This window comes from Balaenoptera borealis, assembly GCF_965194805.1.
Source record: "Balaenoptera borealis genome assembly, chromosome: 2".
NCBI lineage: Eukaryota > Metazoa > Chordata > Mammalia > Artiodactyla > Balaenopteridae > Balaenoptera > Balaenoptera borealis.
The window spans coordinates 32,100,072-32,244,250 of NC_138867.1; the positions used below are offsets into that span (position 1 = coordinate 32,100,072).

At 41.9% G+C, this 144,179-nt stretch overlaps 1 protein-coding gene across 1 annotated transcript; it reads left to right on the forward strand.

Moving 5' to 3' along the window:
• Positions 1 to 533: 533 nt before the first annotated feature.
• SLC1A3 (solute carrier family 1 member 3) lies at positions 534 to 75,274 on the forward strand. Its single transcript, XM_082382366.1, has 10 exons — positions 534 to 763; positions 2,354 to 2,625; positions 21,318 to 21,455; positions 57,593 to 57,797; positions 61,163 to 61,205; positions 63,953 to 64,245; positions 66,760 to 66,993; positions 67,541 to 67,735; positions 70,841 to 70,975; positions 72,933 to 75,274. Exons 2-10 carry the CDS (start codon positions 2,445 to 2,447, stop codon positions 73,135 to 73,137), a joined length of 1,629 nt encoding a protein of 542 aa, XP_082238492.1. The 5' UTR covers positions 534 to 763; positions 2,354 to 2,444; the 3' UTR covers positions 73,138 to 75,274.
• The last annotated feature ends 68,905 nt before the right edge of the window (positions 75,275 to 144,179 follow it).

Consider the following 144,179-nt stretch of genomic DNA (forward strand, 5'->3'; position numbering starts at 1 on the left):
GATCCTGGCATCTTTGTGCTTCTTACCTTTTTGAATCTTTGCAACTCAGACGGTGAGCTAAATTAGATTTGCTATAATAGAGTTTAAACTGCTAAAATAGAGGCATGTCTCAGCTTGTGTCTTGAGTAAGTTTAGGCAAGGTTAGAGAATTATAGTAAGTATTTTTTTTCTCTATACTTGATTGCTTTCCGGGTCTTCCCAAGAAATGTCAGTTATTTCCCCAATTATAAAAAGAGGGACTCTTTCATAACAGTTGTACAATCAGGCAAAAGAGCACACTCTCGTGTTTCCTTAAGGGGAGGAAACCTGCCATAATGTGAGATAATTAACTTTAGCCTCAGAAAAGTCTTCTTTGAAACGTTCTAATCAAGACTTCAAGCTTTCTGAGTGTTGTGTGCGCTTTATTCTTCAATTCTTCCTGGTCCCGGTTTTGCATTTCTAATGAAGGTGAACTGACAAAGCTGGAAAAGTGGTCTAAGGAGCAAAACAAAGCCAGCAAGCATGCTTCTGGTGCGCCAAGATTAATCAATATTCCAGAAACCTCGGGTTTCCCCCCTCCTTCCCTGTGGTGTTTTCATTTTTCCCCACTCCCCCTTTCCCGGGCACAGACTCCGCCCCTTTTCTTAAGTTGCCCCGATAGTAATTTGCAGTTTCAGAGCACATGCACGCCTTGCTCGCTGCGTTTTGTTGCTCCGCTGTACCTGCTGGGAATTCACCTTGTCATTGCCTGGGGTATCTTCCACCCGTTACAAAATCAGAAAAGGTAAGTCTGACGTCCTGTATTCCTGCTGGGCTACATTTCTCGTTCCATTTCTCTGCCAGTGTATTTTGTTTCCCGAGCAGAGGAGTAGCGAGAGTAAAAGCTAGCCATTTTGGTAGATAAAGTCCATGTTAGTAATTTAATGCATTGAGCGTGTGGTGTCTATTTACGCCGTGTCCTCTCTTAATCTGGAGTTGAGTCATTCGGGGTGGATTGGGGGCAGATTGTGGTTGGAGCTCTAGAAAAGAATCAAGGCTGAGCTGGTCTGTTTTAAAGTGACTGGGAAAGGGAATCAGAGATTAGTAGGAGGGGAAAAAATTTGGTCTCTCGCGTCTCCTCTTCTTTACTTCTCCCTAAACTTTTAATCTGCTGTGAAGTCTTGAACGAGCTGTACGTCTTATTATCACTGACCCCAGCCTGCAATTTTATTTAAAAGTCAAAACTGTTAAGACTAGTCTTTTTTTCCGCACTTGGATTTGCCAAAAGCTTCTTGCTTTCTAGTTACCTCCTCCACGGACGCACACACTGGCTTTTCGCGTTGCCAGATACACACGTCCACAGGCACGACTTGATTTTTTACTTGGATTTATCATGGGAAAGGTTACGGATTAGAAATCTTGTAAAACAGCAGAAGGAATCCCTTGATCTTTCAAAACAGCTGATTTCCACCAAGGAGAGATTTACTTAGATATATTTGAATAACCTAGGAGCACTTTAAAGAAACTAGAAACCACACGCTGTAACGTTTGGAATGAAAATTGAATTCATCTCACCTATTCTAGAGATCCTAAATTTTAAAATACTGAGAAGTGGGTGATAGTTTCCTCAGAAGACTCCAGCATGTTTGCCACAAAGACAAATGCTACTTTGTACTTCTACTTGGGACCAAAATGAAGATGAATTATGATTTCAGATAATTTATAAATGTGCCCAGCGCACTTAGCTTATTTTATGAAAAAAAAAAAAGTTACCACGTGAAAGAGTCAAATGTATTTCCCAGGGCCTGTGGGTACTTGTGTTCTTTTCATAAGCATATTTACTAGTTGATATTATCATGGTTTTTTTCTTAATGCAGAAAATAGTTACTTTATTATATATAACAGCAACCTCTGACTGTGAAATCTCAGTATCTTAATTCATTTCATTGACCTGGTTATGCCTTTGCCATGTATACAACATGAGCCATTAAGTATAATTACTGAGCGTTTCCTGTGCGTTTAATTCAATTGGACATTTATTGAGGGGGAACATTGTGCAAAGTACTTGGCTAGGTTCTGGGGGATCGGGTGGGGGTAAGGGTGCTCAGTCACACGCAGCTCTGATGAGCCCTTTTATAGCTTCACTGGAGAGGGAAGGACAAATGTTTAAAAATGTAACACAAGTACCTGCTCATATATTCTGGATTTATGCACATGTCTCACACGTGGTCCAGTAAAATATGCACATTCTAGCCTTGAGATCTGGCATTGCCACTCTCCAGCCCTTGATTCCTACTGAGATTATGCAGTTTGCCAACAGCTTCCCCTGGTGTCGGGCAGCCCTGATTTCTCACCCCTGGAGGCTGTAATTCTTGTCTCTTTCTCTCTCGTCTAGTTGTGTTCTTGAACACCAAAGAGGACTGGCTTTCTGGGGCTGATTCTGTGACATTGAATTTCAGAGAAGAGACGCTCTGCAGAAGTAAAACATGACTAAAAGCAATGGAGAAGAGGCCAGGATGGGAGGCAGGATGGAGAGATTCCAGCAAGGGGTCCGTAAACGCACACTCTTGGCCAAGAAGAAAGTGCAGAACATCACAAAGGAAGATGTTAAAAGTTACCTGTTTCGGAATGCTTTTGTGCTGCTCACTGTCACCGCAGTCATTGTGGGTAAGTCACTTGATAACAAGCAAAAAAAACAAAAAACAAAAAAAACAACTGGATCTTGTTTCTCGGGGGCATCTGACTGCCTGGGAATATTATCAGATGAACTGATTGTAGGTATTCAGAAGGATAGTCCAGGCTTTCCTCTGAATTTGAAGATTCTTTTTTTCCTTTAAATGACAGTCTGTTGGCACATTTGGAACAACATGTGGTAAACACGTGGGAATCTGAAAAAAATCTCATTAGGCATTATGCAAATCAATTGATTGTGTGGAGAAGGGAAATAAATCAAATGTTTCTCCATCTCATGTAAGGATAAAAGAGGATAATTTAATCTTAAGACCTGAGCAGTTAAGTAACAATAGAAACAAGCAAGTACTCTAGATTTGGCCAAAATGTGATCATTATGCAATGTCACTTTCACTTAAAACTAATGTACACTATTGGTACACCCAGAACGAGACACAGATCCCTAATAGTGATTATATTCTAACTGGTGCTGACTTACAGCTGAATATCAACACAGACATAGTGGCCGAATCTTTTCTGTTTGTACACTGTCTCGTCCAGTGACTGGGAAAGGCAAATTAGGGGAAATGTAAACACAGATCCCTCATTCATTGCCTCTAAGCGTCTGCCATAAATAGCTAAACCTTTTTTGAAACTTTTCAGTCTCTTACTAATTTAGCATTGTTGACAGCAATCTGTACAAATAAAACATTATTGTTTTGTTTGATTTATTGGTATCTGAAATTATAGTTCATTATAATTAGCAATTATATCTGCTACTTGTAGGTAGCGTTAATCTTCCTTTAAAATATAGCTGAAAAATCTACTTACTTGGAATTTTTGAACCAATATGGAAATCCTTAGGCTGGTAAACAGATAAGCCAATGTCATGCTGTAAAAAATGCTATAACTTAAATTTCTACTAATCTGCCACCCAAAAAAAGGCTTTAATCTCTACCTTGGAGTTTGCCAAGATCACCATCAAATATAAGAGATAATGACAATAAAAACTAAGAAAATTCTGTAGCATGTAAATATAATTATAACTATCTCCAAAAATAGGATTCTTAGATTGCAGACAAATAGGAATATAGCAGAAGAGTAGTTTGTCACAAGGCTTTAGATATATTCCATTTCAACATCTTTGGCTCCTTTTAGTAATTGTTGGTGATTAATGACTGTTCAATTAATTCCAGAGATGTTCAAAAAGAAAGTTTCCTGATTGACTCAGAGAAGTAATGGCTTTCTTTAGGTCTCCAGGTTTGAATACCTTCCCGGAAGAAGTATTTCAGTGCTGTATCATTGTCTTGGAAGTTGATGTAAAATACAGTATTCTCATCTCGGTTTTTTTCTTTGAATTACAGTCGTTGTCAAGCCAAGTAATGGCTGTGTAATAATAATTGTGAGCGATTATACAGCACTATTCCAGCTACTTTCTAGGTGTTTTGCTTATATTAGCTCACTTAATCCTTAAAAAAGCTTATGAAAGCAGTGGGTAGGTATGATTACTCTGATCCTCATTTCATAGCTAAGGAGACTGAGCACGGAAAGATCAAGCAACTTGCCCAAAGTCACGCAGCTAGTGAATGCTAGAGGTGAAAGTCAAACTCAGGCTGTCTAGTGCCAGAGGCCATTCTCTTAACCACTCTGCCATCCCGCCTCAGTGCTCTCCTGACTAGCTGACATCTTGTGAGAGTTGCCAGGAAGAAAAATGCTGCCATGTCTTGGTAGAGGCCAATTACCAAGCAATGCTACATGCATTCACATAGCTTTGTCATTTTGCTCTATGATTTACTCAGTTAAACTCAGCAGAAAACGTATAATTCTCCTACAAATGATTAAGCTGCATTCCTCTCATTCATTTAACAAATGCCCATTTATTTTGCAACCTGATACGTATAAAAATAGAACTCAGTGATACTGGAGTATGTTTGGAAAAGATGCAGAAACACTGATTCAAAATGGTGTTCTAAACACAAGAGTTCCATTTCTAGGACAGAAATGTTTTCAGGTGAAGAACACAGAAACGGAAAGTGATAAAACCTGAACATGGAAAGCAGATCAATGGAGAAGGAAGTTCTTAAGTGATTACAAAGAAATAACATCTCTGATAGAAGGAAGATAGTGCCAGGATTTAAGAGTCCATTTTCTCTCTGAGTTCTGGGATCATTTCCTAGCCCAATGAGGACTTTTCCTAAGATTTGTGAGAACTGTGACGAGTTGGCTGCGCTGGGGTAGATAACTTGGCAGGATGCCCTCAGGGTTGGCTTTACTAATGGAAACTGAGGAGGTAGAAGTAACAAGAAGAAGGCACTAACAAAGAAACAAATAAAGAGATCTCATTGACAGTCAGACCACTGAGTCTACACCAAAGACTTGGAATCACAACTTAGTAGCAAACAGATTTAGGAGAGAAGGAAGAAGCCTTCAGCTATCTCTTGGTGCCTCTTGCACTGAGGGCCCAGTGAAAACAAAGGCTCATTTAGCTTGCCACTGGGTACCATGTCTACATCAACCCTTAAAGAAATAATAGGAAAAGGACATGTCTGGGACATCAGCTCTCAAATTTGTTTGCTGCAGCACAAGGAAAAACTGGAAAGATGCTAGGAAGGAAGGAGAAAATAGTTATTTTCTCCAAAGATGAAATGACAAGAAAGAACTACAGCTATTACTTAGTTTTCTTTTTTTAATTTCATTTTTATTTATTTATTTTTAAAATTATTTATTTATTTATTTATCTATTTATTTAGGCTGCACTGGATCTTAGTTGTGGCATGCATGATCTTCGTTGTGGTGCACGGGCTTCTTTCTAGTTGTGGCGCGTGGACTCTAGAGCACGCAGGCTTAGTTGCCCTGCGGCATGTGGGATCTTAGTTCCCCGACCAGGGATCAAACCCATGTCCCCTGCACTGAAGGGTGAAGTCTTAACCACTGGACCGCCAAGGAAGTCCCAATTACTTAGTTTTCAAATTCTTAGGTTTTGATCACTTTTACTAAAAAAGACTGGGAAAATCTACATAGTGGGGTGAATTTTTTGTTCAGTCTGTTTTCTTTCATCTTTTTGAAATAAAATAAGTGTGCATTTAGTGTGTGGGAATAGAAACTAGAAATACAGAGGAGTAGAGACATGTGAATCCATATATTCAAAAAAAGTAGGGAATTGTAGATATTGCACTACCAATTCCTCTACAAACACAGGCATAGAACCACATGTGCAATGTGATGTCATTTCTATGCAATGACATTTCTAATGTCATTTCTAAGCCATGTCAAAGTCTGAAAGTGCCAGGCTGCAAAGCCCATGTAACGGGAGCAGACTAGCAACTTGAGAGAAGGCAGTGGCAAGTGCTAAGTCCCTTTAAGATAGTTCATCATTAAAGCATTAGATGAAGTGTCTTCCAGGGCTATTGCAGACAGCTGTCAGACAAAAAACACACTGAGTGGTCACTGACTTTCTTCCTCTGGGAAGCACTTTCTACTTCATACTGTGGTCAGTTGTGTCAGAGGGACCTCAGACATCTCCCTGAAAGAAAGAAAAATCCTTTGTCATGTTCAAGTCACAGAATGTCACTCATCTATTATCTGCTAAATAAATACTTTTTTTTTTTTTTAATTCAACGCTATTCAGCAATTTAACAAATATTGGATGTTGTGTATCTGGCTCTATGCTACACAATGTGACATCTCTGCCCTCAGGTCGTTTAGTAGGAGAGAGGGATGAAAAATGAGATGACAAAGGAATATATGGGGTTCAGAAGTAGTAATAGAGAAATTCGTAACATTTTTTGAAATGAGATCATATTGTATATACAGTTCTATATCGTATATGATGTCTTTCTGTGTTGGTACTTTAGACGTTCTACTTTGTTATTAACAACCACATGTGGAACCATAGATGTGCCATGTGGTAACATTTTTAAAGGGTGGCTTTTGATGAAGGATAGATCTGGATTCATATGCCGGCCGTACTTAATCACCGTGTGATCCTAAAGAAGGTGTTTACCTGTTCTGAAGTCTCAGTTTTCCTCATCTATCGTTACATGTATAATATATATTGTGGACACTTATGTGGTGCCAAGCAGTGTTGTAAGTGTTGTTAGTATGTTAGCTTTATTTAATCCTCACAACAAACCAGGGAGGGAGGTATTTTTATTCTCATTTTATAGATGAGGAGACCGAAGCTCAGATACTTATCCCACAGTTGATGCATTTTGACCGGGATTCAAATCCATTATTCTGGCTCCAAGTTCATGCTCTTACCCACCACAGTGTTCTGGATGCTTGGTCCCTCCTCTCAGGAAATGTTCATTCTTGTTTTATTACCCCAATTAGCTAAGGATGTGCACTGACACATCAACAGGAGGGGTGGAAAGGAGAGATTGAATTGAGAATTCAGAACAAGGGTCACTCCTGAGTCCTGGTGGCTGATTGCATGTGAGTTGACAGAGAAGGTGGATTGCAGGTCGATGGTCTGATTTCTGGCTTGGGTGACCGAGTGGCGTTGGTACCGTCAGTCATGGTGGAACACAGGAAGACGGGGGAAGTAATAATTTCAGTTTCGGACATGTTGAGTTTGAGATGTGGGCTGCCACTGCAGTGGAGATACAGTGCAAGAGGCTCACCATAAATAAAGATTTGGAAGGTAGCCTTACCATCTCCAGACTGAACGAAGACAGGTTCTGTCTTTGAAGGTAAACGAATAATGATCAATGAATCAGGTTATCCTGCTGCATAAGCTACTCGGTAAGTGAGTCTATTCGGAGAGCAGTATTAACTCTAGGGCCCGTCTTTATAACTAGAAGCAATAATCTCCCAGAAATGCTGTCGTGGTATTCTGAGCCTTGGACATGTAATACAATATCCAGCCGAGTCAGTTAGTTCAGCCAAGCAGGTTCATCAATGTAGTGAACTATCAGTTGCTGCCTGGACCAAACTAGCCAACTGCTTGAGTTAGTGGCCCCCATGCTGACACCTTTCAGCTTACTAAGAGAACGGCATCTCCACCCAGATTGAACAACAAGAATCCAAAGAATGGTGAACAGATTTCTGGGTTCAGATTTCCAGTTTCTTCAACACTTCCTGGAAAAGAGAAGAAGAGAAGGAGCTTCCAGAAGCTTGGGGGAGGATGGCCCCTGAGGCAGGCCCTCCCCTGGTGTTACCAGAGCCCAGCTAGTGACTGTCACTCACAGAGACTCCCTGGGCAGAGGGCTGGGCTGGAGGGCGAGCTAAGAAGCAGTGGATTCATAATGCCCTGCTCTGGAGAAGTGACATAGGGATAGGGTGTAAGGACTAGAGTCTTTTTTTTATTTTTTATTTTTTTTTTCCTCTGCTTCATTGTCTTCCCCAGGGAGCAGAACTACAGAAAAATTGTTGGGGACAGCCATAGCAAATAGCTGACTTGCATTAGATCCCTGCCCTCCCTCCCACCTTCTCGAAAAGCATTCCAGAGAGCTGCCTCCCGTCCTGGGGATAGAGTCCAGGACGGAATAGGGGAGTAGATCAGAGCCACGGATTCTGGAGTCAGATGCTTAGGTTTATGTCCCATTTCTGGAACTGAGCCTCTGTTTCTTCATGTGTAAAATGGAATAATTATAACACCTCCCTGCCAAGATTCTATCCCAGTTCTGCCACTTACGACCATGTAACCTTAAATAATTTCCTTAAATGCTTGGCAGGCAAAGTGTCCGAAGAAACTGTCAACCCTTCGTCTTTGGCTTCCATCTGTGCTAGGGCATCAAGTGAAGATACACGCGGGTTTCATGATGCTGCTCGGCCAGAGGACTGAGAGCCAAGGATGAGGGAGGACTGGGTGAGGGGAGGGGAGAAGATGGTCACCTGGTTTAGGTCTGGAAGTGTCTTCTGTTTCCTTGGCTAGAGGAGGGAGCCAAGAGAGTCGTAGGAAGGGACTTAATAGTTGTAAAGGGCTTTGAGAGGCAGAGATGAAAGCCTCAGTGTTAAGTGACACAGTCATTATCTGTCCCTTACCTACCTGGCCTCTTGAGCCAAGCAGAAAGTAATCCCCAGGCAGCTGTTATCACAACACAGACTGCTCAAGGGAGGGAGTGATGTCTCAGGAAAATGGGAAGTTGCTGAGAAAATGGTTTCAATAAATGTTGTAACATACTCAATAGTGCATTTTTGTTCATACCACTCAGGACCCATCAGAGTTCACCACCTCCCTGGTTTCTCCTTTTCTCCAGCATTTTGGTGTCTACTGTTCATTAACTGTCACCCCCATCAGAGTGGAGCCAAGCAAGATGAGGGGTTCTGGAAACTTGGAGAAAATGTTGCTGATTTCTAACAGCGTTGGTAAAGGTTATTTTGAAGTAGGGGGTAGAAGGCTTAATGTTGTTCTAAGAGTGTCTCTGGGTTTTATTTTGCTCTATTTTCTTCCTGTTAGTTCACATAATGAGAAAACTGAGCAGGCAATTTCAAATTTGTTTCTTTTTCAAGTAGGTAATCAAATAAGTATGTGTGTTCAGGACAATTACCTGCAATAATAATACCTTCTATTGTTGCTGTGTTACAGTTTACAGAGTGCTTTCCCATTGCCCTCTATAGCAATGTAAGTCCATGGCCAGTTCATCCCCCCTTCTGATTAGTATCTGTGAATGTCTGGAACACAGCTGAGAAAGCGCTGAGAGTCTAAAGGTCCTGCTTACAGACACAGCTCTGCCGTCAGCTCCCTTTATGATTTAAGACAAATCTCTGGACCTCATATTTCCTCATCAACAAAATACATTTAGACTAATGTCTGCCTCCAACTCCAAAATTCTATCATTTGAAGTCTAATTTGTCTTCCTCTAAAGCCAAAAACACGGAATAAGATACATGAGGGTTTTCTTTTCAGCCCATGATGCTGTACCATTGTAAGGACCTTTTTCCTGAACTCATGATCTCCCAACTCATTCTAGCCAGTCTCTCAAATCTATGAAGCAGCTGCCTTCTCTTGCTTTGAATTCTTGACTTTCAAGTTCTTGACTCTGGGAGTGGTGACCAATGTTTCCTAAGCAATGTTTGAGGACACAACTGAGGCACACCTCTGCAGAGCCACTCCTGCCCTTCCATCTTCTGCCCACCTCTTATAAATCAGGGGATGAAAATTGCAGGCCTTTGTTTTTGCTATAGAGTAAACAAGGTTGTGAAGAGCCTACGCTATTTGGAAGAGGCAACTGGAATTTAAGCACCGTCTTTTCCAAGCTATACATTCCAGGTGTTAAGAGTTCTTGATATTTATGGAATGCTGGGGTGCCATCATTCACCAAGTATTTGGTCTGACAGCTAGGTGAGCTATATCATTGCTGTGAGATGTGGAAACACACAGAGCACTTCAGGGCACACAGTTTAGTCATTGTGCTCACCCAGGATAAAAATTATGAGTTTTATGTCAAGCTTCAGTGCTATCAAAATGGCCCAGAGCTTATTCCCTAGACCAAGAATATTCCCAGCACTAGACCCAATCAAAAATGCACTCAAGGGCTTCCCTGGTGGCGCAGTGGTTAAGAATCCACCTGCCAATGCAGGGGACACGGGTTTGAGCCCTGGTCCGGGAAGATCCCACATGCCGCGGAGCAACTAAGCCCATGAGCCACGACTACTGAGCCTGTGCTCTAGAACCGGCGAGCCACAACCACTGAGTCCATGTGCCACAACTACTGAAGCCCGCGTGCCTAGAGCCCATGCTCTGCAACAAGAGAAGCCACCACAATGAGAAGCCCGTGCACTGCAACAAAGAGTAGCCCCCGCTCGCCGCAACTAGAGAAAAGCCGGCGCACAGCAACGAAGACCCAACGCAGCCAAAAAAAAAAAAAAAAAAAAAAAAAATGCACTCAAGTGGTTTTGAAACCAGAAAGAGAAGAATAAAACCCCCAAGGCTAGATAAAGGAAGATATACCCTGGCTGAATTAAGTCAATGTCGGGGAAAGGCACTCCTTTTTTTCCTCTGTGTATCTTATCAAAGAGTTGAAGGTAAATTTAGGAGCAGCGAGTTGAAAGGTACACTTAAGTTTTGAATTTCAAGACTGAGTCCCTGTCTCCTGAGAGGACAACTTCATTCTTCTTGTCCCCAGAGAGATTTCTCCAGTTCTCCAGCAATGATTCCAGGCCACAAACTGCTCTTGCTTCCCAGAGAGAAAACAGTGGGCTATTAGTGAGAGACTTTCTATTCAAAATCTTGTAAGATGAAGCTCATTTGTCCCTAATGAGAGTAGAGATGGACAATTACTGCCCTTCTCACCCTGAAAAGATGGCCTCTTCTTTTAGACACATTGCATCACTGGAAATTCCATTTTTAAAGCAAGGAAGGCAAAACCCCAGGGATCCATGTGCTTGCTGCTGTCTTCAGCGTGTTGATGAATGTGACAGTAAAGGCATCAAGAAGGAAATTATGAGTCTTTGAAGAGACTGCCTATGACCCAAGTTGTTTTCTTTTTTTTTTTTTCTTATTTATTTACTTTTGTCTTAGATTTGCTTTTTTAAGGCAAATGAAGTAGTCCTGTACATAAAGCTGCGACTCAATAAACTTGCCAGGGCTTTGTAAGTTCTGGCATCGGGATGCTTTACACAACATGACAGATGAGGAAAGAGCATACCTTTGCTGAGTGGTTTACAATGTGAGTTTTCAGCTCTGGTATACTTGTAACTCTGGTTAATTGGGTGAAGCAGCACATGAGCCTGTAACGACTGAGTTCAAAGTTTTTTTCAGATTCACTTCCTTGTCTCCAGAAAAAAAGCCTTTTGGTCAGAAAGTGATCCACTCAACTATAAATCTGAGCACACTAGTGTCCCCCCTCTCCATGACCCAAATTAAGGAAACTCATTGTTAAAGCAAATTAAAGCAGATGGGGGACCAACCAACCCAGACCCAGAGTGAGTTTTTAGAAAGATTCAGGCATTTAGCAGAAAAGAGGTAAAATAGAATTCAGTCAGATTTCTTTTAAATTGTGGGCCATTTTTGTGTGTGTATTTATTTTGTTATTTTACTTATGAAATAAATAAATCTACATTGCCCCAAATCAAAAAGAACAAAAGTAAAATGAAATGAAAGTGTCACACTCACCCAGATCCCCCAGGGGTCCAATTTGCTTTGTTATCAGTTTCTTCTGTGACTTTAGAGTTATTTTATAAGCATGAAAATAAATTCATATTTATTTAATTTTTTTTTTTTTTTTGCCTTTTGCAAATTGTACCATAGTATATATAGCTCACTTCATACTTTGCTTTTTTCACTTTACAATATTCCTTGGATGTCATTCCTTACTAGCACAAAAAGAACCTCCTTATTCTCTCAAGGCTGCATGGTATGGGTGAACCACACTTTATTTAAGCAATTCCCAATTGATGGGACACTTAGGTTGTTTCCAACCCTTTGATATCATTTTTCAAATGGTATAATGAATAATCTTGGATAAAAGTTATTTCACCCTGGTAAAGTATATCTGTGGGATACATCCCTAAAAGTGAAATTGCTGAGACTAAGGGTATACCCATTTGTGATTTTGTATAGCTAATTTATACCCCATAGAGGTTGTAGTCATTTACTCTTCCAAATTGTGAGATTTAAAAGAGTTTGCCCCAATGGGGCTGCTGCCACAGGTAGAGATGAGTGGACTTTCAAGTTTGTGTGGGCTGGCAAGCATATGGCACACAAGCCAAGGCACAGGGAGAACTTGGACATTTTTAAATATATTTCATTTCCAGTTTCTACTCACAACTATATATATTAACCAGAAAGGAAGGCAACAGATTCTGGTGATTTCAGTTACTATTTCTAAAATAGATTTTTTTAAATGACAGTGGATTGGACATTTAAAGACCTGTAGGATTATTTATAAATTATATTACCATTTCACATAGTCTATGTTAGCGCAGTTTTAAGAAGAAAAGCACCAGGCTTTTCAGAACGCCAAGGTTCTTCCGATTCAGTTGTCTCTCAGTGTTGCACGCCGTGCGGATTTGAGTCTGCATCTGTACCCTGCCTGGTCATCAGTCACCCACGGCTGGTTATCTGGGCACCACTGGTGGAACAAGGCTGGAACAGGTATTTCCCACCTCCAGCAACAGGAAATACCAAAGGACAAAAGAATGAGCCAAGCCAGGGCCCAGATCTCTGAAGGATGTGGGAACAGAGGAGTGGGGGAGGGTGGAAAGGTTGACTCAAACACAGAGTAGCTTCTCATCAGGAAATGCCTGGAAGTTTGGGCTGAAACAAAAGGCCAGGGACCAGCAGACCTCTTGGGCAGGTAAATTCTCCATTTTGCCGTTGGCTTCTTTATAAAAATGAGTTAATGGAACTTTACGTCCAGCAGCTTCATCAGGCTGGCATGAGACAGGCTTTTAACTTCTCCAGATTGGGCCACAATCTAGCCAAGTTCTGAAATAGAAACTTTTATTTGATCTCTCAAATAATTATTGAGTACCTGCCATAATAACCGTAATGGCCAAATTGATAAAGCATTTTATGACTTACTACAAGCTTTCGTATGCATTATCAAGGACTTTAGAATTCATTAGAAGAAACAAGATGAATGCATATAAAGCAGCTAAGATAATGCTCAGAATATGTAGCAGAGAATATTAAAGTTCAAGAAGATCGTAGATACTGCCTTTCTGATCTATTTCTCCCATTATTCAGATTAAGAAGGGGGCAGGGAGGGCAAAGAGATTATGTGACTTGAAGATATTAGCTGTGGAAATAGGCAGATCTAAGTTTGAAACCCCATTTTGCCAACATCAGTTACTGGCCATGTAATCCTGGACAGATGGCCTATTTTTTCTAGGGCTCAGTCTCTTCATCTATAAGATGGTGATATTAAGTCCTGTAGGTTTGCTATGAAGATTCAGTCGTTTAAGTGAAGTATCTACTAGCGTAATTTACTGGCAGCATCAGGCCCAGAACCCTCATCTCTGACTCCCAGACTATGATCTTTCTACAGCATCACACCTGCTGTCTTTCATACTCAAAAAAAACCTGCCTAGTGAGAGAATTAGGAATCGAGAGCTGTCACTCCTAGTTTGTGAATCTAGAAACCTAAGCATATGAGAAATCATAGTTCAGTCAAGAACCAGTTTCCCAAATCATGAGAGAAATCACAGTTTGGTAGAGAAGGGAGGTCCCTAAGGGTAGGCTCCTACACTCACGGAGTGCAGTAGGGAATCGGATTCACGGTGCAACTAAGCGATTCCTCTGCTCGGGAAACTGTTCAACAGCAGCTGGGGGCCAGGCCTAGAGACTGTGCAGGTCAGACAAAGCCCTTATCATCCTGTGCAGCTCACTTGTTGGTGTGGTGGAAACTGTGACCTTGCTTTTAACCAATAGAACATGGCAAAGGCAATGGATGCCACTCCTGTGATTTTATTACATCATACATTAGATTGTTGTAAACTTGAGGCAAAGTAGTGCTAGTTTTTTGTTTGTGTGTTTGGTTTTTTACTACAAAAATGAAAAGACCCTAGCTGGGAAAGAATAGTATTTTGTCACATAAAACCAATGGTGCGCTATCAACAAAAATATTTGATACTATTATATCCTTGAGCCATCTTGCATTCAAGCAGACAGCATGGCCTCCTTTCTGGCTGAAGATCTACAGGCCAAACTTTTTCCCGGTAGGAGTTTGAATGGGCTTTGACTGGTTTGCAATGTAAATGCTAGAAGAGCTAGTTAGCTCACCTTGGGTGGGCCTTTGGTAGTTTTCTTACAGCTGGCCTCAGAATGTGAGGTCTTCCTCTCAAGATCAATGCCACTATCACTTTTAGATTCTCTTTTGACATCTGAGCTCTTTGGGGGGGCATCGTCTCTTTTTCTGGAGAATTTTGCATTGTGAATAATAATTCTAGAAGGCTTTGGTCTGCCGATCTGTTCATGACAGAGTTTGGAGATAGGGAGGGAACGTTAGTAAAACTTTATTATTTCAAACGCCAACATCCACCAAAAGTTAAAGTGGGTGATTTGGTCTAAAGTTTACTTCAGGTTGTGCTTCATTCTTTTACTCTTAAATATTTTCTGGCTTCTTAATATTTTCAATAATTTTTTTCAGATTAGATATGAACCAAATTCTTAAAACAGGTCTTTAGCTTTAACTTGTGAGTGTCTGGCCTTCAAAAGTGAGCCAGGTATGTGTTCTTTCTGAGGCTCCAGAGTGCACATCGTGTCTTAGTTTAGAAAGTGAAGTGATATTTAATCTTCCAAAGAAGTGTTTGTTGTATAGACTCCCCAGGGAGAAACAGTGAACCTCTGAAGGACTCTTTTCTTGAGCTTTCCACATTAGGGGAGAAAAAGTATTTTTAAAAAATGCATCTTTGTTTGCAGCATTCAACAAGCACAGTTAATTTTGATCACCATAAACATTTTTGTTAAGATATTTCCTAGATTCTAGAAATCTTGTTAAAATACCAAAATAAGAATACTATGAGATCGTTGGCTGAGAATGAGCAATTTTGATATTTCTCGTGACATCTATGTATTACATAATGTCACCAAGATGCCAACTTTGCAAAGTTTGCTTCGGATGTAACAAATCCTGTTAGGAAGTTCTTCTGGTTTTTATGGTTATTTTTGCAGAGTAATCAATAATAAAGGATCTGTTCTCTTGCACTAAAGATCTTGTAGCCATAAAAGTTTTTATTAGTTCTGGGAATATCAATCAATGTGCTTAAATAAGTGCCCACTAATGGAACTCAGCTCTGCAGAGGCAGTGAGTTGCTTTACTGAAGGGAAGCAGGCTTCCCCCAACCCCTCTCCCTCTAACTGGTCAGAAGGGCAGAGTGGAGAGGGCTCTGAGAAGTCTATGTATCAGGCTGTGAGAACTTGTTTTCAGGGAAGACTCTTAGTTGCTGGGTTCTGTAATCAGAAACCTGAATTGCTTACCCAGAAAAGCCATCTTTGCATATGCAGGGCATCTCCTCTTGACTTGATGCTGATAGCTGGCTGACCTCAGCACGCTGGCTTCACCTCTAACGCTGCCTGTCCCAACAGAAAGCTGAATAAAAAAATGGCTTTTGTTTATTCATTTAAAAATGAACTGAAAAAAAGCTAGATGTGGACTTCATTAAGTAAAATCAACAAAATCTTTCCTCAACTTAAGCTCTATATTTAGTTAACCTAATTCAAAATAGAATGAAAATGTAGATAAAATATTTTGTACTAACTTAGGCTCTTTAAATTAGTACCATGTCTACTGAAAGACCGTGAGTACCGCATAGTGGGTGAGGGTCTGGGCCCTGGAGCTGGGTATGAAGTCCACCTCAGCCACTCAGCTGACCTTGAGAAGAGCTTGACCCCTCTCTATGCTGACTATGGCTCTGACCTATACAGGTTTGTGGTTTTGGCAGTTTACCCTCTGTCAGTGACTGGTTCTCCATCTGTGAGATACGGGTAGTACTATTCCTGGCCTCCATGGCATCTGTGCTTGTGAGAACTTGGCATCTTGCATGTGCTGAAGACTGTTAGCTGTTGTCATTAAGCATGAGAACCTGAAGCATGTTTTCATTTAATGTCTTTCCCACCTTTGCTACTGATGGTTTCCAACGATGAAAATGTGTGCACTGGAGGGAAAAGGCAGGCTACTTTAATTAATAAATTCTATATACATCTAGTTAAATCATTCCATGCAAAGGGACTTGGTGTAACCATTTTAAACAGTGACTTGATACTAATAACCATATTGTGGGATCCTCAAAAAGTAAGTGGACCTGTGGAAGGTTCCGAAGGTGCCTCTGGGACATCTCTAGCAGATCCAAGGTTAGTACTCAAGTGCTTCTACAATTTTGGGGTTAGAGATGCTGAAGACCCAGAAGCCAGGTGCATTTGAGAACTATCTTCAAGCAAGCTAGTAGAAGGAGCGCTGGCTTTTGTTTGGAAGCCCCTGGGTCAACCACTTACTAGCTCTGCAACCTTGAACAAGTTAACTAGCTTCTGAGCATCAACATGTTCATCTTTAAAATAGAAATGATAATACCTATCTCATAAAGTTGTGATGAAGATCACACCACCATTAACACATAGTAAGAGCTCAATAAAAATTGCCCTTCCCCACATAATCTTTCCTAAGAGTAGAAATGGCTCACTTGATAAACCCAGAGGCAGTAAGTAGACCAAAGCACAGTCAGGGACAAAACTGATTCAAAGTGTATTTGCAATGTGCCATCACTCTAAACAACTCCTCTCTTCAAAGCACTTGACTTAAAACTATCCCTTATAAATAAATGATGTCATCTTTCCACAGTTCCTACTATAAAGAAGAGCTTTTAGAAAGTGTGGTTTCCGTATTGGAGACGGTAAAGAAACACAGACATTCTAGGGTAGATGCCAGGACTACACTTCCAAGCAAGACCAGCTTGACTGGAAGGAGACAGATGAAAAATTTCACCACCTCTTGAGACTTTGCCTCCTTGACTGTCTTTCTGTTGCTCTGTTAGACATTTTTTGGCATATTGGAGAGTTAAGAGACTTTGTCATTCATGTATTGCCCAGAATTCATTCACTGAGCTGGCTTGCTTTCCCTCCGAACATCTAGATGAAAATTGGTTGCACGAAGTGAATGTGGGGTTTGATGGGGGAAGGGAAGGGAAGGTGCGAGGAGCACTCAGGGAGAGAAAGAGGCTGCATACAGCTGGTGTGCTTGTAGACAGGGGAGTAGAGTCAATGTTGGCAAAGGCTGGACTCTGGGAAAAGGGATCAAATGCACCTAGTGTTTAGAAAGAATAGTCCCTTCTTTCATCTACACTGGCTTGTCTCTTGCCCCTAGAACCTGTATCATTAGTAGAGCAGCTATTTTACCAATTTTTTCTGAATTATAATTTAAATGGGTATTTCTGGGCTAGGCAGGATCCTACCCACCCTTGAAAATATTGTTGTACATGAGTAAATACATTTCTAAAAATGTATTTAGAAAGGGTCTTGTAAAACTAAGCTTGTTCTTAAATTGTTATTTGAAGGATATCTAAAATTCCTACTAGCTTGGTATGGTCAAATTTCAGAAGACCAAAATGAGTTTCTTGGGCTTACTGTGCATATTTTTTGTTATAATTGAATGACAAACGTTTAAATGCATGTAAATAAAAGTCACAAAACATAACCAATACCAGTGAAAATACATTTGATTGGAAGTAAACTTTATAATATTTATTTTATTACTTGCATACTTATTATAAGATAAAGCACAGATTTTAGTAACTTGACCTTTATATGAACAAGTAGGAAAGAACCAGATATAACCAGAGCTTTTTATAATTCCTATGTGCTGTTAATACTGTTGTATTGAATAATGCACACTGAAAATTGAAATTAAATACCTTACCCCAAACCGAGTTCCGGGGAGATTAAAGATTTAAGATTTTAAAACCAAGCAAACTATCAAAAAAGGAAAAGTGTATTAAAGGTTTCTCAAACTTGGGAGGGTGAGGGAAATTAAAGTTTATAACTCTTGAAGAAATCACTTAATAAAAAAGATGTGTAGACATTATTTGTAGAACACCTGTATATTTTAAGTAATAATATATGGCAAGCAAATTAGAAAAAAACTATAGCAAATATTATTTTAAACATAGGCAAAGGGTAATTATCTCTATTATATAAAGAATCTATACCAAATATACACACACATACGTAAACTCTTAAACTATCAGGATTTAGTAAATGACTGGTGAAAATACAATTAGGAGGAATGGTCAACATCATTAGATATTAAGTAAATTCAAAAGAAAACAAATATACAGACTATTTACTCATTCAAAAATTCTGCTTCTTTTAACAAGTTTTTATGATAATATTCTGTTCCTAGAGGTATGGGAAATAAAGCCTTCTCATTCACTAATGGGTTATTAAACTGCTGGGCCAATCCATTGGGAAAGCAATTCGATAGCATGAGTTGAGGTAGTCATATGCTTTATTTTTTTTTCTTCCAGTTTTATTGAGGTGTAATTGACATACAGCACTGTATAAGTTTAAGATGTATGGCATGGGAATTCCCTGGCAGCCCAGTGGTTAGGACTCTGAGCTTTCACTGCTGAGGGCCAGGGTTCAATCCCTGATCTGGGAACAAAGATCCCGCAAGTCTTGCAGCTCGGCCAAAAAAAAAAAAAAACCACACTCATACACACACACAAAGATGTACAGCATAATGATTTGACTTGCATACATCATGAAATGATTATCACAAAAAGTTTAGTGAAAGTCCATCGACCAGGGATTGAACCGATGCCCCCTGCAGTGGAAACACGGAGTCCTAACCACTGGACCACCAGGGAATTCCCAACAACTTTCATATACAACATACAGCAGTGTTAATTTGTCATGTTGTCCATTACATTCCTAGTACTTATTTGTCTTATAACTGGAAGTTTATACCTTTTGACTGCCTTATCCAATTCCTTTCCCCACACACACCCCCTCTTGTAACCACAATTCTGATCTCTATGAGTTTGTTTGTTTTTGAGGTATAATTGACCTACACTATTTTAGTTCCTGGTGTACAACATAGTGATTCCATGTTTCTATACATTTCCAAATGATCTTCATGATAAGTATAGTTACCATTTGTCATTCTACAAAGACATTACATAATTATTGACTATATTCCCCACACTGTACATTTCATACCCATGACTCATTTATTCTGTAACTGCAAGTTTATACCTCTTAATCTCCCTCACCTATTTCTCTCCTCCCCCGAGCTGGTAACCAGATTCTTTAATGTACTGGTTCCCTTTCCCTGAACTACACTAAACAAAATATTCCTAGGTAAAAACCAGCCTTCATATATTCATAATGGTGTTTTTCATAAAAGTAAACAACCTGTGAAACAACCAAGTGTTCAACAACAAAAAGGGTAGTAAGTAAATTTTGATACAGTCACTGGATGTGCTATCATGAGGCTTAAAAGTGATGTTTATGGTGACTATATATGGAAAAGTATAGTCTGCGTGATCTCCGTGTATTTAACTCTGTAAGAGAACATTCTGGAAAGAGGCTCAGGGAAGAACTAACAGTAGTTGTCTTTGCTCTACTGAAGAGACAGGAAGTATGAAAAGTAGTCAAGAATGTGAAATCTGAGTCCAAACTGCCTGGGTTTAAATCCCAGCTCTGCCACTTGAATGGACGGCTATTTGACTTTGATATGGAAGAGCTGTTGAAATTGGGCATGTTTTAACTTCACTATGATTAGATTTCTCCATCAGTAAATTGGTGGTAAATTAGTACCTATGTCCTGGGAGTTTTGTGAGGATTAAATATATTGATACTAATACAGGTAAAGCACTAACAACAATGCCTGGCAAATAGAAAGAGCTCTCAGTCAGTATTAGCTATTTGCTATTTAAATGGTAGAACCAATAAAGGCAGGCTTTTGCTTCCTCTTTTCTACATTTTCCAGATCAACTTTTCTCTCCCGAACATATTACTGTTACATTGGGAAAAAGCAATAAATATTTTTCTGAAGGTCTTGAAAACAGGGTCAGCTGGATTTTCTAGTCATGTAGATTCAACTCGTAATTGGGATATCACGGTATGTAATCAAAGAATGGATACTTCATGTTGTTGGAATCCAAGAATTGAAATTGGAGTTGCAGTAACAATTGAAATGAACTTTGTGTCTCATTTCATAAGAAGTTAGGATGGTTCAGTTTCCTTAAAGGACTGCTTGCTTCCTTTGGAAAAACTTGTGTCTACACAGTGTTCTCTCTCCTCCCCCCAACCTCTAGCCTCTAGACTACTCAGTACTTCTCTATAACTCACATGTTTTAGTAAAATTTTTGAAAATATTTACAATAATGGAATAAGCAAATTTGAGGGGGCAAGGAAAGTTTATTAGGGAAAGGGAAGAAGGCGTAAATTATTCAGTACATTTGTTAATTTCTGAACATTTCCAAAGGTACCATGCATAATTTGATTTATGTATAGAGTTATCATTTAAATATTTTTTAAAGTTCCAGGAGCAGAATCAAATTAAGGGGAAAATTGCTTTCTCTTTCCCTTATTATCCCCTAAGTTTTCAGGGAAAACTTTTGGAAAAAGTCTCTGCTAATTTTATAGTCTTCTTTTGCCAGCAACTAGCAAGTCTGTACAATATAGTTGCCAAGGCAATATCGGGACCATGTAGACAGAAAGTGTGGTGTGCAGACAGGGAGATGATGAAAATGGATTAACAGTGTGAACAAGAGGAGTTTTTTTTAATTGTAAAAAATAAAAATAAAATAAAATAAATTAAAATAAAATAAAATTACACTACCCTTTATAAGTGGTTATGCCAGCAGTTCTAACATCTGTTGTTACAAAAGAACTTCATTATAATAAGCCTTTTTTTTTTTCCTATACTGCCTTGTGTGTGGATACATGATTTGTTTCCTAGGTATGCCCCAATCTTTATGACTGTGTCCTGGGCCATGTCAAAATTGGTTCCCCTACATGCAAGTTAGACAAAGAAATGTTTCATTTGCTAAGACCAGGAACATTTTTTCTCTAAGTTCTACTTGAAGCCCTGAATTCAGCCAGACCCTTCCAGACTATGATTGAAAAGATAGGCATATCCCTTGCTCCAAAGCAGCACAAATATTTGCTGCTTAAATAAATCGACTCTCGTTAGACAGGAGTGATAATCAGCCAAATGCTTGCTTATTTTTCTATGATTGTTACAGTTTCAAAAAAGACTCAACTTTTCTTCTTTGTTTTGTTTTGTTTTGTTTTTCTCCTGCAGGTACAATCCTTGGATTTACCCTCCGACCATACAAAATGAGCTACCGGGAAGTCAAATACTTCTCCTTTCCCGGGGAACTTCTGATGAGGATGTTACAGATGCTGGTGTTACCCCTAATCATCTCCAGTCTTGTCACAGGTACCCTATGCAGTTTTGTTTTGTTTTGTATTTTTCATGTGTGCTTATTGCAAAAGATCGCTTAGAAAAACAAACGCTTTAGGTTTCTGCTGGATGCATGCTCTGTTCTAGAAAATAAAAGTCCCTTCAAAATGATGGAAAGGAGGCTTTAGTAATGCATGAATGATTATAACTCTCGTATTTTACCAATCACAAGAGGAAACGGATTTGAACCGCCACGTAATCTGGTCTGCCTCACTACAAAAGAGGCGCACCGCTAAACACTACACAACCAGCCTTCTCTGCCCACAGCGATGTAGTTGACAACAGCGTACAACAGGTCTGTTTTCTCACCCTCTTATCCCACCCAGATAACATCTGGTTGGACAGCCTATTAGCTATTGATGCAAGAATGCTTGTTCTCAGAGCCACCACGACTTGAGCGGGAGCCTTCTTGGAAGCCTCATCAAGAGGTAATGCCCACAACACACTCAGCAACTCTGCTGCCACCAACACTGTATCTTTTCCTGGTGAACCCGCATGATTTCATTCCCTTCTCCATTGTCCCCCACCCCCGTTGCCTTTTACGCTGGTGGGAGAATGGGGAGGGGGTGGGAGATTTTCCCCATCCAGATATTTTGTCAGTTGACACTTGGATTTTCAAGGCATGGAAGCTTTGCAGGATAGGATTCTTATTTTCTATGAACGCGAAATAACGATTTACGCCTGCATGGGAAACGGTTGAAGAGTCACTGGTACCTGTGATCGGAGAATACAAACAGAACCAAGAAGTTGTAGAAAAATGTTGCTGTACATTCCTCCTTGCCCACTCTTCTCTTTCCCCACAGCACATCTCTGACTTGGAGAAGGAATGTCCATAGACACTGCCCCAGCAGGATGGTTTCTGAGTTTGTAGCTAAAACCCAGAACTCAGGTATTACTGGCCCTGTTTTCTCTTCCGTCCTTGGCTTACTGCCCACCCTTAGGCAGATCATTCTATGAGCTGGCTCTGAGCATCTTTTCCCCTCCCAGGGAGTTCTCAAGGATATTCATAATCTCCTTTCAAGATCTCTGTGTAATAAGAACAGCATAGAACAACACAAAAGTCTTAGGGCAAGATTCTGACTACTCTGTGCCTTGGAGGGCTGGCCATTACTTGGACAGAAACTATGTCAGTTTGTTTTTTTTTTCAGCGCCTTGCAGATCTCTGCTGGCTTCTACTTGTTCAGGTCTTCAAACAAGTGATTGCATGTACATAAAGCTTCCATTGGAGGATGAATTGCCCATAAAACAATCAAGTAGACAGGATGATTTGGGGCACTTGTTTTTGAAACTGGCCTGGCCCATTGCTGACCAGAGGTAATCATAGCGGCCACGATTCTTATCACAGAAGCTAAATTCGTGCTGATATGAGGGCACATTCTCATTATCCGTGTGCTGCCATTTTCCTGGGAAACAAGTTCTTGCAGAAGCACTTAGGGGACAGAACTCACATCCACTATTTTGTTTAATGGTACAGGGAGTCCCTTCCCACCATCCCTACTGGCTGGAGTCTGAATTGAGTACCTGCAGTTTTCCTGGATGCAACCTGTTGGGTTTGGGGTTCCTTTATACTGTCTCTTCAAGGGTGAGAACAGTGTTTAGAGGTTTCTGCTTTCTGGTAATTGTGCTACAGTGGGTTTTATAAGAGGAAAGCCCTCGTTTGGTACAACTAGAGAAAATATTAGCTCCCTTTAGTAGCAATCCTAGTTAACAGTTATTTGAAGTGGAATTTCCTGGTATTTTCTAATACTTAATACATCAACTTTGTTGAAGGAATAAGAGCTTTCGTTGAGTAATTTTTCTGGGAAAAAAAAAGAAACCACTATGATGCAATCCCTCTGCATGGTTAAAAAGAAACTGTGCATAAACCTTGGAGAAATTATCAACATTTATGATATTGGTGTTAAAGAGAAAGGAATTATAAGCTGCAAACAACCAGTATAAAATGAACTTTTAAAATGTAACCTAACTGCAAGTTGGGAAAGCTGCCACTAGGGACCATTAAAAGATTGTCAGCTCTTTTCCAGGACTGTTAAGAGAAAGGGCTTAATTTAGCTTGCCAAAGATCTTTTTAAGGTGTTGGTCTCAAAGGAATAATTTCCAAGCTACATGGTAATTTAGATATTCATGATCAACTGGAGTGAGTGACAGATTCAATAAGAATTTCTTTCATGGTTTTAAGTACAGGGATTCTAAACCAAAGCAGGGTGTGACTCAGTGTGAATGAGGAGATGGGGGGACTTTTGCAAAGTACACACACCCCAGAGGATCCCTGTGTGTGTTGGGAAGCATTATTGGAGAATGTGCTGGGAGAGAACAAAGTCAGGGTCCACTATTTTAGAATGGAAAAGTAAACTCAGATGCCTCCAATGGCCAAGCAGGTGACTTATATATATGAAGCTGCCCTTTCAGGCTACTTTTTGTTTTCCTACTTAATAGAGTCATGGATACAGAGAAATATTTCTCTTTGACAGGAGAGGTAACAGGGATGAGTGTGATGATAAATGGAAACTGACCCGCTGCAGAATAGCGTAGACAAAGGGAGGCAAGGAGGAGATTGTGACCTGAAAACTATCAGCTCCAGCCAATTGTTGCCATGTGTCAACAAGGGCCAAATCTTCCAATTTTTCAAAAGAATCCAGAAATCCAAAAATTGATAAGAACCTAGATTTTCAAACATTGACATAATCAACAGAACAAAAACAGAGCCAGCCAAACGAAGCACATCTGCAGGCTCAATCCAACTCTTGGGCTACCAATATTGGAACTCAGGTTTCAGTGTCAGTGCTATTAATTATAAGAAATGCACTGATAGATTTGTGCACCCATCAGGCTATCGCTGGGTTTCATATGTTGCCTCATTCCACTGTTGACAGTTGCATATCAAAGCTTAACTCAACATGGAATCAGCTACTGAACATCACGTTTATTGTCTACTAAACAAATAACTGTTGGAAAACTTCTCCTCCACCTTCTGGGTATTACTATGTTGTGTCCTAGCCATGTTGGCCTTTTCTGCACCCGATAGGAACACAAGAACTCAGCACTCTTAAGTTCAAAAGTCCCAGGGTCTGTACAGACAGAAGCTGAAATGCATGAAACCCTTATTGCATTACTTCCATTTGGCATTTTGTTTTAGAAGTTTCTGTACATTTAGTCACATTTAAACTCTGAGACATTTAAGTTAGGTTTTCATAGTCGGAACATCCCTGTTGGTGAATTGTGGCACTAGACCCCCTGTAAGCCATGTTCTCCTTTTTCTGAATTTGAAATTTCAATCCTTCCAAACATCCTTGGTGTGTATTAGCATTCCAGAAGCTGCCAGAGAGAAGCTGGAGAAAGCCTAATGGCTAGATTTGTACTCAAGTACCTATTTTTTTGAACAAGAAGAATACTTGTATGCCAACATACTGCACAATAAAATAGGGAGTTGGCACCAATTTCTATTGATCTGGTCAAGATTGGCAGCCAGACTAGATATTTCATGCCAGAATTATGAGTTGGCTCAACTGACTTAACCCTGATTAAATTCACTAGATTAATAATTATACTCCATTTCAGGTTGCTCTGTGTAAACATAACTATCACCTGCTCCTTACTTTGGAATTTTTTCAGAAAACTAGTGCTTTCTTCTTTTCTCATTCTAAGTGTGCATTCCTTCTCAATCACTTACCTCGAAAGGAATCTTCCGTGTCTCCAGTTTTCTGGAAGGCGGATGCATCCCTTTTGACAAACATCTTCCAAATCTATAGACCAATGAATTCAGTGGAATGTGGGACTTAACTGTAGTTGAAGCCAACAAGCTACACTCAGCAAAAGGCTCTCTTACCTGAGAAAATAAAAGTACAGACAACAAATGGCGTACCTCAAAGTATGACCCTTAGTGTCAGAGAAATGACAGTTACAATAAAGATAATCTAAAATTTTATCATTTCCTTTAACACAAGAGGGCAAAAAAATGAGCTAGACAATTCTTAGTATTTGGACATGTGAAAGGTTTGTGAAGGCCTTGCAAAAATGAAAGCCAAAATCACACAAGAAAAATTTAATATTTTAAACTATTCATTGTCATGGCTCAGGGATATAGCTGAGGCCTTTGTGAAATACCCCAGGCACTTATGTACAAGAAAAGGGACTGCAGATTTCTTTCCTTTCTTCCCCCACACATATATTTCATTGAAGAAGGGGGAAAAAGTATCCATCTCTGGTGGGGAGGAGTTTCTTTGAGCCTCCTTTTCATTCTCTGTAAAACAAAGGTGTTACTGGTACCTATGTCATGGGTCTGTTCTGAGTATTTATGCCTGGCACACAGTATGTGCTCAATTAATGGTAGCTATTGGCAGTCAGAGTAGCAGCAGTGAGAGCTGTCCTGGTCCACATTGTATAAGTGAAAATTCTAGAAGAAGAAGAGAGCTTCAATTCAGGGACATGTAACTGAGCCTCCACATTCCTCACGTCTCATATGTCTGTGATCTTTACAGCGATCAGTTTCCTATTAAAGGTAAATTAAAGAAACCATGAGTAATGGAGTAACAACACGGGAAAATTCCTTTCTCTCCATTGGAAGGGATTGGTTTTTGCCCTGCAGTGAGGGATGGGATGACCTTATCACAGCTGCATAATTCTAAATATTATCATTGGTTATACAACTGCCCAGTCTTTCCTGAGAAACTTAGCCCCAGTGTGTGGCATCCTGGAATCCACAGGGCAGCAAATTCCACGTGCTGCTTACATGCCAAAAGCGGAGCCTTCCCGGCTAATCAAAACTTAGACAAACTGAGTCTGTCTCAACACTGGAACACACTTCATGGCAGCCTGGAAACAAGGCACAGAGAAAGCAGCTTCAGCCCAGCTCATTTGAAGCCAACCGTTGGCCCCGCTTTATTTTCTATCTCCATCTGTTTACAAACATGGGAAGGGAGGCTAAATAACATCCATCTAGAGGGAGAGGTTGTAAGATCTAATGGAAAGACCCATCTGAGGGCTAAAGAGATCACCTGACTTTTTTGCATCCCATAGAAAGGAAATCTGGGAAATTAAATGCTTTTTATTTATTTTTAGTGGATTTGGGTTTTGGTAAAGCGTAGACAAATCTATTTAAGTCTAGGTGTCCCAGAAAATGTCTACCTTTCTGTCGCAGACAATTTCATTCACCTAGCACTTGTTGAGGTTTTTTACGTACCAGCCACTCTTCTAGGACCTGAGGATCCCAAATGAGGAAGACAAGGCCCCTGACCTCAAGGAGCTCAGAGTCTGGTTGGGAGATAGACTCATGATGGCAGTGTCACGGGAACAGTGACCCAGGGAAGAAGAGCCCAGTGGAGGGCAAAGCAGGGACTGAGTATCAGGCCATCCCTCTTCCTGAGTCTCCACTTTTCAGGCTCCCCAGTCAGCAGCTTGTTGTTGCTTTCCTCACACCTGGCTCACCATTAAACGCGGTAAGAGCCAGAGGGGGGGCCCCGTGACATTCCCAGCAAAAGTAACCCCGGGAAACATAGCCTCACAGATGGGAAGTCAGAGGGAAGAGGCACCTGACAGGGTTTCAGCCACAGAAAGTTTCCCTTTCAGAGCAGAGCCGCTCAGCTTTCAGGAGGAGGGACAGGAGACTGAGGCTGTCCAAGCTGGAAGGCAGAGCGAGGTGATGCTGTGCGTCCCGGCGCCCGGAACGGGGGTCCCCTCTCCAGCACCCCGGAAGGTGGCCGCCAGCTGCCTCCCGAAAGTTTCATGCTTACGTGGTCCGAACTTGAGCTGCACTTGTCGCCTGTGAGGCCCACCTAGTGGTGCTAATTGTGCCCCATGGAGCACACTTCTTCAGCCAGTTTCAGGAGGGCATCTGAGCACAGCCTGGAATTTCTCTCCCAATTCTTCTCATGTGCCCAGTCCTTCTAGACCCCTTACCAACTGGGCTGCCCTCCCCCGAATCCCACTGTTTTCCCAGAATTGAACCCAGAGCTCCAGGTGTCACGTGACTGGGTAGGGCGAGTCACCAGGAACCAATCCTCTGCTAATACCAGCTGGGGTTGGATCCGCTGTCCTATCAGCTGCAACAAACCACTGGCTCAGAGGGGTTCAGCCTGTGGTAACCTAACCCCTCAGAACTGAATGTTTATGGAAAAACTTTTGTGGTAAAAATGGAACAGTTCTTGAATTGAAAGATCAGAAGCCCCAGGCTCAAGGCTTTGTGTGAGGTTTGACTTTCCAGAAGGCTTGGGGTTCTATGAGCTGGGATTTTTTTTTTTTTTTTTTTTTTAATAAAGGGGTACTTTTTTTTTTTTAAAGGAACTCCTTTATTTATTTATTTATTTATTTATTTGTTTGTTTGTTTGTTTGTTTGTTTATGGCTGTGTTGGGTCTTCGTTTCTGTGCAAGGGCTTTCTCTAGTTGCGGCAAGCGGGGGCCACTCTTCATCGTGGTGCGCGGGCCTCTCACTATCGCGGCCTCTCTTGTTGCGGAGCACAGGCTCCAGACGCGCAGGCTCAGTAGTTGTGGCTCACGGGCCTAGTTGCTCCGCGGCATGTGGGATCTTCCCAGACCAGGGCTCGAACCCGTGTTCCCTGCATTGGCAGGCAGATTCTCAACCACTGCACCACCAGGGAAGCCCAAGTTGGGATTTTTTTTTGGCCACACAGCTGTGGGATCTTAGTTACCCAACCAGGGATTGAACCCAGGCCCTCAGCAGTGAAAGCATGGAGTCTTAACCACTGGATTGTCAGGGAATTCCTGGGAATTTTTATCTGTGAATTTCAGCAGCTTCAAGGTAGCCTGTGGTTTTGATCGGTTCTGGTTTGTAAGACATTTTTGAAAGTTTCTTTAATAAAATTAACAAGAAAGAAAAATTTAAAACTTCTTTTAAAATTAAATTATTCTCTAAGAAAAATAAGACTTTTTTCCCCTTATATTACCAATTTGGTGATTTCTTTCAAACTACTGTGGAACTACAGGTCTGCGGGCCGTGTTGGAAAGAGATGCTTTTCTTCTGCTCATATGATAATGGTTTTCAGTAGAGCAATGATGAATCCTGATGAATTCTGACTGGAGATGTGTGCTTAAGGACACACACAGACACCCAGTCTATTGACTTTGAGTTGAATGGACTTCTGCTAGGAGAAATGCTCACCTTGGGAATGACTAGGAGCCTGCATTCCATTACAAAAGACTTCTGTGTGTCCCATAAAGCCAAGTAAAAAGATGCTGGAGTTTCTACCAGCAGAAAGAGACAGACATAGAGATAGAGAGAAAGAGAGAAGGTTCTGTAGCCAGACAAGGCTTTCTGTGGCAATGTCATGGGTTGTATGTCTACAGGGGACAGTACGCCATCTTCCCTCTGTTCCGTGTGTAGTGGGTATTTCATGATAAGCAGAAAGAAGGCTTTGGGGTGACGGTATTCTCTGCTGAAGGATTGATCTGCTGGAATGATCCAGCCGATTTTGAGTCTGGGTAGAATCTAGGTTCTCAAACCTTATGTTTGTGCAGATTTATTTCTCTAGGCAAGATAATCTTCTTTTTAGCTTCTTCATGGAGATCTTTATAATAACCCCAGATCCCCCAGGCTGGAGGCCAGCGCACTACCCGTAACTGCACTTGTTTTGCTAACCCAGCAACATCTACATTATCAGTTAGTACTGCTTTCAAATGTCCATTTCCTGGACTCCCTCGTATGGGGAAATAGGTTTTGCTGTCTTTCTATTTAATTTTTTAAACAATTACTTGAGTTTCCAACTGAGTTTTCCTCAGAGGGAAGAAACTTCCCCTAAATTACCAAGGGGGTTTCCTCTCACAGGCCACTGGATGAAGGGAGGCCAGTGTCTGAGCTCTGTGGTGCTGGGGACAAGTAAACAAGTCAGAAGAAGCTCCTGGCTAATCATTTAGAAAGAGTTCTGTAAGAAGAGCATGATGGCAAGTTGATTGTAGGCCTCCTAGATCCAGCCTGTTGAGATGACATTTATATTACCAGGACCTGTCAGTGCTGTTGGGGGGGGGGGAAATAAACACACACACACACACACACACAATCTTGTCTCATCTATAATACCCCCGGACCCTGTCTCCCACCTATACTCCTTCCCACCACTGGATTATTTTGAAGCAAATACGACATACTTCATTATGTTTCTAAAAGCAAAGAACACGTAAGACAGGAATAATATTTTAAGATGATTTTAACTTGTTTCGTGTTTCTTTAATGTTCTACACACAACCCCCCCCCCCACACACACACACCAAGAGCTGTCAGTCACTTAGAGAAAGTGTTGCCAGCCAAGCTCTTTACTTTCTTTCTGTTTGTGGTATAAACTTCTCTACCAGTGCTTTACCTTAATTACCAATGCTTGCAGAGAGCCTGGTGCATCTCTATCTAGTAGGAGATAATGCAGTAAAATGTGGATGCTATGAAATTTGGGAACACAATTTTTCATTATAGCACAACATGAGTATGTGTATGTGCTCACATAGCTTTGCATGTTTGTTTTTTCCAAAGTTCTTCTGACTCTGAAAAGTACTACAGTCTGACTGTTGCCTCTACTCTTTTTAATTTGCAACTTTTCCAGAATTTCCTTCTGTGCTTTAAGGTTTCTCAACTAGATCATGTCTCCTTAACCTGTAATTTGAATGCACTGTTCTCAAAGGAGTTTGTGCTAAGAGCTGAAGTTTCATTATTTTAAAACTAACTTTCCTAAAGAATATTGCAAAATTTTCCTAAATTGATACATACCATAAAATCCTTAATATCAGCATACCCTACCTACACGCTAAGTATTTATTTTTTTAAAAAAGATGGAAACATTAGTAGCTTCTATACTGGAATCTTGCTGTATTTTTAAATCTTAGAATATAATTTGGCAGTCTTATCTTGGGACCTGTGCTTAATGACATATCTGAAAGCATTCCTTTGGCATGCTTAGGCTTAGAGCCAGACATTAATGTAGTAGTTCTTAAACATATTTAAAAATAATAAACTGGAAATTCATAACAATAACACTCATGGGTACATACAAAATGTTTACATTTTAAATGATGTAGGAACACATTTACTGTGAGAGAATATGACTTAGTATAAGAACAAAACTATAAGCATATTTCCATGAATAGTATAAGCTATTAAATCTAAGCATGATTGACAATTTCAAAATTTCTAATATCACTTAGGCATTATATTTCATAATTTTTAGCCCCTTTTTTGCCAGTATTCATATGATTAGAGGCAAGAAACACTTATGAAAAATTTATAGGGAAAAATCTTAAAATTGAAAGAATTCAATCTATTGACTTTATTCATTTTTTTCCCTCTGAATTGGACACATGGCATCATTATTTGATTTTAGCAGAAAACAGATATTCTATGGAAAGATGGCTAATGTCAGTATATAATTTCCCATTAAATAAACACCTGAACACTAACGTAACACCTACAAAGTGAGGTCAAGGGCGTGAAAAGTGCTGTATAAATCACATAAGCATATTTGGATATATAGCAGTGTGTATCAGACTTTCAACTGCTAGAGACATCCTTGTTGCCAGACTTTGCCCTCTACCACTAACTTCCCCTTGTTCCTTGTTCCTTGGAATGATAGAAATCTATTTTACAATAGAAAGAGAGGAGCTTTTATTTATATGAAGTCCCTAAAATTATTTCTTGGTATTGGTAGACTTAGGTTTATCTTATTTTCAAGATGGTTTTTATTTTTTTAACAGTTTTATTGAAATATAATTCACGTGCATACAGTTTACCCAGATTAAGTGTGTAATTCAATGGCTTTTAGTGTATTCACAGAGTTGTGCATCCATCATCACAATAAATTTTAGAACATTATTACTAACCCCCCAAAAACCACACACTTCCTAGCCATCACCCCCGAATTACCCCATTCCTCTAGCCCTAGGCAAACATCAGTCTTCTTCCTTTCTTTATAGACCTGTCTATCCTGGACATTTCATATAAATGGAATCATACAATACATGGTCCTTTGTTACTGGTCTCTTTCAAGGTTCATGTTTTCAAGGTTCATCCCTGTTGTGGCATGTGTTAGTATTTCATTCCCTTTTATGGCCAAATAATATTTCATTGTTTGGCCATCCCATATTTTATTTATCCATTCATGTGTTGGTGGACTTGGGGGATTTTTTACATTGCAGGCAGGGAGCTCTTATGAATAATGCTGCTGTGGACTTTCATGGGCCTATGTTTTCATTTCTCTTGGGTATATACCTTGGAGTGGAATTTCTGGGTCATATGGTAACTCTGCTTAACCTTTTGAAGAACTGCCAGACTGTTTTGTAATTGCACTTGTAATTGTAATTTTCATCCCCACCGGCAGCATATGAGGGTTCTAATTTTTCCACATTCTTGCCAACACTTATCATGTCTTTTTTTTTTTTTTTTTTTTTGCTTTGCTTTTACCTGCAAAAGATGTATGCTTTAGCTAAAACTTTTGAAGTCATAAGATATGTAGTCTGGGTACTATAACTGTGCATTTTACCTTTCAAAAAAAATAAAATTCAAATGTTACATCTTTGGTTATACTAAAATAATTGTTGAAATCCTTTGAAATGTAGGTAGACTCATCAATTATAACTTTTTGTTATGTTAGAATATAATGTGTTACCTTCTTCAGCTATAGTGAATAAAAATCAGCTTAATTAAAAAAATGACAGGTGACACAATGTGAATATACTTAACACCACTGAACTGTACCTTTAAAAATGGTTAAGTTGGTAAATTTTATGTTATATGATCTTTAACACAATTAGACATTTTCAAAAATAAGGTAGATGTAATATTTTAATGTCAGTTCTTTTGAAAGGGGCATTCTAAATGCTTGTTTGCTTATTAATCTAACCTACCACAGCTAGAGTTTTTACACATAGCTTTCAAAGGACATCATACACTGCTTAAATCAGATAGCTTTCTCCCTGTGCCGGGAATTCACTTTTGGAAATGTATAGTATAGATGCTTGAGGTATCCAGAATGTTAAGTCTTGAGGGCAGTGATCGGATAATCTCTCCAAATTGAGACATTCCTCAGAGGCCCCTGTGGTTTCCCTGAGGAGTGGTTGGGGGTCAGGGTAGGGGTATGGGAAGAGACAGACCGAAGCAAGAGGACCTCTGGATTACATACTCGAGTTTCCTCCAAGGAATGTGGATGCTAAGACTGGAGTGCTGGTACAAATCTCACTGGTATGAAGTGGCCTTTATGAGCTGCTTCAGTGGCCTGGTGCATCTTAATTTACAGAATGTTCCCCGTTGCTGAAAGTTCTGTTCAGATCTTTTACAATACTACTGAATTATATATTCATTATAATTCTCTGCATTATGAGCTATAATTCCAGGTCAGTTATTTTCAACTCAGAAGGAAAGGGTTTGCTTCCTTAGGTGTCTGCACTTGGGTAATTCCAGAAGAGCCCCTGAAGTTCCGTTCTTTTAGGACCCTCCACTTTTTAAAGCACTCGTAAGACCTCCAGTCCAAATCTTGGACTGTGTCTTTGTAGAATGGCTTCTACTGCCTTTTGACCATCAGTAAGCCAAAGTGAAGCTTGCCAACTGACCATTCTCAGTAATTTGGGGGTTGTTTCATTCAGCTTCCATCTCATTTCTTGAATTGCCAGCTGTGAGTTGTACCTCTGCTTGATGAGCTAGTTTATTGTGGTACTGATTATGGCTCATTTGTATGCCTGAAGAGGACTATAGCCCAAGCAACCTCTTGCATTGATGGTGATATCCTCTTACAAATGTATAAGTAATGTACAGGCTAATTATAAATCATTCATTTGTGTTTATTAAAGAAAATCCCAAAGACCCTTTGGTGTAAGCAAAATGTAAGCCACTGACCACTCTTTAAAGAGACAAAGCTATATCGCTAAGGGAAAACTAAAGGTGGTTGGGTCTTTTGAAGTTGATGTCACGGAGGGCAGCATTGGTGCTGCTGCCAGAGACAGGATGGATTATTGGTCTGACCAAGGGAAGTCTGGAATTTTAAAGAACACTGATAGAGTATTACAAGCACTATCCTTGATAGCAAGGGCTGGCTTTTTTTTCACTAACAGTTGGTTTCCTCTGTTTATGCTGCTGTTTCAGATTATCCTTTCTGTGTTGAAATCCACACAAGGGGCATGAGCTTAAAACCCTCAAAAAATAAACAAAATATCCCAAGCTTTTTGTAAGTCTAAATATTAGACATTGTTCAGTTATGTCTGCCCCCTCCATCGTTGGACAAACCACACTGTGGTATGTGGGTCGGCTTTATCCTCCAGCCCTGTGATCTGCTGTCAGTGGCTCTGGGCCAGTGTCCTCTCCAAGTGCAAGCTGCATGAAGGCAGACAGCGTGTCTCCGTTCTGATTAAGCTTTGCAACCAAGCTCCCCCAAAGGCGCCACACTGGCGCGGTGCTGTGCAACTGTGTGTACACGTTGACAATGACAATTTAACCTCCCGGCTGGGAAATGGGATTTGGATATTAGTAGGAAAACAATTTGTGGTCTCATATTTGTGGTCTCTTAAAGGAGAAAATTCTAAGTGGTTGCTAAGTCTTGGAAAACTTTCTATTTCAGTATTTCAAAAGTCCTCCCAAATAATGCTCAAAGGGGTATTTTTGAGAAAAAAAAAAGTTTTCTTGAAGCTTTGCAAGTACAAAAGTTCCTGCCTTGGTGGAGTACAAATAGTGTTATATGAGGGAAGCAGAGGTGTGGGCAGGAATTTAAAAGTACATTACATCCACCCGTGTTTATTGTGCTACAGTATTGGGATGTAAGGGTCAGAGGCAGAATTGGTCCCTTGGGATGTTTCTTGTTGAAATCATTTCTGTCCACGGCCCTGGTGTTACTAGCCAAAATGCATCTATTCTAATAAAATATAGGTTCCATATGACACCATATCATTATAAAATACATATTTGTGAGAGTTGCAATGGAATTAGACTCTGCCCACCTCATACACACAGGCAGTGCAGAGAAAGTTGCATGATTCTGCATAACTAAGTTTTAGGTTTTCATTAATTACCCTATTGGAAATACGTAGTTCTTCTTTTGTAGTTTCAAGTAAGAATCTAATTTGACCATTTTCCGCTTAAAATACTTTATGAGTCCTGTGTTACTCAACTAACACTCACTGTTAACCAATTTCTATTCTCAGCCACATGCCGCTCATAATGCAATTTATTACAAGGACTTGAATGAAATAATTTAATTATTTTCAATATACAAAAGGCAAAATTAGCTGCCATGAATTTCTCTGGAGCAAAGCATACTCGATCCTTCCAAATAAGTGTTCATTTGTGACATTCAATCAAGATACACTCAAATTCAAATATATCTTTTGTTAAGTAGAGTATTTCCTTTGGCTTTCAAAATGATTCCAAACTTTGCTCAGAAAAGAGAAAGAGAGAGAGAGAGAGCAGATGTATTAAGGAAATTTAATCAGTTTCACTTGGCACATTCCTGCCAATCTACTCATTGGTTTACTTACACCAAAGAGTACATATATAAGTTAAGATAGAATCCGTGATTCTTTCATGGAAAGAGATTTTTATCAACACTAGAAAAAGTCTGATTTTGGTGAAATTCTGACTGCAAGGCTATTTCCTTAAATATCCAGACTCTGATCATCCATTTTATTTTATTTTTACAACTGAAATCATTTTTTGAGAAAAGGTAGCCATTGCAACAATTATTATTCTTTAAAAAAGATCAGTTTCTTTTATTGAAATTTATCAGAGTAACTTCATGGCTTTTTTATTCCTTGTTTTTAATTTATACCAACCCTTATGTGGAGGAGGCTAAAATGGGCTCTGGGTGCTGTGAGTTTGTAGTGAGCATTCTCTGCATTTCTATGTGATCACTTAGAATTTTCTTTTAATTAAAGCATTAATCAGCATTAAACTTACCATTTGGCTCTTTTTCTTTTTTTTCTTTTTTTCTTTTTTTTGAGGACCAGCCACATAAGTGTGCAAGAAATTGTATTTTATTCTGCCAAATACCTTTCCATTATTAAATTTTTTAAAATGATTGCACTGTCTGAACGTCAAAAGGAAATTTTTAAGGTTTGTATGTTCGATTATTTTATCTACAGCCAGGACTGTGCCACTCTGAGCAACAAACTTAGGTTTCAAAATTTTAACTTGGGAACTTCTCAAGGAAATTTGAGATTTGTGTCAATAAACCTTTTCTTACTGATGACTAATGTAAGTTGGAACACAGTTCTTAAATTAAATCTACCATTTTTGCCCCCATAGTTCATTGGCTCTTTGGACAACCTCCAAATGCAGTCTGTACCACACTTCATGCTGTCTCCTCTGTGTAGTTTGAGAGTTTGGCTCTTACAACCTTCGATTGCCCTTGGAAGGTATTTATGGCTTTAATGGGCTTTGTTCACAATCACAGTGTTCTTGTAGATAAAACCCCTTGGCTTTCTTGTGACACTGAACTACTGATCCCAACTTCCCACATGTACAGTCAAAATCCACTTTCAAAAAGTGCAGCCTCACCAGGAGAGAGGCTTGGAAAGGATTTCTTAAGCATGAGCAGACCCCCTGTGTGACTGATCTTTAGAGATAGTGAATCGCTCTGTTTTTCTTTCTAACCACAGACATTGTGAAAAGACTCAGTGGAGAAAAGAGTAGGATTTGATCTCTCTTGACTCTAACTGCATTGATGACCTATGGTCCAAGAGTTGCTAAGTTTTCAATAAAAGAAAAAAATATGAAAACAAAAACTGTTTTAAGAAAACACCACAGATACACTTTTTTGTGTGCTACATATCAGTATAATGAACAGTCCTAATAGTACAGTACAGTTATTATATTCCTTATGTATGTTGAATTATGAAAGTCACAGTCTATCCTAGCTGAATAAATTTATCTGATTGGCTCAGGGGTAAAATGTTCTCTGAGGATTTCGTTTTCTCTATCATGAAGAATGGACAGTTGGTTTAAATTCCTATTTTTAGGCTTCCCAAAATAAAAACACAATCCTAACTTCTGTTGGTTGACACGATGGAAAAGTGGCATAAAGAACAATGCTCTGGCCTTTCTGCAGCTTATTTGTCTGTTAAAAAGAAAGGTATTTCTATCTCTTTCAGGAACTTCATTCCAACAGATTCGTTCTAGAACAATTCCTGACTGTGTTGAAAGATCAAGGTAGACTTCACTTTGAGAAAATACCCAAAAGGGAAGTCCAGATCAATGGTTCTCAAAATTTTTCCAGTCCCAACTTACTTGAGAGAGAAAAATCACTCCTCCTAGTGATTAATAGTAGCTAATATAATTTCTTGTTTTTGTTTTTTTTGGTATGGGGAGGAACAGAAGGAGTCTTGTAAGTATTGTTTAAAAGGGCTCTAAAGATATATGCTCTGATACTCATTTTTCCCCACTCCCCAACCCCTGAGGGAGATGTGCCTTCTCTATTGAGAATAAGTGTGTGTTTTCCAAAAATAATAAATTATAAAATGACTCACCGTGGATTATTTTAGTATATTTAAAATCTGACTCAAGCTTTTAGGAACATTGATTTCACTTCCAGTTCACTTTCAGGATTAAATTGCTAGGCAGATGTGAAAGTAGAGTTTGGGAATGTCAGTCTACCTTACCATTTTTATCTGGAGTATCCAACTCTTAGTGTAGAAGCAGGTGGGGAAAGTAGATTCACTGTTGGGGAAACTTGTCCACTGTTTCTACCCTGACCTCTAGCTCTGGGATGAAAGTGAAAATCATCTTTCCTGGATACAGGCTAGGGGCTTTCTATAGTCTGAGGGAAAGTGTGGTTTCTGTAGGAGTCATTTATGTCTAAAAAGAGAAAAATTATTTTCCCTAAACATAACCATAATGTCCATGATCATTTGTTTAAAAATTAACAATGACCTCTTAATATCATCCAATCGGTTTCAAAATTCCCCATTTCTTTTCTCCCCCTCTTTTTACAGTGTGTCAGTTTGAATCAAGCCACATTCATAAATTGAATTTGTTTTGCATATCCCTTAAATCTTGTAATCTATAGGTCCTTTCTCTGTCTCTCTGTCTCTGTCTCTATTTCTCTGTCTCTCTCTCTCTTTCCCATCCTTTTCTTTTGCAGTTTATTGAAGAGACCAGATTGTTTGTCACGTAAAATTAGTTTTCCACATTCTGGATTACAGAATGTGATTCTGTACATTACAGAATCTGATTACATCTCCCTAGTGTTGCTTAACATCTTCCTCTGTCCCTCAGACCATGGTTTTTTGGTCAAGAGAGTCACAGATAGATACAAGCAGTAGAAGTCTGTATTGGAAAGAGGCCTTGAAGAGCCTTAGGATCCACAGCTTTCAGAAGCTGGTAAAACTCAGCTGGCCAAAGGCTCCTGAGTTAGGCCAGCTTTGACAATGTGATTGCTACTTCTTTAGATTCAAAAATTCTTCTTTTGTTTCAAGATGGGAGAGAGCTATTGGATGTGTTCCCAGGTGTATGCAAACTAGAATTATCTGCAAAATAAACTTAAAGACACAGTAAAGCCTTCATCATTCTGAGCCTGCTTCCCCGCCTGAAAGGGACCCACTGGTGCCTTTCAAGTTAAGATTTTACAGAGCTGGTTCATTATTATGAAGATGGTGAGTGCACGTAGAATAAATTTAGTCCTGGTGAAAGGACGTAAACGTGGAGGAGAATTCAGCTATTTTAGATTTAGAAACAGTAGGAAACTATTGAAAATTTGTTGTTGTTTTTCAATCAAAGGAAATGCAGAAAGGAGGGGCTAAATCAGAAACTTCGACCCTTCTCCCACTCCTCCCCACCCCCAGGCTTGTTGATTCTACCTCCTTAACTCTGACTTCTGACTGTGGCCACCCCTCCACCAAGTCCAGACAGCACCGTCTCAAACCTAATCTGCAGCCGCAACACCATCGCTAGTCTCCCCGCCTTCCCCCCACTCCCCATGGGAACTTGCCGTTTTCTGACCTGCTGTTTTACATGAAGACTGTATGATCTTGCTAAAATTCCCCACTTTGCTTTTGAAATAAAGGTCAGAACTCTGAGCATGGCTCCTGCTTTTCTCTTTCCATCTCATTTCTCACTGTCTTCCCCCCATGTCTGCATTGACTCTTTACCTGAAACCCCGCCTTTCCCTTCAGTTCTTACTTTAATGTCACTTCCTCCAGGAAACCTTTCCTACCCGTGCTGTGTCACCAGGTGGTCCCATTGTCATTTTCCACCTCCTCCAGCCAACTGTAAGTTTCAGGAAAGTGAGGGACCATTTTGTTTGGCACTCCATCCCTAGCAATCATTTTTTGAGATCCCAGAGAGTCTTCAGTTATTTTAGAAAAAGTCATGAAAGTCTCCTTTTGGATGTAAAAAAGTGTTATACCCTGCATACCATTTTTCAGAGAGGTTAATACAGGAGGGAAGAAGCATCAAAGTTCCAAGGTGACCCAGCTCCTCCTGAAACTATTCCACTGTGTCCTTGAGTAGCATCAGACCAGAACAACCAACATTTGGACTCCTGACTTAGAGAAATATTGCACCCTACTGCCAATTTATGCAGTTGGCGTGTTTGTTTTTTTTTTTAAACAGGCAAAGAGAGCTTTAACATGCTTTTCCTGGAAAGATTCACTGATTCAATCTTTCAGTTAATATTTGGTGGAGTGCCTTCTAAAGCCGTGGCATGCAATTCTGCCCTAGGACATGAGAGTGTGTGCCGTTTAAAACAGTGAACATTACATGGGAGTTTCTGATTGCCAGCTACTTTGCTTCCCTGATAGGCATTTCCGGATTTGAGGAAAGATTTATTTTGGCATCCCCAGCTCCAACTGGTATGCGCACACATCTACACACAAACATACACACACACACACACACACACACACACACACACACATACACACACACACCATACTTTCTCCCTCAGTGCTTAAGATCATCTGTCTTCAACGTTTGGAAATTGAATTTACACTACAGCAGAGTAGCTGGCTCTCAGTAATTTTCAAGGGGAGAAAGGGCATCTTTCCTTCCCCAGGAACTGAGTACAACAGCTTAAAAATAGAACAATGTGTTTTGGGTGTTTTTCTTTTCATCCTTTGCATCAATAGCAGGTGTACAGTTACAGACACAAAGAGCTAGATTCACGTCTTCTGCGTGCCTCTGGAGAATTCCCAGAGTTATCCAGGGAGCAAGAACTGGCCTAAAAATGTTTAGTAAAATGAAAGTAACCCAATACAGCTGTGTGTTACTAACGCTGCCGTATCACATGACTTTATTATTCTCCTCCCATAGTGACTCTAGGAGGTAAATGCCCAGTGGAAGAAAATTTCACCAAGAACAATTTTTAGGTACCAGTAAACCATATAAAGTTAAAACCTTGAAAAGTCAGATTAGAACAACTGACTCGGCTACTGTAAAATTGCAGGCTTTGAAATGGTTAGGGAGAGGGTGCTGAAAATTGAAATGCTTCCACTGGAGAGCATAGCTACAGCTTCACAAACCAAATGTGAGATGTGAGATTAATTTGCTAGTTTGCTTTTTAATGCATTTTCTAAGATGTATTTCCTAAGTTGTTTTATGATGTCTTAGGGGCATTGACCTCACATGCGCTCTGTGACTGAACTCCTCTTCCATTTTGCAGCATGTCCGTGGTCAGTAATGGCATTACTTAATGAATAAGTTCACACATAAATTTACAGCGTGGAAGCGGCATCCCCCGCTAGCACACTTCTCGGCAGCTGCATGCAATTCTTTCACTTCCTCCCCGAGGAAATGGTTTATAATAGATTTGAACAGATGCTAGGTGTTTGGCAGCATGGGGAGGGGTACTAGTTTTCAAATTTTGGGTTATTTCATGTCTCCGAATTAGAATTTCAACAGCCTTTATGCCTTTGATGTGCTTCAGCGTTCACAGAAATACCTAACCTGACTCCGCACTTAGCCCTCATGAGCTCTCTTAACCTATTTTATTAGTTCTGACGACATCACTGCTAAATCCTTGGCTGTCAGAGTCCAATCTGGTAAACATGCACAGGCAGATCTGATTTGGCACTAAAATTGCTCCTTCTTTCTAAATGTGCTTTTCCAGTTGTCCTGACAGCAAAGGCAAGCGTTGCCAGGACCCCAGCTTACAGGTTATCACAGTGCCCCAGCTTCCCTTCCCGGGTGCTCCTCTTTTCTTCTGCCAGAACGTGGCTCCCCCAGCACTGCTCTGCCTGCCAGCCTGTGAGCATTAAGACCAGCCCTGGGTTGTAGCTCTGTCTGTAGCTCTGGGCCTGGCATACAATAAGTGCTCAATAAATTTCTTTCAAATGAGCCAAGGATGGTTCGCCAAGAAAAAAGCAAAATGTTCCTGTTTCCTTCTTAATCAGCTTCAATGTCAGAATCTTCCTCGGAAGCGGTTCCTATGCCCCTCCAGGAGCGTAAAGAAAACTTTGTGCAGACAGAAAACCCTCAGTGCATTGGATAAGCCAGTGGAAATGTTCTCATGCTTCCAAACACTCAGTGGTGGATTAAGGAGCACGTTTGTGTATCCTGCATGCTGATTCCCAGTGAATGGTTATTCTGTTCACCTTCTTTACACGTTTATCTCCCTACTTGAAATATTTTACATCTCTACTCATTTGGAAGTTATTCCACAAGCCCTCGTGAGGCATTTTCATGTGCTGCGGCCTCAGCAAGACTGTCGATACACTTCTCAGGGAGCACGGGCTGTACTACTTCCTTTATGTTCCCTGTCAAACCTCGTCTAACTCTGTGCTTTCACCGGATACTCGGTAAATAGTCCTGACAGCATCTGCCATATGTTTTCATGCTTCATTCCCTTCCGTGTCCTCACTGCTTTTGTGCTCTGAGTCATGCACCGTGGCTACTGTCTAGGTGAGGCTGTTAATTCATTCAGTATTGAGCTCCTCCAGTCAGCTGTGTTAGGTGCTGAAGAAGGAAGTCACAGAGCTGTTAAACAGGGACTCCGGGCTCTGGATGTCCTTCCTCTGTGGAGAGATGAGATGTTTAATTCTGAAAACTTGAAGAGGGACCAACTGAGCAGTGCAGGGTATAGGATCAAAGAAGAGGCGGCTCCCTCCAGCTGCATGTATCCGTGGTAATCCCTGTTTGGTTCTTAAGAACACAAACTTTGGAACTCTCAGACTAGTTTTCATACCAGACTAGGTTTTCAGCACTGGTTAGCTATGGGGGAAGTCTTTGCTTTGGCATTCAAGGCTTATCAATGGAGTGGAAATAACGGTAGTGATAGTAATAGAAATATTTGTTGTCCATGCCACGTGGGGGGACCCTGACGTGAGCCCAGCTGAGATCGTGGCTGTGAGGGTACTCTGTGTGAATTGCAGGCACTGGACTAATATTAGTGATTACAGCCACTTTCGGATTCTGCTTTGATACTGTAAACACCAAGTTCAAAGGCCCTTTGGCTTCCTTGCTGGAGAGTATTCTGTGAAAGGCCCTTCCTTGCTTGTGCATCTCGCGTCTGCTCAGAGAGGATTATTTCCTCAGCCTTGGCACGGGTCTCATCAGTGACCATGCCTGGGCTGTCACTAATTGGAAGCCAGTTTCAGAGATCGTGTTGTGTGTTACTCCACCTCCTTTCAGTTGATTTGCTACTTCCTGAGACATGCTTGTCAATGTTTCTGAGCAAGGAGACTGCTTGTAGATGACCCTGAGTAAACAATTAAAGTCACTTTACTTTCTACGTTAGAATAAAAAACCCATTTGCCAAAAAAGCTCATGACCTTCCAGGATTGGGAAAACTTTATTTGTTGTAAACTTAACCGGTTTCAAATTGGTGCGCTAACAAAGCTTTAAACTATTTTGCAAAGTTCGTGGTGAAGCTTTTGTTCTGTCCTAGCCTCACCGCTAACTAGTGGTGTCATTTTGTATATTATTGAGCCTCTTGGTTTCTTGGACTCACTTTCCTTAGCCATGACCTAGCCCCAGTTTTAAGCAATTAATTTTGGCTTTTTGATAACAGACTTGGTTTCCAAGGGTGTTTGCGGATTCTCCCGTGGGATTATGTTCTCTACAATCAAGTTTCCATAGCATTAAGATGTGTGCAAATTAGAGACAGTGCTACATGGTTTACTTAGTCTGGGACAGAGCCTGGCACATGGTAATTCCTCAAAACTTGGCTAAATAATGTGTGATTTACATCTGAAGCTGAAAATATATGAGAACACTGGTATTGCCATTCAGATCATGTTTACCCTCTTCTACCTTAAAATGGTGACGTGATGATCTTGACTGCAGATTTATTCTTTGATTGGTCAGTGACTTTTAAAATTTCACCTGCATATTAATTGCTAGCAGTTACTGAGTATAAAAGACATGCTGGGCATTGAACACACATACTTGTTATTCCTTCTGCAAGATCATTATTATTATCCCCATTTTCAGATGAGGAAACTTCCCAAGGTGTCCCTGGCAGCAAGTGGCCAAACCTGTGTTCAAACTCAGATCTATTTGTCACAAAAGCCACCCCTCTGTAGTGTCATGCGGTGTGGCCGCTAGATTTATACTGGATCGATTTATAATGCTAAAGTGCATTTGTTGCCTTAATTTTACTGCCTCTGATAAAGTCTTTTCTCCACATGAGCTAAATATTCTCCACAATTTTCCCATACTTGTGCACTTAACTTTTTATGTCACGTGTGGTTGATCATTTGATTATTTGGTGAGAATATGACTTGTCTACTCAACGAAAGAACTCCTTGAGAATAGGAACTACTGTTTGGACATTTGCATCTCAGCCCTAGTTACAGTGACGAGTTATAGTAGATATTACATAAATAACTCATTGATTTGTGGATTGAGTACAGTTGCTTAGTTATTCCTACCTGCTGAATTTGCGGGCTTTGTCACTCATCATTTGTTCAACAAAATATCTTTTGGGTCCCTACTGTGATAGCCACTGGACATATAGCAATAAATACAGACCATCAGGTATGTTTAGAACTGAAGGTCTACAACCTGGAAAACCACAAGCTGATATGTTACTGGTGGAAGGAGTAAAAGTAAAGATGAATTAAAGGCATACACTTAAATAATGGACTTTTTAATGATCAACGTAACACATTCAGAATTGTTTGCCAATGAGTTATCCAGTGAACTTTCCTGAAGCCTAAAATAATTATTATGCTATTTCTTCCTCATATGAATAACTTACATTTTTTTGTTTTGTTTTTAAATTTTATTTATTTTTGGCTGCGTTGGGTCTTCATTGCTACACTCGGGCTTCCTCTCTAGTTGCAGCGAGTGGGCGCTACTCTTTGTTGTGGTGCGCGGGTTTCTCATTGTGGTGGCTTCTTTTGTTGCGGAGCATGGGCTCTAGGTGCACGGGCTTCAGTAGTTGCAGCACTCAGGCTCAGCAGTTTCAGCACGTGGGCTCAGTTGCTCCACGGCATGTGGGATCCTCCTGGACCAGGGCTCGAACCCGTGTCCCCTGCACTGACATGCAGATTTTTAACCACTACACCACCAGGGAAGTCCTGAAAAACTTATGTTTGTATTAATCCTTGACATATTTAGGTATCTACCCAATGATATTATATTCCCATTTAATAGAGAAAAATATTTATCAGTGTATAATTTTCTAGATTGATACTACTGGTTCTTTTAGAAAAAGAGAGTTATTTCCTAAAGTTACAAAGGCAGGCTTACTGTATTCTCACAAAACATCTTGTGACAGTTACCTGTACTACAAGGAATCTTTTTATGTTTTAAAAGTACTCCCTTCCTATAATAACATTTGGCTGTGGAATTCCTGATACAATTTATTTTGGTTATTCTGAAATTTTAGAGTCTTCTATAATACCTTTGACAATAAAATAGAACCTAATGAAACGGTGGTGTGGACTTGAAACTGACTGAACATTTAGATCTAAAGAGTGTTTAAGGCTCCACGACAACCTGGAAAGATCTCTGATAAAGTACCCTAGTGCACTTATTAAAAAAACCCTGTCCTGTTCCTTTTTTTTTTTTTTTATCAACAACTTAAAGACCTAGAAGGCACCTACACTGTGTTTTGAGATGATATAAGCCCCCAAAGAATGGCTTCAACCACATATGCCTCTGAGCATGAGTCAAAGTGACTTCAGTGGGCTGCAGTGCTGCATGGAAACCAACAAAATGAAGTCGAGCAGAGGATAAATGCACATTTCTGCTTTTAGATTCAAAAGATTCAATCACAGGATGGGGAGCGACTGAGCTTGGCAGCCATTAATGTGACTAAAAGCTTAATGTGAACCAACAGTAGGATATGGTGGCTAAAAATGAATGAATATAGTCGTGTGCTTCCTTGGTAGAATTATGAATAGTTCACTGTACTCTGCAGTGGTCACAATTCCTTGGGAATATTTGTTTAGTGCCAAGCACATTCAAGAGTACCTTTGACAAAGCAGGGTATCTACTAAGAGGGTGTTGAATCCAATCCAAGACACATTTATTGGACATCTATTTGGGGCAGGTGATGTGCTAACCGGTGTGCAGAATAAAGATGTGAAGAGACATTACCTGTCTCTAGCCTCAAGGAGTTGAAAATATTAATGGAGATCCCAACAGGTACAGACATGACTGTAAAACAAAGCTGGCTCTGAAGCCAAGAAGCACAGAAAGAGTGCTCTGGGAATTCAGGAGCTGGACCGGCGGGAGGATTTCCACAGGAAATGAGGACAAGAGCAGAAGAAGCCTTAAAAGCAAAGATGCAGAGACAGGAAAACTCAAGGCGTGTCTAGGGAATACTGAGTAGTCTAGGTTGCCCAGAAGAATACGGTAGAATCGGCCCTCGTAGGAAATGAAGCTGAGAAAAGAAGGTTTGGAGCAGAGCATGAGGGCCCCGACTGGTAGGCAGTGGGAAGGATTACAGGTTGATGAACCTCTGAAAACAGTTATACATGAGGATCAGTTGGAGAAATGACGTGCATTTAGTCTGGAGAAAAGAAGACCGAGGTCTCTCTGGTAAATGTGGACCGGACTGGCTCCAGAAGCAAAAATGTATCTCAGGGGCAATATAAAGAACCAGATTTCAGTTCTTTTTAAGCACCGGTTTTTAAAAATCAAAGCTGCCCAACAATGAAGAGTTAGCCTAGGAGGTGGTGAGTGCCATCATGGATGGGGTCAGAGAAAGTTTGATAACTGCCACTCTGAAGGGTATGGGGTGGAGGGAATAATGCAGCTTCACCAAGAGACCTGGGAGTTCCAGGAATTACCCAAAGGCCTCTGCATGGGTGAGGTTTCTTTTTTCTCTTTGATTCAGGATATCTGTTAGTATGTCAACTTCTGAATAAAGCTGGCATGTTATGACTCTCCAGTTCAACAAGGTATCGGACTAATTCTAGTGCAGGCTGCCCACTGCTTTGACAGTAGCCACTCATTATCACCGTTTTCCTTTTCATCATATGCACCAAGACTTTTTTACTATGATATAAGGCATCCTTTCAAATACGAATTTAACAGATTTTTGCCAGAATTCCCCATTAGACGAATCAAATGCAGATCAACAATTGATACAAGTCTGGTGCAAAGAAGACTTTATTTTACAAAGAATCTCCAGGGCAGTTCTGGGGGTAGAAAGATTTGAGTTCAGATGCCAACAATAGCCACTTACTAGCTGTGTGATCTGAGCACGTGGTGTCACCTCCCTGTTTCCTAATCTGTAAATGGTTATTGACCATTGTTAAGTCCCAACCAGGCAGGTCATTTGAGAGGATTAAATCAGATAAAGCACTTAGCATGTGCCTAGAAATATAAGGTCTAATTTTACTTACTGAGATCTCGCATTTTACAGTAGTGTTCCAAGGAGTCTTTCAGACCTAAAATATTTTTTAAAAACAAACAAACAAAAAAATGACCGTCATCATGGCTAAGATATGTGCCAGATATTGTCCTAAGGCATCACATACGGAATTTATTTAATTCTCAGAACAATCCTATGAAGTAAATACTATTATTATCCCTCATTTACTGAGACACAGAGAGCTTGCATATCTTGACCAGTCACAAGCTAATAAGTAAGGGAGCCAGGATTCAAATCAAGCAAACCCTTCAGTTTATTACAATCATTTCCGTCCAGTATATGCCAACAAATTTCCCTATTTTCCTCCCAATTCCATCTCAAATCATTCTGCTGGATAATTTTATGCATTTCACTTGTTCAGGGCTGTTTCACGATAATATATTTTTTAGTCTTACTTCTTACTAAACACATGAGGGCCTTAATGATCATGTCTTTGGCCAGAGCATTGAGAAGGTCCTTAATGAAATGTGAGTGAACACATAAGTGAGAAATTTTTAATTATGAAAGCAATCAGTATAGCCACTTTCAAAAGAAGTAAGTTACCTTTAATATAATTTCACTTCCTTACTGCCGCTTTCCATTATTTGTGATGGGGCAGTCATAGTCATTTGAATTAGTCATTTGAAATCAATGTTTTGTACCTGCTTTTCTTTATCTTATTTATAAATCTTTTATCCCATATTCCTTGTTAAAGACAATGTCCCCAGTTCATATTCTCTCTCTCTCTCCCTCCCCCTCTCTTTGCCATTTTGTGTTACCAAATTTTACTCCAATGTGCCCATCCACTAGTTGTGTTTTTTTCCAGACACTGGTGACTGTATCATTACCCACCCTCTCCCTAAATTCCAAGTTAAAGAATATTATTACCAATCCCACGCATGCACCATCAGTCTCAAAATCAACCAAATGTCATTTCCACATCTTTTCTTTGACATCCTCCAGCTCCTTGAAGTCTACTCAGGATAAGTGAAATTCAATGTAAGGGGCTGCCTGTAATTTTCTTTGGAGAATTTTTTGGAATTCCTAAATACCCCGTGGAAAAAAACATCAAAATATGAAACTGATGCTGCAAAACTAACTCCCTTGTGTAGAAGGAAAAAAGCTGTAAAGTGTTGCACCACTTCTAGTGGAATATATCAGGAATAATTCAATTCCATTGTTGCCCTTAGCCCTGGGGGCAAAAATGCAGCTTTTCCTGTTCCAAGGAGGGAATGTTCTCTGACTTATGTGTAAGGCAGAGATGAGGGAAGCCAACCAATTCTAGAGTTTACAGTCTTTTTCACTCTGCGAAGTGATACTGCTTTATTGTTAGGGTCAGGTAGTTGGGAGCATAATCTCCCACTCCCTGGGTGCAACTATTCCTTTATAGATTAGATAAGAACAATTGATGAACTTTTAAATGCTGAGAAAACTAATCAGAACTGAAAGGAGGTGTGTTGGCCATAGCCCAAGAAACATGCTGACTGAGATAAAAGCACCTTCTGAACTGTTTCCCCATCCCATACTTCTCTGCTTTAAGTCTCCCTTTCTTTCTTCTCTTTTCTCTCTCCCCTTTCTTATCTGTCATTCCTCAACTCTCACTAGCTTCCTCTTCTCCTCAACTCCAACTCTATCCCCAAAGACTTAATTTTGTACACTCTCTTAACTGGTCAAAACATGGACTTGAATTTTTTTTTTTTTTCACACACACACTGTATTTTATTTTTACAAGAGATAAATAAACTGACACCAAGCACTGTAAATGGATGACCACAACAAAAGCAACAATCATTGCAATTACCAAACACGAAACACACTCATACTATGTGGACTTGAATTTTTAAAAATTTATTCTTTATTCTTCTTTATTGTTCTTTCTAAAGCTCATAGTATATAAAATTCTGTATTCTGGATTTAATTCAGAAAATAGCTGAGGTGAACATGTTTTACTATCAACTATTTCTTTCTTTCTTTTTTTTTTTTTTTAAGAAATATACCTTTTAAAAATATCTTAATTTCAGTTTCAGGCAACAGAACTTAACCTCAGTTCATTTCAGAGTTTTCAGGTTGGGTTATGGTTCCAGAATCTTCTGATGGCAAGGAATTGGAGGGGTGGGGTGGACCTTGGGTCACATAGTTTGTATGACACTTTTGGCCCCAGGAATCTCTGCTGCTTCCCAGCCTCCTCAAGGCCTGGAGTCACACTCCTGCTTCAACTGTTCTGGGAATCTGGGCCAGATGGATTTGGGTTTTAATGTCCATATGTCGCTTTCAGTTTCTATGAGGCTTTCAATTCCTTTTTTTCCTACGAGGGACAGGACTTCCATGGGAAGAAAGAGCACCCCTTGAGTCTGACATGTTCTGCAGTCAACTCGTGACGCCCTTTGATTAACTTGGGACAAGTCTGGCCCAGTGGTAGAACTCAGTCTCATTCAGCATCCTGCCAGCTAGAAAATGTGCTTTTTTTTTTTTTTAACATCTTTATTGGGGTATAATTGCATTACAGTGGTGTGTTAGTTTTTGCTGTATAACAAAGTACATCAGCTATATGTATACATATATCCCCATATCCCCTCCCTCTTGCGTCTCCCTCCCATCCTCCCTATCCCACCCCTCTAGGGTTTATCTCCCTGTGCTATGCGGCTGCTTCCCACTAGCTATTTTAGAAAATGTGCTCTTTTGATCACCATCTTCTTAAGAAAGTTGCACAAGGCCCAGAACATAAAGGTCTTTTCCGTGGCAAGTTAGACAACCCGGAGTAAAGAGGGCTGTTACGGAAATTGCGAGCAACTCATCCGGTGGTTGGTTGTAAATCGTGATTCTTTTGCAAAGGCAGAGGGGGCTGGAGCTCTGGCCCTCAAAGAACTTCCTCTCATTAAACCAGAGCAATTTGCTGCTCTCTGCGTGCTCTTTCTGTCAGGAGTGAAGTCACCTACTTTCCCCACTCACATCAGTGCTCCTGGCGGGGGCTGGTTGAAGGTCCACCGCCTGCGGGTGTGACTTTCCACATCATAGGGGTCTCTTTTCAAAGCCAGGCTTCACAGGTAAAACCAAGAGTCGTCTGATCGGCCCTTGCTCCGACCACCCAACCCACACTTTTTCTTTTAGCTGCTATTTTCTGTGGTCCTGGGTTTCTAAGTCTTGGCGAGAAGACAGTCATTCCTTTGTGCTCCGCTGCTACACAATGAGGTAACCAAAGAAAGGGTCTCGGTCTGAGGCTGTCAGCTGTTACTAATCACTACTCCCCAGCTCATCGTGGGTCCCACTCGCCTCTCCCTCTTGCTCTGCTTAGCACACATAAAGAAGATGAACGACTCCCTGGTTCCTCTTCAAGAAAAGCATATTGTGTGGCACATTCCAATACCGTGAGCGAAGGATGGGCTAGTGTGTGGGGTGAACGGTCACCTCTCCGTGGGGCTCGCGCCGGCAGCGATGGCCTGTGAGACGTGAAACTCAGAGCTGGCCCTTCTGAGAGTTTCCTGGGACCTTGCTGAGAGAGAGAGAGAGTCGGCGTGGTGGGTTTCCGCGTTACTGGAACCATTCATGGCAGGGCCGTGTCAGGCTGTGATGAGGCTATTGGATGGTTAAGACCAGTGTATAGAAGAGCAAAGCTTGACCACTCAGATGGCTTCACCAGCTGGTATCCCGGAGAAGCAGTCCCCCTCCCTGCCCAGCCCCCGCCAAAGGTTAAGGGGAAGGACCCAGAAGCTCTTGGACATGAGAGGTAGCAGCCATTGAAGCTGGGCCTCTGCTTCCCCTCACTGCTTCCTTCTGTGAAAGTTCATTTTCAAGGATGTCTATGGCCAAGGAAAAGGGATCGTTTGCTCAGTCCTACCAGACTGAGAATAAAAGGTGATTTATGATAGGACTTTTTCTGCCAATGGTACCAGTGTCTGCTCTGCTAGTTTTTCTATTTAACAATCTTTTGAAAGAGAAAGTTTCCCTTTTACCTTTCCACACTGTGTTCTACTAATGCACACTAGAGCTCAGAAAAAGATTCATTGACAAGTTGTAAGGGTCAAGTTAAAAAATCAACTTGCCTGACAAATGCCATCACAAGTGGTAAATTTGTAAGGAAGCTTCCTTGTCATTCTGATGCAATATAACTTCATAAAACTAAGTGGTGTTATAGGTGAATGAAATGCCAAGTTTTGTGAGACTGTGAACAGCCATAACGGGAAGGAAAAGTTGGCCAGGGTGAAAACCCATGTGAGAATACTTGTGATTTAATTGACTGTGAATTCCACAAAATCATTCTCAGCTCTTTGTGGAGATGGTTTAACTCTCTTCACTAAGAATCACTGATTAAAGTAAAAGAATCACTGATTAAAGTAAAAGAATTTTCTTGGCTCAATATTCCACAAAACAAACCTTTTCTAAAACTTTTTCCCTCGTTACAATGTCTGTAGAATTTCTGTTCAAATGAGTTGCCCAGATTCCAGAAATCAGCACCGTCATGTCCTTGGTCTCTGCTAGCAAGATGGGATGAGGTCTTGGGTATGGTGGGTGGGCAGCCCGAGGGCATCAGAAGCAAGGTGAGAGGAAGGGAAGCCCATAGCTCGTGGCTCCTTGTTAAAGCCTCTACTATTAACTGAAAGGAGGTAGATACCAGTGTTTGCAAACCTTTTTTTTCTTTTTTTTTTACCAGAACCTGCAAAGAGGATACAGATGTATTTTACACTGTGACCTGGATACACACAGACATACACACACACAGCTGAAAAAAGTTTCACAAAACAATACCTTTACCCCATGTATGCACTCTATTGTTTTCTATCCTCTTTCATTAATGGATAAAAATACTAGCCATGACCCACTTAAGCACGTGTTAGACCCCACCCCCTCTTCCATTCCCTTCTCTGCATGAAGGTGTGCCAACCTCCTGCCCCGCCTGCCCTGCTCTGATGACCTCCCAGCTCTGGAGATAAAGCTCCAGGTGATACCGAGTCACTCCCCACAAGGTCTGTCTCTCCTTCTTCAAGATAGAAGGAACCTCACTATTTTGGATTAATTGGCGGGAAGAGCAATCAAAATTGGTGAGTCCGCATTTCAGAGTGCTTTAAGCAAAAGCAACTTTAGTGCTCGTCATTTGAACAGGAGCCTAATCTAAACGCTTTTTTAAAAAGTGTGTGGCCTCCTTCGGGCATAACAGCCGCAGTGGTGGTAAGAATGACTATTCAACAAACATTTATTGGGCACCCTCCTGTGCAGACACTGTTTTGGGCAAGGAGGCTACATCAATGAATAAGACATATGGTTCTGCTCTCTTGGCACTAAAATTCTAGTAGAGGGAGTCATATAATAATCATAACTAACATTTATCAAGGGCCTATTTTGTACAGATTCTTTATATAAGTTTTCCCTACACTTGCAATATAGGTATTATTATCTTCTTGTCTAGGTGAAATGGAGGCTCAGAGAGGTCAAATAACAGAGAGTAGCTTATTATTTATCTGATTAATTAATAATAATAACAGCTAATGTTTCTTGAATGCTTACTATGTGCCAAGCACTATGCTAAGTGCTTTCTGTATAGAAGTCCCTTTAATGCCATGAAAACCCTGTGAGAGAGCTTTCCTTATTCCCATTCTATAGATGAGGAAACTGAGGCTTACAGAGGTCACATGGTACCAGAGCTCGAAGTGGAATCCAGGTATTCTAACCTCACGGCCGGAACTCTTAATCACTGTGCCGCCATTTTTTAGGAAGAATGTGCTTCTAAAAATGCCTGGGGTTGGCCTCAAGTAGTTTGAAATATTGTCTCTTCGATGAAATTCTGAGGCTATAACCAGCGTATTCATTGTGATGCAAAATTATGATACAGTTTTTTTTAAGAATTCTATTTTTTCGTGTTTTTTAAAAATTTATTTATTTAATTTATTTTATTTTTGGGTGCATTGGGTTTTCGTTGCTGTGCACGGGCTTTCTCTAGTTGCAGTTCTCTAATTGCGGTTCTCTAGTTGCGGTGAGCGTGGGCTACTCTTCGTTGTGGTGCACGGGCTTCTCATTGCAGTGGCTTCTCTTGTTGCGGAGCACAGGCTCTAGGCACACGGGCTTCAATAGTTGCAGCACACGGGGACTCGGTAGTTGTGGCTCATGAGCTCTAGAGCACAGGCTCAGTAGTTGTGGTGCACGGGCTTAGTTGCTCCGCGGCATGTGGGATCTTCCTGGACCAGCGCTCGAACTCGTGTCCCCTGCATTGGCAGGTGGATTCTTAACCACTGCGCCACCAGGGTAGCCCCCTATGATACAGTTCCTAACTTAACTTTTAAAGATTTGCCTTCTGTTCCAGAACCCCTACAATCATAGAACTTTTTTTTTTTCCAATCTAGTCTATAAAGAAGCCAGAAGACAATATTTCAGTGAAAAAAACCTTCGCATAGTTTTAGACAGAGATTTAAAGTGATTTGTTTCACACTCCCTCCCTCCCCCTCACTGCCTTTCCTCGGAGCTTTGTGGCTCTCCTATTCACTGTCCATTGCTGAGGGTTCCAGTGTGCCCTTGCTCCAGCAATGCGCAGCTGCTTTAGGACACAAGAGCTCATTTTTCAGTCTGTAAATATGAAGTATATTGTATTTCTAGAGCTTAACTTTCTTATTAAAAATCATTACCTTTTATTCAAATGAATACGGTACATACTAGAGCTCATCCTTGATTTCCTTGTTGTAAGTTTGCCCATCTTGAAATTCTAGGAGGGTTGAGAACAGGCGGCTTTCATTAGATGAGTGTTTGAGAAGCCCATGGTGGAGAAGGAGTATATGTAAAATAAAATAACAACTGAAACAGAACAATATTCTTGAGTCCACAGTTGCCATCCCCCCTTTTCCGTTCTTTCTGGGCTGATCCAGTGGCCCTGGAAGAACAATGAAACACCACGAGGACGAGTAGAAAGACAATTCATAACAGACGGCTTCTTCTTTAGATTTCACATTTCAAACCAGAAATAGGAGTTATTGGGGGAATAGACTGAGGCACATTAATGTATAAGACAGATTTTTAGCTGATGGGAGAATAAAATCCATGCAAATAATAGAGCCTTGGGAACTTGACATTATTTATGTTACCCTCTAATACTTGACTGAATACATATTTCATTTATCTGAGAAGTCATACCAAATATTATACCAGAAGAAATCTAATTTACAATAGATTTACAGAGTTCCATACACATATTTAGGAAACACTCCCTCCCCAACCCCACCCCAAAAACGTGAACTTGGCGCATATCTGTTGTGCTGAACTGATTACCTAAAGATTGTCTTCATAAATAAAGAGGTAAATGCATATTGACCCATTTGTATCAAGAAACTCTCTTCTCCTCCTTTCCTCTCTCTTCAAAGTGACTGCTGCCTAAAATACCCAGGTGTTTTGAAGCAAAGTCTAAATCTTTTACATTCTAGAAAATGTCTTCTTCAATCTTTCTTAGGTGCCAAACTCATTGGTAAACTTATAATAGGTTTGCAGGAATGAATGATTGATTAGTTTCTTGATGACCAGTTATTGACAGGTTGATTTTTAGAAAAGAAAGTAAGACCCATGTGCCCACAGTCAGCAAATATCCATGACCCTCCACCCTCCATTAGAACATGCTCTGGGCTGTTTTTCTAGGCATAGAGAGGAATTTGAACTGATTGATCAGCTCTCTGGCTGGTCCTTCTGGTGACCAGTGTTACTCACTTCCCCTCAAGGTGGGGAATGTCAGAGTTTTTCCACAGTTACCTCCCTTCGTGAAATTTTCTTCCAGTCAGGTGGCTCATTTCAATATTGATCTCAAAAGCAAGAAAGTTAGCATGGATAACAAGCAAATGAAATGTGGGTGACTCCTAGCTTGTCCATTAGAATTGAGGTATAGTGGAAAGGGTACTCCCTTGAGATTGTGGGTACGAATCCTGCCACTGCTGTTTACTAGCTGTGCAACACTGGGCAAGTTACTTAACATCTCTGGCCTCGTCTCTTTACCTTTAAAATGGTGTCAACAATATCTACAACATACAGTTGTCATGAAATTAGATGAATATGTGCCATTGATCAGAGGGCAAATTTGGTGAGTTAGTGAACCAGCACAAAAGTTAACTGAATATTTACAAAACATATAAACTTACAAACATGTAAGACAATATAGTATTTCTTTGGGTTTCAAGAGGATCTTAATTCTGATGACAGATTGTTTTCATAATAAAGATGTCAGGATGTCTTGAATGGGGCTGGTTTAGCTAAGCCCAGATCAAATGAAGCAAAAGGGACCAGTCAAGATCATTATCTTTACTACTTGCTCTGGAATGTGTTTCTCAAATACGTATTTAGATGAACACATAGTTGTCATAACATACTCCCGCAAGTACCTACATACCCAAGGGACCTCTTTCCCCCTCACCACAGTGCCCTTTTCTTCCATATATTTTAAAGTGACAAGGCTCAATGCAAACTTTTCCCTTCTCAAACATTTAGGGCACTTCCTACCAGAGTTCCCTTTTCTACAAAGTGATTTAGTACTTTACCCTTGTGCCCAGGCGCGTGTTATCTCTAGTGTAGAGCTTTGTCTGGAATTTCAGGAGGCTGGGGGAAGAAGATGGTCACAGTGTCTGGGTAAGAGACAGGAAGAATGACAGCTGGCTTATGTGGGGTTTCGCCTTCCAGAGCTCTTCCTCCATTTTCTTGGCTCCACCAGCATCAAGGCTATTCTCTTTCAGGCCCAGTGTTGTGACAGATCGTCCACATCCATCCTGCTGTTGCCCTGATGACAGTGTGTGGCTTTGCTTCTAGTGGTCCCTTTAGTTTTACAAGCCTGCCTCAGAGAAAAGGGGAGTGGTTAGAATTGGAAGGAGGAGAGGGGATGCTGGGGTACCCTGGGCAGAAGTGGGCAAGCAGCCCCGCTGTGGGACACCAGAACCCTTTTAGGGGAAGGACCTACATGGAGAATCGGTTAATGAAGATACTCCCACACATTCCTTCTTCCGCTGAAACAATCGGAGCTGCTGCTTTATTCTCTTTCAGAGGAACAAGGTCAATATGCAGAGGTTGGTGAGGCCTCTCATTTGACTGTTGATTCTCCTTCTGGGCTCATTGCTAAAAAATGCCTCAATGTTTGTCTTCATCTATTTCAGAATTAGAGCATATGGAGAAAATACTTTCTTATTGGTTTTCACTTTTTTTAAACTTTATTTCTTTAAAAAAAAAAAACACCTATAGACTTTGTTTCCTAGAGCCGATGGCCCTGTAGCTGTGGATTCTGGTATAATTTTCCCCATCCCTCCCCCATGGTGGGAGGGAGGGAGATTTAAGCCTCCTCCTTTGTCTGCCACGTTGGTTTCCAGTGCTCTGCCTTGACCACTTAGCGCTCTCTCTGAATAGCTATAGGTCGAGAATAGTGGGCAGGAGCGGCAGAGAAGAGTTGGCGAGAGAACGGAACAGCACCACAGAATAGAAGGCGAGAGGGAAAGAAAGCATCTCGGAGGAAGAAAATACTGCCGCCTGGTACCCCTAGCAGAGATATCCGGCCTTTTGTGCCCACACCACTCGCTCACCGAAGAATTGCAGGCTTCAGTGGTGACAAGCTCAGGCAATGATGGGAAAGAGAGTGGGCCCCTTCTGGGAGAAATGATTTCAAGCACAGGAAAGCCAAGATGTTTTGAGATATGATGGAGACCTGAGAATGAACCTGGGGGGATGGGACCACTTGGACTGAGAACAGATTAGCCCATTTTTAATGACGGTGAAGTGTTGAAGTGGCGCCACCCCCATAAGTGGGTATTAATCCTGGGTTTCAAGAAACCCAGGGCAAGGATAAAAGAAGCTACGTTCATGCATTAAAGTCAAAATTGGCCTCCTTGTTTGTGGGAACTGTAGTTGGTTTTCTCAGGGGGAGAAAGTACGTTAAATTCAGTTACACAAGATCTGGGTTCAAGTTCCCCCTTATTTGGTGTTAACTAAGACCTTAGAAAGTTACTTATTTGTTTTTTAATCTGCCTTATAAGTTGTTAAAAATAAGAACGTAGCAGGTACTAAGTGCTTATTATGAAAATTATGAATGATATGATTCAAATACACATTATACATGAAATTATAAGTTGAAGGTCATGGCTTCAGTTCCCATAGAGCTCATTACCATTGTATCAAGATTTTGGAGCAAACCCAGCGAGGTATCTGGCAATCATGGACACTATTTTTTTCAATACTTTACCTTACTCTAAATATCAATACATTAGTATGAACAGGGTCACTACCTACATGTTGAACCACTATTAGAATCTGATACTGATCATTGAAATACAATATAAACTTTTAATACGTTTATAGAATCATGATTTTAAACAGTAAAGAAAAAAGTTTGATTAACTATAATTGGATGATGCTATAATTGGATTTTAGTGTTTTAGCTGGTTTGGGGAGGAGAAAGAAGGAAGAGAAGTGAGGAAATGGTTAATGAAACAGAAGAGCCCATATTATTATTAAGATGACTTAATCTCTTGAGAGTTTTGGGTCATTTCCAATTTTTTTCCATCCCAAGAGGCATGGAGATGTGTTCCATTGGCTAGAGCAGTTAGGGAAACCTTCAAAGTCATACCTCCTCTCTCACAGGGGATAATGCCTTGCCTGAGGTAGATTTTGAAGATGTCCTAAAAATGAGGGAAAGAATGTTTCACATGAGATAAGATACTCCAGGCCTATGGGACAAGGTGGAGGAAGGCAGAGTGCAAAAATGAGAAGAACCCCACCAAAATTATTCTTTTTAAAAAATTGTGATGAGATGAGATAAAATGAAACAACAGAGAAGCTATTCGAGAACTTTGGCCTACTTTAAATGTAAATTGAAGATAAATCAGTAGGTGATTAGAATAATAGCTGAAATTTTACGTAAAAATATCCAAAAAAAGGACTCCCAAGTACATACATAAAATAATAATTCTTATAAAAGAACTTAATGGCAGTTAATCTGTGTGAGTCTGCACAGTGCTCAAAACCTGAGATATGCTTAGATTATTCTGCCAGAAATCTTTTAAGGTATCTCTTCACACACACACACACACACACACACACACACACACACACACCTCACTAATTAACACTCATAACTTCCCCAACTAGTAGCAACCTAGGAAAGAATTCGATTGTCCCTTCAAACCATCAGAGAGCCGCATGATATCAATTCTTGGGGCAGAAAATAGGTGATCACGAGTTTGCTGACACAGCTGATGCCTAGACGTTCCATGGCTTTTTCCCTTCACCTTTTGTTGATGGCCTGATTAAATTTGGTGCCAAGTTCTCATAACATGTATAAAATCCCATTGCTGGGTGGGAGAGGGTAGGGGAGTGGTGAAGGAAATGCTCTTCCTGTGACCTTCCACTGGAGAATTCCCTGAACTGATTTGCTGAAAATCTCCTTCTGTTTGCCTTCCCCAGGAATGGCGGCCCTAGATAGTAAGGCGTCAGGGAAGATGGGGATGCGAGCTGTGGTCTATTACATGACGACGACCATCATTGCCGTGGTGATTGGCATAATCGTTGTCATCATAATTCATCCTGGGAAGGGCACAAAGGAAAACATGCACAGAGAAGGCAAAATTGTACAAGTGACAGCTGCAGACGCCTTCCTGGACTTGATCAGGTACGTCCTTGCAAGCCCATCCTTTTGGGTATATTTTGACCACCCAACCCCTCTTCTTGGGGGAGCTGATCAAACCCTAGAAGAGGTATCTGACTGAACCAGTCCCGCTGGGCTTGAAATGAAGGTCACATCTTTACCTCTTTCTAACAGAAATGGAAGTAAGGGTCCGTTTTCTGATCTCATGTGAAAGAGGTGAGAAGAGCAAGGAGAAGATAAGGATTTAAGAGCCCTGCTTTTAGGATTCAGAATCTGAGCACTCAGTCATCCTCTCAGCTGTGCAGCTCACCTTGCAATATTAATAGTTCTTTTGTGTGTGTGATTTTTTTACTGAAGTATATTGCTGTACAATTACATATGTTACAGGTGTACAATATAGTGATTCACAACTTTTACAGGTTATCCTCCATTTATAGTTATTATAAAATATTGGCTTTATTCCCTGTGTTGTACAATACATCCTTGTCGCTTATTTTATACCTAATAGTTTGTACCTCTTACTCCCCTACCCCTCTATTGCCCCCTCCTTCCCTCTCCCCACTGGTAACCACTAGTTTGCTCTCTATATCTGTTCTCTATATCTATATACATCTGCTTCTTTTTTTGTTATAATCACTAATTAGTTGTATTTTTTAGATTCCACATATAAGTGATAATCATATAGTACTTGTCTCTGTCTGATTTATCTCACTTAGCATAATGCCTTTCAATAATTCTTGACCTACTTTTCTCAAGTCTTGCTCTTTAAGGCTACTTTTTGTTTTTTTTTCAAGTATAGCCTGTTCATTGGATTCTTTTAATTTGGAACTTGTGATCTGTATCATCATCCATTGTACACGACAACTTATTTCCAAAAGGGACTTTAGAGATCATCTGATCATACCTGTCCCAAGGTTTTCCTTTTGTACTATTTATGAAGATCAATAATAAAAGACTAAAGGATGGCTTCTTTAGCATTGTTTTATACACAGACCGTACACTGATTACAAATTAGCTTATCTAATACTTGAAACAGACTTGAGGATAGAATATGTTGGACACAGAACTGAGAAGTAAGCCCAAGTTTGAGCCTGGCACGTCCCTGCCTGCTCTCTCTCCACACTTGCCTTTGCATCAGTCAGTTGCTGGCAGGAAGCGTATTGCAAGCCCAAAAGGATCACTGAACGGGGTTTGCAAAGGTGTGGGCAGGGTAAAGGGAACCTAAAAGTGATGGTGAGACACTAGAGGACTAACAGCAATAGGAAGCTGTTTTGTTACCACCTGTGGCTCTGAGGACAGAAGGGAGCCGATACTGGAAGTCTGGACAGGCTGTGTCCTGAGGGAAAGGGCCCTCAGGATAGGGACTACAGCTCTAATTTGGAGGGAGGGAGCTGTTGCCCAACCTGCCAGAGGGAGAGCCGGAAGAATATATACATCCACTTCTCTCCTCCCACTGCCCTGTGATCTGTCAGCGCCTCCCACTGGACAAACCCAACAGGAAGCCAGAAGGTGAGGGGTCAGCCTCCCAGGCACAGAGCAGGTTGGAGAGTGGATGGAGAAAGGCAAATGGAAGATATCCCAGCACGGACCTCTCAATGCCCCACCTGCTTAGCATGCCTCCAGCAAGTAGCCCACCCAGGCTGTCCTCCCCAAACCTAGCCCTTTCCTCCCTTCTCTATAACGTACTTGCAGAGTGACTGGCTTACCAATCCTAGATGTTTACTCTAAAGGATTCCCCACCGACCATCTGAGAGAAACTCCTCCTAGGGACTTGAGTTCACGTGCCATCTCAAGGAATGGGTCTGTGGCCGGTAGATTCAAGAGTGATTTGGACAACAAAGGGTCTCTTCAGCAGCACCTCTCAATTCCGACCATGAGTGACTTTGTGTCATCTATATGTAAGCACAAGGCAGCCCCATGGTGCCTCCCTGAAAGCCCTTTTCAGGGAGTTAATCGCAATTATCCGAAGGTAACAAGCCACTCTGTATTATTTCATACCAAGTTGGCACCCAATGATAATGATTTTATTTAGTTCGTACAATTAATTAAGGCTTTTCACCATTTTCTTTTCAGGAACTTTACCCTGAGGGAGTTTGGATTAGGGGTATTTTATTATACTTTCTTTCTGTATAATTTCTACTCCTTGTTTAAAGAATTGGGATCTTGTCATTCTCTATCTGGTGTGTTTCTGCCCCTCCTTGCCCCAGTGACAAGTGTAAGACTAACCTGTCCCCACCCAGACACCTGGTTCGAGCGTTTATCTTGGAATCTCCTAAACTCACTTTTCTCTCAGGGTTTGTAGAAACAGACCCATAGAGCATAGATGGGAAGGACAAAGAAACTGGATGGTCTAGGCCAGCGATCCCCAACTTTTTGGCACCAGGGACCAGTTTCGTGGAAGACAGTTTTTCCACGGATGGGGGCTGGGGAGTGGGGATAGTTCAGGCAGTAATGCGAGCGATGGGGAGCGGCAGGTGAAGCTTTGCTGGCTAGCCTGCCGCTCACCTCCTGCCCCACAGCCCGGTGGCTGGGGACCCCTGGTCTAGGCAGTAGGAAGAGACAAGAGTTTATAACCTTAAAATCTGATTGATGACATACACCTGCTGGAATCTCAGACTCTCCAGCTGCCTGGGTCATGTCTCCTTCTCCCGAAGTCTTTAGTCTTGGAGCCCTAGTGATAGTTTAATCCAATCTCCTCTTTAACAGCTGAGTCAATTGAGACCTACATGGGTGCCATGAATTAGCCAAGGTCATACAGCTGGCTAGAGATTCCCCAGCGAGAGTGTTGCCTCTTACTTCTTCCCCACCATGAACACAAACGCTGCACTGAGGCAGTAACAAACCCTGCCACATGGGCCTCAAGTTCAAGTTTTGTGGGCCATCTCCCTGTTGGTCACCAAAGAGCCTTAGAAGCTCTAGCAATTCAGAGTCAATATCTCATCCCCCAGAGGGCCTTTGGGAGGACTCTGTGGAGAACAGTCTGACCATGACATTTGATTGCGAACACTTGGTCCTTGAACACATGGCATGATACCAAAATGGCCATTATTGAATAATACCTCAGTTAACCAGAATGCTTATGATAAAAGGCATTTCCATTCTCGCTTGGGTTTTTCCTAGGAGCAGGGTTTGATGTTGGAATAAAAAAATCCCATTGTCTGACAAAAGGACAGATGAGTTGAATTTGGGACTTCCTTGAAAAATATGAACTACATGGGCCACGCTGAGGGATGACCCATGTCCCATTTCATAAGATCCACCAAAATCTTTCTCTTTTTCCATTTGCTGCTTATTTCAGTGCAATCTTTACCTTAGACACAATGAAAAAGTATTTAAGGAACTGATTTATTATTTGGGAATTTTTCAAGTGACCATTATTTTCTTTACAGGAATATGTTCCCTCCAAATCTGGTGGAAGCTTGCTTTAAACAGGTAAACACAGCCACTAATTCACCTTTAAAATTCCTCTTTGGTGTACCAAACAGAGTAGGGTTCTCTTTTTAATTTAATTTAATTTTTTCCCATTTCTCTGTAGTAAGAAACACTTCTCTTGCCAAGCAGATGGAAAGCACTAGAGTTTTCTGGGGAATTGGGAGAGGAGGGGGGGTGGTCTTCCCTGTACTGAAGGCTTTATTAGTTGCCAGACACTATATGTCTTGCATACAAATGACTCATTAAGTCTCTGTTAATTATTAAGAAGGCTAATCAGGAGACTCTCTCTCCTCTCCTCCATAGCCCATACACAAAAGCTCACCAAGCAAGCAAACTCCAGTATAAGATATATTTACAACTCGCTTTAAAGATTAGGGAGATTATTCAAGTTTCTGGGTTTGATTTTAAAAATCAATGGGTTGTTTTTTTCAAAGTCTACTAAGGGCCTTATAGATTCTAAAGGAGGAACCACATCAGAAAGCACTGCCACCATCATGTACTGAATGTCCGCTCTGTACCAAGCACTAATGTTATATTTACTCTTCACATAGATATGATGGGTATCACTGTCTTCATTTCATTGATGAGACAACTTATCTATGATAATTCAGAGAGGTTATGTAGTAGGTGTAAGATTTCACAAGTAGTAAATGGCAGACCTGAATTCAAATCCATTGTGTTGATTTCAAATTCCATCCTCTTTCTGCTTCTACATTCTGTTCTGCTTCCCAGGAAGGGGTATCCAGGCTGATGAGACCCCTAGCAGGAGGCCATAGTGAAATCCAGTTCCCTTTAGCCCCAAATCCAAGCAACTCTTGGCTCTCTGTGTTGAAGACACAAATACATTTTACTATTAGGGGATAAAATTAGTAAAGTTCATTCTAACCTCACCTGAACAAAAAAGCTTTGTTGCCCAAGATACTAAAAGGGAAACAATTAGACATTCTAGTTGTTAAATTATAGCTCCCAAACATTTCTCCAGATGGTGTCACTTCACCCTTGTTGTAATTCCCTAACCCTTGTGCTTGGGATCTGTAAAACAAACAAAATCAAACCCCAAACTCATGGAGGACCAAGTTTTACACTCTTTGCTTTTTTCCCTTTTAAAAATTTGTATTGACCATTTTTAATAGGTAATGCATGTGCACACTGCAAAATTCAAACAAAATTCCTTCTTTATTTAAAAAAATAAAAGCCTGCGAGGGCAAAATCTAACTCTCTTTATTCAAAACAACTGTAATCATAAATAATAAACCCCTTTCAACCCAACCAGCCAACCCCAGCACCATGGAGTTGACTATTCCAGTTAGTCAGCTGGCACTAGGTGACATCAAAAATGCTGATGTCTAGCAACGCTGGGAAAAGTGCTGACTCATGAAGATTTATTGTATTTGGTTTTGGATTGCATTTACAGGATTTTGAAAGGGAAGCAAATGTATCATCCCAGATCTATTTGTCTTAGATCAGAATGCAAATGAGGTTGCAATTTCGGTGTAGGCTGCAAACTGTGTCTAAGGGGAAAGAGTTGGAGGTGTAGGAAAGGCTAATTGGGATTGAAAATTCACCCTAGACAATCCGTAAAATGCATAAGCACCCCAGTAGAATAGAGATTTGAGAGCTGACTGACAAAAAGGTATCACTTTCTTTGTTAAAATTATGAGCAGTGCCACTGATTGTTTAGGGAATATGTCTACAGTATTGACAGCTGGCCATGTCCTTGTTTGGGAATAGTGCTTTCCCACTGGACAAAAAAGTCTCCCATTTACTCTTGGTAGAGAAATGGCCCAACACTCATGTACACCTGTGCTTTCTTCACCTAGACTCTAGATCCAGTCAACATCCATAGATTATTATTCTCTCTGGTGCTTTACTCCCATCAATGTGAAGGCCAGAAATTCTGCTCTTGTTAAAATCATAGAGAGATGGGCTTAATTGTTTCAAATGGCCACAGTAATACACTCAGCATCTTCTGTCTGGGGCATCTATGCAGAAGCTATGGGGAAAGAGGAGACTTTTCTATAGACTTGAGAACTGGGTTGTCATCCTCAAGTATTATTCACGCAACTATTCTTAAGAACTAATACTCTCAGGAATACTTTGAAGAATGTTGTTTTGGGGATTTTAAATTGTTTAATATTCACTGGTCTCCAACTAAGTCTAGTCCCTGAAGGGCTTTGTTATTGAGCACCACCAGCCAACATTAGTATAGTGCTTTAAAATTTACCAGATGTTCTCATATATTCTGTTTAATTTGATCATTACAACAACACTATGAGGTAGAACCAGCACAGTTATCCCTGTTTCACAGCTGTGGAATATGAACAAAGGGATGTTAGGTGATTTGTCCATGATCCCCTAACATGAACCCATAGAAGGTAAAGGGATTATTGTGAATATTTGAATTTATAGTCATTTTATTAGGGTTTCAGAAAAAAGCAGAAGCACATGTATCTGTTTACTCCATCTTCAACCTCTTTCCTATTATGGTTTGTTGTGTATTTGAGTGTGTGTGTGTGTTTGTCTGTGCTGAGGAAGTAGTAGAGGTTTGTCACAGATTAGGTAGATGATAAGTAAATAGATAGAAGATAAATAGATAGATGATAGACAGACAGGGTAGATAGATACTTTGTATAACGCTTTTCTCTGAATTTGGGGTAATGTATATCATTATAGAAAATCCGAGCAAAAAGTACAAAAGAAGAAAACAAAAATTACTTTTAATCCCTGTTGTGCCTTTTCTTTTTAAGTTTAAAACCAACTATGAGAAGAGAAGCTTTAAAGTGCCCATCCAGTCCAATGAAACACTTGTGGGTGCCGTGATAAATAATGTGTCAGAGGCCATGGAGACTCTGACGAGGATCACAGAGGAGTTAGTCCCAGTGCCAGGGTCTGTGAATGGGGTCAATGCCCTGGGACTAGTTGTCTTCTCCATGTGCTTCGGATTTGTGATTGGAAACATGAAGGAGCAGGGCCAGGCCCTGAGAGAGTTCTTTGATTCTCTTAACGAAGCCATCATGAGATTGGTAGCAGTGATAATGTGGTATGTATTTCCATTTGCTATGTATGCTATCTAGAAGATGCTTATTGCCATCAACTTGTGTTCTGTACTGAGGAAGATGCCACCAGGCAGGATGGCCAATTGCAATGATCTCATTCGGGTAAGCACAAGAAAATCAGTAACTTTCTGGGCTGGTAGTGGCCTTGAACATATCTGCAAGCCTGTCTGCATAAGTTTGCTTCCTTGTTTTTGAAAGGTGTCAACTCCCTTACTCCAGCACTGATGGGATCCCACTCCTCATTCCTCCATTTGATAACTAATTAGTTATTCATTCAATACTATTTATTGATTGTCTCCTATATACCAAGTATTTAATGCCAGGTACTATGGGTATAGCAATGAAGAAAACAGACAAGGATGTCCTGGATCTTACATTCTCTTTTTTTTTTTAATCTTTTCCATTACAGTTTATGACAAGATATTGAATATAGTTCCCTGTGCTATGCAGTAAGACCTTGTGTGGATCTTACATTCTTAAACAAACAAACAAATCATCCATGTGCTTTAGTCACAAGTGCTATGGAAAAAAATAATAATAAAATAAAACATGAGGTTTTCTTTCACGTAATATGATGTGATGTGATAAAAAGTGAATGGGGCAGAGGCTTAAAATTTGCCTTGGATGGGACGGAAAGGCCTCTGAGGAGGTGGGTGATCAGCAGAAGCTAGCCATGCAAAGTACTGAGAGAAGAGCATTCCCAGGAGAGGGAAAAGCCCCTAGACCATCAGAAAAACCAAGCTCTCCTCGCCTCCATTTCAGTCCTAAGAAAGAAGTGTAAATGGCCATTCTGCATCCAGCCTGAAGGACTCATGGGAAGTATTATAGAAGGCCAAGCCACAATTTATAACACAACTTCCTTCAAAGAAAGTTGAGAGCAGGAGACAAAGGAAAAGACTAAATCCACAGAGGAACACTGGCCTTGGAAAGTAAACTCTCCCCAGCAGGGAGAGAACCCTGTGATTGGTTTAAGCCTCCTGTGAGGGTTGCTTTCCCTTTTTCCTTTGTTTTAAATCCAGACTCCCTCTTGGCACCTGAGGCAGGAAGACATCCATTTCTAAGAAAAGCCCTCACCATCATGATTAAAAATATCTTTTGTCTTTATTGCCCCCAAAGCCCAGAGAAATCCATTTTTCAGGAGTTTGTTCAAGATGGATATGAACTTGGGGGCACAAAGATGATCAGAATGTCATCTCCCCAGGAGTCCCCATTGAAATGCTGGGGGCCCTCCTTGGAAATCTTGGCAGAGCTGAAAGTGGACATTTATCTTCATATTATTAAAATGCCTCCACCTTTCACCTCTTTTATGAAAGAAGCCTATTCAAGGCTGCTGAATGAACCTCACATGTAGCTTTTCTAGCTGTACGTTTGCCTGCACATTCAACATTGTGTTATTACATTTCTGAAAACAGGTACTCTTATAATTTCCTGGCCTGTGTTTTTAAAGGAGTTTTAAAAGAACCATTGTATTTTTCAATATGAAATAAGTCCTCCATAGTTCCCAGCAGACCCTTCTCCTGAAGGATGATCAGCTTCTCTGTTTTGGGTAATGTGAGTTGGGTTGTAGTTTACAGCACACGTCGGACAAAGAGAGTGGGGCCTTGATTCAATGTGTACAAGACATTTCATGTCTCCGTTGTTCATTCTTTCAAGTCTACAGGCGAAAGATCACAAATGGCAGTAGCAGCCTGTGGGTAATAATTGCTTAACTAGAACACCCATAACCTGATTGTGGTAGTACAAACATGCATGTTATTAAATTTGATAGCTCTGAATTTATTTTATGATTGTCTTCTACTTATGGCAAATGATGCTAGCTTTTCATTTGCATTGTAACATACAATTTCCTCTTATCATACATTTATTTAAATTTAAAAAGATTAATACTAAGTAATATTGTAAGTAGTGTGTAATATGGGAAAAACTAATAAAAGTTGTCCTTGATTAAGAGAGCTGTCTGCAAATCTAAAACACTGCAATGCCATCGTGTGCATCTTGCTTTAGCTTGGGAGTCAAGCTCCAAGGTAGGAAATGCTCCCAGAAGTCTGGATATTGGTTCACTGGATTCTGACTGTTCAGAGTACTTAGCAGGGGAGCAGGAGACAGCAGGATGGGATGTGGGGTGGGGGGGGGGGTGGATGGCATCTGAGGACCCCCAAAGTGACCCAGGTGTGGTGAAATGACAGGTATTTAGGAAAAAAAGAGGTGAGTAACAAAACCTCTGAACCTGCCTTTTTTTCCTGGTTTAGGAGAAAAAAAGAATTGTGACCTAGAGAAATTCTGAGTGAGAGGAAAGCCTAATTATGCACTAGTTATATTTAAATTTATATTTTAAAAAAGAAAAGAAAGACGTTCACAGTTTCTGCAAGTCCTCATAGTATTCTGCGCAGAAAAGTTTGGAAGTCAACTCTCTGACTTTTTCTTATCACTTGGTAATTTCTGTGGAATAGCTTGTTGGAAATCAGACTTCCAACTGTGCGTGTGTTGCTTCTACATAGGTACGCCCCTCTGGGCATCCTCTTCCTGATTGCAGGGAAAATTGTTGAGATGGAAGACATGGGAGTCATTGGCGGGCAGCTTGCCATGTACACAGTGACAGTCATCGTGGGCTTACTCATCCATGCCGTCATTGTCCTGCCCCTCCTCTACTTCTTGGTAACGCGGAAAAACCCCTGGGTTTTCATCGGCGGGTTGCTGCAAGCGCTCATCACGGCTCTGGGAACCTCCTCCAGGTACGCATATATCCGTGGCTTATTTCTATCAGAAAATGTATCTCAAACTTTACTTTGAACCAGAACCTTCAGATTGAGGGGCGGGAGTGTGTTTTTCCAGGTTTTAAATGTCCAGACGTAGGAATTGGCTTTTTGACTCCAATGCTAGTCAGACCTAGTTGGGATTCAAAGACTAGCTGGCTATATACCCTTTCAGGGGACAAAATGGAAATCAGCTATCCTTTCCTGTTGTCATCTTCCTCGTCCAGTTGCCATTTGCCTAAGGGAGAGATGGCCGAGCCTTGGCACAGGCTCTTGTTGGGGGGTGGGGAGTAATCACAAGTGATGCCTCACAGTGGAACCCAGAAGCAGGGGAGCTGCCAAATGACCCAGTGAGGGGACCCACTGTCCCTAGCCCTGCTCCCCTATTTATACTAGTGCTGACTTAGTTCCCTTTCACTTAGGATGTGGGGAAGGAAGGAACTCTCTGTCCAAAATACCAAAACGGACAGGCACAGTCTGAGCTGTGAGGATGGTCAGCTGACATGTCCTGTTTTACTGTGCTCAGCTCTGCCACCCTACCCATCACCTTCAAGTGCCTGGAAGAGAACAATGGCGTGGACAAACGTGTCACCAGATTCGTGCTCCCAGTAGGGGCCACCATTAACATGGATGGGACTGCCCTCTATGAGGCTTTGGCTGCCATTTTCATTGCTCAAGTTAACAACTTCGACCTGAACTTTGGACAGATTATTACAATCAGGTACAAGGGACATTCTATACGACCTTTTCTTAAGAACGACATTAAATGATGAGTGGTGATCAGGGCTTGAGTGAAGAAACTGGGAGAGGGGACTCTTCATAGGAATAGTGTTATTTTTGATATTGAGAGATTTTTATTTTTTTTAAACTACAGATGTGCATATTTATAAATAATGAATTTCTAATAATACAGAAATGTATAAAGTAAAAAGTGAAACTTGTCTGCCACCATCACTCCTCATCTTTCTATAGGTGACCAGGGTTACTGTTTGGTATACAAAGACCTTTTCCAATGCACAGACATACACACTTTTTTTTTTTTAATTAATGGAATCATACCATACATACTGCTTGCCACTTGATTGATTTACTCATCCGTATACCATCTATAAACATATCCAGCTCTTTCTTTTTAAAATCTGTACAATACATAGTATGGATATTTCTCTTTTTAAAAAATGTTAAACTTCAATAAAAGGCCTTGAAATTTTAGCTTTTATTATTCATTAGCTTTTATTGAAAAAATTAGAAAATAAAAATACATTTGAAAAACTGGATTAACATTTTCTCTTGGGTTAATTTTTAGACAGTATATATGACAGAGCACACTGACAAACAGGTTGAGAATTTTCCTTTTGTGGACTATTTTTAAACTATTATTTGAGCTGTCTAGTGAAAGGTAATTTTCCCTCTCCTACCTTCCGCTAATCTCTTAGTTTCCTTCTCCAGAGGCAACCACTGTTGCTTGCTAGTTTCTTTTGTATCCTTCTGGAGACAGTTCAGGCATATCCATGTGCACATGTGAATATCGTCCCTTCTTTTTGCTTAATGAAAGTCATCGTGCACAACAGACCAATGAGTATAATGGAGACAAAATCTCACAATCCAGATCAGACCCTGCACACGTGTGTGTGTGTGTGTGTGTGTGTGTGTGTGTGTTTTAATTATTATTAACAATTTAATTTGGAAATCAAAATAAATCAGTTTTTTCACAACATTTTGATTATAAATTGTCTTACACATAGGAAAGTTGAAAGAATATTACAACACACATCTTCTACCTAGAACCAACAATTGTTAACATTTTGCCATTTTTGCTTCTTTCCCACCTCTCCCCGCCTTCATGACACTTCATTGTACATAGTTCAGCATGCATCACCTAAGAATAAGGATAGTTTTCTACATAACCACAATAGTAAGATTCTTAAAAAAACTTCTGGAATATCCAGCCTATATTCAAATTTCCCCAGTTGTTTCAAAATATCTTGTATAGCTTTTTCCCCAGACTAGGATCAAATCCAGGTTTATGGCTTGTATTTGGTTTTTATGTCACTTTAGTCTTTTTAAATCTCTATCAGTTCCCTCACATTTGTGTGTGTATGTCTATCTATGTTTATTTAGAAATAATTTATGTCAGACTCTGTATACATATTTTGTACTATCGGGAAATGATAATAGTTGTAGGATGCATTGGGATTAAAAAAAGATGGGGCTGATCGTGGCCAGAGGTTCTGGGAGCCCCAGGCCCAGTCTAGCTAAACTGGGGCTGGGATCTCAATATCTCCGTTCAGTATAACCTATTCTTGGGCATACCTTGACATACTGGTTGAAAAACCCTGTGTTATGAAAAGGTTTCAGTTGCGTGTGTCAGAGTTAAAAATAATAATAACAATTACAGTGCCTTCAACAAGATAGAACTGTACTTTTCTCTCATGTGGAGCAGCTCCACCCCACAAAGCCCTCCAGGCTGGTAGGTGTTCTACAGTGTAAGGGACCAAAACTTGTGGTTCCATCATCCCCGGGGTATCACCCTCATCCAGGTGGTCCAGGATGGCTCAACATCACCTCCAAATTTTAGCCAGTGGGAGGAGGAGGAATGGCACAACCTGCAATTTGCTTGATCACTTTCACCTATGTCTTTTTTTTTTTATTATTATTATTATTTTTAATTTTTGGCTGTGTTGGGTCTTCGTTACTGTGCGTGGGTTTTCTCTAGTTGCAGTGAGCGGGGTCTACTCTTCATTGCAGTGCGCAGGCTTCTCATTGCAGTGGCTTCTCTTGTTGCAGAGCACAGGCTCTAGGCGTGCAGGCTTCAGTAGTTGTAGCACGTGGGCTCAGTAGTTGTGGCTTGCGGGCTCTAGAGCACAGGCTCAGTAGTAATGGCACAGGGGCTTAGTTGCTCCGTGGCATGTGGGATCTTCCCCGGCCAGGGCTCGAACCTGTGTCCCTTGCATTGGCAGGCAGATTCTTAACCAGTGCACCACCAGGGAAGCCCCTCACCTATGTTTTATTGGCCAGAACTTAGTTTAAGCTCCAAGCAGGGCTGGGAAATATAGTTTCATTGTGGGCGGCCATACACCAGCTAAACATTCTAGTACTGTACAAGGGGAACAATGCGGGGGAACCATGAAGAGTCTCTTCCACAGACTTATTACTTTATGAATATCACTTTATATCTAGGTAATACTTTATTGTTCAGAAAACATTTTCACATTCTCACATAAGCCTATCAAATAGATATTTAACAAACTGAGTCCCAGACAGTTTATGTGCCCTACAAATGAGGTTCACACTGCCTCCATAAAAAATATTGCTAGTGCTACAGAACCTTGTTCATAAATCATTTTGTTTTTGAATTAATAAATTTGATTTTTTTTCTGACCCCAGTAACCATACAAGTTCAGTATCTTTACAATCCTCTGCTTGGATAAGGGAATTATTAGAAACAAATTGTTATTGTAACTGTGCAGTATTTTAGACCTTACAAAATACTTCCAGGTACATGAAAAAGTATATAGGCACAAGTTTCGTCATTTAGAAACAGCTGTAAGAACAGGACCAACTTCCTAAGGGTTGTTGTGAGAAATAAATGAGGTAAGCCATGCTTAACAAATCAGGAGGCACGTAATAGGCATTTGATAAATATTAGTTAATATGATTATTAGCTCAATGGGTTTTACACAATCTCACTTACAGTTTTCTAAAGCACATCCTCTTATGTTAACTTGGCAAGTCAGACATCGCCCCTGTGCATGTTTTACAGGGTCTGCTCTCTATCTGGGGAGATTTAAACAAATGTTTTCTGTTTGGGGACTTCCTCTAACAGTATCACAGCCACGGCTGCCAGTATCGGGGCAGCTGGGATTCCTCAGGCGGGCCTGGTCACCATGGTCATCGTGCTGACATCTGTGGGCCTGCCCACCGACGACATCACGCTCATCATCGCAGTGGACTGGTTCCTGTGAGTACGCTGAGACTGCATTCGGCTTGCTGTCGTGGGGCTCTCCTCTGTCATCCTAGGGCACCAGGCAGCCTGGCACCCCTGCCAAAGGGCTCCATGAAGAGGGGAGGCTTGGCCTGTAATTAAATTGTCCTCCCTGCCTGATCCCTGCCGTTATCTGGCCACCAAGCCCCAGGCGCCATGCACACTCTCCCTATCAGCCTGCAGGGCACATCTGGTTGCTACGCTTCTCACTCTATAAAACCATTCGGGGATTGGGAAACCCGTTGTCTACAAAGCCAACATAAATCAGCAAAGCCATTTCTGAATTGCACAACACATCCCCATGGTGGCTGGGACCGAACAGCGGGCCTCCCAGGCTGGCTCAGGCTTTCTTCTTGCGCTTCCCATTCCAATGGCGTAATACGGTGCAGATGTTCCCATCTGACCCCAACAGCGAGTGGGGCAGCTGTGCAGACAGTGGGAAGAGAGCTGGCGTCATTGAGTGGAATTGATTTTTGGCTCTGGGGAAAGTTTCAAGAAAAGCACCCTCAGACCCTAACCTCTAGGACCCACCCCTCTGCCCTTTTCCCGTCACCCTTCCAGCTAACATTGTCTGCCTCTTTTCTTTTCCTTGCATTTACAATTGCTCCCCAGGATGCCCAAGGTGACAGCCTAGAAGGACACAGTAGGTGTTGGAGTCTACACAGACTCCATGAGGTAGATCTAATGACCACAAAGAGTTCAGTGTCCTCAAGGCACAATAAGTGGGGGAAAGATAATTAATTGAGAGCGTGAGTTCCACGGTCACTTGGATCTGGGTTTGTGTCCTGCGCCTGTGTGACACTGGCCAGGTTACGCAGCCACTCTAGTTTCCTTCTCTGCAGAATGAAGACAATAATGTCGTCTACCTCCCGGTGGTGCTGTGAGGATTAAATGCATTGACACATGGAAAGCATTCAGCTCACTGTCTGGCCCACAGTCACTACTTGACTCATGTGAAGACTTTTATAGTATAAAGCTGTGGTTCTCAAACTTTTTAGTGTCACAACCCCTTTACACTTAAAAATTGATGACCCCCAAAGCTTTTATCTGTGTGGGTCATATCTATCAATATTTATCATGTTAGAAAAACTTAGGCATTTTTTAAATGTTAAATTCATTTAAAGGTTACAATAATCCATTCATTACATGTTCACATATATAACATTTTTATGGAAAAATATCATTTTCCAAACCAAAAATTTAGGGACAAGAATGATACCATTTTACATTTTTGCAAATCTCCTTAGTGTCTAGCTTAATACAAGACTAACTGCTTCTGCATTCAATCTGTTGTGTTATCTTTGGTGTTGTGTTGTTTGTTCGAAAAACTCCACTAGACAGACATTCATGAGAAAATGAGAGGGAAAAGGGCAAATAACATCTTAGCATTATTATGAAAATTGTTTTTGCCTCAGGGACCCCCAGGGGTCTCTAGATCACACTTCTGAGACCTTCTGGTAAAAGGAAAGTGGGTGGTAGGAAAGAGAACCAAAGAAAAATTTATTTAAAAGGAGAAAGGGGAGGGTCATTCCTACTGTTGGTACTCTAATTAGTAACTGAAAATTAATATTAATATATATCCTTAGTTATAAGTTATTAATTAATAATAATATATTAATTAAGTTATTAATTATAAGGATAATAATATTATTAATAATATAATTATTAATATAAGTTATTAATTATCAGGATAATAATATAATTATTAATAATAATATAATTATTAATGTAAGTTATTAATTATAAGGATATATATTAGTAACTACGATTTTGAATGTTATGTGTCTATTATGGAATGATGCAGTGGGTGGCTATACCAAGCAGAATTTTAAGAGATGCCCCCAGTGACTTAGCCAGCTGGTTCAAAATATGAGCTGAAATCCCGTGATGTTCACAGGAGCCTCGCTTTTCCTTCCACCCCTCCCTTCCCCAGGGACCGTCTTCGTACCACCACCAACGTGCTGGGAGACTCCCTGGGAGCTGGCATTGTTGAACACTTGTCACGACATGAACTGAAGAACCGGGATGTCGAAATGGGTAACTCAGTGATTGAAGAGAATGAAATGAAGAAACCATATCAGCTGATTGCCCAGGAAAGCGAAATTGAGAAATCCATTGATAGTGAGACCAAGATGTAGACTAACACAAAGAAATGCTTCCTTGAGCACCAGGTGTTTGAAAACCATTATACAATGTTTCCATCTCATTTCAACTCATTCTCTCCAGTCAGCCCCTTACCTCCCTTTTCCTCCCTGCCCTGATAGGATTGGGAAATATTCATCCAAAAACAAGGGGGGATTTTGCAGTGGCCAAAATGTATAGTTTTCATCCCATGTTTGAAATTTTTAAGTCATTTCATGTTAGTCTTATCTAATAAGGTACTGAGATCAAAAATAGTCTTGATCAGATCTTACAAGTTTATGTGGCACACAATCCTGTAAATGTGATAGTTCTTACAAATTAAAGAGTCAAAACAAATACTAGGCTAAAAACATGGTTTTAAATCAACTTTCAGAATTTAAAAATCCTTCAGAATACAGTTCAGTTTTAGTATCAAAACAAAACAACTTGATCAGCAATGGGTTATCGGTTGGACATTACAAGGGTTTTTTTTCCCCTTTCTCTTATGATTTGTGTCCTTATTTTATTAGTAGCAGGACAATACGAATACACACCCAGCACGGCTGTGAGGAGGCGCAGAAAGTGAAAATTCCATGTGGCCATGGGCAAGTTACGTCTCATCTCTAGGCCTCAGTGTTCCCATCTGTAAAATGAGAGAGTTCCTTAGATGCCTTTATGGTCGATTCTCACCCAGACATCCTGTGGCACCATAAAAGAGCCTGCCCTCCATTTCCCCAAAGAACATCCTATAGCAAGTATCATTCCACGGAGCATGGGACTTTCAGAATAGACATTGATTGGGAATGAACATTTCTAAGTGGAGGCAGGATGGCTGTGTGGTTTACCAGGTCCTGTGTCCAAAATGTCAGTTACACAAGTCACCTGGCTGGAGGCCATTCCAGGAGTGGAATTGTTCACGAAACTCTGCTTAGTTCTTCCCAACAGGGGAAGTATTCCCTTCTTTCCTACTCTTCACAAACTAAAGGGACTACTCTGGGAAGGATATCTCCCACCACTCCTCAACTGACCACAGACTTTTAGAAAATAAAACGTAAGACTAGCAACTAGCAAGGGTGCTCACGGTCTTACTATGGAACACTAAAGATGGCCAGGAAAGAACGGAGCATGGTTGACATTATAAAGAGAGGATTTGAAAACACCAAGATTATAAGTCATCTTTAAGGAAGGTTTTTTTTTAAAAGGAGAGGTTCTTTTTTTTTTTTTTTAACCTGAAACACTTTTTCTTTTCAGTTCAAAAATCATTCCTTAAGGAAGTCTGCAGATCAAAATATAAGGTCACTTCTTATATGTTTTAAAGAAGTCAAATGAATGAGCTCTCTCTCCACTAGAGGTCCATGAACCGGGTGGGTGGCCTCTTATTTGAAAAGGTTTTTGACTATCATCAAAAGTTCTTAGAATGAGAAAAACAAGATATTTCTTTGTGTTGGAACTCCATTCACCAAATCATTTAAAACCTTCAGCTGAAGTGGGGTTTGGTTTGGTTTTGTTTGCGTCCCTGAGAGAAACCGTAGAAGATGAAACAGTATGAAGTCATGTCAGTGTGGTTCCAAGAAAAAAAAAACAAAACAAAACACTAGGGGTATTAGTTTCAGGCGAGGCAGCTACCAAGTTTAGAGGAGATTAATTTTTTTACCCTCTAAGGAATATCCAGTCAAAGATGTGAAGTGGGAGCTGTCAGACAATACCAGCTGTGTTTGAGTTTCTGACTGAAAATGGTGAGGAATGGACTTAATTATGCTAACAGATTGAAAATCTAGACATACATCCTCTGATATACAATTAGAGATATTTTTATATAGATCGCGAGCATTACGTACATGTGTACAAAAGTTAACATTAGGCTGTGGTGGAGTAACCATTTAATGTCAAGGCTCTATTTGGGAAATACACTACAAAAGTTAATGTACATGGCTGTCATGACACCAGTAGAGTAAAAATTAATCATGTCAAATTAACTCTGTTACACAATGTGATCTTTTTTATACTAACCATCTCTTATGGAAAGCAGATCCTCTGGGATGATCCTCTTGCCAGCCCATCACAGGCTCTGCATATTACATGCACCCAGTGTGGACTGAGAAGCATTACCTTGTAGATGTATTTTCAATAAAGAAAAAAATTAGTTTTACATTATACTTTTGCATGTTGTTATTCTTCTCCCTGAAGGAAAATAAAATTTTCATTCATGGAAGTATTGCAATGAGTTCAGGACAATGCTGGGGAGGGTGCCACGCAGATTTTTTTTTTTTTTAGATTTTACTAGGTAAAATTTTGGAAGGCCCAACTGGGGAAGCCAACCACAGGAAAATAAATAAGGACACACTCTCCCTGCCCAACTCCTAGAACTGGAAACAGGAGGAGGTGAGGGAAGCACTTTGCTGTAACAGCATGCATTTACTTGTTCACCTCAGATTCAGATTTCTCCAATAAATTGAATCATTTCCATGTTGGGATTAATTAGAAAAGTGTAATGCCACCATTGGTTCTTCCAAAAAAAGTAATTTCCTGTCTGACCTTCAAATTAGGTAGGTAGATTTATCTATGTGATTACTGCTGCCATTTGTGAAAAGAGCTGAATAAGTTCTCAAGGGATATTTCAGAAACAGCCAATGTGCTAGTGAACCGTTCTATTCATAAAGCACGAGTTACGACAACTGCTTTTTTTTTTCTGTCATGCTTTTTAACAGAGGACTGGGAGGCAATATCATGGAATGCCCAGACCGAAGTTGTGTCTAGAGACATTTTAATCTGACCCTCTACTAGCAGGTGGCAGCCATCTAGAGGAGGGGCTCTTAAGTATGGTCCACAAACCCCTAGATCATCCATGTGAAGACTTAAGTGAGTTCTAATAGCACTTGAAAGCGTGGGGAGAGTTTTGTGCATTTGCCTGTTTCTGGGGGAGAAATCCTTAATTTCCATCAATTTCTCTAAAGGATCTTTTGACCAAAACATTTACAAATCACTGTTTGATTAATCTAACTTTTTACAAGGCATCTATGGTATTGGAATGGCTGATTGGGGAAATGCTCACAGCCTGAGGGCATCAAACCAGCTCTCATCAAACCACCCTGAGGGAATCCCGATCTATGGGACTTTCTGGATACAGAAGCAATCAGGGAGATGCCACCAAAACATGAGTCCACCCCTAGGAAGTGCTTCTTCCTGCAATCACCAGTTTCCTTCCAGTCGCTGCCTAAGCTGCATTTTGCCTCCACCCTCCCTCTGCCCACAGTCACGCCTGCGAAGCTGGTCATCAGCCTGTGGAAGAGCTGGAGATGCCATTAGGGCGGAGGGACGTGGCAGCCCTGTCAGGGTGTGACTAAGGTGATGGGGAAGCCAGCAGAGATCCCTCTGTGTGGTAGCTCACAGATCTGTTCACAAATGGAACTTTGGAAAATTTTCAGATTAACGCTTTTTTTTTTTTAACGTTTCTGATGAGTAAATAACGCTAACAATTTTTTTTTAAATCCTACACTGTGAGAAGTTGGGGGTCTGTGTGCTTCCCATATTTATCCCTTCAGCAGCACTGTCTCACCCCAAGCAGGATTCCCTTTCCCGGTAAAATGCTTTCTTTTTTTTTTTTTTTTGGTAAGCCTTTATTCATATACAGAGTGTTGAAAATAGAGGTTTTGGTGCCGTTAATTACGTGCGTCTGAAGGAAGGGTTCATTTCCCGCTGGAAGGGGCGGGGGAGGGGGAGGGGAGCACACGCCCTCCTTCCGGGTGGCCCGCCGGGCACTTGACCTGAGGCTGCTGTCAGTCATCCGGCCTCCGCGGCGGCGCGCTGCCCCTTCTCCCGCTCGGGTGGTCCCAGAACTGGGGCAACAATGACCAGCTCTGTGTGGCCTGTTCCGGGGGCCAGAGCAGTTGGGAGGTGTCATGCCATGCCGAAAGCAGGCTCCGAATGAATAAGCCATCAGAAAAAGCAGGGAAGGAAGAGCGGAGGAAGCCGATGGGCCGAGTTCTAAGAGGGAAAGTGAGAGATGAGAAATCTCGGGGGTAAATGAGGCAGGGTCTGGGGGAGCGATACCCACAATAGCCACCGGGGGGAGCCCGGAACTCTCCGCAGGAAGGAACTGAACTTCCTCTTAGAGAACTCGCTTGGATGAGCTCAGTATGAAATTCCAAGGTCGTCTGTGCAGAGGGAAGATCAGTATGTGAAAGCCATCAAAGGGTTTCAAATTCTTCCCCGCCCCATTTCTCCTTTCCCTCTGGTCATCCTGCTTCTCCAGTCCTCTCTCCCAGGAGCCCCTTCCTTTCCGGGTATTCTCTGTTTCCTCTCCCCTGTGCCCTGCCTCTCTCCTCTCCCACCTCCTTTTTTGATGCCATCCTGCTCTAGATTATTATCTTCCCATCCTATCACTTATGTTTCCTAAGCACAGAACAGGTTCTCAGTAAGTGGCTCGGTAACATTTTTTTAGCTGGTCTTCCCTCATCATACCCACAAAACTGGTGTCTCAGCCTTCAATTTGGAAACAGTCTCATTTTACCGAACGTACACATACAAGTAGGATTGTTAGATAAAATACAAGACACCAGTTAAATATGAATAGTAACAAATAATGTTTTAGTGTATGTTCCAAAATACTGTATTTTTTTGGTTAATTTGGCAACCCTACGTACAAGCAAAATGAAAAATTCAAGACAATTTATGTTTGCTTTGATGAAGAGAATATTATAGGTGAAAGAATTTGTGTGATTATTAAAAATAATCATCCTAATTTCTAATTCCTCTTTGCAGACAAAAACATGCTTTAAAAGGCAGTCCAGATCTGGGACTCTTCTTACTATTTATTTGTTTTGGGGACGTTATCACTCATTATGTGCTTGTAAATCTTGTTGCTGCATTTAAAACGCCTTATCAATCACCTTTAAGACTTCACAGAATGATCTTAAATAGATTAAACAATGTTTCAGTTATCCATGCTTGAAATATTTTAAGACTCACATCTGTTTTTCTTTTCTTCTCTTTTTTTTCCCCTTTCCTTCTCTCACTCCTTCCTCCTGTTCTCCCCTGCCCCCCCCCCCCACCAACTCCAAACATAAAATACTTTCTGTAATCCGTTACAGGGCTGAACAATTTGGCGTTCACATATTGTTTTCCAATGTGAACATATTTTTTTCATTTGGGGTGCTCTTTCTAGAAACGCACCCATATTCTTTTCATATTGTGCTACTCAAAGACCATCATTTTCCAGTCATTGTAAAGTTCGGAAGGAGGCATTTTTCAAAGTCTTTTGAGGGGACTCTAGCCTCCGTGAATGGGCATCATTCCCACAAAAGCCCCTTCTTTCAGCTGAGGCTGAAGGATATAAAAAAGCGGGGCCCAATCAGTACTGCAGAAGGAGCACAAAATATGCCCCTTAAAATCATAAATTCTTTCCCAATAATCACATATGTGCAGCCAGGTTAAAGACAACAGTGTGTCTCACAGAAGACGGGTGTCAGATGACAACTTTTGGATTTCCTTTCCAAGTCTGTAGGTCCAGGGGATCATTAAAGAAAAAAAAAAAAAGCTTGAAGGCAGCCAGCCGGGAACTTGCAGACATAACAGGAGAAAATAAAGACCATCCAAGGGTCATCTCAGCCCCAAAAGGAAATGATGATCGGTCTGCCCTGGGGAGAACTTAGCATTCAAAAGTTCTGTCAGCAACACAAGTCTGAAAACTGTCACCAAATTCCATGGCCTTGGCATTACAGGGCTTCAGTGAGGTATTGTTTCATGTAAGCTGATGATGAGCCATTAACCAAAGAAGCAGAATGTCTACACGTGTGTTAGAAAACTAACACAGCTAGACTAAAAGTACCTTCATGCTTCCTAAAACTTAAAGGCCTTCAGCTTCAGAGTGGTGGTTGAATCCAAACCTATTAACCCTAAATTCTTGAGCAGTTTCGTCAAGGTCCCTGGACTGTCTTGGTTAACTCTGGAACATGATCTATTGGATTCGTGGTGATGGTAGTTACCTGGATGAGAAAATGTGAGTTCAAGTCCCTGACTTGCTTTTAACCGACTGTGGTACCTTGACCTAATCCTTCAGTCTCCCTGTATGTCCTCATCTGTACATGTGAAGTTTGGCTGAAACCTGAAGTCTCCAAACCAGTTTTCATATCAGGTTTCCATATATTGGAGGAGGCTGAATGGGGCTCTGTGGTCAACTAAGCTTGGCACGTGATGGATCAGACTTCAACTCCCTCATCATCAACAGGTATAATAAGACCATGAGGTGTAATGAGAATTAAATAAATGATAATATAAAATTCTCAGCACAGCTCCTGGCACTTAGGAAGATTCTTAAGATGTTTACAACAAAACCGTCTCAATGAAAAAAGAAGAGGCCTAGGGATGAGGCTGGAGGAGGGGAGAGTGGTTCCCAGCTCCATCTGGGCCCACCAGAGCAGGAAGGAACTCACCGAGGAGGCCACAGACCAACCTCTCCTCCGAGGGAGGCTTTGCGGGGTCAATCACCCCTAGAAACGGGCATCCTGAGAAACTGCCAGGCCGGAGGGGCCCAGGCCTCTGCGCGCGCCCGGGGCACAGGCAACCCCTGCCAGTCTCCTCCCGGCCTTTGTCAGGCCCGGCTCTCCAGCGTTGCATGACGGTTTTGTCAAGGGCACAATTCGACACTCTGAGGGGACCACCCAGCTTTCTCCCGGTCTCCCAGAGAACAAAACCACCACTCTGTGTGCCAATGACCTCCCCTTCTGCCAGGCCCCCTCCTGCTGTCTCCTCCCTGCCAAGGGGAAATGGAGAGGCAATCAGGCCCACACTCTGTGGGAACCAGGGGCTGGTGTGCTAATGAGCTGTCCCCAGCTCCAAGCCAAACTCTCTGTGCCTGGGGTGCTGCTGCCACCCTGTGGCAAAGGTCTTTCTCCAGGCTCCGGATGGCCGCTCCAGACAAGGCGGAAACACCAGGCGTTTACTGCACACTCATTTCTGATGGACTCAAGCAAAGGTTATAGTGACAGAAAATAGCTCAGAAGTCTGAAAGAAAAAGGAACTTGAAGTATTGTACGTCTACAGCAGTGATTCTCAAAGTGTGGTCCCCGGACCAGCGCTATCAGTATCCCCTGGGAAATGCAAATTCTCAGATCCAACCCTTGACCTATAGAATCAGAAACTCAGAGGGTAGAGCCCAGCAGTCTGTTTTAACAAGTCCTCCAGGTGGTTGTGAAGTACACCAGAGTTTGAGAACCACTGGTCTAGAGTCTAAAAAGAAATGGACTTTGGAGTTGACAGACTAGGGTCCTAATCTTGACCTTGCCTATTAGTTGTGTGACTTTGGGCCATTTACTTAACCTCGCCATGCCTCTATTGACTCATCCCTATCACAGTAATAATCATTCTTATTTTCTAGGATTTTGTTGAGGATTAGATCAGAAACTAAGGTAAATTCACTGGCATATGTATATGCTTGATTAATGGTGCTTATTTGAGATGTTATCATAATGGAGTCATAAACTTGTTTACACTACCACTAGGATAAGCAGAGTAGATCATCTATTTATTGAACAGATTATTTATAGAGTGCCTACTATGTGCCAGGCACAGTAATGGGCAATTTAGGTATAGCAATGTACAGACTATTCTAGTAAATACTTTCTAATAAATGTGTAGTTATAAGGGCACCATGGACTGAATAGTGTCCCCTCCAAAATTCATATGTTGAAGCCCTAACCTCCAATGTAATTATATTTGGAGATAGGGCTTTTAGGAGGTAATTAAGGCTAAATAAGGTCATAAGGATAGGGACCTAATTTGACAGGATTGGTGGCCTTCTCTCTGTGCATACACACACACACATACACACACACACACACACACCCCCAAGGAAAGGCCATGTGAGCACACAGAAAGAAGGCTGCCTTCTTCAAGCCAGGAGAAGAGCCCTCACCAGAACCCTACCATGCTGACACCCTGATCTTGGACTTCCAGCCTCCAGGCTATGAAAAAATAAAATATCTGTTGTTTAAGCCACCCAGTCTGTGGTATTTTGTTATGTGGTGTTTTGTTGAAATGTAGGCTCAAGTTGTAAGCATTGTTATGAGGAATAATAAAGCCGGGCAAGAGCCTGGAGAGGGGTTGGAGCACTATTTAAATAGGCTGGTCAGGGAAGTCTTCCTGACGAGGCTCTGTGTGAGGAGATACCTAAATGGAATCATTTAAGATCAAGCCTGTGGCTTCAAAGGGAAGAAAGAACCAGTGCAACCCCCCCAGCCCATCCCCCATGCCACACCACCCCTCACCAGGTGCAGTTATGAGCGGTGTGGAAGCAAGAGCCAGGAGGCCAAGGTGGTTGGAAAAAGACAAAGGGGTCAGAGAGGGGTCAAAGGAGTGCTGGCCTGGTGGGGTCTTGCCTACCATGTGGAGGATTGTGGATTTTAGTCTAGGTGTGATGGGATGCCACTGGGGGTAGAGAGGCAGGGGATCCTCTATTTTTTCTCTAACTTCTCTGTTCATCCTCCAGGTTGGCAATCCCAGTCTTTGCCCATCTAAATAGTCTCCTTTGGGTAACTCAGCAACTTAGTGCGATTCCCTAGACTTTCTGCTCCCTCCCCTCTTCTCCACATTCTTTTTTTCTTTTTATATTTAATTATTTATTTATTTTGGCCGTGCTGGGTCTTCATTGCAGCACGCGGGCTTTTTGTTTTGGCATGCGGGATCTTTAGTGGCAGTATGTGGACTTCTTAGTTGCAACATGCACACTCTTAGTTGCAGCATGCGGACTCAGTTGCAACATGTGGCCTTCTCAGTTGCAGGATGCGGGATCTTTTAGTTGCGGCATGTGAACTCTTAGTTGCGGCATGCATGCAGGATCTAGTTCCCCAACCAGGGATTGAACCCAGGCCCCCTGCATTGGGAGCACAGAGTCTTACCCATTGGACCACCAGGAAAGTCTCCTTCCCCACATTCTTCATCCAGCCCTGGAACTCACTCACACCAAGCCAGGGTCCCGGTTTAGACCTGCTGGCTCTCAGCCTGATATCCACACTGTACAGGAAATGAGAGAGGTCTCAGATGAGCAAACCGTACCCTATGCTGGCACAGGGCAGCCCAGCACAGTAAAGGGGGGGAGTCGGAGGTCTCTGCCCACGGGGTTCTCCTCAGCCTATGTAACGCCTGCCTCTTGAAGAAAATAGTTCTCTCCTGGCCTCCCTTCTTTTTCCAGCCACCCCCATGACTGGAAGGGATGGGGTTCTGCCACCCACCACTCTTCCTGCATGTCTCACAACAAAAACCCTATGGGCTGGTTCACCAGGGCTGGGTTTTGATAAGCTAAGGAAGGACATGAGTGAATTGAGAAAATCTCCTCTCTTCACAATACCTGCTCTCAAGTCTATTGCCTTGAAATAAGATCTTGTTTTGAGAATCAGACCTGAATACTATTGATTTCTTTCTGCTGTAATTATCCTAATTTCTTGAGGCAGATGAGTGCCCTTGTCTGGGCTCGGCAGAAAGTATATTCAGAAAAGCAAAAGAGAAAAATCATGCCAACTTTTCCCGCCAAAATATTATGTAATTATTATAATACTAGTCATTATTATAGAAAGATGAGGCCTCGTGGCAGGGAAATTTCACTGAGGTTCTTTCATTCAAGGGATTTTTCCAGTGCAGGGTCACGCCTAAACCAAGCCCAGCCATTTTTCTCAGGTAAGAGCCCTCTTGAAGTGGAAAGGAGGCTTGAAGTAAAAATAATGGACATGCTTTCCCAATCCACTCCCCAAAAGGCCAAGGAAAGCCTTGACATAGGAAAGAGGTCAGCATTTTCTATTCATTTCCTGCCCTAATGGGAATCAGAGAACAGAATGTCTATAACACTCTCGGGGGCCCTTGCTGGACAAAATCAAGAACCCTCTCTAAGCAGAATGGAAAAAACTCCCTCACCCACATGTCTCAAACTCTCAAACTCCAAGCAGATGCTTCCCTGTTCCCGCCTTGTCCCAGCTATGAGCTTCTGAGACAGGCGTCACCCCAGAGTTGTTAAGCCTAGCATGGGCCTTGCAGCCAGGAGCTCCTAGCTCAAATCAGACACCTCCACTGACTCACTTGTATCCTGAGACACTAATGTCACTTCTCTAAACCTAACGTTTCCTCCTCTGGTGACGTATCATTGGGCTCATGGGGTTTTCTGGGGATTTAATTAAGCAATGCTTAGCTCATGCCCAGCACATTCACGTGCCAGGGCTGAAATACAGCTGAAAATCAGTGGCCGGTCCAGCCACACCAGATATTTGCTGCTGTGTCCTTTCTGATTGGTCGGCATCCATGCTTCAGCAATTGTAATGTATGTTCACTATCACCTCCGGCTATTGTTATCATTAATGTTATTATTCTTCTTGTTTTCACACTGTGTGTCCCTGGTGGCTTTATCTGGAGAGAGAGAGAGATCTTACCACAGGATGGCAGCAGATGATCTTCAAAGTCCTTCCCAGCTCGAAAGTTTCATGAGTCTATGAAAATGATCTCTAGCTGGAATTGACTAAGGCCAGAGAGGACTGAATTGTAACACAAGCCAGTTGCCGGAACACAAGGCGCATCCTTCTCTGTTCCTTCCCATCCAGGCGGGAATCTTCAGGCGTTGTTTAGAGAGTCTGGGGCTGTTCTGAGGGTCAGAGGACTTGTCCCCCTCCCTGCTTCCCCTCTCTTTACCCCTCTATTCTCCCTTGATTGCACGTAATCACTCTCTCTTTCTCATTCTCTCTCTCCCTGGCCCTCAGACCAAGGACTCAGCTTGCTAGTTTTTCATTTCTATTCCCCCTAAGGCATTATCTTTTGCATCACCACTCCCCTGGCTCTGTGCTCTGAAGCATGCCCCATTAACCGGGTCCAGGATCCTGGAACACTCAGTTCCAACCTGGACACCGCAATACAGGCTCCGGCTTGTCTGCAGGGAATCAGACCTCGGAGTCCTGGGTCTATCAGCCCATCAACCATCAACACATATTTTACTTATTTGTTTGTTTTTATTGAAGCATAGTTGATGTGCAATATTATATGTTACAGGTGTACAATATAGTGATTCACAATTTTTACAGGTAATACCACATCTGTATTTCTTATAAAATCGTGGCTATATTCCCCATGTTGTACAATATATCCTTGTAGCTTATTTTATGCATAATAGTTTGTACCTCTTAATCCCCTACCCCTATCTTGCCACTTCCCCCTTACCTCTCCCCACTGGTAACCACTAGTTTGTTCTCTACATCTGTGAGTCTGCTTCTTTTTTGTTACCTTCACTAGTTTGTTGTATTCTTTAGATTCCACATATAAGTGATATCATACAGTATATGTCCTTCTCTGTCTGACTTATTTCACTTAGCATAATGGCAAAATTTCATTCTTTTTATGGATGAGTAGTATTCCGTGCGTGTGTGTGTGTGTGTGTGTGTGTATATATATATATGTATATATATACACCACGTCTTCTTTATCCATTCATCTGCTGATGGACACTTAAGTTGCTTCCATATCTTGGCTACCGTAAATAATGCTGCTACGAACATTGGGGTGCATGTGTCTTTTTGAACTAGTATTTTTGTTTTTTCAGATATATGCCCAGGAGTGGAATTGTTGGGTCGTATGGTAGTTCTATTTTAAGTTCTTTGAGAAACCTCCATACTGTTTTCCACAGCGTTGCACCAACTTACATTCCCACCAGCAGTGTACGAGGTCAACACATATTTATTATGAGCCCCAACTCTGGCATTAGAGGGGTGAGTTTGAATACTCATTCTGCTGTTTGCTAACTGTGTGACCTTGGGGAAGCTTTACACCCTCTCTGAGCCTCAGTCCCCTCACCTGTAAAATGGAGATATAACAACATCTACCTTGCTGTGGTAGCTGTGAGGGTAGGTGATTTTGCACACGAAGAGCAGGTAATCACAAAACAAGAGGCTTTACTGTCATAAAACAGGTTCAAAGAATTTATAATCCAATGGAGAGGAGAGATATAAATACATCACGAGAAAACACTGCCAACGGTGCTATGGATTCTTACACCAGGGGTTCAGAAGAGCTGCAGTGCTAGGAAATCAGTCTCTTCCTCAGGTGACATAACGTGGAGGCTTTCACAGACTGAAAAAATCTATACAGGCAGTTTCATTATGAAACAAATCATAGTGCACTTGTTTTTTTGTTTGTTTGTTTGTTTGTTTTCATAGTGCACTTGTGATCAGTATTTATTACCTTGAAAATTAAAAAGTCTTCCTAGCTCCCCCTCAGCATGTCACAGGGCTCCTTGGCTAGAATTCTCCAGATAGAAAGTCTGACCCACAGTCCCATGCTCAGTCATAAATCTGCATTAATATCAGCAATATTTTGAGCACCTACTGTTTACCAGCGAAGCACAGATCCTAGCAGGGAAAACTCATTAAATGAGTAATAATATTTGTGTGATAAGTTCTAGGAGAGGGTCAAACAGGGGAGTTCCAGGAAAGCATCACTGTAAACAGGGCATGTCGTCCTCTCCCCAAAACTTTAAGAGGCATTATTCCAGCTCTCTAACTGAGCACGATTATGCCTGAACTATAGGCACAGGATAATTCTATTCTTTTTTCTTTTAATTTTTTTTTTTTTTTTTTGGCTGCACCACGTTGCTTGCAGGATCTCAGTTCCCGGACCAGGGATTGAACCCAGGCCACAGCAGTGAAAGCACCGAGTCCTAACCATTAGGCCACCAGGGAACTCCTGGATTATTCCATTCTTAAGGATTTCCAGGAACTGGTTTTAGGATCTAACCTCCCTTCCACTTTAGAATGCCCTGGTTTATTTAAATTGTAATTTCTCTAACCACATATAATATAAAACCCTTCAAGTACAGAAGGGCAAGGCATATGTTGAAAACCTGTTATACATCAGGCACCTCACAACAGTCCTGTGAGGAGGCATTATTATATTCATTTTACATACAGGAAAGTAGAGGTTCAGGGAATAAGTAACTTACCCAAGGCAAGGTTGCAATTTGAGTCCAGATCCATACCCAAAGCATGGGTTTCCCCCCTAGACTACTCTAACCCTGGAATTTAATTCTGACGAAGCACTGCAAACCCAGGACCTCATCTAAAACATACTATGGCGTAATCTCCTAGGTCAGTGTTTTTCAAACTGTGGGTCATCAGTTTGGTGGGTCCCAACCAGCATTTTTTAATGAAAGAATAGAAGAGAAAATATCAGAGTGCCCCACATGTAGTAGAATATTGTTTGGGGAAATTTTTATTTTAATTGTATAAGTATGTGTATAGGTTTGCATCATGAGTAAATTACATTTCATGGTTTCAAAGGTTAAAGCTACAGTTCCAAGCGTTTGCTGATCAATAACCAGTCACCAGTCAATAACTTTTTCACCTCGTGAATTTAAGGGTTTGAGCGCCTTTTGGTTTCCACAACTGCCTGCCCTCAAGGAAAGTTCATCTTCCAAGTACAAATAGCTCGGGAACTCCCTGGCAGTCCAGTGGTTAGGGCTCCGTGCTTCCACTGCAGGGGAATCCCGCATGCCAAGCGCGGCGCCGCCAAAAAAAGAAAAAAGTGCAAATAGTTCCTTAGGATGTGATGATTTGGACTTTTATCTTAAAGACCCAAGTGTTCTGCCACCATATATTTTCCAAATTCAGTTCTGGGCTCTGCTAAAATATATGACCCAGTCCTCCAAAATCATTCCACTCTCCGGTGAACTTGAAGATGGGCTCCACGACCAGGTTAAACTTCTCTTAGACAGCCGCATCCTCCAGTGCTGCTTCCCAAATGAAGACATAAGTACACTCTGACACTTAGCTCTGGAAACAGGTCCAAAGGGAGGAATGCCTTGTTAGCACTGACATCTGGTGGCCGTCAAGAGGCTGGCAACCCAGTACCTCGGCCATTTGAAATTCATCATGTATATATATAAATATACATAAATTTACGTATATGTAGTGTTTACTCGGTGCCAGGGACCAGAGCAGGAACCAGGTACCAAGCCTGACTGCAGCTGAATTGATTCCTTGTGTCCCCACACCCATCTTGACTCGCCTCCCTTCTCCCTGCAGCTAGACGCAGCAAGGTGGAGGGAAAGGACAGGGACTTCCAACATACCAGGGTCATGGGATCCTGGGTAAACTACTTAAACTCTGCAAGACTCAGGTGCAAAATCAGGGTAAGAAAATTACAAGCTACGCTGGGCACGGGGGTATCTTATTTTATTTAAGCCTCAAAATATCTCCTTTGATGTTAAGTTCCAGATACTTACTAAGCATTCAAAAATACTGGGTTTCTTCCCCCTCTGTCATTTTAGGTAAGGCACTCACTAGTTGTCTTTCACAGTCTAGAGTCCTACCTCTTTCCCATCATGGCTTGCTTGCCTTACTCAATTCAAATAAAAACATAGATTTCTGGAGAGCTTACTATGTGCCAGGAGCTTTCTAAGAGAAATCTAAGAGATTTACGTGGTTAAAATCAAGTCACTTTAGCCCTCTGAAATAGAAACTATTATCACCCCCCATTTAATACCTTGTCTCACCTAATCTCTATTAAAACCCTATAAGATAGTTTTTTTCATTATCCCCATTCTACAGATGAGAAAGCTGAGGTTAAATAACTTGCCTGAGGTCACAAAGCTAACAAACGCTAAAGTTGGAATTCCAACTAAGTTTGATTCTAGAGACTTAGGTCTTTCTTAACTGCTCTTCTCCTTTAGACTTTCAAGTGGTTTCAGTCTCCCAAACTAGCCTGTGATCTCGAAGGCAAAGCAGTTTGCCCGCAGAAGACGCTCCCTCACCAGGTGGTATATTTAACACGAGAACAATTTAGCAACTTTTTAAAAATTGAGCACTTCATGACACTTTTGATATAAAAGGCTCTCCTGGGCTGTTGTGCAAAAAAAAAAAAAAAAGAAAGAAAAGGCAGGAATCACTGGGGCCAACACATGGGGACTGCAATCAGCCAACCCAATCTTTGGGTGACTGTTTTCTTTTTGTTAATAAGCTGTATTAGTTTCCTATTGCTGCTATAACAAATTACTACAAACTTACTAGCTCAAAACAACACAAATTTATTCTCTTGTAGTTTTTATTCTCCTACAGTTCTGGAGGTCAGAAGTCTCAAATCAAGATGCTGGCCTGGCTGCATTCCTTCTGGGAGTTTTGGAGAGAATCTATTTCCTTGCCTTTTACAGTTTCTAGATGCTGTCCACATTCCTTGGCTGATGGCCCCTTCCTTGCATCACTCCAACCTCTTGCTTCTGATGTCACATCTCCTACTACTAACTTTAATCCTCCCTCTCATAAGGACCCTTGTGATTATATCGGGTCCACCAGATAATGCAGCATAATTTCCCCATCTCAAGACTGTTAGCAAAGTCCATTTTACCATGTCTGGTAACATCTTTACAGGTTCCAGGGACTGGGCATGGACATCGTTGGGTGACCACACTTCAGCCTACCACACAAGCCCAGGTCAGGTTTCCTCCCATGAGGAGTTTTGCGGGTTAGGGCCCTGCTTCTCTAACAAGGCGGTACTTGGAAGCTCTACAAGGCCTGGGCTCCACATGCATGAAGTGAACTTTTACTCTCAACAATAAAACAGCATGGTGTGGTACTTTAGAGCCAAAGGATAGCAGGACTTCTGAGCTCTCGTTTCCTTTTATCAGGTAGATCACAGACCATTCACTGCACTTGACTAAGCTTCAGTTTCCTTGTCTGTGAAATGGAAATGACACCTGCTCTCAGGGTTGACGTGAGGATTGAAGATCAGCTCTGGAAAGGACCAGGTGCTTAGTAGGCTCTCTTGAGACCCTCTTGGGAGACAGTGAACTTGAGCTGTCCAGCAATAGCATTGTCGTGTTGAGTCTGCTCACGATAGAGATGAAGGGTGAAGAGGAGGAGGAATCTAGAAAGAAGAAAATGTTGGTCATGTTGCCAGGGCAAGGAGCGGGTCTGTGTCGAGAACAAAAGGCTAGCTTCAAGAGATGCCTTATGTGCTTTGAAGATGGTGCTGAGATTTTGAGACTTGAAAGCTATGCTGAATATTCAACACTGATACCCGGTTAAATTGGGAAAGCAAAAATACTTAATTGATTGGTGGTCTCAGCTTCCTTCTCTGCAAATGAGACAATTTTTTTTTTAATGCCTCTCTTTCTAACTGGGTAGAGCACAGAGGAACCTCAAAGAATTTCATTAATGAACGTGCCATATATTTGTCTATTTGAAGGATAATCATTGCTTAAGTCAGGGCTTGTGTCTTAGTTATTGGTGTCAGCATAGAAAAGGGTTAAGTATGGGACTCTGTTATGAAAAAGATTTGTGAATCTCTGCTATTATTTCTTTTATACTCAGAGGCACTGATCACTTTAATCGAAAATAAGACACCTTGCCTAAAACAATTAGCATTGACAATACACATATAAGCAGAACATTAAATTGTAAATGTGTTCATTTTCGTCTTCCCTGCCACACGTATTAGGTAATAGCGACAAGAAAAGTAGGTGGAAGATGATTCCAGGTAATTTCAGGGCATTATTACAAAGTGAGGCTGGTGAGATTTTTGTCTTTTTGACAAATTGAAGGAAGCCAGCAGAACAAATCTTGTTTCAGGAGTGCATTTTCACTTAGCTATCCTCTAAGTGGAGATGCATTTACCCCTAGAAAGAAAAATTAAAGTTCTTCAACTGCCAAAGATAAAATGACAAATTTGGCTCCCAGCAATACATTCTAGACAGCCACTAGAGTTCCAGGAAAAGAAAACAAGAAAATTAAATTTGACAGAAACAGAGAAGCGGGAGAAAGAGGGAATTTTTTTTCCAGTTAGCACCTCAGTGCCTTTGAAGGGATTTTAGGACCATTCAGTAACAGACCACTTAGATGTCTCCCCCATTTTACCCTATATACATGAATGTTATTTTCATGGAGCTGCCACTCTATAGACAATAGGTAGTATCTACACATTTAGTCCACAGATTGACTGCATGATGATTTGTTCAAGACAACTTGAGAACAAACATGAGCAACTACCTGTCTGGAAATGAATTGTACAGCCCTCATTTCTGTATTTCCAGAACACCTTTCCACAGAATTCTTGCAGAAGCCTGTTCTCTAATCTGAGCTTTGGACTGAGGAGCTTGTGTCTTCCATATTTGAAGAGCTGTGCTATTTAATATGGTGGTGGTTATTTAAATTAATTTAAATAAAATAAGTCAATTATTTAAATTAATTAGTCAATTTTATTTAAAATGAAGTAAAATGTAAAATTCAGTTCTTCAGTTGCACTAACCACATTCCAGGTGCTCAATGGTCCATGTGGCTAGTGGCTGCCATGTTGGACAACACAGATACTGGACATGGCCATCATGGCAGAAGATCTCATTTATTGAGTTATCTCTGCGCTCAGGACACTGCAGGTTGATAGTGAAGGGTGGGAACTGGGAGAGGTGGTACATGAGTACTACAGTCGGGGAAAAGGAATTGAAGTAGACGTCTATGGGCAACCAGAGGGAGATTCAAGTCAAAAAATAATCGCTGATTGCCTACTCTGTGAGCACCAAAGCTGAGAGAAACAGAGATGAATAAATGAGATGTAGTTCCTGCCCTCAGGATATTCAGGGTAGGACAAAAACAACAAATACACATTACAAAACTACTCTTATACAAGTTATAATGCCAAAGGAACATATCATGAGAGAGCTATGGGCATGCTCAGACAGGTATTAATGGAAATTAAAGATGAGAATAATCAAGTGGCTGACGGGTGGAAGAAACAGGAGACCACAGGGTAGGAGAGGATGCCAGAGGGAGATTATAGGGATTGGAGAGAAATGTCAGAGCGGAATTGCTAACAAACACAAGCCCAATATGGAGCCAGACTAGCAGAGGGTATAGATTCCCAACATCACCAAACACCATTTTTTATTAGTCTCCCACTACTATGTTTTGAAAGATGTTTATCATTATTACCTGAAATGATAGAACATGCATGTGCTTTGGAGTCAGAAGGACTTGGGCTTGAATCCCAGCTCTACTACTTACCAGCTGTGTGACTATAAACAACTTACCTAACCTTAAACAACTTACCTAACCTTAAACAACTTACCTAACTTCTCTGAGCCTCTGTCTTCTTCCTCATCTACAGAACTGTGGATTATAACTGCTATTTCTAAGTATTTTCATGAGGATTCAGTGAAATAGTGTAAGTGAAAGTGCTTAACAGAGCACCTGGCACATGGTAGATACTCAACAGGGGTTAGGTTTCCCTTCCCTTTCCCGAAGACAACGGCTAAGCCTACAGGCTTTAGAGGCAGACCTCTTGGTTCAACTCCTGATTCTGCCTCTTATTGGCTGTGTGATATTGGGCACATGGCATTCTGAGAGAGGCCTTCCCAAGTGACAGGTGAGTGTGTACACGTGACAGCTTAAATCTGAGTATACCACTTTTTTAGCAGAAACGGGAACTATTGGCAAAATCACTTGGTAGGACTCCATTCACACTTCTGATGTTGAGGATAAACACTTGCTAGTTAACATCACAGTAACAATTTGAGAATGGAGGTAACCAATACTGAAGCGACCACTCAGAGCAATTAGTGAGTGAAAAGAGTTAAGCAGGGTTATATTTTGTTTACACTTGTATGGTCAGCTCTGTTTTAATCCGCATCAGCAGTGATACCTCATAACATTTCCTATGGGTTTACACTTTTAGAACTTAATCACATACATGTTGGGCTTGTGGTGTTATCTCTTCCATAACAGATCATCTGTTTCCTTTACATTTATCTTATCTCCCAAGCCAATACATAATGTTTTTGAAAGCAGGAGCCAAGTATACGCTTTTTACATCTCACATGGTACCTAGCACAATCCTGCACTTGTTGCAGAAGGAAGGGAGAGGGGGAAGAAGGAAAAAGGGAGGAGCTTGTGTTTGTGTTAGAAATCTGAAATAAACATATATTTGACAATAAAATGGCCATACTGGGTAAGACTCACATGCTTCATTACAGCCTAATGGAAGACTCCTGTCCTTCTTTGTGCCAATCTCAAATAATCAAGACTGTATTCTACAAATACACTAGAAAACCTTTAAGGCTCTGCAGCCATTACTTGTTCTAAATTATTTTAAGAGATATATTAAATTCTTTTCCTTACATTTATGTTTTTTAAAATAGAACATAAATTCATTCCCTTGTAAAAGACTTGAATGACAGGGAAACATACAGAGTAAACCACTGAAGTTGCCTTCACCTCCTTATCTCACTTCCCACCCCACTGACAGCACAAATAACTGTTTGTGTGTTTCCCTGAAGCAATTTATATTTTATGCCTGTACCATGTTTTGGGTTGCTGGGTTCCTTCTAGATCAAAGATTTCATGATTCTATAATTAGGAAGGGGCCATTAAATATATTCATTCATCTAATAAACAATTACTGGGGATCTACTCTGGGCTAGGGGAATATAGAGGTGGATTAAACCTACAGTACTGCCTTCTCTTGCTATTAACATCGGGATTCCAAGAACTCTGTTTCGAAAGGGCATTTGGGAGGGGGCACTGGGATGGAAGCTAGATGTCAGGAAGTTGGAGGGTAGATGGGAAGGAAGACTGAAAGCTGTACTGTTGTGGTTTTGTGAAATTTAGCTGTGAAAGAAATGTTGTGAGGAGGTAATAGCTTACAGAAGTACTGGGGGCAAAAGGAAAGATTCGTTTCAACATGGGAAGAGGCTGTAAATTCATGTAAGGAGTATTTTGGAACACCTACCATGGCCAGGCACTGGGCTTACCTTCCACAGGAGTATGTGTCACCCGTGTCCACTCAATAAGCATGCAATGAGCTCCTTCACATTTGGCTGGACACTGTGGGTGTATAAGTGTGTGTAAAATAACCACTGCCCATTTACGAGCACCACTACCACATTTGAAGCAAAAGTGCAGAGAAGAGTTGATTCATGGGGCCAGTTCTAGGAAAATGCTAGGAGGATGACTTATGTGACCAAGTAGGAAGATTTATTTTGGACCAGTGGGAGGACATCTTTTCTTCTCATTGGAGGGAATGGCCAGTTAGTATAAAATAATTGGGAAAAATATATCACAAGCCTTTAAAATGTCCATGCCCTTTGGGAATTCCCTGGTGGTCCAGTAGTTAGGATTCTGCGCTCTCAATGCTGAGGGTCCAGGTTCAGGGAATCCCTGGTCAGGGAACTAGAATCCCACAAGCCACTCAACACAGCCCGAAAAAAAACAAGTCCATACCCTTTGACCCACTAATTCCTCTTCTAGAAGTCTTCTCTAAGGAGATCATCAGTATGTGGTAAAAAATGAGAAGCATAGTGGTAGTTATAGAATATGGACTCTCAGTTCAAATCCTGGCCACTCCACTAACTAATTACATTACCTTGAGCAAATTCCTTAACTTTACTCTCTTCAATTTAAAATAGGGATAATAGTATTTATATATAAGATTATTGTGAGGCTTAAATGAACTGATATGTCAAACATTTGAAACTTGGTAAGCACAAAAATATAAAGATTTATCATTAAAGCAAAAGAAAATCGAGATATCAAAAATCTCTAGCAATAGTATGTGGTTTATATAAGCAGAGGACAGCCAGGCAAAGTGTGGCAGAAACTGCTAGTTGACCCTCAATATCTGTCTTCTTCTTCTAAAGTAGTAGAAACCCTGGATTTTAGTTGGGCATATGATCACCTAGAATAAATACTATGATTCCCAGCCTTCCTTGAAACTGGTTATAGCCATATGACTAGATCTGGCCAATGGAATATGAGCAGAAGTGATGGGCATACTTTCTGGGTTGTGTCCTTAAAGACTAGAGGCATGCTTCCCCACCTTTTTTCCTCCCCTTTCTGATTTTCACTTAAACATGGTGGTGAGACATCTTGGACCATGCAGACAAGGGCTATACCTCGGGATAGCAGAGCAATTCAATAAAAGAGTCTGAGCCTCTGACAACTTCACAGGGCTTCACATCAGCTCAGAGTGCCACAACAGAGAAACACATTTCTACCTTGTTTAAGCCACTATTGTTCCATGTCTCTTTCACAACAGCCAAACCTACTTCCTATTAGCAGAAAGAAATAGTATGCAACTATTTAAAATGATGCTTTAAGAAGCAGTTTGAATGTCACAAAAGAATGTTTATCATATGTTGGGTGGAAAAAAACTGGATATTAAATTATATATATATATATATATATATATATATATATATATATATATGATATTATCTCAGCAATTTTTTTAAAAAATTCATGGTTAAAAATACTGGAAGGAACTATGCCAAAATAGAATTATGTTTGGATATTTTTCTTCTACTTCTCTATACTCTTCCAAATTTTCTGCAGTGCACATCCAATATGTTGATAATCAAGAGAAGATACAGTATAGAATTCTAGCCACCTATATTTCAAGACAAAGTTGTCCCAGTTGACAGGAATGCACTTTCTCCTTCTGCACTCATGGGTCATTTTGTTCCTGCCCTGGTTAGATTGTAAGCAAGCACTGTGTCTTGTATAATTCTGTGTTGCACAAAATTTCACCTCTAGTAGACACTAAATAAGTATTTCATGGATAAAACATCACAATTAGAAAGGCAGAGATGTTTATACAGCTAACAGAGAAAGGCACAGATGTTTATACAGCTACATACAGCTAACTTAAAGCAATAACTTGGCTGCTTTATTTATACACTCCCTGTATTACAAGCAAATTAGTCACAATTCCTTGCATATAGTTTATCTTCCAATATTATACTTAAGAACAATACAAAATTTACTATAGCTGCATTTGAGTTTTACACATATTTTTAAATATGTATCACCACTCTATTAAGCATATATTATTATCACCATTTTACAGATTTCAAAACTGAGGCTCAGAGAGGTTATTTGCCCCAGATCACAGAACTAGGAAGTGACAGGGCTAAGACTGTAACCTTGATCCTTCTGACTTTACAACATTATCCTACCCAAAATATATATATTTGTATATATTATCCTACATAAGATACATGCACACACATACTATTTTAATCCTCACAGTAATCTACATAAGTATTTTTAGTGTGCTAATAATATATTTCCTTTTTTATTAACTAGTTTTTAATTGAAAAAGAAAAGAAATACATGCCCCAGTCTAATCATGACAAAAACATCAGACAAATTCCAATTAAGAGACATTCTACTGACTAGTAGCCAGTACTGACCAGTACTCTTGAAAGGTCATCAAAAGCAAGTCTGAGAAACTGTTTCAGCCAAGATGAGCCCAAGGAGACATGACAATTAAATGTAATGTGGTGTTCTGTGTGGCATCTTGGAACAGAAAAAGGACAGTAGGTAAAAACTAAGGAAATTTGAGTAAAGTATGGAGTTTACTTAATAATAATGTATCAATATGGATTCACTGTGACAAATTGTGAAAAATGAAACGTACTAATGTAAGATGCTAATCATAGGGGAAACTGGGTTTAGGTATATGGGAACTCTCTGTACGATATTGGCAATTTTTCTGTAAATCTAAGACTATCCTAAAATTAAAAGTTTATTTTTTTTAAAAAAGAAGCATATGCATTTGAAAAAATCCAAATAGAATCAGAGTATATAAAATGAACAGTAAGTCTGCCTCTTACTTTAGACACTTACTCTCTTGGTTCCCCTTCCAAGAAGCAAACATTGCTGCCAATTTCTTGTGTCTCCTTCTGTACAAGCACATACAGGTACAGACATATTTTTCAGTAGAGAGACCTATGTTCATGACTTAAGAATCTAACTCCCTAGGTTCAAGTTAAGTGTATCAGTTTCCTACGACAGGTGTAAGAAATTACCACAAGCTTGAGGGCTTATAACAATGAGATTTATTTTCTCACAGTTCTGGAGGTGAGATATCCAAATCAGCATCACTGAGTCAATATCAAGGGGTCAGCAGAGGCTCTAGGGGAGATTCTTTTCCTTGCCTCTTCCAGCTTCCGGTGGCTGTCAGCATTCCTTGGCTTGTGACCACATCCCTCCAATCTCTGCCTCCGTGGTCACATTGCCTTCTCCTCTTCTTCCTTATATGTCGTCTCCCTTTATTTCCCTCTTAAAAGGATTACACTGTGATTACGTAGGGCCCATTGGATAATTCAGGATAATTCCTCCATTTCAAGTTTCTTAGTCACACCTGCGAAGAATTTTTCGAAATAGGGAAACATTTACATGTTCCCGGGACTAGGACATGATATCTTTGGGAGCTATTATTCAGCCCACTACAGTAATTTATTTTTTTAATTGAAGTTTTCACTCACAAATTAATGACAAGTACAAGAACAAAACTGCTGTCTACACCTTATTCATGTTAATAAAACTGACATTCTGATGACTCTCTAACATCTCTCATCACTTTCCCTCTAAGTGACATAATTATATTCCCTTAGGTCATCCTAAAAGATGTGGAATGGTCTCAGGTAATATGCAGCTGGTCATTTAAATTCAGTGCCTCAAGATATTGTTTTTAATTTTCCTTTCTGTCTTCCCTTTAGCAAGGGTAACTTAACTCCCCGTGCTTCCAGCCCCTTCTATCCCGTTGCATCAGTTTTCAACTGTGGTTTTCTAGCCTCACTGTGAGAGCAATATGATGAAAGATCTTCAGCATCTGATGCAAGACTGTGCTCCCTTGGTGTCCTCATGCCCCAACAAGTTGGCTCTGTGCCCCTGTGTGAGAACAGGGCTGCCTGACTGGGGAACATTTGCCAGTCCCTGAAGTCGCAAAGATTCTGACTTTAAAAGCAATCTGTAGGGCTCTACCTGTGAAGCAGAGGAACTCTGGAAAACTCTGTACTCTGGTGGGATCACTAGGACAGTGAGGAAGGTAGGAAGGTGATATACGGTCCAGGAGGAGGAAAAAACAAAAACAGAAATCTCAGCCTCTACTGACCTACCATCCTCTCCAGACTCATTTGCTCCAATCCAAAAGGTCAGACCCTCCAGAGACAGCCTGGAACATCTTGCCTGCAAAATATACAGCACGGAGACCTGGTACTTTTTGTTCTCATATGATGAGGCATTGAAAATAATGGTTAATACTGAGCCTGTCAGGAGAGGTTGAGTTCAAAACTTAGCACTTTCCTACATCTTAGGCTCTTAATCATCTGTACCAGTATTTTTTTTTTTTTTTTTTTACTGCAGGGAAAGAAGCAGTTAAATTTCAATATGAAACAACAGCTCCCAGTACTCTCATCTACCACCAGTAATTACTGCTCAGAGAAAGGATTAAAAAATATGTAAAGCCTAACCCCAATTTCCTATAGCCCGCCTGCTAGTTCCTTTCTGTAGCCAGCATGATATTTACCAATATATTTTAAACCAAGCATGAAAAAGTCAAGAATACCAATAACTTTGTTATTTGGAGTGCTGACAAAGGCTATAATGGAGCTATTAGGCACCATGTCTGCCCGGGCTCATTACACAAGTATGCCCATCCTCTGGGAGGACTGCGGGAGGAATGAGTGAGGTAATGTATCTAGGGCGCTTCGCAGAGCGCCTGGCAAGCGGTAAAGGCTTGATAAACAGCAGCTATCGCTATTATTAGCACCACAGTGGGGCCCGCATGGAAACTCCATCCAGCGTCAGGCAAAGGGAGGAGAAGTGAGGAGGAACGTGCAGTAAGAGGTGGGGAGGGAGAGAAAGGGGAGAGACCAAGAGAGACCAAGAGTCAGACAGACAAGTTTTCCAAGTTTTCGTCAGGATAGCTTCTACCCTAGATGCACCATCCAAAATGACCTTTTCCTAAATTTGATTATTAGATGCTGCCAATTGAGCCAAATTTTTATGCTTTTTATTTATGAAAAACATTTTCCCAAGATTGAAAATTCAGTTAGCTATATTTAGGTGGTTTTTGTTTTTGTTTTTGTTGAGGGGGGAGGGTGGTTTGTGTGTTTGTTTCACAAAAACGAAAAACGCAGATGATCATTTTTCCTACCTACTCAGTCCCGAGATTAAATTCTGGTGGGTTATAGTTTCATTGATCATTGTCTATCTGGAATATCTGGAAAAAGTGCCTGATTGGGTAAAGCTCCCCTTTTCTGACCCAGGCAACCAAGACCTCCTTGATCCACATAGTGGAATAGGCGGCATTGGCACCATCCCCTCTGCCCTTTCAATGTAGAGACATCAACTACACGGCTGACACCATCCCCAGTCTCTCGATGGGGACATCAGTGTTACTATTCTGTATACTAATTTGTATTCTGTATTAGTCCGTGGAGGATTTGAAGAGCTTTTCACCAAAACCCATACAATAACATTGTGATGTAATAAAAGTTAGAATAAAGAATCAGCAGCAGAGACAATATAAATAAAAATAGAAAGTCGAGACTGAGGAAAGCCCATGACAGCTTATATAGGGCCTATAATTGTGCCTCAAATTTAGCTTGAGAGAGAACTTTCCAGGCAGCCAGAGCAGAAACCTAGGAGCCGGGGCCCATGAGGCCAACCTCAGGCCCAGAGAGGAGAGAATGGCAGGGGCCGCTGGAGTTACAAAGAGAATTGTAGGCAAGGGTGAGTCTGTCGGGCCTGCCAGTCTGGACGGGGGGCGGGGCAACCAGTGAGCCAGAGATGCCCAACTTTGTTTGCATTTTTGCAACCTCACTCCACGCCCATTCCTATTTAGTGTGGCCCCAGGGAAGCACAGATTATGAGTTTTCAGTCAAGGACCCAGTGTGCAGATAATTCAAGATGCTGGTTAAAAGTGGATCCAGGTGCTTTTGAGATCAGACGAGCAAGTGGTTAAGGCAGCACCTGCAGGGTACCAAGGACCAAGCCAGGAATTTTCCTGAGAACCAGGGTCTACTCTAGCACGGCAACAAGCAAAGGCTAAGGTTGTGGCATTCTATACTACGGATCGTGGCTCCAATGCTCTTGGCATGGACTACGCTTAAAGCAAGTGTGACCAATCATTCAGCAAGGTCAAAAAAGAGAAAAACCGTATCAGAAATACTGTCAGCTTCCCAGCGAACCTGCCTGGATGAATTAGCTGCACAGCGTGCCGCTGGAGGAACTAGATGAATTCGCCTGCAGCAGCGGTTGCCAGATATGAAGCAATAATTTTGAAGGACATCTGCCAAAAGCATAATTTTTATTTTAGAATGGTTACTGTAGAATGGCTCTTAAAGAGGGGAAAACAATTAGCTAGCAGGACCACCTGTTTGTGGTAAGCCTCTTGGTTCCTAACCAGAGGTCAGCAAACTGTAAGGCTTACCTGTTTGTATTTTCCCATTATCTATAGCTGGGCAACCAGGGGATTGCAAAGAAGCTTCAGATCATTGAAATACAATTTTGCAAATAGGAGAAAAGTGGCAAGACTAAACAATCTCAAATTATAATCTAACGTCTTAGCAGTCCATTCTGGCTAACAATGCTTCTTACAGAAGTATGAATACACAGTGTACCAGGCTCCCACTTATGTCGAAATTAATAGTATAATAGCTTTTGAGTTCCTTGGCCTCTCCAGTTGCCTCCTCTGATTCAAAAAGTGTGGGGAAGGAATCCCTGGGGTGTCTCTTCCCCAGTGATCTTGTCCCTTATTTCCTTAGGAAAAGCAGGATAATGCCCCCTCAAAGATATCCAGATCCTAACCCCCAGATCCTGTGACCATGTTAAGTTACATAGCAAGATGGAATTAAGGTTGAAGGTGGAATTAAGCTGCTAATCAACTAACCTTGAGATGGGAAGTTTAACCTGGATTGTCTCAGTGGGTCGTGTCATCACAGGGGCCTTAAAAGCAGAAGAGGACGGCAGAAAAGTCAAAACCAGGGAGACAGCATCGTGAAAAAGACTCAGCCAGCCTTTGCTGGCTTCGAAGATGGAAGGGGGCCAAGAACCAAGGGTTGCAGGCAACCTCTAGAAGCTGGAAAAGGCAAGGAAACAGATTCTCCCCTAGAGTACTCAGAAAGGAACCAACCCTGCAGACACCTTGATTTTAGCCCAGTGAGACCTATTTCAGTATTGTGACTGTGAGATGGTAAATTTGCTACTTTACTAGTGTTTTATTTCTCCTCCACTGCAACTCATACATAACCTGAGAATTCACCTCCCTCTCTCTTCCAGACTGCGGTGGTTCTCCAAACTTGGACACACATTGGAATCACCTGGGCAGCTTTTAAAATACTGAATGCTGAACTTCCCTGGTGGCACAGTGGATAAGAATCCACCTGCCAAGGCAGGGGACACGGGTTCGAGCCCTGGTCCGGGAAGATCCCACATGCCGCGGAGCAACTAAGCCCATGCACCACAATTACTGAGCCCGTGCTCTAGAGCCCACGAGCCACAACTACTGAAGCCTGTGTGCCTAGAGCCCATGCTTCACAACAAGAGAAGCCACCGCAATAAGAAGCCTGTGCACCGCAATGAAGAGTAGCCCCTGCTCGCCACAACCAGAGAAAGCCCACGCGCAGCAATGAAGACCCAACGCAGCCAAAAATAAATAAAATTAAACCTTTAAAAAAAAAAAAAAAAAGCACTGAATGCCGGGTCCCACACATAGAGATTTCTGATTTTATTAGTCTGGGGACAGTTCATGAACCAGGAATTTTTCAAACTCCCCATATAATTCTAATGTGCTGAGTTTAAGAATTGCTGTCGTAGAGGGTGTGATAGATTTCTCTCCGGAATAGAAGCATAACAAGCAGTAGTGGAGAAGCTACACCTGAACCTTGCTTGCTCCTCATGTAAACTATTGGCACAGGACAGTGGGCTCCTAAGCCCCTATATTGATCAGGGTTTACTTGCAAAAAACAGAATCCATTGTAGCTGGTTTAAGCAGGAAAAATACTTATTACAAGCTACTGTAAAGGCTTACTGAATCATTGGGAAAGCTGAAGAAATAGCTTCCACGACAAGCTTTCAAGAACAGAAAGTCTCAGTGCAGAAATGGGTCACCAAAGGAGCTTCTGCCTCTTCTGTGGTCAGGAAGAAGCTGGCTCCAGAATTGTGGCAGGAAGCTGCTACAATGAGGAACCTGCCACATCAGGAAGTTGCACCATCCCTGCTCTGATACACACCAGCAGGGAGGCCTCATGCTCTGCCTTTTAGTACTCAAACCAACTGAGTTCCTAGACACTGGTATCTATGTTAATGCTGCCTCAGCGGGAAAAAAAATCCCTCCATGCCTGTACTTTTTAGAAAAAAAAAGCAAGTACAGCAGAAATACAGCCTCCATTCCACTCTGCCTTCCAAATCTTGCACAAGTGTATTTGATTGGCCCAGCCTAACAAATTCCAAAACCTTAGCTGCAAGAGAGTCCAGGTTAAAAAAAAAAACAAACAGAATTTTTTTTTTTTTTTTAACTTTCTAACTTCTGCAGATTGGGAAAGTTCACAGAAGAAAACTTGAATGGACATTGAGCACCAATCCACCATAAATGCCATAGACCCTTCCTCTGGCTATTCAACATCCATACTTACCTTCTCTCCATATTTAAACTTCCAAACAATAACATAATTGTCCCTGTACCAAAAAAAACAAAAAACAAGAAACAAATGTACTCACCTCCCCTCAAAAGGGAACACCCAAAGTTCCATAAGTCTCTGTATCTATCTTTGGGTGATATTTATTCCTTCTCTAGTTCAGTAACAATTCCATCATGATATTCCATGCTATATAAATTAACTTGTAAAATTAACCACCATCAGTAGACTATTTATAAAGTTTTGAGAAAAATGGAAAGGGAGGAGGGAAAATGGTTAATGTATATAAAAACACATAACAGAACAAGGAAGAAATCATTTGTGGTCATGATAGTTCCAGAGGTAGCTGGAAGTCTACAGTTGGTATTTACAACTTATTTCCTCCACAGCCTGTTATAAGTTACTTTTGTCCTCAGCCAGCATAACAGCTGGGCCAAGTTATTTAGCTGGTAGAGTGACCCGGATCTTCATTCTTAGTGGATCTAAACCCTCAGGGATCCTGACTATACTAGATTTCTGTAGTCTTCCACTAAAAGTTATTGTTAAATATATAAATTAAATTAAAATACATATTGAATATATAATTTAATTTAACTTTTACCACTGGGCATGGCACTTCTATTAAGTGTCCCAGAGGATCTTCCAGATTCCAAAAATACCTCTCCCTGCTCCCATAGTAAAGCAGCAACACTATTTCCTCTTGATAACTGGGCTGAAACACTCCTCTGACATAGTACTGACCCCTCTTTTGCCTGTTGGTTCATTTGCACGTGGTGGCCAAAATGGTGAATAGCAATCTCAAGTTCCAATTTAACAGAACAAATTGATATCACGTGCTTCCTGATATTTTCACTGAGAAGGATACATTAGTTACGTAGTATTCCTGCTGAAAATGCATAACCTGAATCTAATCATGAGGAAACAATCCATCAGACCGAGGAAAGAGGCTTACAGACATCCACAAAACAGGTCAATGTGTCCAATTTATTTTTCAGCAACTTCTCCTCAAAATATGCCCTATTTTGAACAAACATGTGAGTCACACATATCTTCCTACTTTGTACCCATCCTAAGAGTTCCATTTGCACACCTCTGATACCAGTCCTCCAATCTTTTTCCTTCCAAATCTCTGGCCACCCAGCTAATCCAGAGCCCATTAGCCATTACCAATGAATCTGTGTTGACCTGGACATCTGAACAGCTTTATTTTCAAGCAACATTGACAAGTTCTTCCCCAAGAGAGATTATCTTTCCCTACTGTTTTTCAAGGTCACTGCTGAGTGGGGCTGTAATGTTACAGAAGCTGATTTTCAGCTGATGCAAGCACATCATATGGATGCATTCATAAACCAGGCTTGACTTTTTTTCTTTCTAGGGTAACTTCTTCATTGGGCTCACCCCAAGGATCTACAGGTATTGATTGAGGGAGAGGGCAATGCAGCAGTGGGTGATGCCCTGGCAGTGTGGCCCCTCTGTTCATGCAAAGTACTCATCCTTCAAGACCACTTAATCATAAAGTGTTGGAGAATGAAGAATGAGAAGACCCATTCCTGTAGCTTGGTCAATCAGATAACACCCAGCCCACGACGGACAGCTCAGGTCACGTGGTCACTTGACCGTGAGAAGCAAGCCAGGCCTATTTCTCAAAGAGAGAGTAATCAATTGACAAATAGAGGATAACTTTGCTCCAAACTCTAGGGATGTGTACTGTATCGCTCCTGTAGAAGCTCCATACTCCTATAGGTTCCATGCACCATCCTCATCTGATAAAGACACTCCAGTCACGTGAGATAGTTGAAAATATATATATTGGTCTCTGCCCTGGGTTCCTGGCACAGAGCTCCTAAAACCCTTGTTACTTCCTAAGTGATAAGAACACTAGGATCATCTTGTGTTCCAGTATTTATATCTGACCCAGTCCCTGACATAGGCTCCTAAAGCCTTGTCAATTCCTAAGTGGTAAGAGCACTAGGAGTATCTTCTGTTCTAATGAGGCAACTCTGGGTGGGCTTCTGATGACTCTTGGATGGGGGCCAGTCACCACAAAGACCAAGTCATGATTAGAAGTTTGGAATTTTCAGCACCTCTCCCCCTCCAACACTTCTCCAAAATAGGGAGAGGGGCTGGAAATGGAGTTAACAATTGATTGTGCCTATGTGAGGAAGCCTCCAAAAATCCCAATAGTACAAGGTTCAGAGAGCTCCCGGGTTGATGAACACACACACACACACACACACACACACACACACACACGCACTGGAAGGGTGACACACCCCAATTCCAGCGCCAGAGCTTATGTCCCCGAGGTCCTCTCCTGAGGACCGTCCCAGACCTCCTCCTGTGTATCTCTTCATCTGGGTGTTCATCTGTATCCTTTATCGTATCCTTTAATAAACTGGTAGTCATTAAGTGTTTTCTTGAGTTCTGTGAGATGCTCTAGCAAATTAATCAAACCCAAGGGGGTGTTTTTGGAGCCTCTGATCTATAGCCAGTTGGTCAGAAGCACAGGTGATAACTGGCATCTGAAGGGAGGGGTGGTCTTATGGAACTGAGATAGTGTAAGAATTGAGTAAAATTGTAGGATACGCAGCTGGTGTTGCAGAGAATTGATTGGTGTGGGGGAAACTTCCACACATTTGGTGATGAGAAGTGTCAGAATTGAAGTGTCTATGTAAAAGAAAAGGAAACTCTCAGGGAAGAAACGCACAGTCAGGAAGAACTGGGTTTTTCCCTAAGCAGTTAGAAAAAAAGCTGAATTTTTTCCTTTACAAGTCACCACTAGATCGGCTGGATTATTAGGCCAAGTGGTAGCCTGCTTCTATTCCTTTTTATGCTCTGGGCCCCCCATAAAGCTGGCATCTTAAGGTTACTCAGTAAATGAGTCCAGGTAGCACATGCAGATGTGGTATGTGCTGTCTCCAAAAGCCAAAAGAAAGCTTCCAAGCTTGAGCCTCCTTCTTAGCAGAAGGTACAACAGTTAGTCTTTCACTTTGGATGGGATATGTCAAAATGCTCCAGACTATTGGTCTTCCATAAATTTTACTGAAGTGACAGACCCTTGTATTTTTATGATCTTTTAAATATCCTGTCATGTATGCATCTTACCAAGAACACATGCTACTTCTTTTTCACCAGGCTCAATTGAATGATGTCATCAACATAGTGGACCTGTATGATGTTCCATAGCATGGTGTGATGATCAACTTCCCTGAAAACTAAAGTATGTCTGAGCATCTGATACATGACCCAGCCCAGAGATAAACAGGGAAAGTATACTACTATCTCTGTGAGGTAAAATATAACTGAGTCTAGTGTTCTCTACCAACTAGAAGGAAAAAATACTATTTGCTAAATGTATAGGTCCCTTCCAGGTGCTAGAAATTATGTTAATTTGACATGTCGAACAGCAAATACAATTGGAATCACCAACTGATTAAGTTTACGGTAATCCACTGTCATTCTCCAAGACCCATAGTTTTCTTGTATATCTACTATGAGTTAAATGTAGATATGAGAAGAATCATCATCCCTGCACTATTTTAAGCCTTCTATGATGACACTAATCTCTGTGATTTCCTCAAGATTGCAGTAGTTTTTTTTGGGGGGGGTGTTGGTTTGGTTTACTATTTTGATGGGTAGGGGTTACTCCGGCTTCCACTGGACACTTAATAGTTAATAGCTTTTACTCCACAAAACCAACGTGGCTACTCTTCAGTTGCTGAAATGTATACTCCAACTACACATTTAAGAGTAAGGGAAATAATTACAAGAGGGCTTCACAAATTCAGTGGGACCACTGAGAGACAAGCTCAGACCCAAATTTCATTTATCACCTCTAAAGGACCACAGTAGTATTTGGAGTCTTAGGGGATTCATGTTAATGAAAGCTAGAATCCAATCAGCCCTCATCAGTTTTGGTGGTTCTCTTTTCCCAGTGCAGAGTTAAGTTATTAAATAGCTACAGGTTTCTTTGAGGAAGAATAGGAGAAATATTTATGGTACATTTTCTTGATAGGATCTCAGGGTTCTGGTTTCCCCTTCATTAAATGGCTCTAGGTTTATAAACTGGTCTGGAAATTGTGAAGGCCTATGACTTTCCAGATGCACAGTATTTTTGATTATATATATCAACAAGTGGATTCTGATAGAACGGCCATCTCTTCATTCCTAGAAGGCAGATGATCAATTAACTACCAGCAAGGATCAGACTGCCGCTCTGGCTGTGCTGCCAGAAGGTGTTTCCACCTTGCTTCTAACATTTAAGTATCGCTACTTGTTCTCTGCCTCTCCAGGTTCTCAGCAGACCCATTGCAATCAAAATGTCCATTTCAAAAGCAGCATCTCTCACCTTCCTGACTTACAGATGACTTCACTGCAACACTTCTCAAGGATGTACTTCTCACAGTTTTGTTTCTCAATGCTCTGGTGAAAAGTTAGTCCCTTGGCCCTCTTACTGGGTTACTGGATTATATGTGAAATACCTACCCCAATAGTCCTTTCTCCTAAGTGTTTGGATTCCTCCCCCTATGTTCTATACAGGTTTCTGATACCTCAATTTCCTTCGACTAGGCCACCATTGAGTCCCAATTCCAGTCAATCAGTCAGGCCAAGAGTTACAACCATTCCCAGCTGCTCCAACTAGAACAATCCAGAATCTCCAGAAAATGCAACCACACCAATAAAGTAAGCCAGATTTAAAATTATGTTTCTTATTTTCTAGCCTAGATTCTCATAATCTATTCCTACATATATTCCCTAGGTTTTTGCTGATATAAGTGAGAAAATCTTGCCATTCCCTAGGTGTGTAAACTTTTGCCTCCTAAGATAGACAGTGTACTTGTTCTTCTGAGTTCATGATGATGTTTGACTCTAGTAATAGATCTAGACCAATGAGTGATAGGAATTGGGGTAAGAGGAAAACTGGCATCCCCTTGCAAGGGAACTCCCTCAGCAAGGTCATTACAGAGTCTCTAAGAAAGGCTGGACCAGCCTCATCAAACAGAGGAAGAGGAGATGCTTCTACTGGCAACAGAGGTTCAATGGAGTTTTGGGGATCTTTGTACTCAGGTGCAGCTGAACCCACCCAAATCGTCCCAGTTCATATGGTCTCACTCTCTCCCAATCAATACTCAAACTTTCGCATAACAGACCTAGTGATTCTGTGAGTTCAGATTATCTTTTAATCATCAACCCACAGGATCAGACGGCATTTGATGTTAGAATGTATCAGCCCTGCAGCTACATGAAATAAATGATTCTTCTAGAAATTCATAGGCACTTCTTGTCCTCTGATCATGCCTTACGACAGTAACTTTAAAATCCTAAGCAGATCATTTTTTTCTTTAAGTTCTCTAAGGTAGGTGAAAACAGCCACCCGGCTCCACCGTGCTTGTATGCCTCATTCTCACCGTAGTGGTCAACAGGCACCCAGTGCACCAAAGCCTTGCCTGCACTGTACACTTCATTCCAGGTGACCCGTATTTTAAGTAACGGTTACACCACTCCATGTCACGCACTGCCAGTATTCCATATTCTAATGCTAATGTCATTGTTGCTCCTCTCGAACCTAATCAAGTCAGAAAAAACAAATCCAGATTTCCAATTCCTTTAGAGTCTGTTGCCTGTAACTCTCCTCTACCAATCACAGTCATGGGCAGGGTTTAATTGCAGAGAACATAAGCCATCCTAGCAAACTGAAGCATGGAAAGGTTTATCATAGGGCATTAAAAAGCTCACTGAGTCATTGGGAGAGGTGGCGAAACAGACTGAGGTTGAGATTTCAGAAATGACTCCCCAGACCATGTAGTCAAACTGGGTCACCAAGGGAGCTCTTGGTTATCCCAAGATTAGGAACCTGCCACCTTCTACACAGTATGACAGCCAAAGCCAGGAAGCCACCGCAATGTGAAGGCCCTCAGGGACAGGAAGCTGGCTCCCCACCAAACCAGACATGCTTTAATCCTCACCTGCAGGATGGGGTCCCTGAGACCTGGCTCTTGGCACCCACAAACTTCTGCTAATGCTGCCGCAGGAAATGCAAATGCCTCTACAACCAGACTTTTAAAAGAAAAAGCAGAAGCAGCAAAGGCATGGCCTCTGCTCATTTCTGCCTTCCAAACCTTACACTAGTGCAAAGTAATGGCTGGACTTAAATCACATCCAGAGCACATCCTGAGGTCAGGGGAGTCTGGGAAATGGGGTGTTTGGCTCTCCAGCCACTACAGTGCAGGAAGTGGCAGAAGGCAGGTGGGGTGGACACTGGGGGGGGATCTACCAAACCCATCACAAAACCCCGATACTGAGTTCTAGTCTTAAGCTCTGACAAAGAACCTACGTAGATATAACTCTATTTGCAACCAATGAGTCCTCCACTGACATTTCTTTATATTCCCCACATACCTGTATAATCCCTGACAGTTAAGAGGTAAACTATAAATTCCAATTGATTGAATGATTGGCTTAGAGTATGTGACAATAGAGAAAGGCATTTATTTTTATTTTTCTGACTCATTGCTAGAAGTCACTGGGAAATGGCTTGTCCATACAGTTGCAGCACAAAATATTTGCTGTTTGTCTTAATAAGATCCCAGAGGGTCTTCTGAATCATCTGAGTAACAGTAAGTTATATTCGGTAACATTGTAGATTAAAGTACATTGTACAATACACTCATTTCTGGAAACTGATATAGGGAACCAAAACACCCCTTTTTTTCCATTCGCTTCAGAAAACAGAGAGCTTACTGTCTTAAGGAAAGGCACACTTTCATAGCCTCTTGCCTTGAAGTCAATAATGTGCCTTCCAGAAGAGTCCCAGTAGGGATAAGCAGCCTATCTTCCCCAAGCTATCTCCTTTCTTATCTTGCATCCAGTTGTCTTGAAACTCCTCAAGTCTCTGGAGTAATCATTGTGCCTGAAACAGAGAACATCTTTGTGAGTGTTTCTCAGAGGAACAACTGACCGTCCTTCAAATACTGCTCTCAGCACCAAGACCTACTGATTTGGATGTATAAATCCCCATGTCACACAGTGTGCCAAGTACTGGTCAGAACCCACACCTCGCACAGCCCACCAGCCTGCTCAGAATTTGGGAGAGCAAGGATCACCCCCGTCCTTCCCCTGCCTTCAGTCAGAACTTTGCAAAATCACTCCCGACCTACAAGAACCCCACTGTTGACTCGGAAATGATATGAGATACTAAATAGACATTTTCTTCTCAAGTCAAGTATCCCCTGTTACTTCCTAAGTTACTGATTGAAAGAGAAACGTAACTATTGAAAGGTGGAAAAGTTTTGTCTCTGAAGCACCCAGGAGACCTCGCCAAGGCCCATAAAGGCCCAAGAAAATGATATTTCAATGATTACTGTGTTTTACTAAAAAGTGAAGGATTTAGGAGGCCGCCCTCACCCAGCAAGGTGGCACACATTGACACGAGCAGACCAGATCTCTCTCCGTGAACAAAAAAGAAAGGAAATGGAGGTAATTATTCTAGTAATTCAATAGCTCCCCTTCCTCCTAAATCACTGGAATAATTGCCTCATTCTTTAGTGGAAACTAAATTATTGCTTAGTAGCTGCTCTGGCTTGGACCTTAAGAGACTTCTTCATGGTGGAGGAGTCTCCCATCTCCACATTCCTACTGCAAACTTCATGTTCCTGGGCAATGTACATATAACCACCCTCCACTTTCTCTCCTTAAATACACTCAAATCCAAACTTTCCTGTCTAACCCAAAATTCTCGAATCTTGTGTATCAAGTAGCATCAGGACCCAGGGACTATTGGCTAGGGTGGAGGTTTATGGCTCCAAAGGAAGGTATTTAATATGTTATTATTTTTAAAAGGAATCATGGACATTTAGATGCCATTTCTACTCCTTTTTATTCTTAAAAAGGGAAGAAGTGAGTAAGAGAAACTGCTCAGGGTCTTGTGCTAGAATCCTTTCTGGCTCTCAAGGCAAGCCCAGCTGTGTCTTGTTGCTTTGTGACATCTGTCTGTCATGTCTTTCAAATACTTCCCCTTACACACACCAATGGAGGTTTCTGCACATTCTTGCTTTCCTGACCTAATTTGTGCCTTGCATTCATTCTCTCTTAAAACTGTCTCACTCCAAGCACACACACGCGCGCGCACACACACACACACACACACACACACAGAAGGATCCTTTGTCATGACCCCCAAATAGTCATAAAGAGAAATGACTTCAGAGCTAAATTGTGTCAATTCCATTGTGGCTCCACAATATAAAAACTGCTGAGGAAGTTCTATGCTTCAATTTCTTAATCCATAAGGATAATAATAGCATTTACCAGAAAAAGTTGGTTTTGAAGGTTCAATTATGAATGTTAATCAAGTGCTTAGGAAAAATGTCTGGCCTAAGGTGGTACTCAATACATATTAGCTCTTATCGTTATGGGACATGGCATCTGAATAGTGTATTAAATAAGTGTATCCCCTTCCTGTCCTAACAAACAATGAAGCACTGGATTCTGGCCATACCTACATCCCCCTTCAGAGGAAAGTTGTCATGAGCAGTTCTTTCTGCATGAATGTACCACAGCTAGGGAATTTCCTGGAGGTCCAGTGGTTAGGATTCCATGCTTTCACTGTCGAGGGCTCGGGTTCATCCCTGGTCGGGGAACTAAGATCCCACAAGCCACGTGGCACGACCATAAAAAAGAGAGCTACTATAGCTAATGGTTACTGAGTCAAAAATGAGTGCCCAGGCCAAAGGCAATACATGTGTATGTAAGGTGAACATGAGTAAGACCTGCTGCCCAGGAGATAACCTGACGAGATGATCCCTACATGCAGCACTCCATATTGGGTGGTGACAACCCAGCCTGATGAGAACTTCTCTCTCCGAAACTAGGGATATAAAAGCACGCAGGAAAGAAAGCAATAGGGGTCTATTTGGAAGCAGTTGAAAAGATGACCAGATCAATAATGGGGTGATCATATTCTGAATGGCAATGACTCACTAAGTTATCCGTGAAGCCAGCTGAACATTTAAGCCTGGGAAGCAGAGGATCCAAGGATGGCATATGTGCTGAGATAATTTCCCACATTTTTTTCCTTTTGGTGTATGGTTGTCTTAAAACCTATCTCCTAAGCAGTGATTTTCAAACTTTAGTGTTAATAAGAGCCAGCGAAATGTGTTAAAATGTAGAATCTGGGCCCTCTCCCCAGAGATTCTGGTTCAGTAGGACTGGAGTGGGGCCTCAGATAGGGCCGCTATTTGTGGCCACACGGGTTATTCCTTGCACTCCTCTGGGGACACATTCATACTGACTATGATGTGTGTGCCTCCTGCGAGTTGTGCAGTGCACAACCTGCCCAGCTAAACATGGCCGCTATCCTTAATTCTCATACAAGTGGCTCCAAGTTCACACTAAGAAATATAATTTTTTTTAATTAATTTATTTATTTATGGCTGTGTTAGGTCTTCATTTCTGTGCGAGGGCTTTCTCTAGTTGTGGCAAGCGGGGGCCACTCTTCATCGCGGTGCGCGGGCCTCTCACTATCGCGGTCTCTCTTGTTGCGGAGCACAGACTCCAGACGCGCAGGCTCAGCAATTGCGGCTCGCAGGCCCAGCCACTCGGCGGCATGTGGGATCTTCCCAGACCAGGGCTCAAACCCGTGTCTCCCGCATTGGCAGGCAGACTCTCAACCACTGCGCCACCAGGGAAGCCCAAGAAATATAATATTAAAGGTAACTTGGATATGTTCCCTTTTTGCTATTTAAAAGGATCCAGCAAATACCAGTTCCCTGCTGACCCACCCCAGGTCCCAGCCACTGTTCATATCTACTGGGTATCGACAGTTAGGAAGGGCTGAAGCAGAGGGGAAAGGATAGGCAGAGAAAGAACCAGTGCATTTGTGTTTTGTTACATACAGAAAGCTTCAACGAGAGGCTTGATGTCTAGTCAAAATAGATGTCCTTTCTGAGTGCCACTGGCTGTGAAGCAATTGGAATGAAACCAAACACAAGGAGTGCAAAATGAATTGCTCATGAAAACCTTACAACACCCCAAGGCACCAGCATCGTGCTCCCAGCTCCCTGCCCCTCGTTAAAGATGTTGCTTTCCAGACCCATTAATTGGCGAGGGTCTCAATATAGTTAGGAAATGGACTCCACAGGCCCCTGAAACGATAACTGTGCTTCTAGAGAAAGGATTTATCATCTGTCAAGTGAGTTCAAGTCGACGGGTTTTTAATGAGCACAGTTAGGTGCTGATTGGATAAAAAAGAATTAGAAGACTCCATCCCAAGCTTCCCAAGGAGACTGAGGGGAAGAGGGGCACAATTCAAAGAGACAAAGAAATTGGAGGACAAGGAAGAGAATATATCATCAAGTGCTAAGTTACTGACTCTGTCCATGCAATTAGAGTTGAGGAAACCAAGAGACCAGTGAGGCTACAAACGCCACAGGGAGGTCATTGAAGAATATTCCAGGGGCTATGTTCATAAACAGTGAAAATATCTGAGGTTTGAGGGGAGAAACGGACTTGCTCCTTTTCCTGTTGACTGGCATTTCCTTTGATCCCAGCATGGGGCCTGGTTGTGTTCACTTCACATACTCTGGAGCTTTTTACTCCCATTTTCCTGAGCACATATGACTTCTGCTACGTGCTTGCCTGGGCTTCTCAGACACCTGGCCTAGGACACCTGCAAGAATAACTCAGCACTTGTGCAAACCTGGCAGTGTGAGGGAGTTAACATCTGGGGCCGATCCTTGGCCGGTTAGGGATGGGAGCTTGTGGGTCCCACTTGTGTCCCCTGAGTGCACAATTCTGAGATGCATTCCTCATGGCTCTCAGATGGTCGCAGAAAGATCAGGCCCCAGTTTCCCACAGCCAGGACCAAACTTGACTGTGAACTTCCTATGAATTGTCTCCCCTTCTTTCTCTGTTTCCCCTCTTTCCAATCCCCTAGTCCCATTCCCTGAGGTCACTTCCCAAACTACCTGCATACAAGCCCTTGTCTCTGGCTCTACTTTCTGGAATGAATCCTGGCTAAGACAAGCTCTGAGAAAGATGATTTCTGATTCTGGAATTCGAATATTTTATGCTCAGTTGGCAAAGAACTCTGACACAGGGCTCCGCCCCTAAGCACACTCATGTCAGGACAGTTCAAACCAAAATACAGGGTCTGCTTGATTTGAGGTTTTGCTAAAACTGAGATGTATTTCATGAAGGCCCAGAATATGAGGAAAAGGAGCAGGGGCAGGATTTTATACTTCTGAAGTTCCTATTATGTTCCTATTATGTGCTATATCTATTTGTATATTACTGTTACATAAATCTAATGAGGTAGGTAGACTCATCCCTCATTTAGAGATGAGGAAACTGTGGCTCAAAGAGACCAGGAAGTGACAGAATCAGGATTTGAGTTCAAGTCCAGGGCCCCCCAAATCCATAGCTTGCCCATTTACCTGATGTTTTCTCCCACACACTATTTTATGCATGGGGTTAGGTGCCTTTCTCTCAAGTGTATCAGTGCTCTTCATTAATTCTTGTTTTCAGGTTTGGAACTAGAAATCAGTGATCTGCAGCAACTGGTTGGCATTTTAATCTCTCCAGGTTGAGGGATGGAGGTGGCCCTTTAAGCAACAGTGAACGCTCAGAATTCTAGAAAGCTGCTCACATCTGTGTGCTACACCCAGGGATTGAACACCAGCCTCAGTTTGGCTCTAGAAATGTAAGACAGCTGTCTGGCTGGTAATGAACACAGAACATGAGTCAGGCCTATCATGGCCTGGGGCTCAATGCTGAGCACACAGTAGGTACACAAGAAACATTTGCCAAATTACCTATAAGCTGTCAGAGCCAAAGCTCCATTTTCCTCCAAGCACCTGTTGAAGGTAAACCACTGTGGGCCACCTAACACATGTCTGTGTCATCCACATGTGCCCACTTGTACCTTCTTCTACATATGAGCCCCCAGAATAATAAGGATCTAAATAAAGACATTTATTAAAGCCACACAGTAGCATTCTGAGACTGAAAAACTCCCACCTGCCTCTCTTGCGCTCACATAGCTTCTGGAGCTTTATAACTCACAGGCCTTTGAGCTGTCACCCTTTATATCGTTTCTACAGGATTAACTAGCTCCCCACTGCCTTATGTCATCCTCTGTGCTTTTCCTGACTTTGTGTTTATTTACTAATTGGCTGACTCTGGTTGTTTCTTATTGATTTCCAAGTCAACCCAGAAAAAGTGATTCAAGTGCAGTGTATTGAAAACTCGGGTCTATATCCCCACACTGCTTCTTTGGCCACGGTGACCCTGTCACATCTCTGGGAATATCTGCTCTCGCCTTGCGTCTCCCAGCCTTGGTGAAGAAGGAATCAGAAGCACTAAACCCCTAGAGTCAGCAATGTTACATTCATTTATTTGTACTTAATGATATATTAATGAGATACAACAACATTATTTCTACACAGGAGAAGTAGGCACTTTAATAACCGTAATCGATTTTCTTGAGCACTTGGGTGCCATGGAATTAGGACTCTCTATGCAGTGTCTCTCAAACTGTGGTCCTTCAACCAGCAGCATCAGAATTCGCTAGAATAATTGTTCAGAATATAGATTCCTGGGCTCCATCCCAGACTTAATGAATCAGAATTTGAATTTTTTGTTTTTTACAAGGTAACTGTTAACAAGGAGATTCTTGTCACACTAAAGTTTAAGATCCCCTGTGTGTGGAGACCTGCATAGTCCTAAGTGCCAAGCAAAAATTTAATTGGTGCACGTCACCTCTGCCTTTTCCAGCTCAGAGCTCTCAGCCCAGTTCTGACACTGTGTCACCTAATAACTGTTTCATTCTATGCACCATTCTATGTATTGGTGGTAGTGAAAAGAAACCAAGAAGAGAAGAAAAAGCAAAGAATTACAATCCAAGAAGTACACCAATGAGCTGAGGAGGAAATTGACCCAAGAGTAGACCATGACAAGCAAGTCACTCTAACAACATATGTACTTCAGTTATTTCCCACGTCTGTGTATGGCCCTCGGTCGAAATTGGAATCCAATTTTGGTTCCAAAACCATAGTTATCCAAGAATACCTTGGAAGCAGGGAAGAGTTAACCTAATAACCTAATTTTCATTGGGAATGTAGGAGAAATTTGGCTTTATATCAAAGCCATGTGTTGTAATAATAACACTACCACCTTACATTTTAAAAGTAATTTATGGTTTCAAACAGTCTTTCAGGACAATATCTCATTTAAACTCTGCATTGTTGGAGATATCAAATTACAATTTATATTGGGCTTCCCTGGTGGCGCAGTGGTTGAGAGTCTGCCTGCCAATGCAGGGGACACGGGTTCGAGCCCTGGTCTGGGAAGATCCCACATGCTGCGGAGCGACTGGGCCCGTGAGCCACAACTACTGAGCCTGCGCGTCTGGAGCCTGTGCTCCGCAACGGGAGAGGCGGCGATGGTGAGAGGCCCGCGCACCGCAATGAAGAGTGGCCCCCACTTGCCGCAACTAGAGAAAGCCCTCGCACAGAAACGAAGACCCAACACAGCCATAAATAAATAAATAAATAAAACCCAAAAAGTTTTAAAAAAAAAACCAATTTAAAAAAAAAAAAATTACAATTTATAGACTGAGGTTAACAACAAACCAGGATTTGATTATCTCCCCAAATAATTTCTTTCAAACACAATGAGGTCTTGGAACCAGATCAGAAGACATTCTTCAGCTATGATATAAGAAACATGCAAACTCTGACTCACAGACTGAGTTTTCCAAGACAATCCTAATCTCCAGGTATGTAGTTAATGGCCAAAAAAAAAAATATTATGATTTGCCAGAATGAAAATTAGCTCCTCTGATTCACTGGACTTGAGTGTATAAGTTTTGTTAACAGAAGCACCTGCCATGGATCAGGTTCTAGGAGACATATCATGTCTTAAATCACTTCCTGAATTTATTCAAATCTGCCTGTTGAAGAAAGGTTTACTCTCACGCATAATGCCTTTGACCACAAATAAAGTCTCTGCCATCTGTTTTCATGCTAGAAAACACAATTTGGAATCAGTGATGAAATAAATCCTATTCACATAAATCCAAATCTTGTTCTCTTACCCTGGGATATTTCCTGCTGAAATTACAAGAAAAAGAACTTCGTTAATTAAAATGATGAAGTGTGAACATGTGTTATTCAGGAATACCAATACCTCCATCTACATTTCTAAATTATTAACATTCACATAGTCCTCAGTGTTCATGTGTTTATTAAGATTTTTTAAATCAGAGCTTCAAATATCATCATTTTATAAGGTACCATGATACTCTGGAGGGTGGGAAGCGGTGTCTTAATTTTATGTCTCCTTTTAGCTCTTTGCACCAAATATTTCAAGGATATTTATCACCACTAAGTATCTTATCAAAATGGGAAGACATAGGCAGGTTAGACATTAAAGAACCTGTAGGGGACTTTAAGTCTGATTAGACAAAAGAAACATCATTATCGCAGTTGATAAAGGCTGATTCTGAATCCTTAAATCCCACCCCATCATGACTTCTTCTCTGGACTTCTTTGTTTTTTTTTGCCTTTTGAACTCTCTATTCTCTTATTGGTGTACAGAGGTTTCATAAGGTATGATATAGAAACAGGTTGAATGCAGAAAGGAATATGAGAATCTAGTGGTCTTCTAATAAGCCAGACTTTAAGGAGATTTGCAGAAATGTAAAACAATGATACTCTTCTTGCTAAGTTTTTTATTTTTGGAAAATATAGTTATTTTTCATAAATACATTATGTTAACATGTAATGAGCTTATTGTTATTTTTAAATGAATTAATAAGTACTTTGGAAATTTCTCCATTTAATATTTAAGATGGTAAATATCAGTGGATATAAGCAGCATAAATAAAAGCTCTTTGATATTCTAAATAATTTTCAAGAGTGTAAAGGGGTCCCAAGATCAAAAATTTGAGAGGTCCAATCTGGTGCATTCCTCAGCTCCTGCATAATTCTGACCTTGACTCCACTTCCCTGTTTCTATGCTTTCTCTCCCTTATTTTGATGATTCTACTGACAGATTTCTGTATCCCACTTCTCCCCTCCTTCTTCCCTCCTGACTCTTCTCTGAATTACAACGAGGACACAGCTCAAGGGCAAATGGATAGTCTTCAATACAGCCTGGAGTTTTGCCTCAATCTCCTAGCCCTGCCCTGTGGAGCTGAGCTTTGAAGACCACTCCCACCACCGTTTTTTTTTTTTGGCCCCATAGTGCCAGACCTAGAACAAGGGCAGGCTGAATAGCCTGTTACTTGGCTCATTTCTCTCTAGCCCTCACCATGTTCTTGACTCTCATAATTACCATGACCTTCCCCTGAACTAGCCCTTCATGCTTCTTTTCCCTGGTCCCACCCACAAGGACATCCAAGGGGGTTGGGGTCATGCCCAGGCCCAGAGGTTCCTGGTACCTGACTTTCCATCATCCTAGGGAAGACAAGGGATGCAGGGTGGTTCTGTTTATCATCCCTTTGCTTCTCCCAGCGAGAGCCCCACCCACTAGCAAGCTGGTCCTCTTGAGTGTAACTAACCCACAGCAGCGTCCCTCCTTTTGGGGATAGAGTATGGGGAGGTGGGAGGAAGCTTCATCTCTGCATCTTGGAAACAACCTTATCAACCCAATATCTCAGGGCCACACATGAGTCAAAGGCCCTCCCTGCCACCTCTACTTCGGACCATGGCCTCACCATTCTCTCAGGGCCGAACATTTCCGGTCATGCTCTTCCCTCTGCGTCTTAAGTCTTTCACACCATCTCTCACATCTATAGCTTTCCATATTCACTGCTACCGCTCTAATTCAGACTTTAATTTGCATACCAGGATTTATTACCAGAGGCTCTTACTGGATTCCTTCATTCATCCATCCATCACTCTATGTCTCTGCTTCCAAATGTCTCTTCCTGAGCACCACTATCTTCCTGTCACGCTTACTTACCAACCTTCTGTATCTTCCTACTGCCTACAGACTGTGGTACAGGAAAATATTAAGAGCATGGATTCTGGAGCTGGTCTATCTGGGCTCCAACCCTGATTCTGCCACTTATTAACTCTGTTACTTTGGGCAAGTTACTTAGCCTCTCTATGTCTCAGTGTCCTCCTGCTGAAGTAGGGATAATATAGCACATATTGTACTTCATAGGATTAATGTGAGGGGTAAATGAATTCATATAGAACAGGGTCTGGTATTTAATAAGCATCCAGTAAGTGACAGCTATTATTACTATTGTTATAGAATGTGGTCCAAGCTCCTTGACCCAGCATGCATTGGCCTATACAAGCTGTACCCTGGAGCTGTACTCTTAAGATGGTAGATGCTCTCCTGGAGCCCCTCAACCAGCTTCCAAAACAAATTAGAAACCCACTTCAGGTGATCGACATGGTGGCCAACGAGCCATTCTCTGCTCTAACAGAATAAATATTTAATTTGAGCCAAGAGCCTAGAAGAAGTACAGAAAGCTGGGGAGGAGAAGTGGTTTTCTCCCTTCTGCCACTGCTGGGGACAGATGTTATGCTCTGAGAAGCCAGAAGGGAAGATTTGAGCTGATTGTAATCTAATGAAGCTGCCAAATCAGTTTTACTTTCCAATACAGGATAATGACTAGTGAGTCCCATGGGTCCTGAGCCAGGGTTCTTTTAACTGGTAGCATTATCTGGGTCAGACCTGTCAGCCTCTATGGGGAATACTCTGGAAAATGTCATCTTCCAAGCCAGAGTGGGAGTAACGTTTGCCACTAAATAGGTGGTGATGGCCAATCTCTGAGTTCATGAGATGTAGCAGGTGAGCACAGAATGGGAAAGGAGAAGGAAGAAGGGCAAGTACACAGCATAATAGACGAAAACAGAACAATACAGGTGGAATGGGAGTCAAGGGAGAGGAGAGAGATGACTTTAAAAGAAAAAGAAAACAAAAAACAAAAAGAGTAGAGATGAAAGGAACTGGGTACTGGGGAATAGAGGCATGTCTGGAAAGAAAATGAGAACTTCCAAGGGGCTTGAGTTCCTGATGGGTTCTGAAGACTTAAAATAGACAACACACACACACAATACACAAGACAGCAAGGACACCCCTCTGTATTCTAAGCAAGGTCGTTTGTGAATATCTGTTAATAAGCTTAGTGACACACTATATGGAAGAATAATCTGGCAAAATAGAAAAACTGTGCACCAGCCAGTTGGATTCTTGAAGCCTCAGAGTCCTCTTCCTGCTCCAGTGGGCTAGTTACTTAGGAGTTCCCCTGATGCTCTAGCTCCTTCTACTGCTTGGAAACAAGGCTGGTTCAATGTGCTTACATTTCCAGACAAACCCTTCCCTGGGTTTGCCCCCAAGGGTGGCAGCAGAGGAGCAGGGCCTCTGACTCCCCGTCATACCCCAGGCGACTCCTACATACTCCCTCCCATACCCCAGGCGACTCCTACACTTTCACTCTGGGCCTGCGTGGGTGGAGGAGGGCTTGGCAGCCCCAAATACGCTGTGGGGTAGTGATTTCGTCACCCCAAGGGACTGTGTCAACACCAGTAGTCACCATCCCTCCACACTACCTTGTGGGCTCATATTTCTGAGCTATTTTTTCCTCATATGTGAGTAATTTCATGAAAAATACAAGTGAAAACAGCTTCTGTCACCTACAGAGTCAGGAACAGAGATCAGATTCACAGATCAGATTATCCTTTAGAGGCCCTCCCCACTCCCACCCCAAAGGAAGACAAATAATGAAAATATGGGGAAATGCCAAGGTGTGACATTTATATAGGCAATATTTTTCAAAAGCCAAAAAATTCTTCTCTATTAAAAGTTCCAAACAGGAGATGAATGCATTTGTTGAAAATAAGGGAGCGGGGGAGGCGGGGTGTAATCAAATAAGATGACTCTTTAGACTAGAAGGCACTACTCCGTTTTCTTTTGCTTCTCCTAAAGTTTCTGAACGTTAGCCAAGTGCAGTGTAGCTTCTGTTTTTTCATTCACCTTAGGGCAATGACAGGGGCTTGGTGAGGATGAGATCCATGTTCCATGGCGATAGGTTAGATCCTTAGAGGGTTCCTGAGTTTTTTTCCACTTCGCCCCAACTCCAGGGCCACCACTCTAATCAAGCCACCATCACCTCTCACCTGCTCCCCTGCCACGGCTTCCACTCTCTCCACCTCTTTACTACCCACTCTCCCCCCGGCAGCCCGCGGGCAGGGCACTTCCTCTACCGCGCCCCCTCCCACTTACTGCCCCCGGTGATTTTCCTTCCTAACACTGACCGCAGCTTGTAAACGTGTGATTGTGAAACTCTTTGACTAGTGGTTCTCTCCCGCTTGCCTGTAAACCTAGGAGAATGGGGACGGTTTGCAGCCTTAGCGCCTGGTTCAATGCCTGTCACATAAGGGCCTGGATCTATGGGGGCCTTCTAGATCAGATCACAGGACTGTCGCGGAAGGAGCAGGAGTGAAGGAGGAGCTGCCAATCGAAGGCCTGGGGCGGGCATATGACCTTAGCTGGCCAATCAGAATCCTCTCCTGAGTTGTTGAAAACTGGAGCGAAAAGCCTTCTGTCTTGGGTTGAGTTCTCCCAGAAGCAGATCCTGAGTTGATGATTCAGGTGCAAGTGCTTTTTAAAGGAAATGCTTCCAGAAGAAAGCAGTAAGGGAGAGGGAGGAAGAAGGATAGGGAAGAAGCCAAGCAATGGAGCAGGCATCGAATCAGGAGGAGGGGGAGGCAACCCCGGAGCCCCAGTGTGGGCTGTTGAGGAGGTGCGGTTAGTACTGGAAGGTCGGCCCAGGTAGCCCTAAGCTCCCGTCTCCCATCTCCTGTCTCTGCCTGGGGTCATGGGCTCTACATAAAAAGCTACCACAGCCACCTGCCTGGGCTTTTGTTCTGGCTCGCTTGTCACCCGCTTTCTCAGACTCTTTCTGCCTTGGTTGCCTCAGCTGAACCCACAGGTTTTGCATTTTGCTCTTCACCACCAGCGCAGGTAACCTGGCTCCAGATGTTAGATCTGTGCGAATTCTCTGCTTGGCGACTCGTGCTGCTTCCCAGGCATGAGATGCCCCCGTGGTTTCTACCCACCTTCCTGGGAGGGAGATCCGAGGCTCAAAGACATTGCCTGACTCCAAGACCCTGTGCTTATTTGGGCTTAAAAGGTTTTTTTTATCTTATTGAAGGACAAACCTGGAATCTACCAAAATCTCTTGATTATTTTAAAATTAACTAGATATTTTTATCAAAGGCAGCTTAAATGACTATGAAGAGGGAAACTACCTTTTTAAGATTCATTGCTCCATTTCTTTCATCCGTCTCCATCACTGATGGTATGAGCTACCGCTTATTAATGACAACAATATGTCAGGCTTCATGCATTCACACATACATGTCATTCTCAGTGTTAGAGAAGATAATTTCCCCAGAGTCACACAACTGGTATTGGGAAAGGCTTAGATTCCAACGTGGGTCTATGTGACTCCAAACCCATGTTCTTTACTGCTTCACTCAACTTTTTTCAGCAATCATATCTCCTGGGCTGAATGCCAAGATCTAAATCATAGGGATTTGGGAGTGTAAGGAGGAGAAACAGAGTAAATCTTTGGAAATGCTTCAGAAATGGTTTCTGCGTATCTGGGCAACAGTCCATGACCAAAGGATCCAAAGTCCCTTACCACTTACAGTTCATTCATTCAACCGATCCTTATAGAATACTCCTTGTGTTAGGCACTGGGTGTTTCTCAGTGAACAGACAAAGCCAAAAACACTGTGCTTGCTCATAGAATTTACATTCTAGGATGCAAGAAGGAGGCTTTGCAGGGAGGTAGGAAATAAACACAAAAAATTAAGTAAATTTTGTAGTGATTGCTATTGGGGGGGCGGGGAAGAGCAAAGTAAGGGAAATTTGGAGTGCAATTTAAAACAGGATGGTCAGGTGAGGCCTCCCTGAGAAGGTGACTTTTGAGCAGACTAGGAGATGAGAGAGTGAGGCATGAGGCTGTCTTGAGGAAGAGTGGTCCTGATGGTAGTGATGTGGCAGCTTCACTTGTTCATTAAGCCATTCCGGTCCTACCCACCCCCGCCCAACACCCAGACTCAACTCAGTTTTTCAAGAAGCTGGGGTGACTGGAAACCAGAAGCGGCAAAATTCCCCACCTCTCAAGCCACCTGCCGCTGCAGCTCCTTTCTTGTTTTTTTGTTTTTGTTTTAGTTGTAGGGTTTTTTTGGTTTGGTCGGTTTTTGTTTTTACAAACAATGCTGCAAAGAATATTCCTATAAATGTATCTTTGAACATGCACTTGAGTAGTTATATAGAATAAATTATTCCTGGAAGTGAAATTGCAAAATAGCCACTGCCAAATTGCCCTCCAAAGAGTCGATTTACCCTCCCGCCAACAGTGTATCAGTGAGTGAGAAGATTAGGATTGTAAATATTTTTACAAAGTACTTTTTCCAAGTAAGGGAGGCAGAAAGGCATTGGGAGCTAACGTCATTAATTAAGAAAGTCCAGAGTGTATCACATCTCAGGGACAGGGTTAGCACATGATGAGCAAATGAATGGCAAAGTCAGGGGCCAGGAGAGGGACTGGGTGAGATGTGAGTTGCTTGAGAGTGGTGTCCATTTCAGAGATTCTAACTTGTGCCTAGAGGCAGCTACTGCATGTAAAGGAGCTGTCCCAGGCTGCACAGGTATGGCTTTGTGCAAATCTCACTGTCATGAGTGCAGGTCGCTGGCGTTTTTTTGCTCTTAACTTATTGGTAAGGGGCAAAGCAGAGCTTTCTGTTCCCTATGGCTCTGTAGAGGTGATACTGCCACGTGTCAGCCAAGACTGTTTACACAAACACGTTAGCCTCGCTGCTACTCTCCCCTGAGGGAACATAACACACAGCCAAGCACACAGTTGCAGTTTGGGGTTTGAGCTGCATGTAAATACATCCAGCATTTGGAGTCGTGCACAGGAAGAAGGCAAAGCCATAAACTGAGAGGTCAGAGACTTAAGGTTGAACCCCAGGTCTGCCACTTAACAGCTGGGTAGCAAGTTACTTAAGTTCTCTGAGAGTCTTTCTTATAGAAAACGAGGGTATATCCAGACCTCAAAGGATTGTTGTGAAGATTAAACAGGATGTAAAACACCTGACACGATGGCTGGCCCGTAGCACCTGCTCATACAACCTCTTTTAGAAGAACACCATTCAGGACGTCTGGTGGACCACAGAATTAGATGCCACATTTGAGAACCTGAGAGAAAATATGGAAATTTCAATAAGACTCTCCTCAAAAACACACAATTTACTTTCAACTCTGCCCTTCGATTCCTGCGAATCTGAGGGAAAGTGAATATCCACCCTTCAGCCAAGGGCTTTGGAACAATGACTCCAAACAAACCCAAGTGAAATCTGACTTCGATGTCTTTTCTTTTTTTTCTCAGTGTATTTTACAGAGAAAAATACATAAATAAATGAAAAGTTTATTCCAATACAACATCCTCTAAAATGACTCTGTGGAAAAGGCAGTAAGTAAAAATCTTTAGGCTATATTCACTTTCTTTGACATTAACTCATATAACACAAAATCGTTGATTTTTAAATATTTACCACCAAAAACCATTAAACGCAAACGTGGCCAATGTTTGTGTAAAGAGTCACCTCTTTCTTACAGTTTTGGACCTTTACAAAAATATTTTTATAAAAAAATAGGGATTTCAATGTTGACTGGTTAATGTTTTAGCAAGAGATGTCAGAAAGATCTTTGGTAAATCCAAGATTTTTTTCTTTGGTTCTTAGCCTCTGTAAGAAGCGAATGATTTCCAAGAATTACCACCAGAGGGCACTGATGCCAAATTGAGTCACAAAGTCACATACAGTATATTTGGCCTTGCTATCACCGAAATACTCCCACTTAAACAAAATGCCCCCTTATAATTGAGCAAAACTTTGAACAAAAATACCTCACACTAGCACTAACTGACAGCAAAATGTCTAACTACATTCAAACACTGATATAAACACAAACTATTCAGGAATAGTACACTGGTGTTTTTTCTTATTAAAAGTAGACATGCATAAAATTTAAAATATGGCAGAACCAAGAACGTGTTCAAAATAACTAGGTACTCATCTTGGGTCTGCTTCTCTGTGATCCTCTAGTTTTCAGCATTTGTATGACTTTTTTTTTATGAGGACTTTTTTTTTAAATATTTATTTATTTGGTTGTGCTGGGTCTTAGTTGTGGCTCGCAGGCTCCTTAGTTGCAGCATGCAGGCTCTTTAGTTGTGGCATGAGAACTCTTAGTTGCGATATGCGAACTCTTAGTTGCGGTATGCGTGTGGGATCTAGTTCCCTGACCAGGGATCGAACCCGGGCCCCCTGCATTGGGAGCATGGAGTCTTAACCACTGCGCCACCAGGGAAGTCCCTGTACCACTTCTTGAGTTTAATGTCTAATAAGCTCCAGTGAGGCTGTATTGCAAAGAATGGGTATCTAGACAAGATGTGGGTTTGAATCCCAGCTTTTCCACATAATAACTTTGTGACATTAACAAAGTCTCTAGGCCTCAGTTTCCTCACCTGTAAGATGGGAGCAGTAATAATTAGCCTGCCAAGCTGTGGTAAGGTGTATGAGACCATGCTTATAAAATCCTTAGCACATTTTGGGTGCCTACTTAATACTGAAATTTACTAGGATTGTATGTAGGATTCATGCATAAAAAGATCCTAAGACTGAAGTTCTATTATTATTCATATATTACATGCATGAAAACTGAGGTTATATAACATGCCAAAGGTCACAGAGCTACTAAGTAGTAGGGAAGTTTACAAAGCTCATGTTTTTACTTTCCACCCTTAGAGGGTGGAGGGTGGGTAGGTGGGCACTGTATACTATGCTTCTTTGCATCAAAGCTGATAAACGATTGATACTCAATAAATGCCTGGTGGAGGTGATGAATTATGTATATGTAGTAACTTCTCGGGGGGAGAAACTGAGATAAAAATACAATTTGCTCTGAAAAGTCAAAAGAACTTTACCACAGCAATGTGTTTTTATCATTATTAATATTATTGCTATCATTATGATAAAATGCATCACCAGTTTGGCAGATTGCAGGGTAATGATATGCAGAGACTATAATTCAGTCTAAAAGGTGCTAAATTTCCAGGAAATAGAAAGAAAGAAAGGCCAACCTGGGGTTCAGCTGGTTCAGAGTTTCTGAGCAGGGAGAGGATCTAGGCCCGTGCAGGGGGAGGGAACACAAGGGGAGCACTTAGACACTGACAGGTAAGCTGGCCCAGGACCACACCTTCCGCACACCTGGATGAGCCCCACCTCCCCAGCCAGACCCAAAGAACAGCCTGAACCTGAAGGGGCTTCAGCCCTGGGGCCAGTGAGAAAGATGCAATCCTTGTTTGCTTCCGGGCCTCTGTGTGTCCATCCTTGTCACTACTGCCGTCACAGTTCCCTGCCATCAGAGAATGTGTCTAGGTCATCTTTGCATTCCCAGTGCTACACCTAATAGCTCGCTCAGTGACCCTCTACAGCCTGAAAAATTAAAGGCCCCATACTCACCAGCACCGCCGCCACAGGAAGAGGCGTTTGCCAGCATCTGTCCTGAAGCATCAGCATCAAGTGCTTTCAGCCACAGCACCCGCAGAGCTCTGGGACCTGTGTTTTCTTGCTACACAGGCAGTGAGAAGCACAGGCCTGCTGCTGCTACAGCAGGCCAGACAGAAGCTAATTACGGCAACCTGAACCTGCCATGACTAACAGGCTTATTTAATTTCAAATGTTTGTTTGTTGACCTACAAAAATCAAATACAGTGGCCTCACAGGCCAGGCTGCCACTGGGGCCCTGGGAGGGATGTCTGTGTGCGAAGCAATTACGTAGGCCCCATTCAGGCAGGGATTGGATTGCATGGTGATACCTGGAAGAGAATCCACTCTGGAAACCTGTCAATTCTGTGGGGAATGTGGTTCAACTTGGGCAGCGAGTGAAAGGCATGAAGCTGGCCACGGAAGGCCCTCAGCCAGTGAAGGTTCTCCAGCATGAAGGCTAATTTGGGGAAGTAATGAAATAGCTCCCTTCATGAGAATCTACTATGTATCATGTCCTTTAGGTACATTATTACATCTGTTCCTCCCATCTTTATGAAACAGATATAACTATTCCAATTGTACAGGTGAGCCTCTGAGTGATTAGATAGCTTACTCATGGTCATACTGTGATAGCAATAATAATAGCAAATATTTATTGGGTACGTATTAATTCTGAGCTGAGCACTTCACGTAATACTCTCTAGTCCTCATACTAATCCTATGAAGTAAAGATTATTATTAACCCCATTCTCCAGATGAGAAAACCGAGGCTTGGGGAGGTTAAGTAACTTGCCCAAGATCACAAACAGGTACTATGTGGCACAGCCAGGGTTCCTATGATGATAATAGAGTAAGTCTCCTACATACGAATAAGTTCCATTCAGAGAGCGCGTTCGTAAGTAAGTCCAAAGTTAGCCTAGGTACCCAACTAATACAATCAACTATATAGTACTACTATACTGTAATAGGTTTATAATACTTTTCACACAAATAATACACAAAAAAGAAACAAACACAAGCACAGAAAATAAAGAAAACACTTTTAATCTTACAGTACAGTACCTTGAAAAGTACAGTAGTACAGTACAACAGCTGGCATCCAGGGGCTGGCATCGAGTGAACAGGCAAGAAGAGTTACTGACTGGAGGAGGGAGAGGAGGTGGGAGGTGGTAGAGCTGAAGGATCGTCAGCAATAGGAGACGGGGGTGGGGGACAAGCTGCAAATTCACTCACACCTGACCTTGATGACACACGTTCTGGTTCCTTGCTGGATTCAATTCTATCTACCTTCTTGAAAAAAATGACCCAGTGATGTCTGGGTAGTAGCTCTTTTTTTCTCATCATAGATGACACGGTAGCACTGGATTGCTTTCTGAACGGCTGCTGCAATCTTCGTCTACCGTTCTATGTTCAGGTCCTGGGCCTCAAAACCTAACAGCACCTCCTCAAATAAAGAAAATCCCCTTGCCATTTCCTACATTGTGAATCTCTTCGGTTCTTCAGTTACTTCTTCCTCTTGTCTCTCTTCATCCTTTCTCTGGGCCTCCAATTCCATCAGGTCTTCATTAGTAAGCTCCACGTTCGCATCTTTGAAAGTTCGCAACTTGAAGGTTTGTATTAGGGGACTTACTGTAACAGTTAATATTTATGGTAGGTACATTGCTCCATGTCTTTTGTCATTTCAATTCTCACAACAACCTTGTGAGGTGGGAATCAGTATCCCCATTATACAGATGAGGGAACTGAGTCTGGGGGAGATTAAAGAAATGTATCTAGGGAATAAGGATTTCAACATAGACAGTTTTACCCCAGCACACAAGCCTGAAATCACTGTGCTATGCTAGCTCCCTGGGCTAGACATCCTCAGATCGCAGGATGTGAAACTAGGCTTCAGACCCAGTCTATATGGCTCCACAGCCTTTACTGCTTTCTGGCTCTTGATTATACAATCCTCCGAATGAGGTTCTTGTCTAAAAAGCAGCAATTGCCCTTGAAGTCCAAGCACATCAGTACAGGTTACTCTGATCCAAGGGGAGCCAAAGAGAAAGGAAAGTGCATGGAGCTAGAAGGAGACTGGACTAAGAGGGGAAGGACTGAGGTTAGAATTTGAAGCCCATCGCCCAAGTCAGCAGCCAAGCATCCCTGTCCTGGCCAGAGGCAGGCGCAGTCAACACTGGCAGCAAGGTGCCATCCAAGCATGGGAATTTGGAGCAGGCTTGTTATTAATAATAATGATGCAAATGGCCACTAATATTTACTGAGCACCAGTTAGGTGCGAGATATGGTTCTAGGCTCTGACATACATTCTCTCATCTATTATTTCCCCATTTCACACACGAGGTAACTGAGGCTCAGAAACCTGGAAGACCTGCCCAAGGTGACAGGTAGGAAGGGGCAAAGCCAGCACTTGGATCCAGATCTCACCCTAGAGGCCCCAAGCTGAACTCTTTCTGCCACTGATGTCACTAGTGGGTGAGCTAACTTAGTGCCTCAGTTAATTAGGTTTCATCATCTACAAAATGAGCTCAGAAGTTCCTCTCTTATAAAGGAATTCCCTCCCTCTTAGGGAGGGAAGGTATTAAGGCAGTTCTTTCCAAAAAAAAAAAAACCTGGCAAATCTTTAAAATTTTCCAAGCTGTCACTAAATAAATATACCTGTCACAGAAAGGATGCAGGACCCTTGAAGAAGACAGCACAACATCAAAACAAAATAAACCTCCATTGTTTATTGTAATCAAATCCACAAAATGTAAAATGGAATTGTATGACGTCTCTTGAAAATATGCCAGTTACACACACAGACACAGACACACACACACATACACACACACACCCCTTCACTACCCTACCATTAATGGAGATTCCTCTCTGTAAGGCAGTGGGCAGGTCTGTATGGACTGAACAGTGTGAAGTTAACTTCCAAGATTTGTAGGATGCGTTATGACTCCCCTACCCTCCGTAAGCTCTTTCTGCCCAAAAGTATCAGAGAGCTTTGCTGATAAGCTTAGAAGCTTAGAAGCTTCTTAGAAGCTGATATGCTTTGTTGAATATCTCCAACGTAGTCACAGAACACAGTGTAGAATTTGTCCCAGAAGGTCCCCATCATGAACCAGAAAGAGCCCTTTGTCTTCAGCAGCCTCTCCCCCAATAGTAAGAGAAACCCAAAATGTTCGTGTTAACTTGCTACCTTCACTTGAACTCAGGAAACACATTTTAATTCCTGTTTGCCTAGCTCAGAGTAACAATATCAAGACAAAAAATGCTATCAAATATTTCTTCAAAAATATTCATTTCTACATGGAGCTTTACAAAGCTTTCATGACTCAGGGTGTCTCTGAGTCATCCTTATGCCATATTTATTTGGTAAGAATGCAGAGTCCAGCTTTATTTATGCAAATACATGCACTTTTATTTCATGTTAAGATTTTAAAAAATTCATTTCTGAATGTTTTCATATAACACTAGAATCTTATTACGATGGTAACAAATTTGCACTAAAATCCACATCTTCAGCTGTTCTGTGTGATGGGTTTATTACTCTACATACTGCTCAATCCCTGGAGATGGTCACTTAATTAAATTCAGAGAAGTCTTCATGGATAGAGTCCTAATTTAATGTTTCTATGCCAAGAGTGTCAGAGGTCTCATTTCCGTACAGAAAATTCTACTGCCACAAAAAGAGAAATTAATGAACTCAAATGGCTACTATCTCTCCTAAAACTGCCTGCTGGTAGCTGAGCTCTGGATCTAGGGTCTAGGTTAGAAGAACACCCCCATCAAAGGGGAAACCTCTTTCCTCCACCTACCTGAGCGCCTCTCACAGGCCACTGCACGTCCAGCCAGAAGCAGCCTTTGATCTTAAAACTCCATGGAGATATCACAGGGCTACTGGAACTGCAGTACTTAAAATTCTCACCAACACCTTTCTCCACCCCATCCACCATCTTGGCAGAAATTCTTGTAAAACTGATGAAAAAGAGTCAGTGTCAAGATCTTATGAAAACATTAAGGCTTGCTGTAGAAGGGGGTGTGGGTGGCATTTTTAAGTCCTAGGGACAGTTCCGACTTCTGGTCCTCCTGTCAGGTTTTTGAATTTTTCTAACAAGCTAACAACAAATGTCTAACCTCTAGGGTGCAGGGTCGCACAGCTTAAAACAGAACATGAGCCCTGCTGTCCATCTCACCCACACCCATCCTGCTACACATGGCTTACCTTAGCCTGAGGGAACGAAAGACATAGCTTTTGAAAAGGCATCTTTAATAGAGCAGAATTTTGTCTGTTGAGCATTCTGTCAACCAGAAGGCTTTATGAGAACGAAACTGCCTACACATGTGTAACAGTTATTATGGTTTAAAATGAGAATTTTGAGGTCCTATGATTCTGTCGCACCACCCAGCAGCCACTGGTGTCCATATCCTGAGGATTCTGTTTCCACGGTAACCCTGGCTACACATCTCCTCTTTTCACTGCCCTTTCTCAGAGGAGGACTTCATCCTGTCTCACCTGGTCTGCCATCATCATCTCCTAACCGATGTCCTTGCCAGTCTACCCCGTACATCACACACTGCCGTGTTATTCATCCTGAAGCACGGGTCCAGTTTTTGTCATTCCTCTGCTCAAACACCTTCAGTAACCGCCACAGCCCCTACAGTCTTTGATCTGCCATTGAGTCCTCTCCAGTAGGTGGTCCCCAACACCTACCTTCCTAAACTCATCCTCCAGTGCTAACCTTTTCACAGCTTCCTGTGATTTCCTACCTTCCACCCTTTACTCCTCAAATTTCCAATCACCTTCCTGCTCCCGTTTCTGCCTGTCAGGATCCTACGCCTATCTTTTCAAATAAATGCTACCTCCCTCGTGAAGGTCTTTTTCACTCCAAGTCCACTGTCCCTATAAATAAACACACACCAGATATGACCTCCTCTGAATCCCCATTACACTTTACACTTTTCTGAAAATGCCATAGCCTACCCAGTATGAGAGCTAGTTGTGAGCTTGCCATAGCCACAAATACTTTACAGGGTCATAGCAAATCTGCATTCTTACAATGCTTGGTACAATGTGCTAAGCATGTACCAAATACCCCAGAAGTGTTAGTGGGTGCTATGGAGTGAAGGTATCCACCCAAAATCTATAGTTTGAAGCCCTAATCCCCAAAGTGATGGTATTTAGAGGTGAGATCTTTGTGGGGTGATTAGGTCATGAGGGTGGAGCCCACATGAATGGGATTAGTGCCCTTATAAGAAGAGACACCACAAGAGAGATGTTCCCTCTCCCTACCATGTGAGGACACCACAAGAAGCCAGATGAGAAGGACAATCCTCACTAGACACCAAATCAGCCAGCACCTTGACCTTGGGCTTCTAGCCAGCAGAACTGTGAGAAATCATTTTCTGTTGCTTAAGCCACCTAGTCTGTGATAAAATGTTATAGCGACTCAAACTAAGACAGTGGGTGTGTCCATGCAGGTAAACAATACACATTCATTTTGCTTTCAGAAATATTTAGAAGACTTTTAAGTTTTCATACCTGGTAATAAAGAATTTTAAAACAAAGCCTGTGCACTCTAGAGCCCACGAGCCACAACTACTGAAGCCCACGAGCCTAGAGCCCATGCTCCTCAACAAGAGAAGCCACCGCAGTGAGAAGCCCACGCACTGCAAGGAAGAGTAGCCCCCGCTCGCCACAGCTAGAGAAAGCCCCTGCGCAGCAACGAAGACCCACGCAGCCAAAAAAAAATTTTTTTAATAAAATAAAAAGTTAAACGAAAAAACAAAGGCTGAAAGGCTTGAGAGTATATATGATACGTGCAAAATAATTAAAATATCTTAATCAACTGAGCCACCTTGCACATAAGTGGATTTGACAATTCTAATGTATAATATTGTGAATGCTGCTATTTAATATATCCCAATGATCTGAAGCCAGCCTTACGTTTCCAGGCCTTGTCCCTTTCCTCTGTGGAGTGTCTTTATAGGCTTTTTCTTTTTTAACTCAAGTTGGTACTGAATTTTTGGCACTCACAAACCTATCACTTTAGCAAAGGAGCTCAAGAAGTAATAAGCAGGCCCAGATTTGGGTTCAGTGCCCAAAATAAAATGCAGTTTCTCCACTTTAATCGGATCCAGCCAAATGGCCAGTCCAATATGCAACATATGTCCAGCCAACTGGTTGGGGTCCATACATTTGGTTCCTTCTGTAGATTAATGAGATTATGGCATTGTTAAAAAGAGGCAGAAAATGCTAATTTGACATCTACCATGATATACTTTACAGTTTGGGGGGTTTCTGCATTTTAAGACATTTTTAATTACTTTGGTGTGCTGTGCCAATGAGGACCATATGCCCGTTCTTGTCCTTCCCCGGCTGTCTCCACAGTCACCTGCACATTCCCAGGCAGTGCAGACTGTCGAGAACTTGCTTATCACAGCCTCTGTCGAGAAGAATCAAAGGGCAGCTTTCTCTTCCACTTGTGCATGCATTTTCTGGTTAAAGCTGTCTCAGAAGAAAATAAAAGTCACTTACATATTCAGAGCTAAAAATTAATTGACCTGTAATGAAAACCTAGTTCAAAACAAAGGAGCTTACCTGGCTTTAAGAGAAAGCCAACCACATAGCAATAGAGGCACTCGCTAAAAGTACCTTCCTCTGTGACTTGGAAAAAATTGGAATTTCACTCATATGATGTACATTATTTACATTAAAAAAAAAATTACTTGTGGTTCTGCAATTTGTCACTGGGCTGTGTGCTATATGCTGCCCCAGAAGGTTGTTGGGAATGATTGATGTGATGTGTCTTAACATACAGGGTATGACTCATCTTTTGCAAATGCTTCTGACCACTCAGAAACTTTAGCAAAGCAGAGTTGTACCTCCCTCCTTCGATCCTCAGGGAAGCCTCATCTCATAATCATCTCCTTGTATGGTGATGAACTTTACATGCAGAGGGTGCTCAGGGTGAAGGTCAGCACAACTTATCCATCCAAACCTTTCCTAAAAGCACATTTGGAGCTGAGGACTACAGTCTCAAAAACAAAACAAAACAAAAACAAAAGACTATGCAAGCTAAGTCATGAATAATAATGGTAGCTGGACACTTGTGAAGCACCTACTATAGGCCAGACATCATTCTGATTAACTCATTTAATCCTCATAATCACACTATGAGACAGATACTTTTATTATCTCTTTCTTACAGATTAAAAAAAATGGAGGCACAGAAATGTTAAGTAATTTGCCTAAGTTCATCCAGCAGGAAAGTTAGAGTCAGGATTTAAACTCAGATAGTCTGGGAAAGACAGCGCCCTTACCTGCTACATTAGAGTAAAAGAAAAAAATGAACAAAGGCCACCATCCTGCTGAAAATATAAAGATGAAGAGAACAAGCTTATTTTTCCAAATTCTACTGAGCAATTCTTAAAAATGTTTTGTTTACCATGAAAGCATTTTAACATTTTGGGGTTCCAAAATATGAAATAATGGTTCATAGATTTAGTTCAACGTTGGCATGATGGCAGCCCTCCAGTGAGGAGGTATACAGGAAAACAATGCAAAACAAAACACAAGCACATGCATCTCAAATCCACCCAGCAAGAACACAACTGGCAGCAAAGAGAACCCAAGTGTCTTCTCCTGCCCACCCGACACCTTCTCCGCTTACAAGGGGGGAACCTGGTTCTTTTTCTTCTCATGTTTTAGGGAGGCAGTAAAAGGCTCCCAGATGCTGCTGGACAAGCAGCTTCCACACCACCTGGAGGCAGCCAGCTTGCTGCTTGCACAGATGTGTAGCGGACAGCAATGCTGAGCCCAGGAAAAGGGCGGAAAGCAGTCAGGGGGCAGGAGGGCTGTCACGGAACCGCTCCTCGGTGCCAGCATCTCCCACCTGTCCCTGGGCTGAGACATACCCTGTTCTGGAGCTGCTGCAGACCCAGGGAAGTGGAAACGGAAAGCCCATATGGGCTGGGAGTTGGAGCTGAAAAAGATGGGTAGAAAACACAAGTGAGTCTCCACCCGTTCCTTTAAACTCAGGCTGAACCTCAGTTCCAAACCTGATTTCTGGTCATAAGACCGTGGGCCAGTCACTTGACCTGCTCCTACTTTGTTCAGGCCACCACTACCTTCATCCTCTGCCTGGTTGTCTTGAGATCAAGTCCAAGATTTTTACCATAACCCTTAGGATCTGGCCCCTGCTTACCTCTCCAGCTTCATTTCTCAGTCCAAATCTATATTCCAGCCAGGGTTAACTTTCAAGGGTCATGTTAGTTCTCACCTCTGGGCCTTTGTATATTCTGTTCTCTAGAAACACCTTCCCACCCTCTCTCTTTTTTTTTTTTTTTTTTTTAAGCTAGCCAACTCCTATTCACCTTTTAGGTCTCAGTTGGATGTCACTTCCTCCAAGAAGCCTCCCTGACTGTCTCCTGTGTGCTCCCATAGCACCTAGTGCTTATTCGCATGGAGCACTTATAATCAAGCCCATCGTAACGGACTGCTTGCTCCTCAGTATCTCACTGTGCTATGAGCTCCTAATGGGCACCCTCCTGCTACAAACTTCAACAGCACCCTGTTAAGCCATGTCTCTTACCTCTTTTATGTTTCTCTTTCCTGCTAGATTGTAAGCTCCAAGAGAGCAAGGACTTGTCATTGTTATAGCCCTAGAGCCTAGCATGGTGTCTAGCATGTAGCAAGAATATAATAAGTATGGTTGACTGAGTGAATAAATAGACTTCTCTGAACCTCAGTTTCCCCATCTATAAAATGGGGGGAAATAATATTCATCTCAAGAAGTATGTGAGAATCAAATGAAATAGCATGTACAAAGCACCTGACACAGGGTGGGAGCCCATAAATGGCAGCTATACTGACCATCCGGGACACAGCTTCCCGTTCCAAACACCCTCTAAGTCTAGAGAAAGTCTGAATGCAGCAGGTGCTCACACTGCATCTCAAAAATATCACCATCAATTCCCTTAAAATTCACTAGAGAGGAAGCCACACCTCTCCCACTAGCAAATACCTATGTTTGCCAGACCTGTTAATTAGTCAATAATAATGTCTTAGCCATCAACATATGCTAGATTTTCAACACTCTTCACATACTTATTTGATATCCAAAGGAAAAAAGTCATCAAAGTCATTTCCAAGAGTCATTTATTCATGGTCTTTTTCACCTTCTCTGTCTCTCTCTGTCTCTGTCTCTCTTACACACACATACACACACACACACACACACACACACACACAGAGTCTCCAGGACCCTGAAAAAGTTTTCAAAGGACAAAGAGATAGCCATTCATTCACCATCCACTGAGGGCTCACCCAGTGCCATCTAGAGGCTGAGGCAGAGGAACAAGGACAGATGAGACACAGGCCATGCCCCTTGGGTGTTCACAGTCTACGAGGAGGAACAAGCACATAGACAAGTAGTAAATGGAACAAGGGTGGGAAATGCGGGGTAGTACCCGGGAAGCCCAGAGGAGGGAGCTAAAGCACAATCTAGTCAGGCTTTAAAAAGGACTTAGGAGCAGGCTATTTCTGACTTGACTCTTGGCTATTTAAAATGAGGCTTTAAAATGGCCTTGGAAGCAGGCTATTTCTGACTTGACTCTTTTAGCTACACCTTTGGCCCACTTGCTCTCATTCTGTCCTCTGTGAAGATGGAGAGCAGTTCATCAACATCTTCCTCATAATAACGGCCTTGATCCATCATAAAGCCCAGCTCTAATGAACACAGAAGTCACCAAGGACACGGTCCTGGTCTGAATATTTCACCGTCACAGAAGTCTGCAAGACAGGACTTGGAATCAGTCCAGTTGAGCTAACAGGAGCTTTCTGAGCACTAGCTATTCGACCCTTTCATAGATAAGCTCTTCGTAGGTGGTTGTGCAAAAATATCCCTCTGTTTGTTTCCTCTGAGGGCTACTTTTTAAGTTCTGACTTGGTCTTCAACCCTCCAAGCACTTTATTTTGTGTTTTGAAAAGCAGGGCCCAGCTGAGATTCAGAATCATTACTAAATTAAAAAAAAAAAAAACTCGTATGAATTATAAATGCAGTCAAATCTCATTTTCAGGTCTTGTTAATGAGGAAGGACCCATTTCTTTCTGTTCTGAGTATACTTTCAGAGGAAGGCAATGGAAGAATCTATTGCCAGAGACAGCCTTAGGAGCAGGTGGTGGAATGTTCCTCCAACAGCTGTGAGCTGGGTGCTCAGAAAGGCATCTCTGACCAGCGCCCTCTCCCACAAGCCCTGCTCTGGACACTGGAGTGGCCACCGTGGGGAGCCTCCTGAGATACACAGGACTGTTATCAGGGAAGAATAACATTTTCAGTTCACAGGGAACAACTTTTCTGATAACTACTAAAAACCACCCACAACATATCCAGAGAATGAGTGGCTGGGAAACAGACCTGGTAAAATGTAAGCAGGGGGATACACTGGCAGACGGGGTGCCCTCAGCTCAGACAGGGTGGTCATACAAGAGCACTGGTCCCTGGAGGAGTATATTAGTTTGCTGGGGCTGCCATGAAAAGGTACCACAGGCTAGGTGGCCTAAACAACAGAAATTTGTTTTCTCACAATTCTGGAGGCAAGGAGTCCAAGATTAAGATGTCTGCAGGGTTGTTTTTTTCTAAGTCCTCTTTCCTTGGCTCATAGATGCCTGTCTTCTCCCTGTGTCTTCACATGGTCTTTCCTCTGTATGTGTCTTTGTCGAAATCTCCTCTCTTATAAGGATGCCAGTCATATTGGAGTAGGGCCCACCCCAATGACCTCACTGAACTTTAACCACCTCTTTAAAGACTATCTCCAAATGTAGTCACAAGCTGAGGTGCTGGGGGATAGGACTCCAACTTATGAGTTTTAGGGAGACATAATTCAGCTCATAACAAGGAGTGAAAAGGGAAATATGGAATGAGGAAAAAAGGGATGAGGCTAGGAATCCACCAGGGTGGCACTAAAATGGTTTTGATCAGGAAAGGCTGGGGGGTGGGAGTGGAGGATTTCAGCCACTGCCTCTCTGCTGAAGACTTCCAAGCCAAACTATCCAGCTCTGACCTCTCTCTCAGAGACAGCGCATTTCCAATGCCTACTGGATATGTGCCACCTGCATGGCCTGCCAACATCTTTAACAAACACAGGAAAACTCAAATTGAACTCGTTTCTGATTTCTATGATTGCTATCATCAAACTTCCAGGAATTTTTGATCCTTTCCCTCTTGATCACCAAGGCCCTTTGCCCTTGCTTTATTGTATCTTCTTGCATCCATTCCCTTTTCTGAGGCTGTGATTGCCATCACATCTCCTCTGGCCATTATTATCTGGACCACTGAAAACATCTCCCAACAGGTCACCTTACCTCCAGGCTCTGCTATCAACTCACGTACACATACTACTCTCAGATTCACCTGTCTAAGCACTGCTTTCAGCATGAATGTACCTGTACTCTGAAACATTCTATGGCTCCCTGCTATCACCAGGAAAGATCTTAACTATATAACAGCATTTGAGGCCTTCCCTTCACGCCTGAGAGTCCGCTCCTGCCCTAAACATTCTGAAAAACATTGAAAATGAATGAATGAATGAACACTCCTCCCCAACCCTCCCTTCCATAAGATGATCCTCTTACTTACGGCCATCTTTTAACATGCCATGTATACTCTCCTGTGCCCAGCATTTCCTCCTCTACCTGTCCACAGCCAACCTTTCTTCTAGTTCCAGCATCCATCCTACTTCCTCCATTCTTACCTTTCCTGATTACTGAAAATATCTTCTCTTATTTCCCTCAACAGCAATTACTGTCTCTAGTACCCCGTGTAGCCCTTAAGCATGATACTGTTTTATATTTTCCACTATCTGTTCCTGTGTAGCTTACTGCATAACTACATGTGTGAGTGTGCTTTACTCCCTAAACTCCACGAGGACAGATATCATGCATTTTACTTCTTTGCAGTCCCCAGGACACACAATAAGAACAATAGCCAAAAGCATTCACTGAGTGTTTACCACGTGCCAGGCACTGTGCTGTTTTCTAGCATTATCTCATTTAATGCAAACAACAATCCAACAAAGTAGGTACTATTACTCTCCCCATTTTACAGATGAAAAGACTGAGGTTAGAAAGGTTAACTGCCCCCAAATAACATAACTAGTAAGTGGTCAAGCTAGGACTCAAACACAGGGCTGTGTGACTCCGAGGTCCCTGCTAATGGTACCTTTCACAGAGTTAGTGATGAGCACATATTTATGAATTAATTAAGGCTATCCCTGCTACCAAAGCAATTGGGGTGTGTGGCAGGCAGAATAATGGCCCCTAAAGGTATCCATATCCTGCTCTTCAGAGCCTGTGAATGCTATATTACATGCCAAAGGGGCTTGTGTCAGATTTTTAACCTACAGAACTGTTAGATGATGAATTTTGTTGTTTTAAGCCACCAAACATGTGGTAATTTGTTACAGCAGCAATAAGAAACTAATTCAGAGCTATAGAGTCCCAGCTAGCCCTAAACTGTCCTGATGAATGGACAACGCCCTGGTGAAAGGTAAATAGACTGCTTTCTATAGAACCCAAATATCTGCCTTCCGCATCCATGAAAATCCTTCATAGACAGACACTGTACCATTCCCAGGATCACCTGTTTCCTGACTTGACCCTTTCCCATCCTGTTCCTGCACTATTCTGAAAATGGCCTTATCAAGAAGGACACACATGTTCCTGACAGAATTCTCTCATGAAGATTATTATTACAATCAAAACATGTATGGTATCCTTTTAAAATATCATTACCTAGAGCTTTTATTCCGAAGCACTTCCCATATATTATCCCAGGCGTCTGTGCCAGCCCTTACGTGTGCGTAAATGGCAGTTTCAAGTGTACACCGTGGTTTTTGGACTGCAGTTGTTGAGTCAATTCCAAGAATTTTACTCTTAGGAAGCCCAAATAGCACTGCTGAAAACTGTATTTTTCAGAATGGCAGGAAAAGCAACAGTTGTGAATTTTTTCGTACTGTCTTAAGTAAGTGATGTGCAGCCAGTAGGTGACAGAAGACTTTAGTACAGACTCATAGACCGAAGTCCCTTTTCGTTGAGCCACCCTGACACTAGGCCTTTACCTAATTGGTTTTCTAGGGTCTCTAGCCATGTCTAGGCTGTGGACACACCTGGTAGGGTGGTGGTGTGGACACATGGGTGGGGTGAGAGCTGGGATCCACATTTCTAATGCTCCATTCCCTGTCCAGCTGCCTCTGATGGATTTCCCATAACCACCTGGACCATCACCCCCTCTGCCCCTTACCCTGTAAATCAATAATGAGTCCATTACATCTTAGCTAGGATCACTCTGATGTTTATGTGTCTACAGTAATGGAAACAATAATAGCTTCCACCCTGCTCTGTTCCAGGTACATTACATGCACATTATCATTTAACATGCAGTTTAGCAGCGTAATTAAAACATAAACTTTCGAGCTAGACCACCTTGTTTCCAGTCCTACTCCCACCACTCATCAGCTGTGTAACCTTGGCACATTCATTAACATCTCTAGGACTCAGTTTTCCCATCTGTGAAACGGCAATTTAAAAAGTGCTTCTTTATAAGGTCGTTGTGAGGGCAGAGTGTTTAGAATCCCATTACACAGTCAATACCACTTAAGCGTGTCAGCGCTTCTCGACCTTGTGAGGTAAGTATAACACCGCAACTCTGAGAAGTATCAACCTGCCCATGGTCACGTAGTTTTTTGAGAGGCAGAGACAGGATTTGGAGCGAGGTCATTTTGTCTGTAAGGCCATGTACTTTCCACCCTGCCTCACTATGTCACTTTTGTCCCTGATCCCTTCTGAACCACCTTCGTCCTGCCCATCCAAAGATGAAATAGGTGGTCCCCCGTGCCCCACTTCCACCCCGGGAGCTCCCTGGAACGCTTGAGAAAACCAGAAACACTGAGAAGTGCGCCCCAGAAAAAGCCAACCAATCTGCTCTTGGTCCGCCTCTGCCGGCCCTGGCACGTGGGCACGGGCCCTGGGCGCAGTGGGTCCCGGTTTCTGAGCTGCACGCAGAGGCCGGAGGGTAAGAGGCTCTCGGGTGGCGCGCGGCGCGCAAGGCGCGCACCGTGCGGGCAGCCTCGCCGCGACTGCTGCCCAAGTGCTGCCTGGTGGGAATCCCTCCCCAGCTGGGGAGGAAGGCAGTTGTTTTCCTCCTAGTGGAACGTTCCACTTGAAATCGTTCCACAAGGGCTGTTCTCGCCTCCGACTCCGGGAAGAACTGTAATTAACACAGCAACAAACGCCCACGATGCTAACTGGCAAAGGGAGTGTAACACGAGCGGCTCCTCCAACCGAACTGGGCCAATTGCTTTCCCTTCTTGCCTCCCCATTTGGTCTGTTTTGGTTCCGCAGTCATCCAACTGTGGCGTTTCTTAAAACATGTCAGTGGCTGGTGTTTGTGTTTTGGGTGGAACAGTTTCACACACGTCGCTGGAGACGGTGCTCCACCAGCTGCTGTGCTGGGTCCTTGCTTTCGGCGGCTTCGGGTGTGTCAGGTAGAAAAATGAAGAAGCGACTGCAAGGGTGGGAGGGAGGATGAGGAAGGACGCCTGCCTTCTCCGGTGGTCTGGAGTTGGGTCGGTAGCCTCCCCCGGACAAGGGCGGGTAAAACCGGTCTGCCGGGTCTCCAGGGGGAGCGGTGGGAGAAGGCCCAGGTGAGTCGCGTCGTCGGCTCGTGGGGATTGCGCTCACCTGGCGGCTGCGCTCCGACTCCGGCTCGAAAGCCCGGGCACTGAGGCAGCGAGAGAAGCGAGAGGGGTGGGCCCTCGCGGATCCTGGAAAGAGCGCTCGGAGGCCAGCCCCGCGCGACCACGTGCGGGCTTGTGCGGATGTGGGGAGTTGGGGGCGGCCAGGGCTGCGGGGAGCGCCTGCCTCCTTCATCTACTGTTATCAGGGTCTGATCTCTGATGCACCCGTTACAAATAACCTTGCCCCGGCCAAGCGTGGCCCACCAACGTCAAGGAGCCCTGGCATCGCTTGGGAGCTTATTACATGCAGAATCTCAGGCCCTTCCCCAGGCCTGTAGATTCACAATCTACTCTTTAACAAATTCGTATGTGATTTCTAGACACACGGAAGTTTGTGTAATGTATATGCCTTTCTCTAACGCCTTTCCATCCTGTAGTGTCAATACATTACCTTCAAAATCTGTGTCCAAAACATGGCTTTTGGAAAAACGTAACCCGGCTCTCAGCTAAAGGTCTGCACCAGTGTGATGTTTAGCAGCAGCTCTCTGCTAATTACTGCTAATGGGGAATAAGTGGATGGAAGGCAGAGCCAGCTCTACAGTCCAACCTGGAAAAACTCAGAGACTAGATGGGGAGCCAAAACCCAAACAACCCAAATAGCTATATGAGATAACAAAACCCAAATAACTATGTGAGATAATAATTCAAGAGGTTACACAAGGGAGAATAACTCGTATGAACAGCTTAAACAGTAGTGCTACATATTTAGTAAACTCTACTAAATTCACTGTACCACCAATTTTGTATGTGTGTTCTCTATATATACAGATTCATATATATAAATGTATGTATGCATATGTGTGTGTTATATACACAGAGAGAGAGAAGGGGGGACACAGAGACAGAGTATATATTCTAACATAGCGCTTCATACATAGTAGGTGATCAATATTTATTGAATCAATAGCTGGATCCTGTTACAACATATTCTACTGGAAAGAGAAGAATTTTGTGTTTTAAACCAAACCAGCATGGATCTGTTTTAAAATCAAATGTATTACCGATAACCAACAGTGCATTTAATATGTCCTTAAAATATTACTTATACACATATCCACCATAGATAGATACATGGCCCCCATTGGAACACGATGGACTGTAGGAGCCCAGAGTGCTTCTTCAAGAATCCTGCTGTTGGGCTTCCCTGGTGGCACAGTGGTTGAGAATCTGCCTGCTAATGCAGGGGACACAGGTTCAAGCCCTGGTCTGGGAGGATCCCACATGCCGCGGAGCGGCTAGGCCCGTGAGCCACAAATACTGAGCCTGCGCGTCTGGATCCTGTGCTCCGCAACAAGAAAGGCCACGATGGTGAGAGGCCCGCGCACCACGATGAAGAGTGGCCCCCGCTTGTCGCAACTAGAGGAAGCCCTCACACAGAAACGAAGACCCAACACAGCCAAAAAAATAAATTAATTAATTAATAATAATTAAAGGTGCTAATGATTAAAAAAAAAAAAAACACCAAATTCCCAATGGTGCATGTAAAATACCTGGATAAGCATCATGTCAAAAAAAAAAAAAAAAAAGAATCCTGCCAAGTCGTCCCAGTCAGAATAACCCAACATGCTTTCTACATGTCCATGAAGGCCTCCCAGGCCACAGTACCCTCATAGATCATGCACTGTAACTTTTTTCAGAGTTGTTTCAGTCTTATGAGTTATTGATCTGCAAGCCAAACATTTTCAAACTGAGGCTTCACTGAATGACCTCCAATAATAGCTTCAATTTATTCTGTCAAGTACTCAGAGTTCCCTTATGGGGCACTTAGTTGTGCATCGTGAGTACCAGAGAGAAGCAGGGGTGGGACATCCCTCACCTGTTGGTGGTTAGAAGGGTCTTTACAATTTTAAAATTCATTTATTTTTTTTTTCTCGGCAGTGTTTCGTTGGCATTAACCCACCAAGAGACGAGGGATGCTCCACTCCTGCTTTCCTCTACACACTATGCACAACTCACATGACGGCGTGCCTAGTTAGGGAACCAAGTACTTGACAGAATAAATTGGAGCTATTACAGGCCATTCAGTGTGATCTTCTTGAGATATAGGCAAAGAAAAGATGATTCTACCTAGCACAGTCAGGGCAGCCATTGGAAAAAGACAATCTTTAATGTTTGCACCCCAACCAAATTAGGCTTTTCAGTTTTACAAAAGTTACACTTGTTTCATCATCAGAGTTCAGCAGAGCTTATCCAGATCCACTATCTAACAAATTCTGTTGGGTAAAAATGAATTGTCAAGTGCTGGTGAATAATGAAAAATCAAAGTGTCTACATCCTGAAAGTTTTCTTTGCCTCCACCATTACATTAAAGCAAAACCAAAAGTTCTTCCCAAAACTTTCAGGAGAGCTGAGCAGCAAATATCCAAAATGGAAGAGAGTAATCCATTTTTGGTGGGCAGTCCACAAAGCTACTTTCTCTTGTACCATTTATTTTAAAATATTGGGAATCTTGACATTGAAAGAATTCAAAATCTGTTTCAAATGAGAACTCTAGAAACAGATTTGAAGAAATTGCCACAGGGAATGTTGTTGGTAAACTTTACAAACGGCATTATTGGTTTGTAAAAGTCACCAACATATTGTCATGATTTTGGTAGAGCCAGGCACGGTATCTGGGGAAAAAAAGCTTTCATCATCAGCAATGTTGAGAACCATAAAATCAGCAATTAGATTTAGAGAAAAAAAAAACAGTGGGAGTTGAAAACCACAGTGATGCAGTCAGCTGATCTGGATCTGGTTAAAACTCTGGCATAGCATGGGCACCAGTTACTATCTTTTGCTGATAGAAACCGAAGGAATAAAAAACAAATACAAATGACAATAGGTAATAATAAAGATGTTTATTGTTCTTTCCTAGTGGCTTTTCTGATCATTGTTTCCCAAATATGCCACGAAGAGGGTTTTTATTGCTCTCGTAAAAGAAAATATTTAATAGAAAATGTGTAGGAAAAAAATCTATGAGGACATTCATTAAAGAAATTTGAGATTAATAATGGAATTTTTTTTATCCCAAGCAGAATTTGATTTTGTAATCAGAAAAAGCAACGAAGATACATCTTTAAAATTAAAAACATCTAAGGGCTTCCCTGGTGGCACAGTGGATAAGAATCTGCCTGCCATTGCAGGGGACAGGGGTTCGAGCCCTAGTCTGGGGAGATCCCACATGCCATGGGGCAACTGGACCCCTGTGCCACAACTTCTGAAGACCACGCACCTAGAGCCCGTGCTCCGCAACAAGAGAAGCCACTGCAAGGAGAAGCCCGCGCACTGCACCAAGAGTAGCCCCCGCTCGCCGCAACTAGAGGAAGCCCATGAGCAGCAACAAAGACCCAACGCAGCCAAAAAAATAAATAAAAATTTTAAATCTTAAAAAAAAAATTAAATTTAAAACATCTAAATATTTATTCCAGGAGGAAGAATAAGATATCAGGTGAACATACTCATAGACTGTGGTTTTGATATTGCTGCAGATGGACATTTGTCATCCTTTGTGGCCACCCGCCATCTGAGCCTCTTTCCAATGTTTGAAGAACGCCCCTCCCCAGTCCCATCTCCACTCCTGAGGAAGAGCCCATTTCTCACTATAAAAGTTGAAAATGCCAGGCTCTGGACTTCTCAGCCTTCCTGTGGCTCCATTTATTAGATGTGTCCCCCTCAGTCTCTAATTAAAAGGAGAAGGACTGTCCGAATTTACTGTGGGGATGGGTGTTGGTTGCAGCAGCATCAACATCTAATTTTCAGAGGCACAAATGACAACAGTTGCAGCTGGTGGCACCAATGTAAGGGATATGAGCAGCACAAGCTGTAGGGTCTGGTATCCAGAGAAGGCATGTCTGCAACTTACTTGGACATTGTTCTTGGCCTGAGCTTCCCCACAGATCCTGTGAGCTGCCCAATATGTTTTAGATGAATCCTTCAGCTTTTGAAATCACCTAGGTTTCTTTGACCCAATTACCACTCACGATATATTGGAAAACTGCAAAATGATTTGGAGCAATTATATCCATTAGAAAGAAGTGAAAATGCAATTTCATCAAATCTCCTTTGGGATAAGGCTATTCTAAAGGCAGTCCCTTTTGCCACCAAGAAATGTAAGAGAATAAGCCAGGAGAGTAAGCCTGTATATCTACGAATTTAAGTCTGGAAAATAGAAGTGACAACTTTTATTTTTAAGCAAGTGCTAATTCTCAATAAGTTTTTAAAGTGATGATTAAAGTATTTTTCAAAATTCTCTTGAGTTGTTTTGTAATTGGTTAAAAAAAAA

What these genes read in the sequence shown, in the direction of transcription:
- SLC1A3 (XM_082382366.1), top strand. Translation starts at nt 2,445, where the DNA reads ATGACTAAAAGCAATGGAGAAGAGGCCAGGATGGGAGGCAGGATGGAG. An exon ending in TGGAAGCTTGCTTTAAACAG is followed by an intron (nt 61,206 to 63,952) that starts GTAAACACAGCC and finishes TTTCTTTTTAAG; the next exon opens with TTTAAAACCAACTATGAGAA. An exon ending in TTGGTAGCAGTGATAATGTG is followed by an intron (nt 64,246 to 66,759) that starts GTATGTATTTCC and finishes GCTTCTACATAG; the next exon opens with GTACGCCCCTCTGGGCATCC.